The following is a 133269-nucleotide window of genomic DNA, read 5'->3' on the forward strand; positions in this document are numbered from 1 at the left end:
CTCTCATACTGCTTTAGAGTTGTATGTCAGTTTGATCCCAATGCCTGCCCCTTTGTAACGACATCCATTTCTGGCATGAACAAAATGTGCCAGATTTGAAAACTGGATGTATTAAACACGGGAGTTTCCCATCTGAGATGCTTCACGCTAGAAATGATTAAACCTGCTTATTGCTAAATAAGTACTGCCATATAGACATGTAGTTCCTTTACTACTTAGACCTCAGACTAGCACTGAGCCCTTGAGATGAGGCTCAAGAATTATCTGTAGGTGGCTCGGGGTTTTGTTTTTGTTTTTGTTTTGAGATGGAGTCTTGCTCTGTTGCCCAGGCTGGAGTGCAGTGGCACCATCTCAGCTCACTGCAACCTCTGCCTCCTGGGTTCAAGTGATTCTCCTGCCTCAGCCTCCCAAGTAGCTGGGACTAGTACAGGCACCTGCCACCCTGCCTGGCTAATTTTTTACATGTGTATTTTTAGTAAAGACGGGGTTTCACAATGTTAGCCAGAATGGTCTCCATCTCCTGACTTCGTGATCCGCCCGCCTCAGCCTTCCAAAGTGCTGGGATTACAGGCATGAACCACCACTCCCGTCCATCTCTAGGTGGTTCTATGCCACTAGCATTTGAGAACCATTTAGCTTGAGTGATGGAAATTTTATTTCCCTAATGAAATTAAGTAGAACATGTTGAATACATGGATTTTGCAGAGTATCAGGCAGTTTTTCTTTTTTTCCTGCCTGTTGTGACCCTTCTAACCCCCCTGCTGAGCAATAATGAGGTGCCAGTTGAGGCATGTTTCACCAAAATGTCATGGAAGAACATCTCAAAAGCTTCCGGAAGACTAGAAGAGGCCGCTCCCACCATTAGGAAATGGCATTCCAACATACCAATTATCAGTGGGTCACCATGAGGTAATCTAGAAAAATAACATCTTAGCTGATAGAAACTTGACAGGCAGGTTTGAAACTAAAAGGCATTTCTCCCAGCTGCTGGAAAGTTGGCTTGAAAACTTGACCAAAGGAAGGTCCCCGTTTGCTAATTCTTTGCATCCTGCTTCCCACCAACTTGTATCACTTTAGTAACAGACTACTCACTGTAACTTGAATGCAGTGGAGCTACAATATAGGTGGGGTTGTGTTTTAAAGTCAGCACATAAGAGTTGCATATAGTCAAAATCACCCCCTGAAAATTCTTAAGTCATGATTTCAAAGTGTTCCAACCAAGAGGAGGCGACGTGGGAAGGAAGGTCCCTAGTCATTTCCAGGACAAATCTTCCACGCTATTTAATGAGTTTGGTTGCATGTGTGTGTTTTCAGCATATGGCGTCAATGCATCTGTGATGCAAACCCCTTCCCCATCTAGGACACCACCTATCCTTAAGGTGTAAGACCATTTAAACCTGAACTGGTTTTTGCAATTAAAAATCCTCATTTTAGCCGGGCATGGTGGCTCATGCCTGTAATCCCAGCACTTTGGGAGGCTGAGGCGGGTGGATCACCTGAGGTCAGGAGTTTGAGACCAGCCTGGCTAACATGGTGAAACCCTGTCTCTACTAAAAATACAAAAATTAGCCGGGTGTGGTGGCAGGCGCCTGTAATCCCAGCTACTCGGGAGGCTGAGGCAGGAGAATCACTTGAATCCAGGAGGCGGAGGTTGCAGTGAGCCAGGATCATACCATTGCACTCCAGCCTGAATGACAAGAGTGAAACTCCGTCTTAGAAAAGAAAGAATCCTTATTTTATGTGTGTACCTTTAATAGTGTCTTATTACTACAAGTGAAGCAAAATGGATACTCTTAATATGCAGACCAGGCACCTTTTAGGAACCGTAAAGCAGTAGAAGTAAAAGGGCTTTTCCAATATACTTGATGTGAGTGCTGTACTGGCTGCCATCCTAGACTGCAGTGGGACGTGACAGCTGTGTACATGAAGTAGCCATCTGCAAGTCTAGGAATCAAGAGTAGAGATCCCGCCTTGGAGACACAGAGGAAGAGACAGTGGCATGGCTTACCCGATGCCACTCCGTCTGCCAGCAAAGCTGGATCAGCATCCCCTGGGGAAGCTCAGCTAGAACCCTCTCCCCCAAGGAGAGGCCTCTGGATAAGGGGCTTCTCTACACCCTACAAGGAGAATGTTCCTAAAAACACTTGAAGCTCAGGCATCATGAATATGCAGCTACCCAATGGGTATTTTCAGAACGGATGTGTAGTTCCTGGGACTAATTGTAGAGCGCTGGAATCCAAGGTATTCTCAAAACAGTCCAACCCCAATCCTTCCGCACTCCTCCAAAAACCCCCAAACCCTGTAAAGGGTGTAGGAACCCCGGGTTTCAGGTGCTGACATGAAGGTGCAGAGAAGCTAACTTGTCCTGACATCGCAGCTGACAAAGGGGAAGCTGCTGACTAGGACATGGGATATCTGAGTCCCCAGCCACTGGTATTTCCGGCCACACCATGCCCTTGGGCCTAGGATAGAGATTGGCCTCGGAAGCAAGGTGGCTGCTGCTGTGAATGAAAAGATGTGTGAGCCCCACCCTCACGGTGTTCAGTCCCTGGCTTAGCGTTCCCCAAACTCACACTCCACCACCGTTGTCAGTTTTGCCACATCTGCCTCACAACTGCTTTTATGTTCCTAGTATGTCTCAACTCCTGCCACCACTTTTTTGGGGGGACAGGGTCTCCTCTGTCACACAGGCTCCAGTGCAGTGGCACAATTACAGCTCTGCAGCCTCAACCTGCTGGGCTCAAGTAATCCTCCCGCTTCAGCCTCCCGACTACTAGGAACACAGGTGTGAGCCACGGTGCCTCGCCCTCACTCCCCCTTTTAAAGGAAAACGATGTCACCAAAAAGCAAAATCAGCATAATTTGCCACAAATTCAGATGACCATAAAAGTGACTATGAAAGTAAATACAAGAGAAACATTAGATTTTTGCTACCTGTTATTGCATGCTGAGGCTGCAAGCCTGAGACTTGTGCTATTAAAAAGGAAAATCAGGCCGGGCGCCTAGCTCATGCCTGTAATGCCAGCACTTTGGGAGGCCGAGGCAGGTGGATCACCTGAGGTCAGGAGTTCGCGACCAGCCTGACCAACATGGAGAAACCCCGTATCTACTAAAAATTAGCCGAGCATGGTGGCACATGCCTGTAATCCCAGCTACTCAGGAGGCTGAGGCAGGAGAATTGCTTGAACCCGGGAGGCAGAGGTTGTGGTGAGCCAAGATCACATCATTGCACTCCAGCCTGGACAACAAGAGCAAAATTCCGTCTCAAAAAAAAAAAAAAAAATGAAAAATCAGAACAGGGTTGCAGATCCATGAGCACCAAAGTGAGCCTCGGCCCAGACCTGCCTTATCCCAGGATGACTCTGCTACCTCTAGCATGCCGGATAGCGCTGAGCTAGGGGCTGAGAGACGGGCTCCAAGCCCACCCTGGCCTCTGGCTCCGAGAGCTTCTCAGGGAACTCTGCTTCCTTTAGCAGTGATTACTCACTTTGCTTTACCCAACCTCAGGCCCTTTTATATTAATTAGGATTCTCACTGGCAGGTAACAGGAAATCCAACTCAGACTGGGCTTAATAAAGGTGACAAGGGGGCAACTGGCTGTGTCTGGGGAGGGCAAGCTGCTCAGGGACATCAGCAAGGGTTCAGGTTTTCTGTCTCCATCCTGCCACCCACAGGGACACTTCCTCCTAGGCAGGCACCCCGGTATTCATAGGGTGCCTCCCACTTACCTAACCTGAGAGGTTGCCCTTCATTCAGTATTGAGCAAGAATCCTGAATTCTGAGCCAACTGGACCATTCCAGAACATCTGACTAAGCTGATGGGCTTAGTCCAAAGCTACCTGGTCAGTCACTGAGCTAGCATCACCCTGGTTGGCTTAGACCAGTCAGGACCCATCTCTGGAGTTCAGGTGAAACCAATTCAAACCCAATTCCATGCTACACTCAGAAGGTGCAGAGGGATGCTGAGGACCCAGCACTTCAAAGGAAGCCTTGTGCCATATGAAAACCAGATAAAAGGTGCAGTTGCTCCAACTCAGAAGACGAAGCAAATCCTGAAAAGTCTCTTAACTGGTATTATTTGGAAGCAGTGATTCCCAGCCCTGGCTACATACTGAAATCACCTGGGGAGCCTTAAAGACAGGCGATGCTAAGGTTCCCCCTCCCCTGCTTGGAGATTCTGATGTAATTGGTTTGAGGTGTGGCCCAGCTGATTCCCAGACAGAACTGATGGTTTAAAGAGATGCGCAGTGAACGTGGGCTACAAGCTGGAGCCTTTCCCTGAATAGCATATCTGCTCCAGGCAGTTTCCTTTGAGACCATTTATTCTCTTTCCCCTCCATTCAACAAACACCTGCCAGCAGCCTAAGAAGAAACTGTACACTCAGAGATGCAACCTGACTCGCCCCAATATCTCCTCGATTCATCACAGCAACAAGGAGACCATGGCCTAAGCTGGAATCCTTACCTTCTGGGTGGAGTCCCCACTGCAGCAGCAATAGGCTTGAGGATGCCAACAGAAGACCCACTCCTCCAGGTCTCCTCCCTTTCATTCACCTCGGCCTGGCTCCTCCGGATGAAACTCTGCCCGTTACATCTACAATGGAGCATCTCCATGGAATGCCCAGTGAGAAACCCCTCCTCATTGAAGAGGCTGGCCCCGGGCACTCAGGCTTCACTGGTTTGGTTTTTCAGGGGAACCGTATGTTCATTCTGACCAAATGTAATGCATATGTCCCCTGCAGTCCTCCCTTTAACTACTTCTCCAAATCCAGCATCATGAGCAGTCCTTAAAGCACTCTGCCAGAAGGCCCGGCAAAGACTGCAGAGGCCAGCCTCAGACCTGCTGTCCTCCACTCCCTCCTACTGCTGCAAGCCTGAAATGCATCAAGCTGATGATCACCTGTAAGAATTTCCAGGCTTTTGAATCCACAGCGAGCTCAGGGAACTCCGAGAGGCAATTCTGTGACAGCTGCTTGAAATTAGAACTACTCTGAACCCCTTCCAATGATGTTTGCACTCTTGACCATAATGCAAAGTGGGATTTAGTGGGATTTTGCTTTAAGATGGAGAGGAAGATTCCTGGACACCTGTAGCTGCCTGGGTCAACTAAACATCTCCAGGGAGTTAGTAAACCCTGTATGCAGACATTGTGGGGTAGCTTCTAACCTTCTCAAGAACTCCCCTTTTTACCCCAAGAAGGAGAGTTTTTATCATGAGTAGGTGTTGGATTTTGTCAAATGCTTATTTTCTGCATCCGTTGAGATGATCTTGTGGTTTTTGTCCTTTATTAATACGGTGTGGTACACTGATTTTCAGATGTTAAACCAACCTTGCATTCCCAGAAGAAATCTTGCTTGGTTATGGCATATAATCCTTTTTTATATGTTGCTGGAATCTGTTTCCTGATATTTTCTTGATTTTGCATTTGTATTCATGAGGAATATTGGGGTAGCTTTCTTACAATGTCTGACCTGGTATCAGTCACCTCCCAAAGGAGAGCCCTGGACAGCACACACTTCTCTAGTGGGACCCCTTGCCTCATCCTCAGGGAGTTTGGAATTGGGGTACAGAGGTGCTAGCTAGACTGCCAATTGCTTGAACTGCAGTGACCATCCAGCTGCCATCCTCTACCACATGAAGCTGAGACCAAGATGCATTTCTTCACACACTCCATATCCTTGGAATAAATTTCCCCTTGTCTGAGTCTCTGCTTTTATGGATCTCAAATGCAAATGCCCACAGGGGCTAGGCAGGTGAAATAAATTAGTGAAATAATTTAGGTATAAGAAAAGCCTGGAGAGCAGGACCCCCCAAAGCAACTTGACTTTATTTAGCTCATTGTTTTAAATTAGAATATCTGGCACTAAAAACAGTGTACTCACATTCTTAAGGCAACAAGCAAACAGGAAATTCAGTTATTTATATGCATTCTCCTAATTTTTAATTGGTGGCAACTGATTTTAACCATTTTTTGAATAGGCAAACACCAAAATATCAAAATTTTTAAAGTACAGTGAAAAGGATACCTCTCACCCCAGATATCCACCATTCTCAAATCTGTATTTATCCTTCCAGAGAATGATAATGCCTTTTTCACATAGATAATAGCATACCACGTACATTTTTCTGCATTTGGCTTCCATATCTTGGCAATGTTTCCATACCAATTCATAAAGAACTCTTAATCCATTTTTACAACATTATAGTGTTCCATCATATAGTTGGGCTATAAAGGAATAAACCCCAGATCAATAAACACTTGGGTTCTTTCTAATCTTTTGCTATCTCACTGTGCAGTGACTAACCTTGTACATTTATCTTTTATTTCTTGTGTGTGTAAACTGGATTCCTAGGGGTGGAATTACTGGGTCTGAGGACATTCCCCCTCCCCACCCCCTTTTTCTTTTAAAGAGATGGGGTTTTGCTTTGTCATTCAGGCTGGAGTGCAGTGGCATGATCACGGCTCACTGCAGCCTCAACCTCCTGGGCTCAAGCGATCCTCCTGCCTCAGCCTACTGAGTAACTAGAACCATTTCTAATTTTGATAGGCATGCCAATTGCCCCCCATGAGAATGGTGTCCCACCATCAATGTACAAGAATATGTTTCTTCAAAATGTCACCAACAAGACCAGGCACAGTGGCTCATGCCTGTAATCCCAGCACTTAAGGAGGCTGAGGCAGGTGGATCACTTGAGGCCAGGAGTTTGAGACCAGCCTGGCCAACATGGCAAAACCCCATCTTACTAAAAACACAAAAATTAGCTGGGCATGGTGGTACACACCTTTAATCCCAGCTACTTGGGTGCCTGAGTTGGGAGGATCGCTTGAGCCCAGGAGACAGAGGTTGCAGTGAGCCGAGATCATACCACTGCACTCCAGCCTGGGCAACAGAGCAGACACTGTCTCAAAAAAACAAAAACAAAACAGAACCAATAGTGTCATCAAAAATTTTAATCCTTGCCAGCCTGAAATGTGAAAAATCTCAGGGTATTTTTCCATACTTATTGGCATACATTAAGGCTGAGTATCTTTCCATGTTTTGCATTTTCCGTGAAACTCCTGTTTATAGCCTTTGCCTGTTTTGCCACTGTTTCCCTTTTTTGTAGGTGACATTTATTATGGAGATTATCCCTTTGTAGCATGAGATGCAAATATATTTTCCCAATTTGTCATCTATCTTTTGAATTTGCCTAGGATTTTGTTGTTTTGGGATCTTTTGGTTGCGTTTTCTGTTGGTTTTGCCATGCAGAGGTTTAAAAATTTATATATATATATATATATATATATATATACACACACACACACACAAAATCAAATTGACCTCTTTTATGGCTTCTCGATTTTGTACACTTCTCCAATGTGTTTACCTATTTCTTCAATAGATTCGTTTTATTTTACTTTTTAAGACAGAGTAACACTTTGTCACTCAGGCTGGAGTGCAGTGGCTGCACAATCTCAGCTCACTGCAGCCTCAACTTCCCTGGCTTGAGCAATCTTCCTGCCTCCCACCAAGTAGCTGGGTCTACAGGCAAGAACCACCATGCCTGGCTAATTTTTGTATTTTTTACAGAGAAGGGGTTTTGCTATGTTGCCCATGCTGGTCTTGAACTCCTGAGCTCAACCGATCCGCCCATCTTGGCCTCCCAAAGTGGTAGGATTCGTGTGTGAGCCACTGCACCCGGCCAATAGATTCATTTTATACATCAAACTCCTAATAGATTTGCAATTTTGGAATTGTTCCAGGTGTGCTGAGTGAGGTATGGAGCTCTATTTTTTCAGGTCAGCCAATTGTCACAACATGAAAACATCTTAGAACAATTCAGGGCAAACCACACATTTCTGCCAATCAGATACAACCCCCTGGGCTGCTGTCTTGAAACCTCTTGCTTTGGTGAGCACGAAGTTCACATCCGCTGGCAAAGTGGGAAAGGGGTTGACCGAAGAGCCTTGCTCTTGGGAAAAAATCTGTAGTGACCTTTCTACTGGTGTCCCTGTCCAACATCGACCACAAAAGAAAAAGACTGGCAGGCCTTGGTGGCTCACGACTGTAATCCCAATACTCTGGGTGGCCAAGGTAGGAGGATCACTTGAGCCCAGGAGGTTGAGACCAGCCTGGACAATATAGCAAGACCCCATCAAAAAGAAAAAAAAGATCAGATCACCCTTTCCTAGGCTGCAGTTACCCTTACCAAGGGGTTAGAGGCCATCAATAGTCAGCAACTGAGGACATCATTGACTGGACAATGGAAACGTCAGGCACTTTGCTTTAATGAGGATGCACACGAAGTCACCTGGCACAAGGACAGTGCAGCCGCTCAGAGGACTGAGGTTGGGGGTTCGTGGCAAGGCGCAGTGTCCCGGCCTTCCTTCCCAGGTGTCTCCAAGTGTCCCTTAAAGCTCATTGTTTGGCAATGCAAATCCTAGGAACTTTGGAATGGCTACTTCCAGTTCATTTGTCACCTTTTCCCCACAGATTTCCCTGTGCAACCTCACCCCTCCTAACAGGACAGAGAGAGCAGCCTCTACTCTCCCATGACTTCTAACTCTGACATGTAAGGGCAGTTCCTGAGTCACTCACTGTTCAGGCCCTTGGATGCCGCTGGTCAACTGAGAAATGCAGCACAATCAACCCTTTCCCCATCGCAGCCGGGGCCCTGCAACAGCAGCCTCCCATTACTGAGAGCCCCTCACCAGTGTGCCCAGCACGCACACAGCTCACCTCGTGTCACCCTCACCACAACCTATCAGGCCAGAGCCATCCTCATGTCTTACCGCAGGGGCGGCTGGACTCAGAGCAAGCGAAAAGCCCGGCCCACACAGCTAAGAGGCGTGGGAGTGGACAGTGCCGCCAGGCAGGCTAACCTCAGGGCCATGCTCCTAGCTCTCTGCTTTAGGACACTCAACGTTGCTATGGCTTAATCACATGGGATTTCCTTCCAACTCTCCCCGGCCCCTGTTTCAGGCGCGGGGAGTAGAAAGAAGCCTGGGAGTGCCCAACACTCAGCAGATACTCATCCTTCTGGAAATGAGTGTCCTCAAACGCTTGTCTAAAAACTTAACATTAGCTTCCTCCTTTTTCTTTTTTTTTTTGAGACAGGGTCTCGCTCCATTGCCCAGGCTGGAGTGAAGTGGCACAACCTAGGTTTGCTGCAACCTCCACCTCCCAGGTTCAAGCGATTCTCATGCCTCAGCCTCCCGAGTAGCTGGGACTACAGGGGTACACCACAGCACCTGGCTAATTTTTGTGTTTTTAGTAGAGATGAGGTTTCACTATGTTGGCCAGGCTGGTCTCGAATTCCTGACCTCAAGTGATCTGCCCACCTCGGCCTCCCAAAGTGCTGGGATTACAGGCATGAGCCACTGCACCCGGCCAACTTTCCATCCAACGCATGCTCTCCCTGAGCACACTGGGGCATGCAGAGTGTCCAAGCTCCCTTCGATAAAAACAGTCCCAGCCAATACAACACAGGCATGAGAATGCATGATCTACAGTGACACAGCAACAGGGACACCTCCCAAGGTAACATCAAGCCAATGATGCCAGAGACAAGAGATGACACAACATAGGTACACATCCCGTGTGTCCTCTCTATACAGCGCACAGAAACTAGAAACTCCAGCCCATACGGTTAGATGTCAGTATGCTGTCAGCCTGGGGTGGGGGTGGGCATGGGCATGGACCAGAAGGGGGCATTAGGGGGCTACTCAGTGCTGATAATGTTGGTTGGTTGGTTTCTCAGTCTGGTGAGGCTTAAACAGATGCATTCAGTTTGTGAAAAATTTAGTGAACCACTCAGGCACCCCTTTCTGTAAAGTAAATTATACTTCAATAAAAGTTTCTGCCAACACAACATTTTGGGAGGCCAAAACGGGAGGGTCCCCTGAGCCCAGAAGTTCAAGACCAGCCTGAACAATATAGGGAGACCCTGTCTCTACAAAAAATAAAACAAACGTGAAAAGTTGCCAGGCATGGTGGTGCACGTCTGTGGTCCCAGCTACTTGGGAGGCTGAGGAAGGAGGATCACTTGAGCCCAGGAGTTTGAGGTTTCAGGGAGCCGTGATCACACCACTGTACTCCAGCCTGGGTGACAGGAGTCTCATTAAAAAAAAAAAAAAAATTGCAAAAGTTACCTCAATAAAAAAATGCTGGCCGGGCATGATGGAGCACACCTGTAATCCCAGCACCTTGGGAGGTCAAAGTAGGAGGATCACCTGAGGTCAGGAGTTCGAGACTAGCCTGGCCAACATGGTGAAACCCCGTCTCTACTAAAAATACAAAAATTAGCTGGGCGTGGTGGTGGGCTCCTGTAATCCCAGCTCCCTGGGAGGCTGAGGCAGGAAAATAGCTTGAACTAGGGAGGCGGAGGTTGCAGTGAGCTGAGATCGTGCCACTGCACTACAGCCTGAGTGACAGAGTGAGACTCCATCTCAAAAAAAAAAAAAGAAAAGAAAAGAAAGAAAAATGCCGACTTTTCCAGAAACAAGGGGTCTACCTATATCTTTTAATTCCAAAAATTGTCCTAAACTATTTCCCTGCTTTTCTGTTTTTAATTAAAAAAAAAAAATTTAGCCAAGGTCTCACTTGGTTATCCAGGCTAGAGTGTAGTGGCACAATCATGGCTCACTGCAGCCTCAACCTCCCAGGCTCAAGCAATCCTCCCGCCTCAGCCTCCCAAGTAGCTGGGACCACAGATGTGCACCAACACACCCAACTAACTTTTGTATTTTTGGTAGAGACATGGTCTACGTTGCCCTGGCTGGTCTCAAACTCCTGGGCTTAAGCAATCCGCCCACCTCAGCCTCCCAAAGTGCTGGGATCCCAGGCATGAGCCGCTGCACCTGGCCTCTACTCTCTCTTGCCAGATTCAACATTTTAGGCTTCCTTGAAAAACTTTTTTGGGGGGTGGGGGACAAGGTCTTGCTCTGTTGCACATGCTAGGGTGCAGTAGAACAATCACGACTCACTGCAGTTTTGACCCCCTGTGCATAAGCGACCCTCATGCCTCAGCCTCCCAAGGTGCTGGGATTACAGGCATGAGTCACCTTGGTCACGCAGATTATCTTGAAATTCTAATGCAGGTCTACAGTTCAGTCCTGTATGTGCATAGCGGACTTGGCTGTATGTATGTGTGTGTTCTTGGCTCTTCCAGGAATTCCAGAAATACCCATTACAGGTTGAAGTCACCGTGAGAAATCTGGAGTGTTAGGACAATAGCAGGAAACTCATCTGCATGGGAAGAAATGCGGGTAAACAAGCGTTTGAAGACCCTGGGGGTCCTAATGACCTCTGCATTCTTGCTGGGAATCCAAAGGCCGGGACTATCCCCTCCCCTCAGCTAGAGCCTCATAAACAGATGCCCAGGATCAGGCCCTCACAGGTGACACACATGAGGAACCTTCTGGAAAACATTGCCCAGGTGAAAAGGAAACTATCACTCCCCATCATTCTCACACCAGACCAGGACTGAGCTCTCGACACCTTTATTGGAAGGATCCTCAAGGCTGTGGGCACCGAGGTCTAGAGGCAACACAACCAGCACCCATCCACCTATCCACCCACCACAGTGGCAGAGCGCACCCCGTGCAAAACCCCATCACGGAGAGGACCATAGAGCCGCTGCAAAGCCATCATGGAGAGAAGGAAAGTCCCCACTGTCCATCAGCCCCGGCCAGGCCTGGCCCCTCAACCCCTGTAGAACCCCAGGCAGGCCAACGTGGGAGGCACCACACGTGGGTTCCAACTGCTTCTCCAAACCCTGTAGTCTCACATGAGGCAGGGAGGAAATCTGAAAATGGCAGCAGCCTGGGCGCGGAGGCTGCTGCCGGTGATCCCACCACATTGAAAGGCCAAGGCGGGTGGATCACTTGAGCCCAGGAGTTTGAGATCAGCCTGGATAACATAGTGAGAGCCCATCTCGACATTTTAAAAAATCTCTTTAAAATATAAAATAAACAGCAATACAAAGAAAAAAACCCCCAAGCTGCAGCATGTACACAATGTCACTTTTCCAGCATTCCTGATGGGAAGACCACAAAGCTCACAGAGGCCGAGGGCAGGTGCGGGGGTGGTGCTGTGCCTCCCTGGCGTCCGCAGGAAAATAGTCCTCCGTCCTGTACAGTGTGGGCAGCTCATACGTCACGGGTACTGGTGCAGGCGACTTCTGGAATGACAAGAAATGGTGCTCTATCGGCAATTTGGATCCACTTGTTCCATGACCCAGGAATTCCCCGTCTACAAGTTCATCCCGCAGGACTCACACATATGACCAAAGACTCTGAGCTCCTCTAACAGCACTGCCTGTGACAGCCAAAGCTGGCCACCCAAAGGGACCAAGACATCCATGTCATGCCCTCTCCATAACGGAATACCCTGTAGGCATCAAGAAGAGCCAGGCAGCCCAGGCACAGTGGTTTATGACTGTAATCCCAGCACTTTGCGGGGGCCAAGGTGGGCGGATCACTTGAGGTCAGGAGTTTGAGGCTAGCCTGGCCAACATAGTCAAAGCCTGTCTCTACTAAAAACACAGAAATTAGCCAGGCGTGGTAGCGCACACTTGTAATCCCAGCTACTTGGGAGGCAGAGGCAGGAGAATTACTTGAACCCGGGAGACGGAGGTTGCAGTGAGCCGAGATTGTGCCACTGCACTCCACCTGGGCAACAGAGTGAGACAATGTCTCAGGGTGAAAAAAAAAAAAAAAAAGAGCCAGGCAGATCAATATGTTCTGGCAGAGAAGGACTAAGAAAGCAAGGTGAGAAGGGCAGACATGTGACAAAGGGACCTGTACCGACACGTGACAGCTCTGCAGGGCCATCCCAGAGCCTGGGTACAGTGGCTGTGGTTGGTAACATGATTTTTTTTTTTTTTTTTTGAGACAGAGTCTTGCTGTGTCACCCAGCCTGGAGTACAGTGGTGCCATCTTGGCTCACTGCAACCTTCGCCTCCTGGGTTCAAGCGATTCTCCTCCCTCAGTCTCCCAAGTTAGCTGGGATTATAGGCGTGCGCCACCACGCCCAGCTTTTTTTTTTTTTTTTTTTTTTTTTAGTAGAGATGAGGTTTCGCCATGTTGGCCAGGCTAGTCTCAAATGCCTGGCCTCCAGTGACTCGCCCGCCTCAGCCTCCCAAAGTGCTAGGATGACAGGTGTGAGCCACCACGCCTGGCCAGGACTGATTTTTCTTCCACTGTGTACCCATCTGTGCTGCCTGGAGTTCCTGCCATATGCATGTGCTACTCTTTCAAAAAACAAAACCATTTTAAGAAGTGCTTCCTCATTTCTGGTGAGGATTTTTGTGGAGGGAGGCGGGGAAGGGGAGATTTCCCATTGAGCCGCTCACTGCGCGCTGGCTGGCGGGCTCCTGCAGGCTGCCGAGCGTCTCCAGGAAAAACCAGGTTACCAACAACCACCCGGAATGACGGCTCTCAAACTTGGCCATGCGCTGGAATCTCCTGGGAGTTTTATGAAATACTGATGCCCAGGGCCCACACCAGGGAGTCGGATGTCACTAGTCTGGGGCATGGCCTGGGGGTGGGACATTTCACAGCTCCCAGGTGATTCTCGTGCAGAGTCCAGGCTGCAAGGACCGTGGCCTGCACCAGAGGAAGGAGAGGGCTCCTGGGCTGCTGTTCCTGGTTGGAGCTGGTGGAGATGAGCAAGGATGCAGGGCCAAGGGGGACAGAGGGAGGGGACCTTCTCACCACCCCCGACCCTGTCCCCCAGCTCTCTGCACTGTCTCATCTCCTGGCTACCTCTGCCCACTCTGGCTGAGACCCAGTTCTGGCTACAGCTGAAAGCTGGGTGCCAGTGCAGGGATATGGGCTCCAGACTGTGGCCAATGACAGCTCCCCAACTGCCAGACACCTTTGCAGGCCCCTTCCCGTGCTCCCTGCTTCCCTTCCCTCCCCTCCCTCTGCACTTGACACCACGACCCCAGTGCAGAGGGGGAGATCAAGGCTCAGGAGGTGCCCTACCCCAAGTCACACATCCTCCAAGCATCTGTCCACCAGCAACTGACTTACAGGGCACCAGGCCAGCCCTGTCCTGTGCGCTGAGGAGACAGCCATGAACAAGACAACCGTCCCAGCCTTCATGGGGCATGGCACTCACTTAGTGGGGACACAGATGAACCAGGAGAAACAATGCCACCCTATGATGTGGGCTAATGGCAGGATGGGCACAAAGGCCTGGGGAACCCAGATGGGGCCTCAGCTCATCCTAGAGGGTTGGGGGAATTTTGGGGGCTGAGCTGTCTAGAACCTTCACAGCCTCAGCAGCAGCTGGCCAGGAGTCAGGAGAAGTGGGGTATAGCGGTGCCAAGGGCCGGTGTTCCAGGCCGAGGGAACAGCCTGCGCTGAGTGGCTGGGGTGTAGGACTGTGGGGATCAGCGCGTAGACAGGGAGGAAGCCAGACAACGGGCCGGGGCCACCTGCGCTCACGCTTGCAAGCCAAGCTATAACCTTGATCCCAGGAGCACTGGGGGCCTTTAAAGCTCCCAAGCGGGAGGCTGGGTGTGTGATGAGGTCTGCGCTTCAGGAACAGCAGGGAGAGAATACACTCTAGGGGCGAGAGTGGAGCCACGAGGAGGCTGTTGCATGTGTCCCCCGAAAGTGAGAGTGGCTAGGTAATCACGTCTGGGCTCCAGGGCCTTGACTTCCCACCATACCACACCGAGCCTGTTACAGAAGGGAGCCATCAAAGGATCTTACATAAGGTGCAACACGCTCTGACGTCTAGGGACCTCATCCCAGCCTGCGTCACCACCTCCGCATCTGGAAAACCAGGACAAGTGACGCAACTTGGCCAAGGGTGAACCTCACACACGGCAAATGGAACGTTCTGCCCAGCCAATGCTCAGCCACTCTTGGCTCAGCCTGCTCGGGGATGACTCGGGAGATGAGGCCTATTCCCACCTGCCCCTCTTCTCCTAGCACGTTCCCGAGCTATCCCTGCCTCTGTGGGTCAATGGACACACGTCCCCCTGATGGCACTGCAATCAGAACACAAACAGGAGCTGAGCCACAAGATACATCTCCAGCCAGAGGGCTGCGGCTGGTGGGTACCCACAGGTGTGGGATTTCACCCTCTTCCTTTTTAATGATGGCCTGAGAACTGGCTGTCATAGTATCTAGAAAATGCAACATTCGGCCGGGCGCAGTGGCTCAAGCCTGTAATCCCAGCACTTTGGGAGGCCGAGACGGGTGGATCACGAGGTCAGGAGATCGAGACCATCCTGGCTAACACAGTGAAACCCTGTCTCTACTAAAAAATACAAAAAAATAGCCGGGCGAGGTGGCGGGCGCCTGTAGTCCCAGCTACTCGGGAGGCTGAGGCAGGAGAATGGCGCAAACCCGGGAGGCGTAGCTTGCAGTGAGCTGAGATCCGGCCACTGCACTCCAGCCTGGGTGACAGAGCCAGACTCCGTCTCAAAAAAAAAAAAAGAAAAGAATTTTGGGGGCTGAGCTGTCTTGAATGCAACATTCAAGTGAATCATGGGAGTTCAAAGCCCACCCCTCTCATCCTGACACATGACTAGGAGCCAAAGAGTGTTCTGTGATCTGAAAAGAAACGGCCCTTCTTCTCCTGGTCCTGAGGACCCAGGCAAGGGTCAGTGACCAGGCCAGGCCAGAGCCAGTGTCCAGCCCAGCCAGGCGGCCTCTCCTAGGCCAGCTGGGCCTCATCCGAAACCCCTGTTCCTTTCTGAAATGGTTCTATGAAGAAGGATGGAGTTTCTGTCTCCTCCCTCAAGGAGATGGATTCTAAAAATGGAGGAAAAATCAATATCCTTATGAAGAAGCCAAAGAGAAGGAGTGGTGAGAGGCTGCTGGCAGCTCTAGATGTGATCGTATCTTCAGGCCTGGAGAGAACTAATGCAAGGAACTCCCAACAATCACATCCCTCCTGGTGACAGAGGGGAAAGGTCCTCCCTGAATTTGGACAAGGGGGTTGCAGGGAGACAAGCTCTGTCGGTGTCTGGCCAAACGTCACAATGGATTACTGAACAGCTGTTTCCTGTGCACTCAGAAAGGAAGTCAATCACTAGGAGCCCCCAGGGGCTCCACGGAGAACAAGCATGCTTTCCCTTTTCAGGAGGGCCACTGCTCTGGAAGACCAGACAAAAGGCTGCAGAGGCTGGTGCCGCTCCACATCCACTCAGGCCCAAGCCTCACACCTGGGAGGACATGCTGGAGACACGTGGGTGAGTAACCACAGCTCTTTGGAGAATGGGGCTCAAGTCAGCCAGGCAGGAGCAGAGGGGCATGAGCCAGGCAAGGGGCAGAGGGGCATGAGCCAGGCAAGGGGCAGAGGGGCATGAGCCAGGCAAGGGGCAGAGGGGCATGAGCCAGGAAGCTCAGGTGTTTCCTCTTCAGACCAAAACACAGTCTTGGAGAACGGTGGGCATGGGTGGGCGCTGTATCAGCCTGTCTGTCCACTTCCCCTTGGGGTGCTAGCATCTTGATTTTATTTTATTTTTGAGACAGAGCCTCGCTCTGTTACTCAGGCGGGAATGCAATGGCGCAATCTCGGCTCACTGAAGCCTCCGCCTCCCGGGTTCAAGCGAGTCTCCTGCCTCAGCCTCCCGAGTAGCTGGGATTACTAAAGGCGCCCACCACCACATCCGGCTTATTTTTTTGTATTTTTGTAGAGACGGGGTTTCACCACGTTGGCCAGGCTGGTCTTGAACTCCTGACCTCAGGTGATCTGTCCGCCTCAGCCTCCCAAAATGTTGGGATTACAGGGGTGAGCCACCACGCCCGGCTGCATCTTGATTTTTCCAAGGGATCCCCTCGTGCCCAACTCCCCATCTAAGCAGATCCCCACCCCCTCCACAACTCAGGTTGGGGCTAAGAGCAGGCCCAGCCCATGTGAGCAGCTCACCCTCCACCCACGGAGGTGAGTCCAGGAGTGAGCATGTGACAGGGCCACTGCGATTCTTGCTGCTGGGACAGGGATGCTCTCCCCAGAGGTTCCTGGGAGTTCAGGTGACGGGCCACTCCTGCCACCCCACCAGGGGCCCGCCTGAGAATGAAGCCCGCGCAGAGGGATGCAGAGTTGGAAGACAGCGCAAGACAGAGTCCTGCCAATATCACTTTGAGCACATGAACCCTATTTTGCTGAAGACTGGAATTACCCTGGGGCTTTTCCTGTTCATGAGCCTCAAAATTCTCTTCTTCCTTTAAGCCACGCTCACCAGGGTTGCTTGTAACTAAGAGTCCTGCCTGAAATAATAAACCCCCAGGGGTGGCAGCAAGTGCTTTGAAACCAGCCGCCTGAATCAGCAGATGAGGGCTGGTGTGTGAGGCTGAAAACAACCAGATGCCTGCAGGGCTGTCAGGCTGCAGACGCCCCTGGCGGATGGACAGGACCACGCCCCGGAGGCAGACCCCCTCACTGGCACACCCGCATGCCACGGAAACCACTTTCACACCCATTCTCTCTTGGATTCTCATGGCAGCCTGCAAGGGAGGAGTCGCTGTGTCTCAGAGGTCCCAGGAGGGAGACAGCAGTGGAGCTGGGGTCCACTTGGGCCTGTCCAGCTCCAAGACCAGTCCTTGCCCATCACGCTACAGGGCTCCTTGATGGAGCAGCAAATTCAAACCCTAGGGTTTTCACCCTTGAAAATCTCAGAGGGGACTTCAGAGCTCTCCACCTCCCGCCCCTCCGGCTCCCCACCCCCTCCTCCCGTGCCGCAGGCAGGAATGTTCTCTGCTCTGGGATAGGATAGGTCAAGACACAGAAACCTGACTCGGCTGTGAGCTCCTCCCCAGCCTACCCCAGACCAAGGCCCGCCTCTGCCAGAGGGAGTGCTGGGGCGCAGGGCCTGGCTGCTTTCTGAGTCTCCCCACACCCCCGCAGGTCCCTGCATCCACCCTGCACACCTGAGTTCCCAAACCTGCAGTGCACAGGCCAAATGCATGTGTGCTGGATCTGCTTCGTGATTTTGTAAAAATGGAATTAACTTCAAACATATAAAAATCAGATTTCCCGTGAAAAGCAGACTGCCGGTTTCTCTTGGAAAATCAGACCGTTGGGCGGCTCCGGGCCCACAGTCCCTCATGGCTGAAAGTGGCTGAGCTGAGGAGCCCCAGCCCCTGAGATCCCCACAGTTCCTGTGACCTGCTGCGTCTGGCCGAAGTCTCAGAGTTGGCCCCAGCAATCCGTACCACCCAAAGGAGCACCCTTTGTGCTCCTTTTCGCACAAAGACCTCAAACGTTTGTCACAGCATGTGATAGGATGAAGCCTCAGGCCCCGGCTGGGTTCACAGCCTCTCTTCTGAAGCCCCCCAGTCAGAACAAGCTCTGCTCTAAAGCCACGCCCACCACCTCAGGGCCTCCGTTTGCCCTGTGCTGCTTTGTTTCTACAAACCCTCCACAGCCCCTCGCCAGTCCTGGCCCACCCGCATCTCCCTCTTGGGAAGCCCTAATCGCACATCCCTGACCCTGCATGGTTTTCAGGTCAGGGTCAGTAAATGTTTTCTGTAAAGAGCTAGACAGTAAATATTTTACGCTTTGCAAACCACAGTCTCGGTCACAACCACTCACCTCTGCCCAGGTAGTATAAATGCAGCCAGAGACAATATGTAAACAGAAGGCATGGCTGTGTGCCAATAAAACTTTATTTACAAAAGCAATGGCAGGCTGGGTGTGGTGGCTCATGCCTGTAATCCCAGCACTTTGTGAAGCCAAGGTGGGCAGATCACCTGAGGTCAGGAGTTCGAGACCAGCCTGGCCAAAATGATGAAACCCCATCTCTACTAAAAATACAAAAATTAGCTGGGTGTGGTGGCAGGTGCCTGTAATCCCAGCTACTTGGGAGGCTGAGGCAGGAGAATTACTTATACCAGGAGGCGGAAGTTACAGTGAGCTGAGATCGCGCCACTGCACTCCAGCCTGGGCAACAGAGCAAGGCTCCATCTCAAAAAAAAAAAAAAAAAAAAAAAAGCTGTGGCAGGTCAGATTTGATCCCAGACCATAGTTTGCCTCTGAATTAAATCTATCCTCCCAAATAGAACAGGAATGACAAACCCTTGCCTATACCTCCCTACCAAGCAGGCACTGAATAGTAGGTCATCAGACATGGCTACCCAGTTGCAGGGCCAGGCCTGCCTCGGTGACCATCCTCGGGCCTGACTTTTATGTGGTTGGCTGTTCTTGGGTGACCACTGCAGCCCCAGCCAGTGCTGACTCGCCCAGAACAGGCAAGAGGCACAGGTCAACATGGCTGCTGGGCCCAGCATCCTCCACCCCAGAAGGAGGGGCGGACACACTGCACCTGTACTCGCAGGCTGGGATCCAAGGTTGTCCAGGGTCTGCCCCAGCCACCCACAGCCCCACCAGAACCTGGGCCAGCCCCTGGGAGCCTGAAGCCTCAGGCCAGCCAAGTGGAGGAGCTCAGGTGCCTGCTGTCAGAGGCCCACCTTCATCCCCCAGTGCACTGGGCACCCCCAGTGCCAGGGAACTTGAGAGAGGCCCATCCTACTGTGAAAACAACCATGCCTACTACACGCCAGGTGGCACTACTTCTAACCTCACAGCACTCTTTTTTTTTTTTTTTTTTTTTTTTTTTTTGAGGCGGAGTCTCGCTCTGTCGCCCAGGCTGGAGTGCAGTGGCCGGATCTCAGCTCACTGCAAGCTCCGCCTCCCGGGTTCACGCCATTCTCCTGCCTCAGCCTCCCGAGTAGCTGGGACTACAGGCGCCTGCCACCTCGCCCGGCTAAGTTTTTGTATTTTTAGTAGAGACGGGGTTTCACCGTGTCAGCCAGGATGGTCTCGATCTCCTGACCTCGTGATCCGCCCGTCTCGGCCTCCCAAAGTGCTGGGATTACAGGCTTGAGCCACCGCGCCCGGCCACAGCACTCTTTAAGGCAGGGTTTCTCATCCTCCTCAGCCTCACTTTCTTCCTCTACAAAACAGGGATAACGCCGTCAACTTCACTGAATCCTGCCTGGAGCACGGCAGTGAGGCTGGAGGTGCTGCAGCTACCTTGAGACCAGGAAGACAAAAGCCACATGCTAAGGATGGCAGAACAGCAGCCAGGAGAAGCCTGGGTCCCTGACTACCTCCTTGAGACACCCTGTCAGCTCAATGGGCCACCTCAGTACCTCTTGTCACAAGTAGGAAAAAACACCAACCTATTTGCTCAAAGCACCACGTGCAGCCTGATGTACACATCCTCTTGTTCTCATGATCCCTCTGTTCATAGCAAGCCACCCAGGTCACACAGAGAGTAAATGCACTGAGCCCAGGACTCAAGCCCGGGTTGTTCAGATAATGAAATCAAAGGATCAGGCTGAGCATGGCAGCCTGCAATCCTGGCCTTTGGGAGGCCAAGGTGGGAGGATCTCTTGAGTCCAAGAGTTCAAGGCCAGCCTAGGCAACATAGCGAGACCCACCTCTACAAAAACAAAAACATTAGCTGGTCGGGGTGGCACATACCTGTAGTCCCAGCCACTCAGGAGGCTGAGGTGACAGCATCACTTGAGCCCTGGATGTCGAGGCTGCAGTGAGCCGTGATTGTGCCACTGCACTCCAGGCTGGGCAATAGAGCAAGACTCTGACTCAAAAAAAGAAAGAAAGAAAGGATCACCCAAGAAGCGACAACTGCTAGATGCAAAAGCAAGCAGATGAGGAGGAGAAGCAAATCTCAAAAACATTCCAAAACAATTCCAAATTGCCTGCGTCTGCCCCTCCTCCCTTGAGTAGGGCTGTACTCCAAAGAGCAGGGCATGGAAAGTGGGGAAAGCAACTGCACAGTGGAGAAACCTGGGAAACATCACTTGGGCCAGGTGACCCACATCCAGCAGCATCAGTGCTGAGCCATGCTGAGGTATCCCTGCTATGATGTGATGAGAAGGGTGCTTTACCTCTGTGGTCTTCCTCCCCCAAACCCACAGCCCTGATCTAAGCATGAGAAAAACATCAGATAGGCCCTAATTAAAGGGTATTGTTCAAAATACCTACCCGATATTCTCAAAACTGTCAAGGTCATCAAAAACAAGGAAAGTCTGAGGCTGGGCGTGGTGGCTCATGCCTGTAATCCCAGCACTTTGTGTGGGTTTTTTTGTTTTGTTTTGTTTTGAGATGGAGTTTCTCTCTGTCACCCAGGCTGGACTGCAGTGGCATGATCTTGGCTCACTGCAAACTCTGCCTCCCGGGTTTAAGCGATTCTCATACCTCAGTTTCCCCAGTAGCTGAGATTACAGGTGCGCGCCACCACACCTGGCTAATTTTTGTATTTTTAGTAGAGACAGGGTTTCACCATGTTGGCCAGGCTGGTCTTGGACACCTGACCTCAAGTGATCTGCCCACCTTGGCCTCCCAAAGTGCTGGGATTACAGGAGTGAGCCACCATGCCTGGCCAATCCCAGCACCTTGGGAGGCCAAGGCAGGAGGATCCCTTGAGCACAGGATTTCAAGGCCAGCCTGGCCTACATAGGGAGACCTCATCTCTACAAACAAAACCCAGAAAATTAGCTGGGCATGGTGGCATGCACCTGCAGTCCTAGGTACTTGAGAGGCTGAGGTGGGAGGATCACCTGAGCTCTGGAGGTCAAGGCTACAGTGAGCCATTATCTTGCCTGCACTCTAGCCTGGGCAACAGAACGACACCCTCTCTCCAACATAACAACAACAACAAAAACCCAAAACCAAGAACACCAAACCAAACCAAACCAAACCAAGAAAGTCTGAGAAACTGTCAGAGGAGACCAGGCTGGGGAGACATGATGACTGAATGTAGTATTGGATCCTGGAACTGAAAAAGGCTTTAGGGAAACCGAAGCAACTATGTTCATCATGTGTCAGTGTTGGTTCCTTAGCTGTGATAATGCACACAGTAAAATGTTAACAACAGAAGCAGCTGGCCGAGGGGTACAGAGACAGTCTCTGTACTATTACAGCAACTTCGCTCTAATTCTATAATTTTTTTTTAAAGCCAACAGAAGAAACAGATCAGTCTCACTCCATAAACCAAGCCCCAGCCTCTCTTAATTCAACCTCAGTGACCAAGAACGGAGCATTTACAGAGTGCCCAGCCCACAATGGGACCTTCAGGGTCACAGAGCATTCATCCTCACAGCAGCTGGGAGAGGCAGGGATCCTCCATTCCACTTTGCAAAAGGGGAAACTGAGGCTCAGCGAGTCACTTGGCCATACCCACTCAGCCGGGAATTGGCAGAGCTGGGGTTCGACCCCAGGCCTGCCCAGCTCCAGCATCTGCACTGTCCCAGCACACAGGCACCCCCGGAGCTGTGTGGAGCTGGGGGTGAGCTCTCAGTCAGGAACCAGGATGTCCCTTCAGCATCTGCCCTCCAACCTCAGGACCCTTAGGGGTTGCTCGATCTGTTCCACTCAGAGAGCACAAATGGGTCACCTTTGGTCAGCATCCGGCTTGCAGACGAATTTAAAAATGAGTTCGTGGCCGGGCGCAGTGGCTCACGCCTGTAATCCCAGCACTTTGGGAGGCCGAGACGGGCGGATCACGAGGTCAGGAGATCGAGACCATCCTGGCTAACACGGTGAAACCCCGTCTCTACTAAAAAGAAGTACAAAAAACTAGCCGGGCGAGGTGGCAGGCGCCTGTAGTCCCAGCTACTCGGGAGGCTGAGGCGGGAGAATGGCGTAAACCCGGGAGGCGGAGCTTGCAGTGAGCGGAGATCCGGCCACTGCACTCCAGCCTGGGCGACAGAGCGAGACTCCGTCTCAAAAAAATAAAAAAAAATAAAAAAAATAAAAATAAAAATAAAAATGAGTTCGTTGCCAACAGTGAAGAACTGGGATGTTCAAATAAACAGAGTGCCTATTTCTCTAGAAAAACTGAGCTATCTGGCCACCGTGGGCCCGCATTCCCACAGGGTGCAGTGAGCTGCCCCATCAACCAGGACACGTGCTGTCTGCTTTGTCACCGTCCCCGCCTGGGCTGCAGGACCTGTGGAGCCCTGTGGGCATCCAAGCTGGCAGTGGCTCCCGGCTCACAACGCCAGGCCAAGGCTCCATAAGGCTGAAGAGGATGCCAGTGGAGAGGCCTCTGCTTACCCTGAGCCCTACGGTAAGGGACTGCTGACCTGGGGCCACCACCATGGCCTGTGGCTGCTGTCCCTCCCTTACTGTCTCCTCCAGTGCTTTCAAGAGCCATGAGTGAGGACCTGTGATGATGCCACTGTACAGATGAGAAAGCGGGCTTGGAGACAACAGGGCTAGGCCATGTGCCCAGGGTCCCAGCTAGTCAAAGGCTGAGGGGAGACTCAACTGGGCTCTTCCGAGCTCTTGGTGGCAGCCCCCACTACCGCCGGCCCCCAGGGCCCGTCCCCTAGGTCCTGGGCACCCTGCTGTGTCCGGGCTCCGGGCTTTCTGTACCTCAGCCTGTCCTGCCTGCAATGTCTGTGTCTGCTCCAGAGCCCTGAGTCTTCCAGAACACTGACAGCTGTGAGCAGAACCCCTCCCATTTCTCTGTAGGCAGCCCCTGCGTGTCTAATCCTGCCCTTGGGGTTGGGCTGGACAGCCTTGCAGAGCTCGTGCAGACACCGGCCCCTTCCCATCTGAATCCTCCTGCCCAGTCCAGCCCAGCCTTGGCCCCAGCCTCTGCCGGCCCAGTGACCACAGCAGCTGGTGGACATGGGAGGCTGCCGAGACCCTAGTGACAGAAGCACAGGGTTTGGGGCTGCTAGAGCTGGCAGCCGGTGCCCAGGGTGAGCCAGCAGCAGGGACAAGCTGCGGCAATCTTGTTAAGGTGATGCTGACCCAAGGGGGCAGCTCTGGAAGGTTCTTGGATGCCCACGGATTCTGCTTTTAGCTGGAGGAAAAGTGTTAACATGGAAACCAGCAGAGGAGCGGCCCCAGAAGTCTTGCCAAGCTGCTGGCTACTAAATCCAAGCTCGCGCACAGGGACAGCAGGTCGGGGTGTCGGTGTCACAGCACCCTCCAAACCCAGGGCTCCATGGGGCGCCAGCTCCTGATTGGATCTGGTCCCTCCAAACTTGGTCAACAAACTGTGCTGTCCATGGGCCAAGTCCCCTCTTTCCTCCTGCCCCTCCCCATCCCTCTGTCCTAGAGTCCTGACTCCCTCCTTCAATTGATGGTTTGTGCCAGAGTCATCCTACTTGAGCACCAAGGCACCTGGGCTTTGCTCCTGTCACATGGCCACTGACTGTATAGGACACACAAGTATATCTTTATTTTTATTTATTTATTTTGAGATAGAGTCTTGCTCTGTCACCCAGGCTGGAGTGCAGTGGCGTGATCTCAGCTCACTGCAACCTTGGCTCACCAAGGTTCCGCCTCCAGGGTTCAAGCGATTCTGCTGCCTCAGCCTCTGGAGTAGCTGGGATTATAGGCGTGCACCACCACGCCTGGCTAATTTTGTATTTTCAATAGAGACGGGGTTTCACCATGTTGGCTAGGCTGGTCTCAAAATCCTGACCTCAAGTGATCTGCTTGCCTCGGCCTCCCAAAGTGCTGGGATTACAGGCATGAGCCACTGCGCCCAGCCAAAAGGTCATTTAAAAATAAATAAAGCACACAGAAGGCGGCAGATGCAAAGTACAGGGGGAATAACACAGATGACAATTGTGTTAAATAGTATCAATAATGGCACTTTGAGAGGCTGAGGTGGGCAGATCACCTGAGGTCAGGAGGTAGAGATCAGCCTGGCCAACATGGTGAAACCCTGTCTCTACTAAAAATATAAAAAAACAAAAATTAGCCAGGTGTGGTGGCATGCACCTGTAGCCCCAGCTAAGCAGGAGCCTGAGGCAGGAGAATCTCTTGGACCTGGGAAGGGAGGTTGCAGTGAGCCAAGACTGCACCACTGCACTCCAGCCTGGGTGACAGAGCGAGACTCCTGTCTTAAAAAAAAAAAAAAATCAATCATGATCAATAGTAAGTACAATAGCAGCTCCCCCTTACACTGTCTCGATGATTGCACACTACAGTCCTCTGCAGGGATATGAATGGTGATCCCGTTTTATAGTCACGGAAACCAAGACTCAATGGGGCTTAGGAACTCACCTCCCAGTGTGATGCTTCTACGACAGACTGGGTCGGCCTCTGGAGTGTGCAAACCCAGGCAGTCAGGCCCAGGCGTGGGCTACCGCTCTGCTATCTCTGTCTTGAAGTACTTTTTTTTGTTTTGTTTTTTGAGAGGGAGTCTTGCTCTGTCACCCAGGCTGGAGTGCAGTGGCCTGATCTCCACTCACTGCAAGCTCTACCTCCCGGGTTCACGCCATTCTCTTGCCTCAACCTCCAGAGTAGCTGGGACTACAGGCGCCCGCCACCGCGCCTGGCTAATTTTTGTATTTTTAGTAGAGACGGGGTTTCACCGTGTTAGCCAGGGTGGTCTCAATCTCCTGACCTCGTGATCCGCCCGTCTCAGCCTCCCAAAGTGCTGGGATTACAGGCATGAGCCACCGCGCCCGGCCTGAAGTTCTTAATAAGTTTGACAAGGGGGCCCTGCCTTGGCACTTCAAACTATCACCTGAGATCTGTGTGCCTCCAGGATGGTGTTCTTTGTCCTCTGCTATCAGTCAAAAGGATGACTCCAGGGAAGCTCCATGGATGAGCCCTGGGCACGGAACAAGGGACAGCATGGCACTGGCGCTCCTGGCTGAGAAAACACCGTGGGACAAAGGGCGGAGGTGGGAATGGTAGTAGAATTTGAGGGGGGCACATGAGCAGATGGATTTGGCTGGAGCTAGGATTGACCCACTTGCAGGACAGAGCAGCAAATGGAAGAGTCCTCTGTAGCCCAGGGCAACAAACCAACAGCTGTGCCCAGTGGCCTCGCTGGGTTCAGGGGTCCCCCATCACACTGAGATCCACCTCCCCAAGGGAGGCAGCTTTAGGCCCAGATGCCTGCAGTCAGTGTCCAACCTCCAGATCAGTCCCCTTATCCCATACCGACAGCTGGCTGTAGTCCAACCACCAACCACTGTCACATCAGAGTCATACATTTCTCACTTTGATGCTGAATTATCAATAGAATCCTTGAAGGTTTTGTTGGCCGGCCTGGAAGGTGGTTGGCTCCACAAAAAAAGTATTGAAAATAGCACCAACTAGGCCAGGTGCGATGGCTCATGCATATAATTCCAGCACTTTAGGAGGCCGAGGCAGGTGGATCACTTGAGGTCAGGAGTTCAAGACCAGCCTGGCCAACATGGTGAAACCCCATCTCTACTAAAAATATGAAAAATAGCCAGGCATAGTGGCACACACCTGTAGTCTCAGTTACTGGGGAGGCTGAGGCAGGAGAATTGCTGGAACCCTGGAGGCAGAGGTTGCAGTGAGCCAAGACTGCGCCACTACATTCCAGCCTGGGCAACAGAGTGAGACTCCGTCTCACAAAAAAAAAAAAAAAAATAGCCCCAGTTAGCTTTGGGAAGCAAACCTGACCTACCATGTTGTCAGGCTGCACAAATACTACTCAGAGAAGCCCAGTTCCTGATACAGGCAGTTGTTATCCATTCAAGAAACAAGCCCTGGCCAGGCGCAGTGGCTCATGCCTATAATCCCAGCACTTTGGGAGGCTGAGGCAGGTGGATCACTTGAGCTCAGGAGTTCAAGACCAGCCTGGCCAACATGGCAAACTCCATCTCTACTAAAAATACAAAAAGTAGCCTGGAGCAGTGGCACACACCTATAATTCTAGCTACTCGGGAGGCTGAGGCACAAGAACCTGGAGGTAGTGGTTGTAGTGAGCTGAGATTGCACCACTGCACTCCAGCCTGGGTGATAGAGTGAGACTCTGTCTCAAAAAAAAAAAAAAAAGCCCTGAGGGCAAAATGAGAGGCAGCCTGGAACCAACAGGTGCTCAGATGCCTCCTCCAGGCCCCTGGCCGGCCTAGAGAAATTCCTTCCCTAGAGCTGTGCCCCCTACCTATGGAGAAGCATAGCCCAGGTGCAGCTGAAGGACCTGCTTCAGAGACAAGGCCTGGACTGTCCCCTGGGTCCCTTCTCCCCCATTCCAGGCCTCCAGGGAGCCTTGGCAGCCTCTTCTCAATCTCCCCCTTTCCTCAGACATGGGGGGTGTCCTTGGAGGTCTAAGAAGGAAGAAGGAAGAAGGAGGAAGAAGAAGGAAGGAGGAAGAAGGAGGAACGAGGAAGAAGGAGGAACGAGGAGAAAGGAGAAGAAGGAGGAGGAAGGAGGAAGGAGGAGGAAGGAGGAGAAAGGAGAGGAAGGAGGAGGCAGGAGGAAGAAGGAGGAGGAAGGAGGAGGAAGAAGAAAGGAGAAGAGAGAAGGAGGAGGAAGGAGGAGGAAGGAAAAGAAGAGAGAAGAAGAAAGAAGAAGAAGAAGAAATGAATGAACAGCCTAGTTGAAGAAGAAGAAGAAAGGAATGAACAGCCTAGTGGCTGTGATGCAAACATGAAGCAGCCAGATAAGGGGAGGGAAGCAGGAATGAGTGGCTAGGCTGGGGAAAGGGGCTGGAGGGGAGGAGATGGGAAAGGGAGCTGGAGGAGTCGCTCCAAGGATTCCAGGCCTTTCTGCACCCAAGCCAAGGAGTGGGCAGGTCACCTGCCCCTGGCATGGACACACAAAACAACTGCACCCCCCTCACCTGCCAACCCCATCCCTCTGTCAAAGCTGATATTCTAAATGTACAAAGGACATCTCAGAAGAGAGACCATCCATGCTGGACAGAGGCCATCTCGCCTTCAGAGAAACACTACACTCTTCTCATTTCACTCATGGCTGCTGCAAGGCTCTGGTCCAGCCCCTCCACTCCAGGGCCACACTGTGGGCTCCACACAGAGAAGGCCCTGGAGCCCTCCACAGCTGCAAAGACAGAAACGATAAGGGAACAAGATCCTGAGCCTGCTCCCTTGTCCATACCCACACCGAAGTTGCAGCTGATCAGCCCCTCGCCACGCAGGGAGCTCGTCTGCCCTATTGGCTGCTGCACCCTTGGCCCAGGACGGCATCTGCCGCATGGGAGACACCTAATCCATGTGAACTCAGACCTCGGACCTCTGGGCCTCCTGCTCCCAGGTGACTTCATTCGGCCTCATGGAGACACAATGCTGGATGCCTCCAGCCCTGAACTCCACGCTCAAATCTCCAACTGCTGCTTGACCACCCCAGCAAATCCTGTTGGCTCTGCCTACAAACGTATTCAGACTTTTTTTTTTTTACTTTAGAGACCGGGCCTTGCTGTGTCACCCAGGTTGAAGTGCAGTGACACAATCACGGCTCACTGCAGCCTCGACCTCCTGGGCCCAAGTGACACACTATTTTTCTTTTTCTTTATTGTGTTTTTTTTGAGCTGGAGTCTTGCTCTGTCGCCTGGCTGGTGTGCGGTGGCATGATCGTGGCTCACTGCAACCTCCGCCACGGGTTCAAGCAATTCTCCTGCCTCAGCCTCCCAAGTAGCTGGGATTACAGGCACATGCCTTCACTTCTGGCTAATTTTTGTATTTTTAGTAGAGACGGGGTTTCGCCATGTTGGCCAGGCTGGTCTTGAACTCCTGACCTCAGGTGATCCACCCTCCTGGGCCTCCCAATTACTGGGATTACAGGCGTGAGCCATTGCACCTGGTTCAGACTCTCAATTCATGTAGCAACTTGCACAAATCTGCAGGGAAGTGTGCTGAGTGAAAACAGCCAATCCCAAAGGGTTACAGACTGCACCATTCCATTTATAGAACATTTTTGAAATGGCAAAATCTTAGAAATGGAGGGCAGATGAGTGGTAGCCAGTGGTTGGGCAGGGAGTGGGGGCACAGGAAGGGTGAGGGTGGTTATAAAGGACAGCACAAGGGACCTGGTGGGACCCTGCTCGGTGTCTTGGCTGATACAAGTAAATTGTATGGAATGGGTACAAACGTATAGGACTTATGCCACATACAAATGAGTCCACATCGGACTGGGGAGATCTGCATTGGATTAACAGGTCAGATTCATGCTGCTATCCTGCTTGGGATATTGTGCTATGGTTTTGAAACATGTTACCACTGGGGCCGGGCGCGGTGGCTCACGCCTGTAATCCCAGCACTTTGGGAGGCCGAGGCGGGCGGATCACAAGGTCAGGAGATCGAGACCACGGTGAAACCCCGTCTCTACTAAAAATACAAAAAATTAGCCGGGCGCGGTGGCGGGCGCCTGTAGTCCCAGCTGCTCAGGAGGCTGAGGCAGGAGAATGGCGTAAACCCAGGAGGCGGAGCTTGCAATGAGCCGAGATCGCGCCACTGCACTCCAGCCTGGGCGACAGAGCGAGACTCCGTCTCAAAAAACAAAAAAAAAAAAAAAAAAAAAAAAAAAAAAAAAGAAACATGTTACCACTGGGGACAATTGGGCACAGAAAGGGGTCTCTCTGTGTTCTTTTTCGAGGCAGGATCTCACTGTCGCCCAGGCTATAGTGCAGTGGTGCAATCAGAGGTCACTGCAGCGTCGACCTCCCAGGCCCAAGCAATTGTCCTACCTCAGCTTCCCAAGTGCCTGGAACCCCAGACACATGCTACTATGCCCAACATTTTTTTTTTTTTTGAGATGGGGGTCTCCCTAGATTGCCCAGGCTGGTCTCGAATTCCTGGGTTCAAGCGATCCTCCTGCTTCAGCCTCCCAAAGTGTTGGGATTACAGGCGTGAGCCACTGTGCCTGGCCTCTCCATGTTATTTCTTCTAACCGAATGTGAATCTACAACGTTCTCAAAAGAAAAATTTCAACTAACACGCACGCACATCCAGAGTTGGCTACACCTCCCACCTCCACCTGCCCCCCTCCTGTTCCAGGCCACCAGCACCTCTCCTGGACCATCGCAGCGGCTCTAAGTCCCCTAAGCTCCACACCGCACACCCGGCATCTTCCCTCCACATACAGCAGGGCGGTCCCAGGAAGACAAGGGCTGAGCAGGTCTCAGAGCCTCCAGGCTGAGCCTCCCACTGGCCCCAGGGCCTGCTCCCTCCACTGCCTGAACTCCTTATCCCCAGGTCCTATTCTTCCCTCCCCCAGGGCACCAGCCACCTGGCTCTCAAGTCACCTCCCCAGAGGCCCTCCCTGGCCCCCTTGCTCCTCCTCCTCAGACACCTCTCCTTTCCTTTCCTCACAGTGCTCTCCCTGGGGTACATCACGCACTAGGCCGCTGCCAGGGCCGGGAGCAGGCGGCCTCTGCTCCTTCCACACCAAGGGTCTAAACAGTGCCTGGCTCACACAGTGCTTCAAAAATAAGTGCAGTTGGCCCTCTACATCTGTGGGTTCCACATCCATGCATTCCACCAACCATGAATCAACAATCTTCAAAAGCGAGGCTGGGCGTGGTAGCTCAAGTCTGTAATCCCAGCCCTTTGGGAGGCCAAGGCGGAAGGATCACTTGAGCCCAGTTCAGACGAGCCTGGGCAACATAGCAAGGCACTGTGTCTGTATTAATAATAATAATAATAAATTAGCCAGGCATGGTGGCACACACCTGTAGTCTCTCAGCTACTTGTGGGGGCTGAGGTGGGAGGATTGCTTAAGCCTAGGAGGTCAAGGCTGCAGTGAGCTGAGATCTCACCACTGCACTCCAGCCTGGGTGACAGGGCAAGATTCTGTCTCACACGATAATAATAACAATAATAATAAGAGCAAGACACTGTCTCTACAAAAAACACAAAAAGTTAGCCAGACGTGGTGGCACATCCCTGTAGTCCCAGCTACTCAGGAGGCTGAGGTGGTAGGATTGCTTGAGCCCAGAAGTTTGAGGCTGCAGTGAGCTATGATCTGTGTCACTGCACTCCAGCCTGAGTGAAAGAGTGACTGCCTCACCAAAAAAAAAAAAAAATTCAGGAAAAAAAAAAAAGGGTGGTTGCTTCTGTACTGAACATGTTCAGATTTTTAGTCATTATTCCCCAAACAATACAGTATAACAGCTATTTATATAGCATTTACTTTGGTTTTTTGTTGTTGTTTTGTTTGTTTGTTTTGTTTTGTTTTGTTTTGTTTTTTTGAGACGGAGTCTCGCTCTTTCGCCCATGCTGGAGTGCAGTGGCGCGATCTCGGCTCACTGCAAGCTCCGCCTCCAGGTTTACGCCATTCTCCTGCCTCAGCCTCCTGAGTAGCTGGGACTACAGGCGCCCGCCACCGCGCCCAGCTAATTTTTTGTATTTTTAGTAGAGACGGGGTTTCACCGTGGTCTCGATCTCCTGACCTTGTGATCCGCCCGCCTCGGCCTCCCAAAGTGCTGGGATTACAGGCGTGAGCCACCGCGCCCGGCCTTGTTGTTGTTTTTGAGACAGAGTCTTGCTCAGTCACCCAGGCTGGAGTGCAATGGCATGATCTTGGCTCACTGCAACCTCCGGCTCTTGGTTTCAAGTGATTCTACTGCTTTACCCTCCCAAGTAGCTGAGGTTACAGGTGCTTGCCACCATGCCTGGCTAATTTTTGTACTTTTAGTACAGACAGGGTTTCACCATGTTGGCCAGGCTGGTCTCAAACTCCTGACCTCAGGTGATCCACCCACCTTGGCCTCCCAAAGTCTTAGGATTACAGGCGTGAGCCACCAAGCCCAGCCAGCATTTACTTCGTATTAGGTATTATAAGTAATCTAGAGATGATTTAGAGTATAGGGAAGGATGTAAGTTATATGCAGATTATCTCTATATATTCTTTATATTAGAGACTCAAGCACCCATGGATTTTTGATAACTGACAGGAGTTCCTGGAACCAAGCCCCATGGATACCAGGGATGACTGTATTAACTTGAATGAATGAGTCAATGAATGAATGGGTGGAGGTTTGACAGCAGAGTTAAGCCTGGCCCAGGGGCTGGAGTCGCTAGTTCTCAGCAGCTTCCAGAGCAGACAAGGAGGCTAAGAGGGTACTGTGCAGGTACAGGACGGGCATGGAGGTGGGTGGAAGGAGCCTCCAGGCAGCACAACTGGGGGGGTGGTCTCCAGGCTCAGGAGCCCTAGAGACAGAGGGAAAGAGGAGAACACCCTGCTGGCTGAGCCACCCTCACCCCCACCATGGACATTCTCAACAGAACCAGAAACTGGGGACTTCCGGTGGGGAATAACTCACTTCTCAGGGCCTCCTGGGGGTGCAGGCACAAAGCCTTAGGGGCTTCCCACCACCTTCCCATTCCCTCGGTGAGACTCACATTGCTTATGGGAATAAGGGTGGGAGTGGAGGTGGGGGTCACAGAGGACCTTGCATTTGCACGTTGACATCCCCCTGCAAAGCCCCAGAGCTGCTAGCATTGAGAGCAGAGTCCCTTCATCCAGTGCAATAAACTGTCCCGTTTCCAAATCCCTCAGATGGCAGCAGTCCCCCTTTCTAGCTGTGTGACCCTGGCCAAGTTACTAACCTCTCTGTGCCCGTTTTCTCATCTGAAAATGGGGGCTAATAATTGCTCCTACCTCACAGGGCATTATGCCCATATAATGGAAAGTGCTTAGAAAATAGTGTTCAGCCGGGCGCAGTGGCTCACGCCTGGAATCCCAGCACTGTGAGGCCGAGGCAGGCAGATCACCTGAGGTCTGGAGTTCAAGACCAGCCTGACCAACATAGGGAAACCTCATCTCCACTAAAAATACAAAATTAGCCAGGCGTGGTGGCGCAAACCTGTAATGCCAGCTACTCGGGAGGCTGGGGCAGGAGAATTCCTTGAACCCAGGAGGTGGAGGTTGCGGTGAGCCGAGATTGCACCATTGCACTCCAGCCTGGGCAATAAGAGTGAAACTCTGTTTCAAAAAAAAAAAAAAAAAAAAAGGAAGAAAATAGTGCTCAATGAGTGAAGGCTAATTTCATTCTTTTTTTTTTTTTTTTTTTGTGGAGGAGTCTCGCTCTGTTGCGCAGGCTGGAGTGCAGTGGTGCTATCTCGGCTCACTGCAAGCTCCGCCTCCCGGGTTCACGCCATTCTCCTGCCTCAGCCTCCCAAATAGCTGGGACTACAGGCGCCCGCCACCTCGCCTGGCTTTTTTTTTTTTTGTATTTTTAGTAGAAATGGGGTTTCACCATGTTAACCAGGATGGTCTCGATCTCCTGACCTCGTGATCCACCCGCCTCGGCCTCCTAAAGTGCTGAGATTACAGGCGTGAGCCGCCATGCCTGGCAGCTAATTTCATTCTTAACAGGGCTCTCTGAATTCATATGCTTTTAAAATGCCATCATTAGCTTGTGAACAGCCCAAACGTACAATGTTATAATGTTGCATTTTTAGTAATTAAATACATTCAGTTTCAAAATGTGAACATTTAAACTAAATCACAATTATGGGAGCCAGTTCTGATACTGCTTCGATGTTTAACTTACAAGGAGGCTTGAAAATTACAAATGCCAGAACATCTCTGAGCCACTAAGTGATGTGACTGATCAATCAGAGGGGGCACATAGTAGGTGCTCACTAAATGCCTGCTGGTCAGAGAGTGAGAGGTTATAGGATGCCACATGTCAGGCACAAAGATGCTGGCAGGCAGCCCTGCAAGCAGCCCCCCTGCATGTCTCTCCAAGCACTGACCGCTGTCATCTGAGCCCCTCCTGCCCCGTACCAATGCACACACTTCCAGGGGCACTGCCCAAGGCCTCTGGAGCCAGGTCCAGGTCAGCAAAGAGCTGCCAGACACAGAAGGGACAAGGTGGCTGGAAGACTGTGATCACCAATCCTGGTCAGGGTGGCACCTCAAAACTGGTGCTTGGGGATGCCCAGCCCTGAAACAGCCACCTCCCTGCTCCAGCTTCTTACTCCATTTAGAAACCAGCATCTCCCTTACCAGCTGAGGTTCCCAGGTTAATTATTAGGATTCCCTAAGTAACAGGAACTTTGACCTTGACTTTGGGCCTGGCAGCATGACAAGGTGTGACGTTATCAGCCAGAACAGTCATTGGCATGAACTCACTGCCTAATGAGACACGGTTTATCTTCCCAGCAGAAAGTTGACCAGGAACAGAGCCAAGTACTTCCCAGGCTCCATGGGCATCAAAGGGATTGCACCTTTTCCAGACCTAATCCACAGCTGCAGGCAGCAGGCAGGAGTCTGCACTGACAATCGACTTACCTCTGCACATTGCCTGATTCCAGAACCTGCGTTCTGACACCGACCATACCTGCCATCCCCTGCCGGGCCCAACCTCGCTCAGGAAGGCCTGCGACCCAGCAGCCTGTCGTGGGCTGTGCTGCGAATGCCACCCCAGTGCCACACATGGGCCAGGCTCTTCCCTCCCACAGGCCTTTCCCAGCCTATCCTCTGCAGCTTCCCCTGAGCTCTTTCCTCTTTTTCTCTGTGAGGCATGGAAGTCAGATGCATGCAGCCCATCTTGTTATTATCTGCTGATAGTTTCTGCCTGTGAGTTTTATTCTCCAGACAGACCTAAGCCCAGGCAGGGACCCAGGTCCGTCATTTATTCATCCTCAGGTTCATGGCTGTTGTTACTAACAGTTCCCACGTACCAAGTGCTGCTCTCTAGTGACGCAGTAAAAAGCGTCCCTGGGGGGCCCTCCTGTGGATGCACTTACGGCCTGATATGGACATCAGGGCTCAGAGAAGGGCAGTGGGTATCCACGGCCCAGCCTGGCTGGCCGGCTCAGACCTGCCCTATCCTCTCTGGCCCACACCCGTCCCCTTCCAGTCTGAGGAGGAGTGGGTCCCAGGAAGGTCTCTTGGAGGAGCCAGAGATGCAGGTGGCGGTGGGGAGTGAAAGGGGATGAAAGGATTGTGGCCTGGGGGGCAGGAAGCACAGTGAAGGTTTGTGATTATGTGGGTGACACACGGAGAGACATGGGACAGAGACATGGCAGGAGAGACAAGGAGACCGAGTGGCACAGATAGGGATGCAAAGGCAGAGACAAGCAAGATGAATGCAAGAGACATGGATTCAGGCAGTGACACAAAGATAGAGACAGACCAGAATACCAACAGAGATGGAGACGGGAAGAGAAGAGAGGCAGCAGGAAACAGAACTGCTGGGGATGCAGAGCCAGAGGCCGAAATCTCCACCAAGCAGGAGTCGGGGGTGAGGGTGGGGCCTAGGCTGGGCCCCTCCTCCAGTGGTCAAGATGGAATAGGGGGCTGAAGATGGGAGGAAGTGGGAGAGGTGGGACCCAGAGGGGGACCCAAGACACCCCTGGTGGGTGTGCCCAGGTGGACGTGGCTAGTCCAACCCCTCATGACCCAGCATCGCTTGAGACATCACGAACCTGGCCATCCCTGACCACCCACATGTTCCTGGCATGAGCAGTGCGGAGGGGTTGGCCCAGATAGGCAGCAGCTCAGAGGCGAGTGAGCCACTCCATTCAATTCCTGCAGGCGAGATCTGTGGTGGCCGACATCCGCACATGGCAGGAAGCGGGTGATAGGTTATTCTGTAAACAGCAGCTTCAGGACTTGGCTTTGGCAGCATTGAAGATGTCAGAGACACACATAGGGTGCCACATGGTGGGGGGGGGGGTTGGAACAATCAGCCCCTTCAGAGAGAGCTGTCTACAAAAGCAATCCTCGCGGCCCACCCTAACTGAGCACCTACTATGTGCTAGCGCTGTGCCGAATGCGTAAGTGAATCCCTTCAGGCAGTGTGGAGCTCAGGACTGCAGGCTCTGGAGCCAGGCAGCCTGGGGGCACCTCTTCTACCTCCTCCCGCTGACTGTGGCGAGAAGCTCCACCTCCTGCTGCCTCAGTTGCTCTTTATAAAATGGGGCCAATGATAGCAACTTGCCTCACTACGTGGCAGCTAAGCAGGTAAGCAATGAGGTCAGCACAGAGCATCCAGGTGCCTGCCTCGTGTGAGTACTCAGCAAAGCACGCCACTCTCCATAACTTACGCATCTCAGCTGCTAGAACAGTGCCTACATCAGAGTACTGCTACATAGAAGTTTCCAAATGAAGAGCAAATCACGCACGTTCAAATGCTCGACCTGAGGCTGGAGAACTGCCACCCATTTCACAGAGGGGAGGGTAAGACTCTCCCAAGGCCATGGAGCTAGCCAGCAACACCACCAAGATACAATACCCAGGACTGTTTGGCTCTGGAATTCATACTTTCCTATATTTTTAAACTTTTTATTCTTTTCCATATTCATAAGGAAACTTTTTCATATTTATAGGAAACATAAAAGCAATGAGGGGTCTCCAGGTACCATCGCCCAGTCTTGACAGCTGTCACTCTTCTGGGCCAGTGGTCCTTAACTCGGGGCAATTTTGCCTCCAGGGGACAGCTGGCAATTTATGGACTCCTTTTTGGTTGTTACACTGCGGGGAGGGTGCATCTAGCGAGAGAGGCCAGAGATGCGGCAAAACACCTACCAGTGCACAAAACATCCCCCAGTGCACAAAACACCCCCCAGTGCACAAAACACCCCCCACTACACAAAACACCCCCCAGTGCACAAAACACCCCCCACTACACAAAACACCCCCCACTACACAAAACACCCCCCACTACACAAAACACCCCCTAGTGCACAAACATCCCCCAGTACACAAACACCCCCCAGTGCACAAAATATCCCCCAGTACACAAAATATCCCCCAGTGCACAAACACCCCCCAGTACACAAACACCCCCCAGTGCACAAAATATCCCCCAGCACACAAAATATCCCCCAGTGCACAAACACCCCCCAGTACACAAAATATCCCCCAGTGCACAAACACCCCCCACTGCACAAAACACCCCCCAGTGCACAAAACATCCCCCCAGTGCACAAAACACCCCCCACTACACAAAACACCCCTCAGTGCACAAAACATCCCCCAGTGCACAAAACACCCCCCAGTGCACAAAACACCCCCTAGTGCACAAACACCCCCCAGTACACAAACACCCCCCAGTGCACAAAATGGTCCCCACAGTAAAGAATGACCTGGCCGGGCGCGGTGGCTCAAGCCTGTAATCCCAGCACTTTGGGAGGCCGAGGCGGGTGGACCACGAGGTCAGGAGATCGAGACCATCCTGGCTAACATGGTGAAACCCCGTCTCTACTAAAAATACAAAAAACTAGCCGGGCGTGGTGGCGGCGCCTGTAGTCCCAGCTACTCGGGAGGCTGAGGCAGGAGAATGGCGTGAACCCGGGAGGCGGAGCTTGCAGTGAGCTGAGATCCGGCAAGCCTGGGCGACACAGCGAGACTCCGTCTCAAAAAAAAAAAAAAAAAAAAAAAAAAAAAAATGACCTGGCCCCAAATGTCCACAGTGCTGAGGTTGAGAGCCCTGGTCTGCATCCTTGCTCTTGATTATTTCCCTCCAAATGCTTTAGGAACTGGATCCGCAATCTTAGGGGCGAATGGGGTTTGCATTATGATATGAGGAGCTGCGAGGGGCAAAGTTTCTCTATGATGAGTGACCCTGAAGGCGGCATTCCAATTAGAAAAGAGGGTGTTGGGCTGGGCGTGGTGGCTCACGCCTGTAATCCCAACACTTTGGGAGGCCGAGGCAGGCGGATCACAAGGTCAGGAGCTCGAGATCAGTCTGACCTACATGGTTAAACCCCACCTCTACTAAAAATACAAAAAAATTAGCCAGGTGTGGTGGCACGTGCCTGTAGTCCCAGCTACTCAGGAGGCTGAGGCAGGAGAATCGCTTAAAGCCGGGAGGCAGAGGTTGCTGTGAGCCAAGATCGCACCACTGCACTCCAGCCTGGGCAACAGAGTGAGTCTCTGTCTCAAAAAAAATGAAATAAATAAAAAATAAAGAAAGGGGGGTGTTGGCTGGGTGAGGTGGTTTACACCTGTAATCCCTTTGGGAGACCGAGGCAGGCAGATAACTTAAGGTCAGGAGTTCGAAACCAGCCTGGCCAACATGGCAAAACCCTGTCTCTACTAAAAATACAAAAATTAGCCGGGCGTGGTGGCGGGCGCCTGTAATCCCAGCTACTCGGGAGACTGAGGCAGGAGAATCGCATGAACCGAGAGGCAGAGGTTGCAGTGAGCTGAGATCGCACCACTACACTCCAGCCTAGGTGAGAGAGCGAGACTCCATCTCAAAAAAACAAAAGGCAAGGAGATGTTGTTGACTGCATCCAGTAACACTTCATGTAAGACAAAGAAAACATCACCTGTTTGGCTCAAAAAGTAGGAGTGCCAGGTGGAATTTGGGGGATGTAGAGGGATCCCACCAACTGCCTCCCTTGGCACTGCACCCAGAACCCCTTTTGAGAAGTGAACCCAGGCCAGCCGTGGGCCCCGGCACCTCCCACATCCTTGATGACATCCCCCACTGAGGGGACTCAAATGCCAGGCTGGGCAGGCAGAGGTGGGTACCCACCCACGGGTTCATGTTCTGGGTCCTCTGGGTGCTGCCTGGTCACTGCAGATCATTGCCAAGGCCCAGATTCAGGCCCCTGAACCAAGGGCCCTGAGGAGATTTATTCGAGCCTCTCAGATCTGTTTTCAAAATCAGTTGATTTCAGAGAAAATCTGCATCTGCTCTTTTAAAATGTGCAAGGCCTCGGCCGGATGCGGTGGCTCACGCCTGTAATCCCAGCACTTTGGGAAACCAAGGTGGACAGATCACTTGGGGTCAGGAGTTCAAGACCGGCCTGACCAACATGGCGAAACCTCATCTCTACTAAAATTACAAAAATTAGCCAGTCGTGGTGGCAGGCACCTGTAGTCTCAGCTACTCAGGAGGCTGAGGCAGAAGAACTGCTTGAGCCTGGGGGGAGGAGGAGGCTGTAGTGAGCTACGATCATACCACTGCACTCCAGCCTGGGCAGCAGAGTGAAACCATTAAAAAAAAAACAAAAAAAAACACACACACACACAAAAAGCACAAGGCCTGGCCACTCTGGCCACCCTGGTCTCTGTTCCAGGCTTCAGGCTGCAGCTGAGGGCCCTGCCTCCCCTGCTGGTCACAGCCCCAGCCTGGCCTCTCTGCATCACTCAGGGCCTTGCCTGGTCTCAGTGTTTGAATTTTGATTCCTGGGATGTGAAGAATGTGGGACTCTGGAACCAAATGGGCCAGGCCCTGGCTTTGTTAAAATGTTCTAACTTCTGATCCTCGGTTTCCTCACCTGAAGAGCGGGGATGGAGACAGTTACTCTGTACCAGGTGGCCTGGGGATGAATCAAGTAGGGCAGTTTAAGTGCTGCTTGTGGCGGCCCAAAGTCGAGCCCAGAACACTACAGCAGCATCAGAACTCTCATCACCATGGTGAAGACAAGACACAGGCCCCGCCCTTGAGCAGCTCTCAGTCTAGGGGAGCAACAGGAGCAAATGCAGATGAAGCCATGTGCCAGCCAGGGAATGAAAGAGGGTTTGGGGATGCCAGAGGAAGGCTTCCCGGGGTGGGACCGTGTGACTAGGACTTTGAACAATAACGAACATTGCCAGGCGGGGAGCGGGAAGGGCTTTCCAGGGAGGGGGACTGGCATGTGCAAAGGCAGCAAATGATGTCCAACAACCCCAGGATGGCAGGGCTGGGCCCAGGGCGCTACTGCCCCAGGGGGTGCCCCTGATGGTGGTGCTGCGTTGAGAGAAGGGCATGATGAGGGTCCCACCAACCAGGGCAAAGTTGGGGTGCTTCCACATAGGACCGAACACACAGCTCCCCGCAAAATGAAAACCTCTTGTTGTCGGAAGGAACTTCCTCCCCTCTCATCCTCAAAATCTCAACAAGAATGAAATGCCTGAAAAACACAATTTGATTCCCAAACCAGCCTGCCAGGAACCCTCCATCCCCCTACAGCACTCCACCAAAGACCCTGAAGGAAACAGCCTGGGAGGTCTCTGGGAGCCGTGGGGAGGGGGCTGGTGGGTGGGGGCTGGGACCCGGCGCCCCTCGGCTCTCCACAGTCGTGGTCCTCATATTTGCCATCTGCTCCTGCTGCATTTTTACCGCAAGGGCTGATGGGGGCAGCAGGAGAAGCAGCGGCTGGTTCAGGGCCGGGAGAAGGCGCCTCACAATTTCCTCTCCCTTCTCGTTTGTGTCTTACCCAGCCTCCACCACCAGATAAAGCCGAGCCCGTCGGCCTCCTCCCCGAGTCGCCCCCTGCAGGGGGATTCTGCAGGGGAGAGGGGGTGTCCTGAGAGACCCCGCCCCTTCCTTTGCAGGGCTGGGCAGGAAGGGAGAGGAGGCGAGGGGAGGGAGCTAGGGGTCCCTGGGGGAGGGGAGCACGCTGAGCCTGGCACTGAGGACTCCTGCAGGCAGCCCGGGCAGGGCAGCTCCGCCCACGGCCTCATTACCTCCCTTTCAGCCTTGAAAATCCTCTCCAGCTTTCCAGTGTCTGGACACGCCCTCTAAGAAATCTGGGAGGCAAAGCCTTCAGAACATCCACTGATGACTATTTATTGACCACCTACTATGTGCTCTACCAGGGGAAGAAACTCAAATGCACCAGCAGACACTAAGAGTGGGCACAGCGGGCCAGATGCTGGCTGGGCAGGGATGCCGCTCAGGGGCCCACTTGGACCTCTGCTTCTTCATGAGAAGCCACAAGGGCAAAGTTGGGGTGCTTCCAGATAGGGCTCAACAAACAGCACCCCCCCACCCAAAGAAAAACTACTTGTTGTCAGAAGGAACTTCCTCCCCTCCCCTCCTCAAAATCTCACATAAAATTTGCTTTTTGGCAATTAACTCAAGTTAAATGTATCCATATACCACACTGGCCAAAGAGCAAGTGCGGTTGAGGCAGAACTAGCCCAAAGATCTCGAGTTTGCAGCCTTGGCAGTCGAAGTCTCGGTCCCTGCCCTTGGGAAGCTCACAGAGGGAGGTAGAGACACACGCTGACCAGCTGACCAAGGTCAAAGCTGGATCAAATCCCAGCTCTGCCAGTTATGCCGTGTGACCCTGAGCAAGTGAACAGCCCTCTCTGAGCCTCAGGTCCTTGCTTTGTAAACTGGAATAATAGCATCTGCCTCCGGCGTTGTTATAGGAAATTGAGATGAAGCACAGAAAGCCCTTCGTATACAGTAGGGGCTCAATACAACTATTGGCTGTTAGTCATGCTGCTGTTTAGAGTTGAAGAGTTCCAGCCAGGGCTGGTGCAAAAAAGTGGAGAAGATACCTCTCTACTCCTCCCTGGTCCCAAATGTTCCACAGTGGAGGGGACGAAGTGGTACAGGTCATCAGCCTAAAGTCCAGAGCTGGGGGTATACTGGGTGCAGCCCACGGTACAACAGAGTTTTATTTATTTATTTTTTTAGTTTTTAGAATAGGCCGGCCACGGTGGCTCAAGCCTGTAATCCCAGCACTTTGGGAGGCCGAGATGGGCAGATCACGAGGTCAGGAGATCAAGACCATCCTGGCTAACACGGCGAAACCCCGTCTGTACTAAAAAAATACAAAAAACTAGCCGGGTGAGTTGGCGGGCGCCTGTAGTCCCAGCTACTCGGGAGGCTGAGGCAGGAGAATGGTGTAAACCCGGGAGGCGGAGCTTGCAGTGAGCTGAGATCCGGCCACTGCACTCCAGCCCGGGCAACAGAGCGAGACTCCGTCTCAAAAAAAAAAAAAAAAAAAAGAATAGAGACAGGGTCTCACTATGTTGCCCAGGCTGGTCTCGAACTCCTGGGCTCAAGTGATCCTCCTGCCTTGGCCTTCCCAAGTGCTGGGATTACAGGTGTGAGCCACTGCTCCAGCCACAACACTTTTTTCCACACAGTATTCAACAGTTAGAAAAATACTGACTTTTTGACATGAGAAGATTCATTAAAAAAAAAAAAACACAAAAAAAACAAAAAACCCTCCAGATGTCCAGCTTTCTCCCCCATACAGGAAAATCTGGTGGCTGCTGGTCACCATTTCTGCGAGGCTGGTGCCAGGCAAGCTTCACTCCTGTACATGAGGCATGGGGTCTGCAATTCGCCACAGTCCCCACCACTCCCTCCTGTCTCATGCCCAGAAGACTCACTCACTCACTCACTGCTGTTACCAGATCACCCTGGGAGCGCTGCAATTGTGGGACCGGGTGACATCTCATACCCTGCCTGTCCTGGCTCTGCTTTGCTCCAAAGCCACCCTGGCTCCCCTCCAGCCCCTGTGCCCATCTTTCTTTCTGGGAAGGTCTCAGTAACCACGGTCTCCCCAGGCCTCTGCTGCCCTGGTGGGGGTAGGGGTGAACAGGTGGGCCAGGCAGCCCCAAGACCCAGCCAAGCTTCCTCCCGCCAGGGCAGCACCGTTCTGTAAAGGAGTCAGGAGTTGGCCCAGTGAGCTTTGCTGTCAGCCAAAGAGCTTCCCAGGGAAGCACCGCATTCTTCTCCATCAGAAAAATTAATCAAAATGACACCTCGTGAACAAGATGTTTTGGCGGCAGAAAACAAACAGTGATTTACAACAAATTAGTGAGGCTGCTCTGTGCCTCTGGGCACGTGAGCCAGGAGGAGGGCCGGCCTGGCACGGTCAGCAGGAAGTTGGCCCGGGCCAAGGGGACACCTGCTGTGGCCTCGGTGTACTTCCGAGGTCCGCAGCCCGCAGGGCTCCAGCCCCATTTCACACTTTCACTTCCGCACATGCCTGAAACCATCTCCAGATGTGAGGGGCCCTCCACAGGCAGGCGCTGGGCTGATGGCCGCCCCCTCCAGCGGGGTCTCAGGGACATTTGTCTGGAAGACCTGGGCCCCTTTCCGGAGCCTCTTTTCTTTCCTCTGATTGGACAAGGGCCCTGAGACCTGGCGAGGGGAGGATTCCAGAGAGCTCAGGGCACAGCATGAGGTATTTCCAGGGGAGGAAACATTCCAAACAGCCGAACCTGCAGCCTGGAGGGCACCCACGTGCCCTGCTCAGCTCTGGTGTTCAAGTCCTAAGACGTCACAGACCCTGAATACCAGCCTGAGCTCAGAGCAGAGAAGGAGCCCTGGTTTCTCGCCAAGTGAAGCAAATTCGACCAAGTCACTCCCCTGCTACAAACACTTCCATGGCTCCCGTCGCCCCTAGAATAGTGTTAAATTCCTCTGTGTGGCCTTGAGACCCCGCACAATCTGGTCCCTGCTACCTCCCAGACCTTATCTCTCTCCACTCTGCCCTGGCTCGTGCAGGCAGCCCAGCTAAACTGGCGATTCCTCAAGCACCAAGCTTAGGTGCGTTGCAGAGATTTTGCAATTGCAGTTCCCTCAGCCCAGAGCACTCTTTCTTCTGACTCCACACCGCCACTTACTCATCATCCAGCTCTCAGCTTCCACGGCCCCTCCTCAGAGGCCACTCCTGACCCCTCAGACCAGGGATCCTTTTTAATTTTTGTACATTTTATTTTGTAGAGACAGGGTCTGTCACCCAGGCTGGAGTGCAGTGGTGCAGTCTCGACTCACTGCAGCTTTGAACTCCTGGGCTCAAGCAATTCTTCCACCCCAGGCTTCCAAGTAGCTGGGACCACACAAATGCACCACCATGCCTGGTTAAAGGGCCCCCTTTAGAAACAGCCATCTAACTGGATTTTCTGTTTTTTCTTGTTTTTTGAGACAGAGTCTTGCTCTGTTGCCCAGGATGGAGTGCAGTGGTACAATTATGGCTCACTGCAGCCTTGACCTCCTGTGCTCAAGTGATCCTTCCACCTCCTGAGTAGCTGGGAATACAGGCATGCACCACCATCCCTGGCAAAGTTTGTATTTTTTTTGGTAGAGACGGGGTTTCGCCATATTGCCCAGGCTGTAACTCCTGGGCTCAAGTGACCCACCCATCTAGGCCTCCCAAAGTGCTGGGATTACAGGCATGAGTCACCATGTCCCACCTGTAACTGAACTTTCTTTGAATTTGGTCATTGTCTGTATTCTTGCACCAGACACAAGCTCCCTGAAGAGATCACAGCTCTCTACCAAAGCAACATGTGATGGAAAGAAGAACGTGGATTCATATCCTGATGTCCAACTGTGTGATTCTGGGTAAGTTACTTACCTTCTCTGTGCCTCAGTTTCCTCACCTGTAAGATGGAGATAGAAATAGCACCTCCCTCGTGGGATGTTATGAGGATTGACAGGCTGAAAACAGTGCCTGGCACAGCAGGGCTGGCTCTGTCAGCTGCCCCGTGATTCCCGCTCACCGCTGAGCACCAAGTGTTGAGTCTGCCCTGGACCACTCCATTACTCACAAGCAAAGCCGGCTTTTCAGCCGGGTGTGGTGGCTCACGCCTATAATCCCAACACTATGGGAGGCCGAGGTGGGTAGATCACTTGAGGTCAGGAGTTCGAGACCAACTTGGCCAATGTGGCAAAACTCTGTATCTACTAAAAATACAAAAATTAGCCTGGCATGGTGGTGCATGCCTGTAATCCCAGCTACTTGGGAGGCTGAGGCAGGAGAATCACTTGACCCCAGGAAACGGAGGTTGCAGTGAGCTGAGATCACACCACTGGCTGGCTTTTCAGGTGGCCGATGCTCTTCCGCTCCACGCTCGGAATCCCTCCTGAGAGTTCTGGAGCTTTTCTCCTCTGCTTTAGCGTGGGCCCTCATCATTTTCCATCAAATCCAAACTAGTTTTCTAGCAAGCAAAGCCTCTCACGAACCTGCCCATGCCAGCTCACTGACTCAGTCAGACTCTCTGAGGCTTTTTTTTTTTTTGAAATTTAAAGATATTATTTTAAGCTGGGCGTGGTGGGTCACGCCTGTAATTCCAGCACTTTGGGAGGCTGAGGTGGGCGGATCGCCTGAAGTCAGGAGTTCGAGACCAGCCTGGCCAACATGGCAAAACCCTGTCTCTCACTAAAAATACAAAAATTAGCCAGGCGTGGTGTTGGGTGCATGTAATCCCAGCTACTCGGGAGGCTGAGGCAGGAGAATCGCTTGAACCCAGGAGGCAGAGGTTGCAGTGAGCCGAGATCGCACCACTGCACTCCAGCCCGGCGACAGAGTGAGACTGTCTCAATTAAAAAAAAAAAGACCCCCCAAAAAAAGACAGACTGAATGTGGCCAGATCATGCAGCCTCTTGCAGGCCATGACAAGGAATTTGGATTTTATTCTGAAGTCACTGAGAAGCCATCTCGGAACAATTCAAAATAACTTTAGGATCTCAAAAGATACCATCTTAATAACATCTAGTAAATTAGAGATGCAGTCTCCCCATGTTGTTCCCAGCTCAAGTGATCCTCCCGCCCTGGCCTCCCAGAGTGCTGGGATTATGGGTGGAAGCCACTGTGCCTGGCTAAGAGACTTGCCCATGGTCACACAGCTAAGACATGTCACAGAAGGGGCTTAGCTACAATGAAAGAGAGGTGCAATTTTTATTAAAATCTCACAATGTTATAACGACCAATATAAAAGCATAACCGAAAACTTTTCATTTGTACAGAACACCATGAAAATGTGGACTTTTGTACCACGAAATACATATGTCGTAGCACGGCCCTGCGTACATTTTGGTGGCTGGGCGCCAAGGGCCTGGGGCACAGGCTGGCTCCGTCTGTGGAGCAAATGCCTCTTTCTCAGGCAGCTCAAAGGCGGGGCTGAGAGGCCAGGCTCCAGTTGGAAAGCTGGCTGAGGGGAACACTAGTATCCTCAGGTCACTTCCTGCACCAGACCCCTCGGGCCAGCCCAGGCCACAGGCCATGTCCACGCCAGCACCAAGTCACCCGGGCAGCGGGCAGCCTGCCCTCTCTGGGGGCTGGGCCTCTGGCGAGTGGTGTGGCTCCCCACAGGGGCAGAACCCCATGCCAGCATTCCTGTGGGGCCACCCAATATCCCTGTCTCACCTCAGCCCTCTCCACTCCATGGACCCTTTGGAGACAGCACGGGTGGGTGAGGAACAGACAGCCCAGGGGCGCCACACAGCCAGGTCACCCTGAGTGGCTGCTGTGTCTGGATGGTCACTGTTTGGGCCACCTGGGGTTGGGGGAGGCCTCAAACACCTGCCTCGGGGGAGCAGTGGGGTCCTGGGGGAGGTACCACGAGAGAAACCAAAGCTCTCCGAGTCCCTGGCTGCCTGGGCCCCTCGGGCCTACACTGGGCATTGGAACAGGCCCCGGGAGAAGGGCTTGGTGGAGATCCAAGCCCTTGGTGGAGGCTGGAATGTCAGCCTCTGAGGGTGATGGCCGTTTAGGGTCACAGAAAGGAGGTGTCCACCCTGGGGGAGGAGGCGCTGAGGGGAACTGACTAGAGACGGCACAGAATCCCAGTTTTGAAAGAATCAAGATGGAGGACACTGAGAAGGCCTGGGCGCCCTACAAGGACTCCCACCTCCCAGAGAGCAGGTCTGGGGGTCAGGGAGGGCACAGAATGGGCCAACGGGGTGCAGGGCACCAGCTCTGGGCCCAGACATCACAAGTTCAAATCCCAGCTCCACCACTTCCTGCGTGGGGCAACCCTCAGTGACTCAGTTTCCTCATCCGTAAAACAGGAACAATGACCACACCCTCTTCACAGGGTGGGGTGTGAGGCGACTGCAGAGTCGGCCCCAGCAGCAACGGTGATGGTCATCATTCTGGAAGGGCCCCTCCAGCTCACACCCTAGAGCAGCCACAGCCCTGGAGTCTTCAGGTCTGCACACGCATGCGCACACTTGGCTGCACCGCCTCCCCCAGACAAAGCCCTTGTGGGGCCAAGAACAACACACAGGGGTTGCTGAATGACTCACCCACCCCTGGCCAGGACGCGCTTCCTGGAACAAGTTACCACAGGTAGGTCTAGGGGGCTCTCCAAGGCTTAGCAAGGCCCAGTGTGGCAGAGAGGAGAGGGTGCAGGTCCCAGCATGCCCCAGCCACACCCGGGGGGGGATGCCACATCCCTGCAGCAGGGGGGGTGGGGGGACCTCAGTTTCAGAGCTCCACAGGCCTGGATCCCAAACCCAGCAGTGACCCTGGATAGGTGATTCTCCGTCTCCAAGCCTCAGTCTCTGCCTCTGTAAATGGGAACACTAGCACCAACCTCATGGGGATGACTGCCGACTGCAAGAAGTGTATTAAATGACAGGCAGGACCTACTGTTATGATACTTGAGTCCTAACAGGACATGGACAGCCAAGGTCCTTTCTGCCCCAATGTGTCTTTAAAAAAAAAAAAAAATGTTTTTTTTAAATTTTCAGAGAGGGTCTTGTTCTGTTGTCCAGGCTAGAGTGTAGTGGCATGATCAAGGTTCATTGCAGCCTCAAACTCCTAGGCTCAAGTGATCCTCCTACCTCAGCCTCCTGAGTAGCTAGGGCCACAGGTGCATGCCATCATACTTGGATAATTTCTTGTAGAGATGAGGTCTTGCTTTGTTGCCCAGGCTGATCTTGAACTCAAGCAATCCTCCCACCTTGGCCCCCCAAAGTGGTGGGATTATGGCCATGAGCTACCACATCTGGCCCCTAATGTGCTTTTTTTTTGTGAGACAGGGTCTCACTCTGTTACCTAGGCTGAGTGCAGTCATGCGATCTCGGCTCACCGAAACCTCCACCTCCCAGGCTAGGTTCAAGTGATCCACCCACTCAGCTTCCCGAGTAACTGAGACCACAGGCATGCGCCACCATGCCCAGCTAACTTTTCTATTTTTTGTAGAAATGGGGTTTTGCCATGTTGCCCAGTCTGGTCTCGAACTCCTGGGCTCAAGTGAACCACCTGCCTTGGCCTCCCAAAGTGCTGGTATTATAGGCATAAGTCACCGTGCCCAGCCCCAAATGTGCTTTTAAAGCCATCAGTGGGAAAAGTCACTCAGGAATGGTCACTGTAAGTTGAGGGAGAGGACAAAGGATGCAGCTCATGACTTCATTGTCTTTGGAAAGCAAAGAGATGGAGTTTGTCTGAAGAGGGGCAATCCCAGAGGGCTTCTCACAGGAGGTGTCTTTAACCTGGGCTCTGAAAGATCAAGAGGAGTTCCTAGACCATGAAATCTGAGAGGCCGCTGTCCAGCTGTTACAAGCTTGGGCAAACCATTCATCTGGAAGCAGGCAGGTGAGTAGCACGTGCCTCAGGCAGGTACAATGAGGCCAGGAGCCTGTGACGGGAAAGCACATGCCCTATCAGCATTTCAAGTCACACTGTTTAAATATATCGCCTGGCCAAATAGAATGAGTTGACATGGGCCAAATTCTGCCCACGGGCAGAACCCTGACACTTTCTGAATTTTCATTTCCTCACCTGTTAAATGGAGATACTATTAATACCCAGCACACAAGATGGCTGGGAAAGGTAAATGAATCACTGCATATAAAACGCCTAACGCAGAGCCTGGAACCTGGTTAGCACTCAACAAGGCCAGGCGTGGTAGCTCATGCCTGTAATCTCAGCACTTTGGGAAGTCAAGGCAGGAGGATCACTGAAGTCCAAGAGATGGAGACCAGTCTGGGCAGCAAAGCGAGCCTCTGTCTCTATAAAAATAAAAATTAGCCGCCGGGCGCGGTGGCTCACGCCTGTAATCCCAGCACTTTGGGAGGCCGAGATGGGTGGATCACGAGGTCAGGAGATCAAGACCATCCTGGCTAACACGGTGAAACTCCGTCTCTACTAAAATACAAAAAAAAAAAAAAAAAAAATTAGCCGAGCGTGGTGGCGGCCTGTAGTCCCAGCTACTCGGGAGGCTGAGGCAGGAGAATGGCGTGAACCCGGGAGGCGGAGCTTGCAGTGAGCCGAGATGGTGCCACTGCACTCCAGCCTGGGCAACACAGCGAGACTCCGTCTCAAAAAAAAAAAAAGAAAAGAAAAATAAAATAAAAAATTAGCCAGATGTGGTGGTGCATGCCTGCAGCCCCAACTACTTGGGAGGCCAAGGTGGGAGGATCACTTGAGCCCAGGAGTTCCAGGCTGCGATGAGTTAGGATCACGCCTGTATTCCAGCCTGGGTGACAGAGTGAGATCCTATCTCAAAAACAAAAAGCACTCACTAATTGGGCTGTTGTGATAAAGTAGAGATAAGGTGTGGACAGGCAGGAACAGTGGAGACAGGGCAGTAGAGGGGATACCTGCAGGCAGAGCCCAAGGAGCCACAAGAGGCCCCACTAGGTGACACCTTTCCTGTGAAGGGCAAGTCACCAGAAACAGGCACTCCAGGACCTGACCTCAGACAAGTCCCCTTATCTCCTTCCCTGAGCCTCCATCTTCTCAACTATAAAATGAGGGTGATTAGCCAGGCATGGTGGCCCATGCCTGTAATCCCAGCACTTTGGGAGGCCAAGGCAGGTGGATTACTTCAATTCAGGACTTCAAGACCAGCCTGGCCAACATGGTGAAACCCCATCTCTACTAAAAATACAAAAATTAGCTGAGCATGGTGGCACACACCTGTAATCCCAGCTACTTGGGAGGCTGAGGTAGGAGAATCACTTGAACCCAGGAGGCGAAGGTTGCAGTGAGCTGAGATCACACCACTGCACTCCAGCCTGGGTGACAGAGTGAGACCCCATTTCAAAAGAAAACAAAAAGGACACATGATCCTTCCTTCCTTGCGGGGCCATGGAGAGGATCCCAGGACGACAGAGGAGAGATGAGGAAGAAAACGGCCTTTGCAGGCCATAAACCCATCCCCCTTCCCCTGCTCCTTGAGGCTGACTCCTGCCTCAGGAAGGGGAACCTGGCCAGAATTCTGGATGTCATCTTGGTCACTGTCCCTAAGTGTGCAAGGATGGGCAGGAGGATGGGAGCTGTTTCTGCTCACCACAGTAACCTCAGATGGCACTCAGCAAACAGTAGGTGCCCAATAATGGTGGATGAGCACACAAACCATCGCAGCCCGGGGCTCACAGGGGACAGAGAAAGGCTGAGGTGTCTGGCCGCCTGTACCCGTTTCCTGTCTGCAGAAGTGAAATGTGCCCCCTGAACTTGGCTTCCTGCGCGCTCCTCCCCATGCTGGGGTCTGCGGAGGGAAGGGGGAGCAGCCCTCCCCTCACTTCTTGGGTCAGGATACTCACGTTCCTGAAGGAGGGGAGCCCTGCGGATCCCAGCCACCTCCGCAGGGCCTGTGGGAAGGCCCCATGGTCCCGCTCAGCCTGAAGCACGTCTGCTTCCAGGAACGCGACATGGTGTCCGACCATCTTGACGAAAGCCTGAGAGACACGGAGAGGCCATGATGCCACATCTGTGCAGGCTGGCGCCCATTCCTGGCCACACTCCCTAGGCCGGTGGGGACTCCAGGCCTTTCATCACTACAACCACCCTCCCTCCAACAGGGCTCCTCACAAGGTGGCAGGGCCTGCTTCGCTGGAGGGACACCTGCAGAAACCCTGACAACGGTCACAGCTTCCGCTGGTGGCCTCTTGCCTTCTCCCCATAGGGACGCTGTTCTTAGCCTCCATTTTACAGGGGAGGGAAATCAAGGCTGAGAGAGGCTGGGTCACCTGCTCAAAGTCACGAAGCCAGGAAGTGCCGGGGGCCAGGGGGGCGGCAGGGTCTCAGGGCACATTCATCAGATTTCAAAGCCTTTTTTGTTCAAAGTTGATTTTATAGAAATAGCCCAAATGCTTATTTATTTGTACTTTTCATCTATGTTAAGGACACACAAACGCTCATTTTAATAGTGGATGTGCTGTATATTCGAACTCAGAAGCCACCAAGGGCCTAGCAGGAAACAAGCAGGAAAAGGGGGCCTAATGGGAAGCAGGGTCAACCAGAAAGCTAAGTCCAGGCCCACAGGAACCACTCAGCTCCAGGCCTCAAGTGCAGAGCTGCCAGTTTCAAGAATAAAGGGCACAGTGGCTCACACCTGTAATCTCAGCACTTTGGGAGGCTAAGGTGGGTAGATCACCTGAGGTCAGGAGTTCAAGACCAGCCTTGAGATCTGGAGTTTGAGATGCCTGGCTAATTTTTCAATTTTTTTGTAGAGATACGGTTTTACCACATTGCCCAGGCTGGTCTTAAATTCCTGGCCTCAAGTGACCCTCCCTGGCTTCAGCTTCCCAAAGTATTGAGATTACAGGCATAAGGTACCATGCCCAGCCAGAATTCTTTTTTTTGTTGTTTATTTTATTATTATTATTATTATTTTTTTTTTTTTTTTTTTTTTTTTGAGACGGAGTCTCGCTCTGTCGCCCAAGCTGGAGTGCAGTGGCCGGATCTCAGCTCACTGCAAGCTCCGCCGCCCGAGTTTACGCCATTCTCCTGCCTCAGCCTCCCGAGTAGCTAGGACTACAGGCTCCTGCCACCTCGCCCGGCTAGTTTTTTGTATTTTTTAGTAGAGACGGGGTTTCACCGTGTTAGCCAGGATGGTCTTGATCTCCTGACCTCGTGATCCGCCCGTCTCGGCCTCCCAAAGTGCTGGGATTACAGGCTTGAGCCACCGCGCCCGGCCAATTTAATTTATTTTTTTGAGATGGAGTTTCACTCTTGTCACCCAGGCTGGAGTGCAATGGCGTGATCTCAGCTCACTGCAACCTCCACCTTCCAGGTTCAAGTGATTCTCCTGTCTCAGTCTCCCAGGTAGTTGGGATTACAGGCACCTGCCACCATGCCCAGCTACTTTTTATATTTTTAGCAGCCTGTCACCCAGGCTGGAGTGCAATAGCATGATCTTGGCTCGCTGCAACCTCTGCCTCCAGATTCAAGCAATTCTCCTGCCTCAGCCTCCCAAGTAGCTGGGATTACAGGTGAGCACCACCATGTCCAGCTAATTTTGTATTTTTAGTAGAGACAGGGTTTCTCCATGTTGGTCAGGCTGATCTCAAACTCCAGATCTCAGGTGATTCGCCCACCTCGGCCTCCCAAAGTTCTGGGATTACAGGCGTGATCCACTGCACCCCGTCTTATGTTGTATTTTTAATAAAGATGGCGTTTCACCATGTTGGCCAGGCTGGTCTCGAACTCCTGACCCGAGGTGTTCTGCCTGACTCAGCCTCCTAAAGTGCTGGGATTACAGGCGTGAGCCACTGCGCTCAGTCTGTCTTTCAGGCTTCCATCTAACTGTCCCTGAGCACCTGATGTCATACAGCCCCGGCAGGTACTCTAGAGCCACTCAGATTCCTGGTCTTCACAGCCCTCATTGCCCTCTGAAATTCTTATCTATTCACGGTCCACGCCTTTAGGATGTGGGTTCTAAAAGAGAAGCTGCTGAGTCAGCACTGCTCACAGGCCAAGACCAGAGCCTGGTCCAGGAGACAGGGCCCATATGGATGGTGGATGCATAAATGCACACGTGCATGAATGAATGAGTGAATGAGTGAGTGTATCCTTAGCAAAACGACATTGAGTGAACCCAAGATGGAGGCTTCTCTTGTGCTGCTGCCGCCCTGGGGCTCTGGCTGCAGCAGGGCTGAAAGGCTGAATCAGCCACGTCGTGTGTGTGTGTGTGTGTGTGTGTGTGTGTATGTGCAGATGTGTGCGTGTATGTGTGTGTGTGTGTATAGAGGTGGGTGGGTGGGAAATGGGCCAGGAAGCATCTGACAAGGGCTCCAGCCTCAGAGGCCTGGCTCAGCCCGCACATATGGTTGTAAAACTCAGAAGAAAGTCCCGACTCCCCTTTCTCCAGCCGATTCCAATTTTATGCTCCCTGCGTTAATACCAATCTGGTGGAGAGTGTGAGGCGAAGCTGAGGAATGTGCGCTCGCGACGTCTGAACTGTCTCCAAAATGCCTGCCAGTGAGGCCAGCCCGGCCAAGCCACAGCCAGAAAGGCGGAAACCTGGGCCAGGGCAGCCCCGACTCCGGGGAGAGGAGACGCACATGTCCACCCACACAGCCAGGCTGTGGTGGCTGCAGGTGAGCGAGAGGGCTCACCGCTAATCTTAGCCACCCTGAGGGCTGGGTGCAGGGAGCACAATTGATTTCTGCATATTTTCCTCTTCAATAAAGACACGCTACTTTTATAATCAGTTGAGAGGGAGGGAAGGAGGAAAGCCTCATTGTTTAAAAATATATTGGCAAGTATTGAGGAATTTGAACACTTTCGTCCCCCCTGGACACAGGGGTCTTGCCATGTTGCCCAGGCTGATCTCGAACTCCTAGGCTCAAGTGATCCTCCCACTTCGGCCTCCCGAAGTGCTGGGATTACAGGCCGAGCCACTATGCCTGGAGAATTTGAACATTTCCACCAAAGAGTTCCCAGCTTCAGAGCATGATTCCTGTACAGAAAGGTGTGTTGACATCCAGCAGGGGGGAACATAAACTTTGCAACCCCCGTTCTACCACTTCCCACCTGTGTGAACTCCGGAGAGTCACTTCTCATCTCTGTGCCTCAGCGGCTTTTTCTGTAAAATGAGACTAACAGCAGGACCTTGCTCCTGGGGTTGCTGTGGAGTCGAAGTGAGTTCTTATGTGTAAAGCACTCATAGTGCCTTGCCTGTAGTAGGTACTCAAAAATATTAGTTTTTGTTGGCTGGGCATGGTAGCTCATGCCTGTAATCTTGGCACTTTGAGAGGCTAAAGTGGGCAGGCTGCTTGACCCAGGAGTTCAAGATGAGCCTGAGCAACATGGCAAAACTCCATCTCTACAGAAAATACAAAAAATTGTGGCAGGGCGCGGTGGATCATGCCTGTAATCCCAGCACTTTGGGAGGCTGAGGTAGGTGGATCACAAGGTCAGGAGATCGAGACCACGGTGAAACTCCGTCTCTACTAAAAAAATACAAAAAATTAGCCGGGCATGGTGGCAGGTGCCTATAGTCCAAGCTACTCGGGAGGCTGAGGCAGGAGAATGTCGTGAACCCGGATGGCGGAGCTTGCAGTGAGCAGAGACTGTGCCACTGCACTCCAGCCTGGGTGACTGAGCGAGACTCAGTCTCAAAAAAAAAAAAAAAAAAAAAAAAAAAATTATCTGGGCGTGGTGGTACACACCTGTAGTCCCAAGCTATTCGGGAGGCTGAGGTGGGAGGATCGGTTGAGGCCAGGAAGTGTGACTGCACCACTGCACTCCAGCCTGGATGACAGAGTGAGAACTTGTCTCAAAAAAAACAAAGTGAGTTTTTATTAATACAACTGATAAAGGGTCAAGTTCTGGCCTGAGAGGTCACCTCGTGGTTTCCAAGCTCTCACCTGGCAGGTCACACTGATTCTGAGGGCAGGGTGGACTTGCAGTCTGTGGAAGCCACTAACACTCTAGTCACCCCAGGACCTCCCCCTGGGAGGGCAGAGCAGTCATTGTTCCATCCTGGACAGATTCTCCCTCTCTCAGCCTTGTGGACCACTACAACCACCATAATAGTTTGTCCTTACGGAGCATCTGCAAGATGGCAGGTGCTGGTCTCGTTTAATCCTCACAATGACTCTGAGGGGTGGACGGCACATTCCCTTCCAGGAGATGGGGGTCTTCCTTGACACTGACTCCAAGGGGGTTGGTGAATTACCAAAGGGGCAGATCAGAGCCCCAGCTCTCTGGTTCTGGAGTCCACCTGCCCCATACAATGTCAGGTTCTCAGCAGGTCCCTCAGTTTTATTGTTTGATGTCACACACTTGAGCTAATAGGAAATACATCATCAGCCGGGCACGGTGGCTCATGACTGTAATCCCAGTACTTTGGGAGGCTGAGGCGGGCGGAGCATGAGGTCAGGAGTTCGGGACCAGCCTGACCAACATGGTGAAACCCCATCTCTACTAAAACTACAAAAATTAGCCGTGCATGGTGGCATACGCCTGTGGTCCCAGCTACTTAGGAGGCTGAGGCGGGAAAATCACTTGAACCTGGGAGGCAGAGGTTGCAGTGAGCCGAGATCGTGCCATTGCACTCCAGCTTGGGTGACAGAGCAAGACTCTGTCTCCAAAAAAAAAAAAAAAAAAAAGGAAAAGAAATACATCATCTCCCACTTGACCTTAAAAATCCATGGCCCTCTTGGAACCTCCCTTAGGACTCCCCCCTTTTAACGGAGCATCAGTTACAGAGAAATCTCTCTCTACTCTAAAGAAAGCAGATGTGCAGGGGTGTTGACAGGAGGTGAGTGCCACTCAGCCTCAATGTTGGTGAGACTCTAGGGCAGAGCGTGGTCTGTGACAGCCGGGAGATTCACGCCCCACGGTGGTGACAGTTGCTTCTCAGCTGTTCCCAGAAAGGAATGGGGAGAGCTTGGGGTTGGTCTTCTAACACCTGGTCCCTCAGCAGTTCTGGCTCCTGTTGACATCTGAGTTTGCAATCTCCATCTAAAACTTATAGTAGGCCAGGCGCGGTGGCTCATGACTGTAATACCAGCACTTTAGGAGGCTGAGGCGGGCGGATCACGAGGTCAGGAGATCAAGACCATCCAACATGGTGAAACCCCGTCCCTACTAAAAATACAAAAAATTAGCTGGGCGTGGTGGTGGGCGCCTGTAGTCCCAGCTACTCGGGAGGCTGAGGCAGAAGAATTGCTTGAACCCGGGAGGCAGAGGTTGCAGTGAGCTGAGATTGTACCACTGCACTCCAGCCTGGTGACACAGAGAGACTCCGTCTCAAAAAAAAAAAAAAAAAAAAAAAAAAAATTATAGTAGTTGCGTGGGTGGAAGTTCAAAATGGTGTAGTCACTTTGGAAAATTGTTTGAAACTTCCTAAAATGAGTTTCCATAGCTCTCCTAAAGAGACCTGCCAATAATTCCACTCCTAGGTATCTACCCAAAAGAAATGAAAACATATGTCACACAAAAACTTGTACGCAAACGTTCATAGCAGCATTATTCACGACAGCCGTAAAGTGGAAAGCACCCGACTGTGCACCAGCTAGTGCATGGACAAATGAAGTACGGTCCAGCCATATACCAAAAGATGATTCAACCACAGAAGGAATGAGGTCCTGGCACATGCTACAACATAGATGAACCCTGAAACCTTTATGGCAAGTGAAAGTAGCCAAGCCCAAAAGGCCATATATGGTATGATTCCATTAGCATGAAATGTCCAGCATAAGCAAATCCAGAGACAGAAAGTAGAAGAGTGGTTGCCAGAGTCGGGGGCTGGGGAATGGTTGCCAGTAGGCATGAGGTACTTTTTAGGAAAATGTTCTGGAATGAGATAGTGCTTATTGTTGTATCACCTGGTAAATATACCCCACACCTCCAAATGGTATACTTTAAGAATAATCGGCTGGGCGTGGTGGCTCATGCCTATAATCCCAGTACTTTGGGAGGCCAAGACGGGTAGATCACTTGAGGTCAGGAGTTCGAGACTAGCCTGGTCAACATGGTGAAACCCCATCTCTACTAAAAATACAAAAATTAGTCAGGTGTGGTGGGCATTCCTGTAATCCCAGCTACTCAGGAGGCTGAGACAGAAGAATCACTCAAATCCGGGAGGCAGAGCTTGCAGTGAGCCAAGATCCCACCACTGCACTCCAGCCTGGGCAACAGAGCGAGACTCCATCTCAAAAAAAAAAAGAAGAAGTTCGAGACCAGCCTGGGCAGCAATTTAGTGAGCCTCGGTCTCTACAATGAATGAATGAATGAATGAATGAATGAATGAATGAATGAATGAAAAAAAGAATAATCAATGTCGACTTCCCTGTTGGTGGGGAGTGGGGGTTATAGCAGCTGCAATCCCTCTGATGGGTCCTGTCATTCTAAGGACAGGGTCCAAACTCCAGGCCTTGGCCCTACCCTGTGGGCTACATCCCTCACTCCAGTCTCATCCCTGACCTTGAGCTCCTCCCGGGCCCCAGGTGTCTGAGAAGCTGCCTTTTCCCGCCCCTGGACCTTTCTTTGCACAAGCTGCTCCCTCCCCAGGTTTTCTGCACCCAATCTCAGGCCTTAGGGTCCAGGTCACACACTTGGGAAGCCCCCTCTGTTCCAGCTCTGGCCAGGACCCCTTGGTGTGTGCTCTTGAGGCCGACCCGCCCCACCCGGCCTGCTTCCCTGTCTAATTCTCCTCCAGGACCACCCACAGGGAACCAGACATCTCCCCTGGGTCGTATGTCCAGTACCCATCTCTGAGAAGCCCACCGTGCAGCAAATGTTTGTTGAATACGACAAGGATTTGAGTGCAAGAACCTCACCGTCACTCCCATTTTATGGGGAAATGAGGCTGGGAATTTTCTGGGGGTCACACGCTAGGAGACAGCAGCACTAGGACGTGAATCCCGGCTGTGCGGCTCTAGATCAGCGCTTCCAAACAGCAGCGACCTTGCCCCCCGGGGACATTTGGCCACATGTTTGGTTGTCAGGCTGGGGAGTGGGGTTGGAGGAATGCTAATAGTATCTTGGGAGTGGAGGCCAGAGAGGCTGCTAAGCAACTTACAATACCCAGAACAGCCCCACAACAGAGAATTTTCCAGGGCAGCAGCACTGGGGCTGAGAAGCCCTGCTCTGGGGTGTGCGTTCCTAACCACTAGGCTGTCCGGACTCTTCAGTGGCTTCCTCCTCCTCAGGATAAAGGCCAAAGTCCTGACCTCGGACGGCAAGGGTTGGACAACCTGGCTGCTGCCGCCAGTTTCTTTGGCCCCACTGGGGTCTGATTCCCCTTTGCCCCCAATACCTGGCCTCCCAAGATCCTTCCAACATCCAAATCTCCTCCCTGCTCGGAGCCAAGATCCCGCCTGGAGCCCCTGCCTGAGCTGCACCCACCTGACACAGTTCCCACAGTTCCTCCACCCACCGAACACAGTTCCTTCCACTCCTTCTCCAGGGTCCTGTAGATCCCATGCCTCAGTCGCTGCTTCCCTTCACAGCACTTGCCTAATGAAAGCAAATCCTGGCCAAGTGTGAGCAGCAGAACAATGGCTCCCAAAGATGTCCACGTCCTAGTCCCAGAACCTGTGAATATGTCACCTTCCTTGGCAAAAGGGATCCTGCAGGTGTGATTAAGTTAAGGGTCTTGGAATAGGAGGTCACTGTGGATCATCCAGGTAGGCCCAACGTAATCTCAAGGGTCCTTACAAGAGGGAGGCAGGAGGGCCAGCAACAGAGAGACAGGAAGATGTCACTCCATGGGCTTTGAAGCGGGAGGCAGGGGCCACGAGCTGAGGAATGCAGGCAGTGCTAGAATCTGGAAAAGGCAGGAAAAAAGGCAAGGAAAGGCAAAGATTCTCCCCAGAGCCTCCGGAAGGGGCCAACCTGCCACCACCTTGACTTTAGCCCCATAAGGCACATTTTGGGCTTCTGACTTCCAGAACTATAAGATAATAAATGTGTGTTGTGGACGAGTGCAGTGGCTCATGCCTGTAATCCCAGCACTTTGGGAGGCTGAGGCGGGCAGATCCTTTGAGGTCGGGAGTTCAAGAGCAGCCTAGCCAACATGGCAAAACCTTGTCTCTACTAAAAAAACAAAAATTAGAGGCCGGGCGCGGTGGCTCAAGCCTGTAATCCCAGCACTTTGGGAGGCCGAGACGGGCGGATCACGAGGTCAGGAGATCGAGATCATCCTGGCTAACATGGTGAAACGCCGTCTCTACTAAAACATACAAAAAACTAGCCGGGCGAGGTGGCAGGCGCCTGTAGTCCCAGCTACGCGGGAGGCTGAGCCAGGAGAATGGCGTGAACCTGGGAGGCGGAGCTTGCAGTGAGCTGAGATCCGGCCACTGCACTCTAGCCTGGGTGACAAAGCAAGACTCCGTCTCAAAAAAAAAAAAACAAAAAACAAAAATTAGCTGGACATGGTGGCAGGCGCCTGTAATCCCAGTTACTTGGGAGGCTGAGGCAGGAGAATCACTCGAACCCAGGAGGCAGAGGTTGCAGAGAGCCAAGATCATGCCACTGCACTCCAGCTGGGGCTACAGAGCGAGACTCCGTCTCAAAAAAAAAAAAAAAAAAAAAAGGTGTTGTTTTCTTTTCTTCTTCTTTTTTTAAAATTGGGCAGCCTCCTGAGCCAGGGTGGGCTCAGAGAGGCTCCTATGTGTTGTTTTAAGCCACTAAGTTCATGGTAATTTCTCCCAGCAGCGATAGGAGGCTGATGTGGTAATACCCTGCTGAGGGTCTCTCCTGGCCGGCCCTCAGTCAACGTCAATGGACTGAATGCTCAGAAAGGAACGGTCCTGATAGCTGGGCTGGCCCAGGCCAGGCGAGAACCAAGCTGCAAGTCTTCACATTTTCTTTCCTCTTTCAAACGTGTGGAATAAAATTCAAATGAATCAGCTATTCCAAGGGCAAAGTTTTAATTATATTCCTGCTTCATTCTCTGCTGACAAGAATGTTAATTCTCTGCTAACTCAGTGCTGACAGCCACGCCTGCTCCCTCCCTCTGCAGCTTGGGAGGGGCTCACATTCCCTCTGGCCAGGTGACTATGACACAGCCGCAAGGTCCTCTCAGCCTCCCAGTCCTCTGCTGTGCACGAAGCCAGGGTCCCAAGCCTAGGGCCCCAAGTGGATGAAGAGCGTCTGCACCGGCACATATGAGCTGGAGTCCTGGCTTGATGTAACTAGTAGTGTGACCCCAGAGAAGTGGCTGACCTTGCAAAGCTTATGCTCCTCTTCCAGGAGATGGGGGCAGTGAGAGGACTGACTCTGCAGTGCAGCAAGAAGGAAATGAGATGCCATGCATCTTAGCCAGGCAAGTAAAAGATGGGTGAGCTATGTCAGTGGTAAGGCAAGAGGGCATGGTGAGGACTGTGGAAAACTGGAGAGCCCATGCCCTTCTGAGGAGCAGCAGCCACCAGCTCCATCCATTTTTTTTTTTTTTTTCAGACAGTCTTGCTCTGTTGCCCAGGCTGGAGTGCAGTGGTGCGATCTTGGCTCACTGCAACCTCTGCCTCCCAGGTTCAAGTGATTCTTGTGCCTCAGCCTTCTCAGTGTGTGCCACCACACGCAGTTGATTTTCATACTTTTAGTAGAGACAGGGTTTCACCAGGTTGGCCAGGGTGGTTTCAAACTCTTGGCCTCCATTGATTCACCCGCCTCAGCCTCCCAAAGTGCTAGGATTACAGGCGTGAGCCACCACGCCCAGCCTCCATCCATTCTTGCAAGAACACTGCAAGAATGCAACCCAGGGCCTGGAAATGTTCTCGCTCTCCATTTGGGTCATCATCACATGATGTCGATATATGTAAAAATTCACTAAATTACATACTTAGACGTGTATACATTATATATTTATGCCTTGAAACATAAACAGATTAAAGTATTTAAGGAAATGTGGGCCCAGGGTTATCAAAGTTTCTGAATTTTCAAAAGCTTAAAATGCAGATTTTTATATAAAGTACCCTGATTTTAAATGTTGGAAACAAATTCTTTTTTTTCTTTTTGAGACAAGATCTTGCTCTATCGCCCAGCCTGGAGTACAGTGGCACAATCAAGGCTCACGGTAGCCACGACCTCCTGGGCTCAAGCCATCCTCCTACCTCAGCCTCCCAAGTAGCTGAGACTAGAGGCATGCACCCACCACACCTGACTAGTTCTGTATTTTTGGTAGAGATGGGGTTTCGCCATGTTGCTGGTCTCAAACTCCTGGGCTCAAGCGATCCTTCCACACTGGCTTCCCAAAATGTTGGGATTACAGGCATGAGCCACTGCACCTGGCCTGGAAACAAATTCTTACTTGTGGTTTTTTTCAAAATATCACTTGAGTGCAGACCCCCCAACTGCCACCACCAACCCCCTGCATTGGGCATAATGCCTGCATGTTCAAGGCCAGATCGGCGTCTTCCAGGAAAAGGGAAAAGCCAGATCAGGTTCACAGCCTCAGAACCTTTGTTTGCCTAGACGTACCTCTAGCCGGTCCACTTTGGCGTAGATGCCACGCATTTCTGTCAGTTTGGCCTTAAGGACTGGGATGTTTTCCTCCAGGATCTGTGACGTATCACTCCTGATCTGCAAGGAACAAAACAGCTCATCAGGCCTTCTGCCCCATCACTGTGTCCTCCTGCCTGCCTCAGAGGTCGGCCAGGGTCTACACAGACCCCACCGATGGCTGAGGTGCCAGGTGGCATCCTGCACCAGACAGGCCCAAGAACAACCCAGAGCCCCAGGGGAGGACCAACCTCATCGCCTCTGTGGACCCAGACCTACCCAGGTATTATTTACTGAACCACAAATTAATCACTTCCCCGCCAACCACCCAGCAACACCAGTCCCAAACTAAATATCTTCGTTTTCTAAACCACTGAACTGGAGCAAATGGAAAGAATCAGAATCTCTTCTCTAAACCAAAGTCAAAGTCAGTCCAGTTTTCATTGCACTGGAATATTAACAAGTTGATCATTACGATTAATATTCATTAATAATGTTAATGAACACCACAACTCTCACGTATCAGATGCTTCCGACACGCAGGCTTGTCCTAAGTACTTCCTTGCACCATCTCCTTGAGTTATCATTTTCTTCTGCTTGCAAGGGTTCCAGAAGTGAACTGTGTGAAGCCACATATCTTTCCCTTGATCACTGAAATCAGACGCCGATGGTTCCTTTCTCCTTCAGAACCCAAGGACCAAGCCTAACTCTTCTGTGTGTGTGAGAGAGAATGAGAGATTCCATTTTCATGTTATCACATCCTCGCTGTGCAAAAAAAAGGCCATATATTCATGGCTCTCAAATTCTGGGGAGCGGCTGGCCGTGGTGGCTCACGCCTGTAATCCCAGAACTTTGGGAGGCTGAGGTAGGTGGATCACCAGAGGTCAGGAGTTCAAGACCAGCCTGGCCAACATGGTGAAACCCTGTCTCTACTAAAAATACAAAAATTAGCCAGGCATAGAGCACACACCTCTAATCTCAGCTACTCGGGAGGCTGAGGCAGGAGAATTGCTTGAACCCTGGAGGCAGAGGTTGCAGTGAGCCAAGATCGAGCCATTGCACTCCAGCCTAGGTGACGGAACGAAACTCCATCTCAAAAAAGAAAGAAGAAAAAAAAAAAAAAAAAAAAAAAATTCTGGGGAGCAACTGAATCTCCTTGGGGAAGCCTTTCAAACAGTGATTCTGATTCCCAGCCTCTCCTAAAAGAATCTGCATTTTCAGCCAACACTCTGAGGCAACGTTGGAATAGGAATCTGGGGACCACTGTTACAGAAACACCAGTGGGCACAGCAGGAGCTGGACTAAGGATTCAGGCTAGTGTTTAAATTTAGCTCTACCCACCATGAGCTCTGTGACCTTAGGCAACTCACTGCACCTCTCTGAGCCCTCCTTTGCTCACTGGGACAGTGGTGCGATGATGATGGTCTTTTCGCTGGGATGCTGAGGATGAGCTGTTTAGCACAGTGCTGGCGTGGAGTGTGGAGGTGGCTTCTGACGTGCTCCCTGGGGTCTCACCCTCCTGGTATCCTCATGCTTAGGTAATCTCCTCCCCTAGATTTTGGGCTAGGCCTAGTGGCTTTAGTTTGTTTGTTTTTTGAGACTGAGTCTGGCTCTGTTTCCCAGGCTGGAGTGAAGTGGTGCAATCTCAGCTCATTGTAACCTCTGCCTCCCAGGTTCAAGCGATTCTCCTGCCTCAGCCTCCTGAGTAGCTGGGACCACAGGTGCGCACCACCATGCCCGGGTAGTTTTTGTATTTTAGTAGAGACGGGGTTTCACCACGTTGGCCAGGTTGGTCTTGAACTTCTGACCTCAAGTGATCCACTTGCCTCGGTCTCCCAAAGAGCTGGGATTATAGGGGTGAGTCACCACTTCTGGCCCCAAATTTTTATTAAAAAAATTTTTTTTTGAAAACTGTAACTGTTTTTCCTCCTCTTTCTGCCTAAGTACATCAGACTTCTCGTGGTTATCATGAAAATCTGCTCCCACCACTGTTCAGACAACATTTCCCCCTTGCCCTGGGTTTCCTGCGACCTTCGCCCCATTGCTCTGTATGTCTAAAACCAAACTCCTCCACGCCTCTCCCCACGCCTAGCCCTCCTCTGGTCACAGCACCGCCATCTCTCTGGGCACCTAGCTCTAGGTGTCTAGTATCCTCAGGGATACTTGTTTTTCATGCCCTGATCCCACAAGGTCAAAGATAAGCCCTGAGAGGGTGGCATGTGGTATCAGGCTGCCCGGCCTAAGCCCCTGGCCCACTGTTCTCCACTATGACACGAGGCTGGTCCCCTATCCTCCCTGGGCCTCGGTTTCCTCATCTCATATTTTGAAAAAAAAAAAAGATTTTGCAGGCTGGACACAGTGGCTTACACCTGTAATCCCAGCAGTCTGGGAGGCCAAGGTGGGCAGATCACCTGAGGTGAGGAGTTCAAGACTAGCCATAGCCAAAATGGAGAAACCCTGTCTCTACTAAAAATACAAAAGTTAGCTGGGTGTGATGGCACGTGCCTGTAGTCCCAGCTACTTGGGAGGCTGAGGCAGGAGAATCGCTTGAACCCGGGAAATGGAGGTTGCAGTGAGCCAAGGTGGCGCCACTGCACTCCAGCCTGGGCGACAGTGCAAGACCCTGTCTCTAAAACAAACAAAAATTCAAGTGGGACTCCCATGAGAAATGGCTGATTCTAGGACTGAGCTGAGCCTGGAGCATCTTGTAGCCCAGAAAGCAAGAAAGTATTCCACAAAATAAAAGATGAGATGGGGCTTACCCAAGAGACAAAGAAGCCAACCTGCAGGATGAAATGGCCAAAGCTGGGACAAACTGAGCAACAAAAAATTAACATCGCATTAGATCATAGCTCAAAGTACAAAGTAAATGTGCACAAGCCTATTGTGGGAAATGGCAAATTCCACTGGAGAAAGCCGCGGGCACCACCTTACGCAGGTTCACATCCACGATGCCACGTGGGCATCCGGTACCCTCTGATGGGATGTGATAAGACTCCTCCTCCTCTGTGGTGATCGTTCCACAAATTCCTATCTCCAATCTAACCACATGAAAAACGTCACAAAAATCGAGAGACCTTCTGTGAAACACCTGACCAGCATATGCCTCGAAACTGCACAAGTGATGAAAAGCGAGGTAAGACTGAAACTGTCACAGGCCGGCAAAGACTAAGGAGATGTGACAATCTCGTGCCATGTGGCACCTTAGACTGGATCCTGGAACAGAAAGAGGACACTCATGGGAAACTGGTGACATCAAAACAAACTGTGGAGTTCAGTGCATAGCAATATACCAATGCTGGTTTCTTCATTTGTTTTTTTTTTTTGGGGGGGGTGTTTCTTTTTGTTTGTTTGTTTTATAGGGTCTTGCTTTGTCACTCAGGCTGGAGTGCAGTGGCGCAATCATGGCTTGTTGCAGCCTCGACCTCCTGGGCTCAAACAATTCTCCAGCCTCAGTCTCTTGAATAGCTGGGACTACAGCTCTCCACCACCATGCCCAGCTAATTTTTTATCTTTTGTAGAGACAGGGTTTCACTGTGTTGTCCAGGCTGGTCTTGAACACCTGGCCTCAAGCTATCCTCCTGCCTCAATCCAAAGTGTTGGGTTTGCAGGCGTCAGCCATTGTGCCTGGCCCCTTAGTACTGACAAATGTACCATGGTGATGTGAGATGTTAACAGTGGGGGTCAGGAACGCAAGACCAGCCTGGACAACATAGCGAGCCACCATCTCCGTTAAAAAATTAAAAATGCATTTTAAAAAATTTAGGGTTAATATGGCAACTCACTGAACAATCTTTGCAACTTTTCTGTAAATATAAACTATTCAAAAATAAAAAATACATAAATGTAGTTTTAAAAAATCAAGTAATTAGCTCTGAATCTACAGCTTAAGTCAGCAGCTTTGGCAATGATGGGCCTGAGTCTCCCCAGGCAGCAAAGGCCGAGGCTGCTCCCTCCAGATGGGCCTGAGTGCTGGGGTTTCCACAGTCATCACCCCTCCCCATTGTCTCACCCCAGCTCCACGCTCTGCCTGGCTCCAGCATTTGTTACCAGTGACAGGGAAAAGTCCTTAGTCTCCTCCCTTTCTTCCCCAAGGCCGGATTTCTAGAGAGAAGCTCATTCCTCAACAAGGCTAAACTTGGAGAAAATCACCCTGATGTAGCAAAGAGCAGATAATTAATTCCAGGGCAAGGTCAGAACAGGGGGGAGCAAACCTGAATGGTATCTTTCTGTTAATTTCCAAAGAAACAAACTGGGGGAGGGGTGAGAATGAGCTTGGGGGTATGGGCTGGGACTGGCAACCTACAGGAGACTAAGTGGCAGACAGGAGATTCAGGGACCACCCTCGCCCCCTAAATCCGAAAGAACTGGGAACAGTTTTTTTTTTTTTTTCCTTATTTTTATTTGTTTATTTTTTTCTTTTTCTTTCTTTTTTTTTTGAGACGCCCAGGCTGGAGTGCAGTGGCGCCATCTCTGCTCACTGCAACCTCTGCATCCAGATTCAAGCGATTCTCCTGCCTCAGCCTCCCGAGTAGCTGGGATTACAGGCACCTGCCACCACGCCTGGCTAATTTTTATATTTTTAGTAGAGACAGGGTTTCACCATGTTGGCCAGACTGGTCTTGAACTCCTGACCTCAAGTGATCCACCCACCTTGGCTTCCCAAAGTGCTGGAATTACAGGCGTGAGCCACGGCGCCCGGCCTCTTATTTTATTTTTAGAGAAATCGCTTCTCTGATGCAGCTTCTCCAATGGCTGAAACCGAAGGCAACAGGGAACTGTTTATGCCTGCCCAGAGGTTTACCCAGAGGTAGTTACTCAGAATGAGGGGCCAGGGAGGGCAATCCCAGGGGCTGAAAGACCCCAACCCTTACTCTTGGTTCCACCCTGGGCTGGGAACCATAAAAGAAACTTTAGGGCCAGGTGCAGGGGCTCACACCTGTAATCCCAATTCTTTGGGAGGCTGAGGTGAGAGGATCCCTTGAGGCCAGGAGTTCAAGACCAGTCTGGGCAACATAGTGAGGCACCATCTCTATTTAAAAAATTAAACATTTATTAAAGGAAAAAACAGAACTGTAGGGTTAACATAGGTCCAGTCTAGAGGGGCATGATACCAACAGAGCACACTCCATGACCTCTGACTGTGTGCTGGGAACAGGCCCCGGGAGGCAAGAAATATTTCTTCTTCAACCTTATTTTATGGGAGATAAAACTGAGGCTCAGAGAAACTAAATGAGCTGGCCCAAGGTCACAAAGCCAGAAAGTGGGAGGGGGAGGATTCCAATCCAGATGGGCCTGAGGCCACCCTTCCTAATACCAGAGGTCTACAGATGTCGTTCCATCGGGCCAAGGCAGTGTCAGCCCAATCATGCCTAAAAAAAGTAAAACCAAACCAGATGCCAAGATGTCAAAGTCAGGATATTTCCCTTAGAAACCCAGATCTCTGGCTTCTTGTGAAAAATCAGAAGACCTGGCCACACTGAGCCCATGTTCCACATGGCAACAATCAGCTGGAGCTGAGTGACAGCTGCCACTTTTGTTAACCCCAGTCCCCTTCACTCCCTACAGTCTCCCCAACATGGAATCCATGGCTACCCAGAGGAGCGCTTTCTTCTTATGGAAGAGTCAAAAGAAAAGTGGCACATTTTTCACCTCCAACTCACTTCTCATCACATTACAGGTGTTTACATTTGCGCACCTTGGGGCACGCTCTGAGAAGAGCAAAGAGATTTCAGTGAAGAAGCTCCATGCTCTGGAGCCTCTGCCAGGACAAACACCCAACCAGGTATGCTAGCCTGGGGGTCCCAGACCCTTCCCCCAACTCTCCTCCCACCTCTCCAGAGCTGGTCTCCAGAGCCCAGAAGTCTGGGCAGCAGGTGCTGAGGTCATCACAGAGCAAAGTCATCTGTCCAGAATGATTCAGGGCCCCTAGGAAGGAGAGCCAAACGCACTGGACCTGAGAACGCGCACCCACGCCAAATGCAACTGCTGGGCCAAGGCCAACAGGAAAGGTTCTCCATTTATGTGAGCGAAGTAAGAGTCTGCTCCTTGGCAGAAGGTGGGCCCAAGGCCACTGGAGTTTCAGAGGGACCGGACAAGCTACCCAAACCCCACAGGGCACTGAGCTGAAAGGCTTTACAAATCCAGCCTCACTCCAGATAACTTCCTCAGCGTCATGCCCCTCTGCTGCTTTGGTAATAACGATGATGGCATTAGTAGCTACCATTCATTAGTCATTTAATAAATAGCAGGTACTGTGCTCAGCAATGATCTTTAACTGGGTGTAAGCGACACAAAGGAAAGGGTACAGCTTATAAGTGGAACAGCTTGAGGAATCCACACATATGTTTACATCTGTGTAACCACCACCCAGACTAAAATACAGAATATTTCCTCACCCCGTAAGGCCTCCTGCAGGCCATGAATACCCTCCCCAGACCAACCACTACCGGACTTAGACCACCCATAGATTAGTTCTGCCTATTGCTGAACTTCAGACTAGTGGAATCACACAGAATGTATTCTTGTGTTACGCTTTTCTTTTTAAATTTATTATTATTATTTAAAAATAGGCCGGGCGCGGTGGCTCACGCCTGTAATCCCAGCACTTTGGGAGGCCGAGGCGGGCGGATCACAAGGTCAGGAGATCGAGACCACGGTGAAACCCCGTCTCTACTAAAAATACAAAAAGAAATTAGCCGGGCGCGGTTGTGGGCGCCTGTAGTCCCAGCTACTCGGGAGGCTGAGGCAGGAGAATGGCGTGAACCCGGGAGGCGGAGCTTGCAGTGAGCCGAGATCGCGCCACTGCACTCCAGCCTGGGCGACAGAGCGAGACTCTGTCTCAAAAAAATAAAATAAAATAAAATAAAATAAAATAAATAAAAATAAAAATAAAGATGGGGTTTCCCTACGCTGCCCAGGCTGGTCTCAAACTCCTGAGCTCAAGCAGCCCTTCCAGTCTGTCCTCCCAGAGAGCTGGAATGACAGGTGTGAGCCATCATGCCTGGCCATGACTTCTTTTGCTCCATATCACACGTGTGAGATCATCTCTGTTGCTGTGTATAGCGGTCAATTCTTTTTCATTGCCGTGTAGTATTCCAATATATGCATAAACAACAGTTGCTTTACTCATTCTACTGCAGATGGACATTTGGGTTGTTTACAGTTTGGAGTATCATGAATAAGGCTTCTTTTTTTGAGGGGGGGATGGAGTCTCACTCTGTCACCCAGGCTGGAGTGCAGTGGCGCGATCTTAGCTCATTGCAACTTCCGCCTCCCGGGTTCAAGTGATTCTCCTGCCTCAGCTTCCCGAGTAGCTGGGACTACAGGTGCATGCCACTGCACCCGATTAATTTTTATATTTTTAGTAGAGACGGGGTTTCGCCATGTTGGCCAGGCTAGTCTTGAACTCCTGACCTCAGGAGATCCACCTGCCTCAGTCTCCCAAAGTGCTGGGATTACAGGCGTGAGCTACCACGCCCGGCGAATAAGGCTTCTATGAACATTTGTGTGTGAATCTTTGTGTGGTTTGGGCACTTGTTTTCATTCCTTATTGGTAATGACAAGGGCTAGAATTGCTGGGATGTAGGTTAAGCACATGTTCATCTTTGTAAGAGGCTGGGTGCAGTGGCTCACGCCTGTAATCCCAGCACTTTGGGAGGCTGAGGTGGGCGGATCACTTGAGGTCAGGAGTTCGAGATCAGCCTGGCCAACATGGTGAAACCCCATCTCTACTAAAAATACAAAAATTAGCCAGGCGTGGTGGTGAGCACCTGTAATTCCAGCTACTCAGGCACAAGAATCGCTTGAACCAGGAGGCGGAGGTTGCAATGAGCTGAGATAGCGCCACTGCACTACAGCCTGGGTAACAGAGTGAGACTGTGTCTCCAAAAAAATAAAACAAAACAAAAAAACCTGTAAGAAACTGCCAGGCTGTTTTCCAAAGTGGCTGTGGGTTTTTTTTGCATTTCTACCAGCAATGTATCAGAGCTTCGTTGCTCTACATCCTTGCCAACACTTGGTATTTTGGTGGTTTTTAAGATCTAGCCATTCTAGTGGGTGTAAAGCACACATCTCTGCCTCATCTATCCCTTACAGTAACTCTTTGGAGATGGAAACTATTTGTAGTGGATTAAGGATGGCCACAAACTCCTTAATTCCTTCCATGAAGGGGTAGAATCCAGGTTCTCTCCCCTGATTCTGGCTGGGCTGTGTAACTGCTTTGACCAATAAACTACAACAGAAGTGACACTGTGTCACTTTTTACACTCAGGCCTCAAGACATGTGGCAGCTTCCCTCCTGCCCACTGGACTGCTTGCTCTGGGGAGGTCAAACAGCCATGCTACGAGGAAGCCCACGCCAGCCACATGGAGAGCGTGCACGAGGCAAGTTACACCAACCAGCCCCAGCCAGCCCAGCCCAGGTATCAGACAAGTGATGAAGGAGCCAGCTTCCACTCAAATGAGCTGAGTCCTCTGTGCCCTGCTCCAACCCACAGAATAAATGGGTGGTTGTTCTACATCACGAAATTTTCGGGTAGTTTGACACAGCAATAGACAATCAGAACCATTATCTTCATTTTATGGAGGAAAAAATAAAGGTTCAGAGAGGTAATGTGACGTGTCCATGGCCCCACAGTGGGAGGAATCAGAACGTGAAGTGCCAACAATTGGCATTATATCAAATGTCAAAAGAGGTCCCAGAACAAAGGGGTGAATTTCAGTGACAGGGAGTGATCAGGACAGGCTAGTGGAAGAACTAATAGAGCAGACAGGAAGCTGGACTTTGATTTCTAACAGCCCAATTTTATCAGAAAGGAAGTGGCTTCTCTCTAAACCGTGCAGCCCAGGGCCTGGCTTCTCTCGGACGTGTAAATTGATCAAACAGTGTTTCTGAAGACCGAGGCAGGGACCTGGGGGGACAGTGGTCCATGGTGTGACATCACCTGCCCCTAGAGGACCCTACTCGCCCCTAGAGGACCCTACTCATCCCTAGCTTGGATTTCAAAGCAGCTCTTAAAGAGAAAAAGAGGCCCCAAGCTAGGGCTGATCACTGGACACCTCTCTCTGCAGTCAGGTGGTCCCACAGCACACAGCAAACATACCAGGTAAGCCAAGCGTGAACCTCTAGGGGCCAAGAGGATTTCTAGAATATAAATGGCATCGGCACAGAGTGCCCATGCAGGGGCTGTAAGCTCAAACACCCCCAGGGGTCCCAAAAGCGTCACATATTTGCAGAACTGGCTGGGCACATCCTGTCAACACAGACACATGGGAAGACACTGCTTCCAAACGGATGCATATTCTCTTCCATTTCTTGGAACACGGGATCCTCTTGGTCTGGCTTTATTTTCCCACTTTCAGTAGGGTCAAAAGAACACAGAAACATCATCTATCAAAAATACACAAGCACGTGGCGGCTGTGGAGTCAGGAAGGCTCCCCGGGAGCAGCCGGCACTGCAGCAAGCTGGAAAGCACATTCGCTGCCCACAGCAGGCGGTCACTTGCTTGCCACGTGACATGGTGGCCGACGCTTGCTAGGTAGGAATGAGTACCCCAGGAGGGCCAGATCTTTGCTTTTCTGAGAGAAGCCAGAACTCCAGATTTTTCACATGAAATTCTAAAAATGTCACAAGCTAATGCCTTTTTCCCCCCGCCCCAGAAACATCAAATTATCTGCAGGCAGGATTGGAGCTGTGGGTCATCTGTGTGTGGCCGCAGGATTAAATCTTTCCATGAAGCATCTCCAGGCTTCGAGTGAGGAGGACCTGCCCGATGCTGCCTGCAATCTTGAGTCTCCTGGCAACACAGACACACACTTCCCACCACAGGAAGCTGCGATGGTTTTTCAGGGCTGGGCCACAGGGGTCTCTCTCCACCTGTCCACACGGACTCCTGCCCCCAGCCCTCTTTAGGCTGATGCTGGGTCTCCTTGCACAGAATGCCCACATGGATGACGGGATGGGATTTGAGAACAAAGGTATCCCTGGAGCATCCATCCACACCATCCTCCCAACCTGCCTTCCCTGCCCGCAGCCACGATCCTCCACCCGGTGCCCAGCCACACCACATGCCTGGCCTCCCCACCTTTGCACAGGCTGGTCCCTCTGCCTGAATGCCCTCCTTCCCAATCTGTTGAATTCTTTGTTTCTCCTTCCAGTCCCAGATTCATTACCACCTGTTCTACAAAGCCTTCCCAATTTCCTAGGCAGGACTTAACACCCTGGCTCTGGAATCCCTTCACACCTTGACCTTACCTTCACGACAGCACTGTAGCATAGGATGGCACCAACTGGTACCCAAATCAGCCTCCCCACATACACTGGGGCTTGGTGGGGATGGAGATGGACTGAACTGTCTCTGCCTAGTCAAGCTTATCACGGATCCCATTCCTGGGAAAGTGCCCAATACAGCCAGGCGTGGTGGCTCATGCCTATAATCAATCCCAGCACTTTGGGAGGCTGAGGCGGGAGGATCGCTTGAGGCTAGGAGTTCGAGACCAGCCTGATCAACATGGTAAAACCCCATCTCTACTAAAAAATACAAAAATTAGCCGGGCATGGTGGCGCATGTTTGTAATCCCAGCTACTCGGGAGGCTGAGGCAGGAGAATCACTTGAACCCGGGAGGCAGAGGTTGCAGTGAGCTGAGATCGCATCATTGCACTCCACCCTGGGGGACAGAGCGAGACTCTGTCTCGAAAGGAAGGAAGGAAGAAAGGAAAGGAGGGAGGGAGGGAAGGAGGGAAAGACAGACAGAAAGAGAGAGAGAGAGAGAGAGAGAGAGAGAGAGAGAGAGAGAGAGAGAGAGAGAGCCCAATGCATGGTGGTAAAGAAAGGACAATCCAGGCTATTAAAAGCCTGTCTTGTTACTTGGCTCCCACCTGGACCCACATCTGAACATAAAACTTGACTCAAGAGAAGAAACCACATAGTTCCTCTTGGGATTTCCGCTGTGACCCTAGAAGTTGGGCTGAGGTCTGCTGAATATATAGGGATGACTCAGTGCCTGCTGTCTAGGGTGGCTTTGTGCCGGGCACAAAGGAAGGTGTTCAATGAACACCTGGGGCTGCTGTTACTGTTACTCCCTTGGGTTCTCACAAACACTCTCAGGGTCCAGACACAGTGCTTCTCAGGGACACAAACGCATACCACTGGGTCCAGGTGGGCAGGCTTCCTCCATTCCGGGGAGACACAGGGCCTGGTCACAACATGGAGCACTTTGGGCCTCCAGGCAGACACCTCAAGCCCAGGTTACTGGTTTGCCTCTAACAAGCTTGGGAGCTTCTAGAAAATTCTATCAATGCTCCTGGGGGCTCCTCACCTGGCTGGCAGCAATCCTGGGAACACTGGGATCTAGAAACAATTTTTCTTTTCTTTTCTCTTTCTTTTTTTTTTTTTTTTTTTGAGACACAATCTTGATCTATCACCCAGGCTGGAGTGCAGTGGTGCAATCTCAGCTCACTGCAACCTCCTTCTTTTGGGTTCAAGCGATTCTCCTGCCTCAGCCTCCTGAGTAGCTGAGATGACAGGTGCCTGCAACCACACCAGCTAATTTTTGTATTTTTGGTAGAGCCAGGGTTTCACCATGTTGGTCAGGCTGGTCTTGAACTCCTGACCTCAGGTGATCTGCCCGCCTCGGCCTCCCAAAGTGCTGGGATTAAAGGTGTGAGCCACTGTGCCCAGCCTCTAGAGGCAATTTCTAGAGACTCTGGCTTGGGAGGCCTTGTCTTCTGGGCCATTGTCTTCCATCTTCCGCCTCAATCAGGCTAGATTTGGGCCAACCAGGCAGAGTAGGAGGTAAAAGCAGAGAGAACAGAAAGATTCAGGAAGGAACTCAATGCCCAACTCCACCGCGGGCTGTGGCCCGGGCAAGAGGCTCCTCCTAGGCCTCACAGGCCTGAAGCCATTTCCTGGCTGTCTCCATGTTTGCACAGGGGACGGTGCAGAGCTGAGGAAAGTTAAATATAGTCTAGTGTCCCCGCTGAACGGCTCCCTGCATCGGTGCCCGAGAGTGCCACCTTGTGGTCCACTTCTGGCTCCTCTGCGGAATAAAAACCATCTCGGGGGAAGGACGAGATCAAGATGGCCGCCTCAGGAAGCACTTGGGGTTGAGAGAGAGAGAGAGAGAGAAGGGAGTGTTTGCACGTGGTTTTCCTCTCAGCGCTGGCTGCTGCCCCATTCCTTCTGGTTGCTAACTCACCACCAAAATGGCTTCCCCAGAAAACTCCAAAACTCCAGGAAGGGCCCGAAGTCTGGCCTGGGCCTAAATCCATGCCTCCCAGGAAGCCACTCACCAGGTCAGCCAGGCTGCAAAACTCTTCCAGCCTGAGGAGCATGCCCTCGATGGTCTCCTCCACCTCCTTCGCCTGAAAAAGAGACGACATCCTGGAGATTAGCAAGTGGTTTCCAGGGAGACAAACACCCTTCATTTTTTTTTTTTTTTTAAAGCAAACTAAGTCTTAGGATTATGTGCCCAGTTCCTGCTCGACCCCCTTCCACTGCCTCCTTTGAAAGAGCAATAAACGGGCAGCAGTCCTGGCACCCATCACAGAGGACTGGTTAAAGCCACCACGGCCTCTCCATTCTACACAGCTTTCAAAAGAGACAAGATCAACAAATACAGGAAATAAGCTACCCTTACCCTCCACATTGTACAGATGAGGCTCAGAGAGATGGGGTAGCCTACTCAAGATCACAAGGTTAACAAACAGCGCGGGGCAAGAATCCTAATCCAGATGGAGTCCGCAGCCTCACAGCCTGCTCTAATAAACACAGTGGCCCCGGCGATACCCCAGAGAGGAAAAGCAAGCTGCAGACAGTGCCAGATACAAACCATACCAAATAATGTCTGAGGCGGGCAGATCACCTGAGGTCAGGATTTTGAGACCAGCCTGACCAACATGGTGAAACGCCATCTCTACTAAAAATACAAAAATTAGCCAGGCATGGTGGTATGTGCCCATAGTCACAGGCTGAGGCTGGAGAATCACTTGAACCTGGGAGGCAGAGGCTGCAGTGAGCCGAGATCCCACCACTGCACTCCAGCCTGGGCAACAGAGCGAGACTCCATCTCAAAAAAAAAAAAAGTACCTGTCTCCACAGAGAAAGGCCTGGAATGATATGTGCCAAACTGCTAATAGTTAAGAGATGTGCTTATACTAAAACAATTTTTTGTTGTTTATCTGAAATTCACATTCAACTGGGTGTCCCATCGTTTCTTTGGAAACCCTATTAATAGGGCTTACTTAGCCCTGGGCAGGAGGAGTTGGGAAAGGGACTCTGACAAGGGAAACTTGAATTTTTTATGTTAGGTAAAGGGTCCGTGGCCAGGAGCAGTGGCTCATGCCTGTAGTCCCAACATTTTGGGAGGCCGAGGCAGGAAGATCACTGAAGTCCAGGAATTCGAGACCAGTCTGGGCAACATGGTGAGGTTCCGTCCCTTTAAAAAAAAAAAAAAAAAAATTTGGCCGGGTGCAGTGGCTCACGCCTGTAATCCCAGCACTTTGGGAGGCTGAGGCGGATGGATCACGAGGTCAGGAGATTGAGACCATCCTAGCCAACATGGTAAAACCCCGTCTCTACTAAAAATATGAAAATTAGCCAAGGGTGGTACACCCCTGTAGTCCCAGCTACTCAGGAGGCTAAGGCAGGACAATCTCTTGAACCTGGGAGGTGGAGGCTGCAGTGAGCCACTGCACTCCAGCCTGGGCAACACAACGAGATTCCATCTCAAAAAAATAAAAATAAAAAAATTAGCCAGGCATGGTGGTGCATGTCTGTAGTCCCAGCTACCCAGGAGGCTGAGGCTGCAGTGAGCAGTGATCGTACCACTGCACTTCAGGCTGGGCGACAGAGTGAGAACTTGTCTTTAAAAAAAAGAGAAGAAAAAACACCCAGTCATCAGGCCGGACATTAAAATACATGAGTGAAGCAGGCCATCGGGCTTGTGGTGATCTCAGAGGTGCTCATCCAGTCCTCCAGCTGCTGGCCACTAGCCGCCATCAGGAAACGCAGGCCCAGAGCTACCAGATCTTCCATTTTCTTTTTTTTTTTTTTTTTTTTTTTTTTTTTTTTTGAGACGGAGTCTCGCTTTGTCGCCCAGGCTGGAGTGCAGTGGCCGGATCTCAGCTCACTGCAAGCTCCGCCTCCCGGGTTTACGCCATTCTCCTGCCTCAGCCTCCCAAGTAGCTGGGACTACAGGCGCCCACCACCTCGCCCGGCTAGTTTTTTTTTTTTGTATTTTTAGTAGAGACGGGGTTTCACCATATTAGCCAGGATGGTCTCGATCTCCTGACCTCGTGATCCGCCCGTCTCGGCCTCCCAAAGTGCTGGGATTACAGGCTTGAGCCACCGCGCCCGGCCCAGATCTTCCATTTTCTAAGAGAAGCCAGAAATCCTAATTTGATAGGAAATGCCCCAATGTTTAAACATGGGAACACATTAAAAGAAAACCCTTTAATGCTCCATAAATGAAGCCAATCACAAATGTGCAAAGGGTCTGCCAGTGTACAACTGCTTCATGCGATTGTGTAAAAATTAGGGAAATAATTAGGGGTTTGGCCAGGTGTAGTGGCTCACGCCCGTAATCCCAACACTTTGGGAGGCCAAGGCAGGCCAATCATCCGAGGGTAGGAGTTTGAGACCAGCCTGACCAACATGGCGAAACCCCGTCTCTACTAAAAATACAAAACTTAACCGGAAGCGATGGCATGCGTCTGTAGTCCCAGCTACTCAGGAGGCTGAGGCAAGAGGACTACTTGAACCCGGAAGGAGGAGGTTGCAGTGAGCCGAGATCGTGCCACTGTACTCCAGCCTGGGTGACAGAGCAAGACCTGTCTTAAAAAAAAAAAAAATTAGGGTTTTTTTCCCCCCAAGTATCTACTACTTTTACGACTTCTAAAATACCAGTTTCTGTTGTTATTTTTGTAATGGCCAGCATGCAGGAAGTTCACCCAGCACATGATCTGCTTTCCCTACCAGGCCACACCGTCCTGCTCCAGGGAGGCGTGTTCAGGGTTTCTGGGCAGGCCTCGTCCCTGCCTCCTGCACCTGAAGGCTCCCTCACCACCCACTTGTCCCCAGAGAACTGTTTATATAGCACCAGTTCCTGCTGCTTCCAGCATGAGCCATCTCCACCACAACAAAATAAACGACTGCGCAAAAAAACATCTTTCAGGCTGGAGTATAAATAGTACCAAGTTGCAATTTTAAACTCTGCAACCTTCATCTCACAGCTGGGACTATTTCTGTGCCTCAGTGCGGGAGAGGGGAGAGAAGACTCAGAAAAAGAAAGATCATCCCCTCACCCAACCCCCAAATTCAATTACACTGAGAAAATGTCATTATCGCACTAAGGGAGAAAGGATGGAGCCAAGAGGTCACTGTGGTGGGAGGAGAAGGTTGGTGGTTCTTTCTGATCCAGGGGAAAGAGAGGAGTGGGGCACAGCGGGTGATGGAGAGATCCTGGGGGTGCAGGTGCTCTTAACACAGACCTGGGTCCAGACGCGCTTAAGAACACACAACCTGCATGGGAGGCCACGGAAGCCCACGCCCCAGCTGGGTGGGATGCCTCCTTCCCAAGATGTGTCTGCAGCGCTGTACTTGTAGGAAGCGCATCGCAACCCATCCTGGCCCGCTCAGGAAGGGCATGGCGTGGTCACGGCACTGCTGGGTTCACCTTACCCTCTGCCAGTCATGCAGCTGGAACCCAATGGCTTAACCTCTGCATTTCACTGCTGCTGGATCCCTTGTGACAGGAACCATCATGCCCGTTTGGCAGAATGCTCAGGAGGTTAACCTGACATCATAGATGTGGTTAACAGAGTGCTGACACACAATAGGTGCATGATAAGGGGTTGCTTTCCATAGCTCGATTTCTCTCTTTTTTGTATTTTAATTTTTGTAGAGACAGGGGTCTCACTATGTTGCCCAGGCTGGTCTCAAGCTCCTGGCCTCATGCAATCCTCCTGCCTCAGCCTCCCAAAGTGCTGAGATTATAGGCATGAGCCACTGCACCCACCCCATCTCTTTTACCATAGAATAAAAACAAGGACTAGACACTGTATTTGAATTACTTCATTTACTTCTCACAAGAACCCTATGCAGTAGGTGCTACTATTTCCCTCTTTTTATGGATTGAGAAACAGAGGATCAGAGAGGTTAAGTCCCTTGCTCAAGCTCACACAGCTAATAAATATTGAAGCCAGAATTTGACCCTGAGCACTCTAACTCCAGAGCTAGAATGTGTAATAAGATGTTCTTTGGGGCTGGGTACAGTGGCTCACGGCTGTAATCTCAACACTGGGAGGCTGAGGCCAGAGGATTGCTTGAGCCCAGGAGTTCCAGTCCAGCTTAGGCAACAGGGGGAAAGTTTGTCTCTCTAAAAATAAAAAGAAAACTAGCTGGGCATGGTGGTGCACACCTGTGTGGTCTCGGCTACTTGAGAGGCAGAGGTGGGAGGGTCACTTGGGCCTAGGAGGTTGAGGCTACAGTGAGCTGTGATGCGTCACTGCACTCCTGGGTGACAGAGCGAGATCATCTCAAAACAAAAACAAGATGCTGTTGGGGGAGGTTAGAAATGTGTCCCCTTCATTGCTGCTTGTCAGCTATGGTCAGTCCTCCACCTCACTCCCTAGTACCTAGGGAGGTTCCCAAAAACAGGAGGGAGCAAAGTGAGCATTTGCCGACTGTCTGGTCAGCAAAGGGAGAAACAAGCCCGACCAACCAACAGGAAGAAACATTCCCAACCAACAGGAAGGCGCTCAGGATAAGCCAGCCCACCATGCCCACAACTCATCCATGGGGCAATTTTCTCTCAAGATTATCCCCTAAGTGGCCTCAGAAATGAGAGTCCCGCAGGCTGCAGCCCACGTGCCTTTTTAACCAGCCTGTGAGCCGATGAATGCCCTCGCTGTTCTCTGCAGCCCCCTGGGCCTAAACTGCTCCACTCAGAGGGGAAGGAGGCGAGAGGCTCACTTTAAGTGACATTCAAGGAAGGACCAGTGGAGATGGTGAGTGTTGTTTTTTTTTTAAACAAACACCTGCAAATCATGGTTTTCACTGTCTTTTCCCACATCCCCCCTTCTCACAAAGTGGCAGTGCAAACTTCCCAGCTGGGAATGCCCAGACATTGAAGAGGGGCTGGCCCTGCTCACCGAGGGGCTGGCCCTGCTCTCCAAGGGGCTGGCACAAAAAAAAAAAAAAAAAAAACCAAAAAGGTCCCCACCCATTATTTTCTCTAACTCAACAAATGGAAACTCCATCGTCCCCTTGCTCAGGCCAAATACTTCAGAGCACTCTCAACTCTTCTCTCCCACCTCCCACCCCAACCAATCTGCCAGCAAATCCTCTCAGTTCTACCTTCAAAATGTCTCTACCCAAATCCAACTACTTCACTCTCTCTCCCATACAACCAAGCACCATGGCACACGGCACCATTGTCTCTTGCTAGGACTGGTGCAGTAGCCTGCTCACTGGTCCCAGCTTCCTGTTCTCACTGCCCTTCAATCTACTCTGTGCAGTCCTGTTAAAACAAAAGCCCTGGCTGGGCGCAGTGGCTCACGCCTGTAATCCCAGCACTTTGGGAGGCCGAGGCAGGCGGATCATGAGGTCAGGAGATCGAGACCATCCTGGCTAACATGGTGAAACCCCGTCTCTACTAAAAAATACAAAAAAATTAGCCGGGTGTGGTGGCGGGCGCCTGTAGTCCCAGCTACTCGGGAGGCTGAGGCAGGAGAATGGCGTGAACCCGGGAGGTGGAGCTTGCAGTGAGCCGAGATCACGCCACTGCACTCCAGCCTGGGTGACAGAGCGAGACTCCGTCTCAAAAAACAAACAAACAAAACAAACAAACAAACAAACAAAAAAAGCCCTCCCTGCCCCAAATCCTCCACTGTACCACTTTGCACTCACAGGGATGGCTGCAATCACAAAAATGGAAAATGATGAAGGCTGGCAAGGATGTGGAGGAATTGGAAGCCTCACGCACTGCTGGTGGGAAGGGTACAATTGTGCAGCTGCTCTGAAAACCAGTCCAGCATCTCCTCAGAAGGAACACAGAGTCACCTTATGATCAAGCAATATGCCCACCACTTTGTCCCAGAACTTTGGGAGGCCGAGGCAGGCAGATCACTTAAGTGCAGGAGTTCAAGACCATCCTGGGCAACATAGTGAGACACCGTCTCTACAAAAAAAAAAAAAATACAAAAATTAGCCGGACACGGTAGCATGTGCCTGTATTCCCAGCTACTTAGGAGGCTGGGGTGGGAGAAGCACTTGAGCCCAGAAGATCAAGGCTGCTGTGAGCCATGATGGCACCACTGCACTCCAGCCTGGACGACAAAGCAAGACCCTATCTCAAAAAAAAATAAAAAATAAAAATAAAAAAGAAATGAAAACATGCTCTCACAAAAACTTGTACCATATTCATGACAGTCAAAAAGTAGAAAAGGCTAGGTGTGGTGGCTCACGCCTGTAATCTCAACACTTTGGGAGGCCAAAGCAGGCAGGTCACTTGAGGTCAGGAGTTCGAGATCAGCCTGGCCAACATGGCGAAACCCCGTCTCTACTAAAACTACAAAAATAACCCGGGTGTAGTGGCACAAGCCTGTAGTCCCAGCTACTTGGGAGGCTGAGGCATAGAATTGCTTGGGGAACCCGGGAGGCGGAGTTTGCAGTGAGCTAAGATTGCGCCACCCCGCTCTAGCCTGGGAGACAGGGCAAGACTCCATCTCAATTAAAAAAAAAAAAAAAGTGTAAACAATCCAATGTCCATAAAGTGATGAATGAACAAACAAAATGTGGTGTATCCATAAAATAGAGTATCATTTGTCCATAAAAAGTAACGGAGCACCAGCATGCACTACAACATGGATGATCCTTGCAAACATGATGCTAAGTGAGAGAAGCCAGGCACAAAAGGTCACACATGACATGATTCCACTTATAAGAAATGTCCAGGCTTGACACAGTGGCTCACGCCTGTAATCCCAGCACTTTGGAAGGCCAAGGCAGGCAGATCACTTGAGATCAGGAGTTCGAGACCAGCCTGGCCAATATGGCAAAACCCTGTCTCTATTAAAACTACAAAAATTAGCCAGGCGTGGTGGCACGAGCCTGTAGTCCCAACTACTTGGGAGGCTAAGACACAAGAATCGCTTGAACCCTGGAGGTGGAGGTTGCAGGTAGCCAAGATCGTGCCACTGCACTCCAGCCTGGGCAAGAGAGCAAGACTCCATCTAGAAAGAAAAGAAGGAAGGGAGGGAGGGAGGGAGGAAATGTCCAGAGATAGGCAAATCCACAGATACAGAAGTAGATTCGTGGTTGCCCCTCTGCATGGAGTGGCAGGGAGAGGAGAAGAGGGAATAACTGCTAATGGTGATGGGGTTTCTTTTTTGGGTCATAGAAATGTTCTGGAATTAGGTCATGGTGATGTCTGCACAACACAGTAAATATACTAAAAGCCAACAAACTATATACTTTAAAATCATACATTTATACATGAATTATACACCAACTGTTTTTTCCTTAGAGACCTGTCTCATTCTGTCATCCAGGCTAGAGTGCAGTGGTAGGACCATAGCTCACTGCAGCCTCCAACTCCTGGGCCCCAGGGATCCTCCCGCCTCAGCTTCATGAGTAGCTGGGACTACAGATGGGCACCACCATGCCTGGCTTCAATTTTTTTAAGAGTCCTCCCTCATCTTCCACCCACTCAGAAAACACCTAATGGGAGCCTCCCCAGCTGTACCCCATCTGGAGCCTCCGCCTCCCCCTGATCTCACTGCCTGTTGCTTATCCCCACCCCACAACACTAGCCACAGCCTCACCGCAGGGCCTTTGCACCTGCTGTTCCCTTTACTGGTGAAAGTTGTCTCTCACTTCCTTCTAGCTTTTGCTCAAATATTTCTTCCAGGTGAGGCTTTCCCTGACCCTGTAGCTCCCCTACTCCCCGTCCTCCTGCCCCAATTTACTTTTCTCTTTAGCATTTATCACCATCTAATATACTATCTATTTTTCTCAACTTGTTTCCTGTCATCTTCCCCACCAGAATGAAACCTCTGGGGGACACAGGTTTTTGTCTGTTTTACTCGTCTTTCAATTCCCAGAGCCTAGAACAAACTCTGGCAAATAATAAGTACTTGTGTTTCAAAGGCAGCCCTCCAACTCCCTCCCATCCCACATGTGCTTTTGCGAAAGGACCTTGCAGCTCCTCCAGTGAAGAGGTGGGATCCAATCCTTCCCACCCCCGAATCTGGGCTGGCCTGTGACTTGCTTAGACCAATAGGATGTGATGGGAGCAAGACTCTGTGACTCCCAGGTCTAGGCCTCGAGAGACCTCAAAGCTTCTGATTCACCCTCCGGGAAGCCAGAAGCCACATAAGGAAGTTCAGGCAGTACCACAGGGCAACTAGATTCAATAATAACTTAACTGTACATTTTAAAATAAGTTAGAGGTCCCAGCCAGAGCAATCAGACAAGAGAAAGAAATAAAGGGCATCCAAACTGGTAAAGAGGAAGTCAAACTGTTACCATTTGCTGATGACATGATCGTATACCTAGAAAACCCTAAAGACTCCTCCAAAAAGCTGCTACAACTGGTGAATGAATTCAGCAAAGTTTCAGGATATAAAAACCAATGTACACAAATCAGTAGACTGCTATACACCAACTGCAACCAAACTGAGAATCAAATCAAGAACTCAACTTCTTTTGCAACAGCTGCAAAAATTAAATTTTTAGGAATTTAACCAAGGAGGTAAAAGACTTCTACAAAGAAAACTACAAAACACTGATGAAGGAAATCATTGACAACACAAACAAATGGAAACACATCCCATGCTCATGGATGGGTAGAATCAATATTGTGAAAATGACCATACTGCCAAAAGCAATCTACGAATTCAATGCAATTCCCATCAAAATACCACCATCATTCTTCATGAACTAGAAAAAAACAATCCTAAAATTCATATGGAACCAAAAAAGAGCCTGCACAGCCAAAGCAAAACTAAACAAAAAGAACAAATCTGGAGGCATCACATTACCTGATTTCAAAATATACTATAAAGGCTGGGCGCGGTGGTTCACGCCTGTAATCCCAGCACTTTGGGAGGCTGAGGCAGGTGGATCGCTTGAGGTCAGGAGTTCAAGACTAGCCTGGCCAACATGGTGAAACCACGTCTCTACTAAAATACAAAAATCAGCCAGCTGTGGTAGTGCACGCCTGTAATCCCAGCTACTGGGGAGGCTGAAGCAGGAGAATCGCTTGAACCCAGGAGGCGGATGTTGCAGTGAGCCGAGATCGCGCCATTGTACTCCAGCCTGGGCAACAAGAGTGAAACTCCATTTCAAACAATAAAAAAAAAATTGAAAAAATTTTTTAAAAATAGGCATATAGGCCAATGGAACAGAACAGAGACCCAGAAATAAACCCAAATACTTACAGCCAACTGATCTTTGACAAAGCAAACGAAAACATAAAGTGGAGAAAGGACACCCTTTTCAACAAATGGTGCTGGGGTAACCGGCCAGCCACATGTAGGAGAATGAAACTGGATCCTCATCTCTCACCTTAAACAAAAAATCAACTCAAGATGGATCAAACACTTAAATCTAAGACCTGAAACCATAAAAATTCTAGAAGATAACATTGGAAAAACCCTTCTAGACATTGGCTTAGGCAAAGACTTCATGACCAAGACCCCAAAAGCAAATGCAATAAAAACAAAGATGAATAGATGGGACTTAATTAAACTAAAAAGCTTCTGCACAGCAAAAGAAATGATCAGCAGAGTAAACAGACAAACCACAGAGTGGGAGAAAATCTTCACAATCTATGCATCTGACAAGGGATTAACATCCAGAATACTAAGCAAGAAAAAACAATCCCATCAAAAAGTGGGCTGAGGACAATTCTCAAAACAAGATATACAAGTGGCCAGCAAACATATGAAAAAATGCTCAACATCACTAATGATCGAGGAAATGCAAATCAAAACCACAATGCGATACTACCTTACTCCTGCAAGACTGGCCATAATCAAAAAATCATAGATGTTGGCATGGATGCGGTGAAAAGGAACACTTTTACACTGTTAGTGGGAATGTAAACACTTCTACGCTGTTAGCGGGGATGTAAACTAGTACGATCACTATGGAAAACAGTATGGAGATTCCTTAAAGAACTAAAAGTAGATCTACCATTTGATCCAGCAATCCCACCCCTGGGTATCTTGAAGTCATTATATGAAAAGATACTTGCACATGCATGTTTATTGCACCACAATTAGCAATTGCAAAACAATGGAACCAGCCCAAATGCCTATTAGTCAACAAGTGGATAAAGAATATGTGGCATATATACATATAGATATCATGGAATACAACTCAATCATAAAAAGAAACGAAATAATGGCATTTGCAGCAGCCTGGATGGAAATGGAGACCATTATTCAAGTGAAGTAACTCAGAAATGGAAAAGCAAACATCATATGTTCTCACTCGTTAAGTGGGAGCTAAGCTGTGAGGATGCAAAGGCATACAAATGATACAACGGACTTTGGGGACTTAGGAGAAAGGGTGGGAGGTAGGTGAGGGATAAAAGACTGCACATTGGTTACCGTGTACTCTACTTCGGTGATGGTTGCTGCACCAAAATCTCAGAAACCACTAAAGAACGTATTCATGTAACCAAACACCACCTGTTCCCCAAAAACCTATTGAAATTTAAAAATAAAATAAAGTCCAGGCATAGTGGTCCATGCCTGTAATCCCAGCACTTTAGAAGGCTGAGCAGGCAGATCACTTGAGATCAGGAGTTCAAGACCAGCCTGCGCAACATGGTGAAACCCAATCTCTACCAAAAAAAAAAAAAAAAAAAAACAAAAATTAGCTGGGTGTGGTGACACATGCCTGTAGTCCCAGCTACCTGGGAGGCTGGGGTGGAAGGATCGCTTGAGGCCAGGAAGTGGAGGGTGCAGTGAGCAAAGATTCTGTCACTGCACTCCAGCCTAGGCGACAGAGTGAGGTCCTGTCTCAAAAAAAGAAAATAACATAACTTAAAGAGTATAACTGGGCTGGGTGCGGTGGCTCACGCCTGTAATCCCAGCACTTTTTGGGCAGGCAGATCACCTGAGGTCAGGAGTTCAAGACCAATCTGGCCAACATGGTGAAACCCCGTCTCTACTAAAACTACAAAAATTAGCCGCGTGTGGTGGTGTGTGCCTGTAATCCCAGCTATTTGGGAGGCTGAGGCACAAGAATCATTTGAACCCAAAAGGTGGAGGTTGCAGTGAGCCAAGATCATGTCACTGCGCTCCAGCCTGGGCAACAGAGTGAGACTCAGTCTCAAAATAAAAAAATAAAAGAGTATAATTGGACTGTTTGTAACTCAAAGGATAAATGCTTGAGGGGATGGATAGCCCATTCTCCATGATGTGCTTATTTCACATTGCACGTCTGTATCAAAACCTCTCATGTACCCCCTGAATATATATACCTACTATATACCCCCAAAAATTAAAAATAAAAATAATAAAATTTAAGGAAAAAAGAAGTCCAGGCAACTCTTCTGCAAAAGCCAGTGAGTGAGGCCCTAGAGGTTGAGAGGCCACATGGAGGAGAACTGAGATGCCCCAGCCAATAGCCAGCACCAACTGCTAGACACATGGGCAAGGCCATGCTGGACTGCCAGGGTGGCCAATCCTCCAGCTGAACGCAGTCCATGCATGAACCCTATGAAATGGCAGTTGCTTGAAACTGCTAAGGTTTAGGGTAGTTTGCTACCCAGTGATTGGTAATCAGTACAGTGCTCATGAATATTCATTGTAGAAAAGAAAGGAAGATGAAAGGGAGAAAGAGAAAGGAGGTAAGAGGAGGATGTGTACTGCCTGGAAGAGGTGTGGCCTGAGAACAGCAGCCTGGGCGGCGCCTTAGTCCCAGCCTTGCATTTTATGCTATGTGGTCTCAACTGCACCTCTGACCATCCCTGTGCTTCTGACTCCCCATTTGAAAATTATGAGAAAAACAATCCACAGACTCTGTCTCATGACAGAAGCTAAGGAAGTCTACCAAGTCACTTCTCTGGGTCACTCCCAGTGAGACGCCACCTCCCTTTCAAAGGACCCTGCTAGGGTCTCCAAACTCAAATGACACCAAAGCCATGCAGGTAATAAATGCCAGAGAAGTGGGCTGTGCTGAAGACTGTTTTCTGCAAACTGTTTATTTTCAGTTTCCCACTTTTTTTTTTTTTTTTTTGAGACGGAGTCTCGCTCTGTCACCCAGGCTGGAGTGCAGTGGCGCAATCTCAACTCACTGCAACCGCTGCCTCCTGGGTTCAAGCGATTTTCCTACCTCAGAGCCTCCTAAGTAGCTGGGACTACAAGAGCACACCACCACGCCTGGCTAAGTTTTGTATTTTTAGAAGAGATGGGGTTTTGCCATGTTGGCCAGGCTGGTCTTGAACTACTGACCTCAGGTGGTCCGCCCGCCTCGGCCTCCCAAAGTGCTGGGATTACAGGCATGAGCCACCGCTATGACCAGTTTCCCACTTTTGACAGAGACATTTTACTTCTAAGAAAAATAGCAGTGCAGGTGGGATTATAAAGAGCAGCTGATGTTCAGCCTCCAGGTCAGGGAGACAACAGGGAGGGGTGGAGACTGTAGCAAACAGAAGACCACAGGCCCTATTTAAATGGGGTGGCTGCTACTGGGCCCCAGCTTGTGCCAGGTAGGGATGTGCCAACCCTGCTTTGTTCAAGACAAATGGCAATCCAGATGTTTATGCAAATTCTCTCCGTTTGAAAATGTTCAAAACTAGCCTGATAAGTTAAAAAACACTATGACGGCCAAATAAAACTGTCTGTGGGCTGAATGTGGCCTTCAAGCCTCTGGCCAATCTGTGCTTTTAAAACACAAACACACATGAAATACCAGAACAGGCAAATCTACAGAGATGGAAAGGATATTCGTGGTGGGGAGTTGGGGAATGACAGATAACGGTGCAGTGTTTCTTTTTGGGGTCATAAAAATGTTCTAAAATTGGTTGTGGTTGATGGTTGTACAACTCTGTGAATATCCTAAAAGCCATTACATTATACACTTTAAACAGGTGAATTGTATGTATGCAAATCACATCTCAATAATGCTGCTTACACACACACACAGAAGAATCTTAGCACAGCAAGGTCCATTCAGCCCAGGCAGAAAAAGCATCCTCATCTCTATGCACAAGATGAAAGGGATGAAATGAACGTTGAAAGATCCTGGAAGCCAGGGAGCAAATGAAGTGATTCTCTGAGTAGCATTAGATTTGAACTGCAAACCAGGAAGGAGCTGGTGGGTTAAACAATGACCCACCGCCCAGAGAAGAAACTCAGGAACTCTTTCCTCTCAGGTCCCCAAAGCAAGACAGAGTTCCCATCCTGGTCCCGAAAGGACCCTTGATCTTGAGGTTTGAGTGTCCAGAAAGGGCTGACTACTCTGCTCTAAAGTCATGCAGACCCTGACTTCCAGGAAGGTTAATTTGGCAACAGTAACCAACATTTAAAATGCAGGTGCAGTCTATGGCCATACTGCCCTAACCACTCAATCTTGTCTAAAATGCATGTGCCCTTAGACACAGTAATACACCTCCTAGGTATTTATCCTACATATTTGCATAAATGCAAAATGATGCATGTGCAGAGATATTTATTGCAGGACGCTTTGTGACAGCAAAAAATTCCACATAACTTAAATGTCTGTCAACAGAGGAATGGTTACCTAAAGTGTCATTCAGACACAATGAAATTCTGTCTAACTGCTGAAAATAATCAGGTAACTCCTGTGCATTAATATAAAAAGATCTCGAAAAATGCGTGAAAAAAGCATGAGGCCAGGTGCAGTGGCACAGTGGCTCACACCTATAATCCCAGCACTTTGGGAGGCCCAGGTGGGCAGATCACTTGAGGTCAGGAGTTCGAGATCAGCCTGGCCAACATGGTGAAACCCCGCCTCTACTGAAAATACAAAAATTAGCCAGGTGTGGTGGCACACGCCTGTTATCCCAGCTACTCAGGAGGCTGAGGCACAAGAATCACTTGAACCTGGGAGCCGAGATCACGCCACTGCACTCCAGCCTGGGTGACAAAGTGAGACTCCATTTCAAAAAAAAAAAAAAAAAAAAAAAAAAAAGCTTAATGCAGAGAGGGGAGGTGGCAGGAGGTAGGGACTTCCCTGTCCTACCTGCCCAGAAGGGGGACACAGGAAATGACCGGGCTCTGCAGGAGGAGCGCGGGGCTGAGGACCGGAGGAGGCAGGCAGGGCTCTCTCATCCCTCCATGGCCACAGGGTCTTTCGGATTTGTAACATGTACATACATTTTAAAATCTTTAAGACAAAAGTTTTTTAAAAAAACAACCAGCTAAGTGTGGTAGCTGACACCTGTAATTCCAGCACTTTGGGAGGCTGAGGTGGGAGGACTGCTTAAGCCTCCTGATACAGGGAGATCCTGTCTCTAAAAAAAATATATTTAAAAAGATTTTTAAAATAGAAAAAAAACCTCCAATTTACTTTATTTTTTACTTATTTATTATTATTTTTTTCTGAGACAGAGTCTCACTCTGTTGCCCAGGCTAGAGTGCAGTGGTGTGATCTCAGCTCACTGCAACCTCCGCCTCCCAGGCTCAAATGATTCTCCTGCCTCAGCGTCCTGAGGAGCTGGGATTACAGGCACGTGCTACCACGCTTGGCTAAGTTTTGTATTTTTAGTAGAGACAGGGTTTCGCCATGTCGGCCAGGCTGGTCTTCAACTCTTGACCTGAGGTGATCCACCCGCCTCGGCCTCAAAAAGTGCTGGGATGACAGGCGCGAGCCACCGCACCCGGCTCCAATTTACTTTTAAAAAAAAATACCACAAGCCATATTCCCCACCACAGCTGCAGCAAAGGAATAAATTCAGATCCTAAAACAGCTCAAGACAACTGGTGGCTCGTTGAGACCATGTCGTGGTTGCCCCCAGCATGCGCAGGTGCAGCGAGTGAACACCGGGCTTCCACGCCTATGTAAGGCAGAGCTGATGAGTGAAAATCCCTGCTCTTCAGCCCAGTTGGAGGGCTGAAATTGCCCACTTCCAAGCATGGCATACAACTGTTACTCAGGCAAGTGTAACCTATGCAAGTGGGTCACCCAAATGCAAGCCCTCAAGGACCAAGACACCTCTCATGCCACCTTTCACAGTATCTGCACCCAGTACCTGCTCAATAAAGGTCTGTACAATTAGCAAATGATCGTAGCTAATGCTCCCAGACCACCTAAAATGGGCAGAACCCTGCTAGGAGACCACAGTATGGGATGAGAAGGCAGGCTGGACAAGGCAGGGAGCGAGGCACTGGACACAGCCCCCAGATCTGCACCAGCCCAGGGAGCTCCAGAGCCCACGTCCTCCCACCTCTCTGCCCTGTCTGACCAGGGCAGGGTGTTGGGGGTTCACACACCTGTAAGGGATGTGTCCTTAACCAAGAGGCACCAAGCACCGAGGACACAGCAGCAAGCAGGACAGCTGGGGTCCCTGCCCTCAGGGGTCTGACGCTGGAGGTGGGGCACTCGCAGACACTGGAGTGGATTCCACATCCATGGACACGAGCCTGCGACCCCAGCAGGGTCCAGGCCAGGACAGGTGGGCAGTCCCAACCAAGCTGGCCGTCAGAATCATCTGGGGTAGAGGTGGTGTTTAGAAGTCCAGATCCCCTGGCTGGGCGCAGTGACTCATGCCTGTAATCCCAGCACTTTGGGAGGCCAAGGTAGGCAGATCACCTGAGGGCAGGAGTTTAAGACCAGCCTGACCAATGTGGTAAAACCCCATCTCTACCAAAAATACAAAATTAGCCGGACATGGTGGCAGGTGCCTGTAATCCCAGCTATTTGGGAGGCTGAAGCAAGATAATCGCTTGAACCTGGGAGGCAGAGGTTGCAGTGAGCTGAGATTGCGCCATTGTACTCCAGCCTGGGCAACAAGAGCGAAACTCTTGTCTCAAAAAAAAAAAAAAAAAAAAAAGAAGTCCACATCCCTATGCCTGCATGCCTGCTAAATATTATAATCCACCCCTCTCTATAATCCATTTTCCACCAGCCCCCAGAGTGATTTTCCAACAGACCAATCCGACCAGGAAACTTCCAGGCTTAAAATCCTCCGGGAGAGATTTTATAATTCCAGTGACCAGGCTGCACCCACATCAATTAAATCAGAATACTCAAGGATGGGACAGGCAATCAGTATTTTTCTTTCTTTTTTCGTTGGAGTCTAGTCTCACTCTGTCCCCAAGGCTGAAGTACAGTGGCGTGATCACAGCTCACAAGCTGTGATTTTGTAGAGATGTGGTCTCGATCTCCTGAGCTTAAGCAATCCTCTCACTTCAGCCTCCCAAAGTGCTGGGATTGGAGGCATGAGATACTGCATCTGACCCCAGCAAGTATTTTTGCATCCTCAAAGGATGCCAAAGTTTGTAAAGTTTGAGAACTATAATTTGTATTACTGCTGAACCACGCCCATACCCTACCCCACCCGAGAAACTGATTTAATTGAATCTCCTGTTTACAGATGCATGAAAATACATATTTTTTGCCTTCTGTTTTTATTTACAGAAGACGGCAGCACACACACATGCCCCTTGCACCTCTCACTCAGCACTCTGTGCTGAACGCTGCTGTGCACGGGCACAAGTAGCGCTGACTCCTGCCACAGCCGCTACTGCTCCACTCATCAGAAGCAATGCTATGGCACTGGCCCGCACTGATGGGCACTGGGCTGTTTCCAATCTTTGGGAACGTGTTTTGTTTTGTTTTGTTTTTGAGACAGAGTCTTGCTCTGTCACCTAGGCTGGAGTGCAGTGGCATGATCTTGGCTCACTGCAACCTCCACATTCTGGGTTCGAGCAATTCTCATGCCCCCGCCTCTCGAGTAGCTGGGACTATAGGTGCACACCCCCACACCTGGCTAATTTTTGTATTTTTTATAGAGACTGGGTTTTGCCATGTTGGCCAGGCTGGTTTCAAACTCCTGGCCTCAAGTGATTGTCCACCTCAGCCTCCCAAAGTGCTGGGATTACAGGCGGTGTGAGCCACCACGGCCAGTCAATGTGTTTTGTTTTGTTTGTTGAGATGGAGAGTCGCTCTGTCGCCCAGGCTGGAGTGCAGTGGCACAATCTTGGCTCACTGCAAATTCTGCTTCCCGGGATCAAATGATTCTCCTGCCTCAACCTCCCAAATAGCTAGGATTACAGGTGCCCACCACCACGCCTGGCTATTTTTTTTTTTTTTTTTTAGTAGAGATAAGGATTCACCATGTTCGCCAGGCTGATCTCAAACTCCTAACCTTAACTGATCCACCCGCCTCGGCTTCCCAAAGTGCTGGGATTACAGGCGTGTGCCAACATGCCTGGCCTAACGTGTTTGTTTTAAGGCTTCTGTGTGACGCTGAGGGTCGGCCAGATGGGAAACCTTCATCCAAGGCTCTAGGCAGACCCTCACCCAAAGCAAGACCACGTCCTTTGATGAGAGGCTGCCAGAGCCCTGAGGAAGGCTCCTTCCGCTTCTAGGCAAGTTTTGTGGGTAGAAAGTCAGGCACATCTGAGAAAAGCTGCCTCTCCCAGCACATGACTTGGCCCTGGCTCCTCATGCCCCAGAAGGTTCTGATGAAGGGAGGTGGCCAGCCGGTCCTTGTCCACCTGGATGGCGCAGCACCCATCTCTGGTCTCCCTGCTGCCGCTGCGGTCCCCCAATACATTCTAGCACCACAGCCACATGGCCATGAATCTTTTCATTTATTATGTTTGAGACAGGGTCTTGCTCTGTCACCCAGGCTAGAGTGTAGCCTCAAACTTCTGCACTCAAGTGATCCTCTTACCTCAGCCTCCCAAAGTGCTGGGACTACAGACATGAGCTATCATGCCTAGCACAAGTTGACAAATCAGAACCTGTCCTTTATGCATTACCCTGGAACAGAATTCAGACTCCTCCCCTGGGGACCTAGGCCCTGGTGTGGCCCTACCTCCCCCAACGCCCCTGTGGTCACTGAGGTCCCTCCCCTCAGGTACCTCCCGGTCCCTCATCTTTCCCCTGTGGCCGGGCATCTGCTGTCACATCTTTGCCCTCCGGTCCTTCCCATCCTCTTTCCCCTCAGTCCCTATAACCCCTCAGGTGTCTACTGCATGGCATTTATCATCATTTAGTCACTCTGTTTGTCACTAGTCTGCTTATCTTCCCACCTGCAACACCAGGTACCACGACTATCTTGCTGGTCTCGCCCAGTGCCTACAGCAGAATGGCACAATGCAGGTTTGTCATACAATTTAAGGAACTGGCCAGGTGTGGTGGCTCATGCCTGTAATCCAGCGCTTTGGGAGGCTGAGGTGGGCAGATTGCTTGAGCCCAGGAATTCAAGACCAGCCTGAGCAACATAGCAAGACCCCATCTCAAAACAAAATTTAAGGAATAAATAGTGGAATTACATCTTTGAGACAGTGGACCATACCCTGGAGTCCCCCTAACAGATTTTTTTTTTTTTTTTTTTTTGACAGAGTCTCGCTTTTGTTGCCCAGGTTGGAGTGCAGGGGCACAATCTCAGCTCACTGCAACCTCCACTTCTCGGGTTCAAGCAATTCTGCCTCAGTCACCCAAGTAGCTGGGATTACAGGCACCTGCCACCATGTACAACTAGTTTTGTATTTTTAGTAGAGACGGAGTTTCACCATGTTGGCCAGCCTGGTCTCAAACTCCTGACCTCAAGTGATCCACCCATCTTGGCCTCCCAAAGTGCTAGAATTATAGGCGTGACCCACCACGCCCAGCCCCCCACCATGGACTTCTAATCCAGCATCCCAAACTTGAATGCCCAAAGGGGACCAGCAGGTCACACAAGGATGAGACATGTTGGCAAGTTTCCCATGGGTGCATCATGTTTGCAGGTTGGAAGTAATATTCTTAGCTTATGCAAAGAAAACTCTTCTCCTACATTTTTTTTGAAACTGAAGGCCATCTTTGGCTAATTTACATTTTTCTACTTTTGTCCAGGTACAGAGTTTGGAGAAATATTTCTCTTTTCTCTCATTCTGACTATAGAAAAATCAAAAGTTCGCCAGGTGCGGAGGCTCACGCCTGTAATCCTAACAGTTTGGAAGGCTGAGGCAGGTGGATCACCTGACGTCAGAGGTTACAGACCAGCCTGGCCAACATGGTATAACTCCGTCTCTACTAAAAATACAAAAATTAGCTGGGCGTGGTGATGCATACCTGTAATCCCAGCTACTCGGGAGGCTGAGGCAGGAGAATCGTTTGAACCCAGGAGGCAGAGGTTGCAGTGAGCTGAGATTGCGCCACCGCACTCCAGCCTGGGTGACAAGAGCAAGACTCTGATTCAAGAAAAAGGGGAAGTTCAAACCAGAAAGAGGGGTGGCAGGGAACTGGTTGAAGAGAAAACCTGAGGCCCAGGAAATAGTAACTCACCTGCCAACCCAGCTCAAGGCACCCCCCTCAGCAGCTTCTCCATCTGGGGAAGGCAGTGTGAAGTCCAGGGAGAGCTTGTGTGCCCTCACTTGCCCCATCTCCTGCTGCTCTGCCTCCCACAGCTGCTCTTTTCTCCACCCCCAAAAACCCCCTGCTTCATCCCATCCCGGGGCTTTTGTAAGAACTGTTCTTTCTGCCTGGGATATTTTTCTCCTCAGCCAGCCAACTCCTATTTAGGCTCAGGGCTCATCCTAAGACAATGCTGCCTCAGGGAAGACCTCCATGACTGCACCCAGACAATAACTTTCTGTTCACCCTCCTGAGTCTCTGCACACACAGGTGCCCTATCACACATCCACCCATGTCGTGTGCTTTGTAGCATTCGTTACAATTTAGAGGTCTTGCTACGGTTTCATTTTGTTTTCTCTTTTGAGATGGGTCTCCCTCTGTTGCCCAGGCTGGAGTGCAGTGATGCGATCTCAGGTCACTGCAACTTCCATCTCCCAGGACCCAGGTGATCTTCCCACCTCGGCCTCTCTAGTAGCTGGGACCACGGGCACATACCACCACGCCCAGCTAATTTTTGTAGAGATGGGATTCTGCCATGTTGCCCAGGCTGGTCTCGAACTCCTGGCACAAAGGATCCGCCCACCTCAGCCTCCCAAAGTGCTAGGATTACAGGCGTGAGCCACTGTGTCTGGCCTTGTTATGTGTTTACTGTCTGGCAGTGCCACGGGGGAAGGGCTTTGTGTGTCTAACTGCCTGTGGCGTCCCCAGCTCCAGGAAAGACTTGGCACGTACCGAGGCTGAAGGTGCTGAATGAAGCAGGCCCCACTTCACTGGGAGGCCCAGGCCCCCTAAGGCTGGGGTTGGCTGGACTGAGATTTCTACTGCTCCACGGAAGAGGCAAAAGTGCCCCTGGGAGACAGGCTGGTGGGAGGAGGCTGCTGTCCAGGCCTGTTCGCAAACCAGGTTTCCCTTTTCCTGCTCATCTGCCCACCTGGAAACTGTTCCAGCCTGAGTATCTGCTAATGAATTAAGCTTTAAAAGTGGAGGCTGCACGTGACTGTGCTCTGGCGCAGTTTCTGTTTCTTTTGGTAAATCAAGTTCAACAAGCGCTTTAAGTGGGTTATTGCTGCATGGAGCTACAGGGAGTTGAGGCTCTTTACTACACGTCGCTTACACATGAGCATAATCAAACCCGTGACTCAGTTAAAGAGAGCCCTGAGTGAGAAAATGAAATTAATACATGCAGTTTCTCTTAAAGATTATTCCTAATAGAGACAAAATGAAGCTGGGGCTTAGCCACTGGGCAAAATGACATGAAGCTGCTGAGAGTAAGGGAGAGAAGGAACAAGAAATGCACTCAGGATGCTAAAGGCAGTGAAAAGTCGCAGACAACCTAAATGTCTGTGCCAGAGTCCCTGGGACACTAGACCAAAGTATGCTTGGGGAGCGTGCAGCTTCCCCCAGGACGCTGCCTGGCAAAACGCAGCAGCCCTGAACCATTTATGAATGATTCATAAATTACGGTCCATCCACACAACGTCATTTATGCTGTGCGAGCCTCTGTTTGCTGAGCTATAAAATCAACATAACACCATCCCAGTCACCGGGTCACTGCCATGACACAATGACATAAGCCATGAACAGAGTTTGGCAAACTGGTGCCACACAGGATGTGCTCAGGAATGGGAGCAATTACCGTTTCATCGTGGGACACTAGGAAGCCAGAGGGTGACAGAGACCTAGGCTCTCCAACATGGCAGCCACATGTCTCATGGGACTACTGAACACTTCAAATGTGGTCAGTCCAAGCTGAGATGGACTGAAAGTTCAGTATCAAAAGCCTGATTTTGAAAACTCAGGACAAAGAACAGAATGTAAAATTTCATTAACTTTTTACTGTTGATCACATGTTGAAATATTTTGGAGAGAGAGAGAGAGAGAGAGAGATATATGTTTTTTTTTGTTGTTGTTGTTGTTGTTGTTTTTTTTTTTTGAGACAGAGTCTCGCTGTGTCACCCAGGCTGGAGTGCAGTGGCGCGATCTCGGCTCACTGCAAGCTCCGCCTCCCGGGTTCATGCCATTCTTCTGCCTCAGCCTCCCAAGTAGCTGGAACTACAGGCGCCCGCCACCACACCTGGCTAATTTTTTGTTTTCTTAGTAGAGACAGGGTTTCACCATGTTAGCCAGGATGGTCTCGATCTCCTGACCTCATGATCTGCCCGCCTCGGCCTCCCAAAGTGCTGGGATTTCAGGCATGAGCCACCGCACCCAGCCTGGATATATTTTTATTTTTATTTTTTTATTAACTAGAGACGGGGCCTCACTATGTTGCCCAGGCTGGTCTCAAACTCCTTGGGCTCAAGGGATCTTCCAGTCTTGGCCTCCCAAAGTGCTAGGACTACAAGCGTGAGCCACTGCACCTGGCCCAGATATACTGTTATTTTAAATATATTAAAATTACTTTCACCTGTTTCTTTTCTTTTTACTCTTTTGGTTTTTGTTGTTGTTTTGTTTTGTTTTGTTTTCTTTGAGATGGAGTTACCCTCTTGTCGCCCAGGCTCGAGTGTAATGGCACAATCTCGGCCCACTGCAACCTCCGCCTCCCAGGTTCAAGTGATTCTCATGACTCAGCCTCCCAAGTAGCTGGGATTACAGGCATGTGCCACCACACCCAGCTAATTTTATATTTTTAGTAGAGACGGGGTTTCTCCATGTTGGTCAGGCTGGTCTCAAATTCCCGACCTCAGGTGATCCACCCGCCTTGGCCTCCCAAGGTGCTGGGATTACAGGTGTGAGCCACCATGCCTGGCCTTTTTTTTTTTTTTTTTTTTTTTTTTTTTGAGACAGTCTCACTCTATCGCCCAGGCTGCAGTGCAGTGGCATGATCTCAGCTCACTGCAACCTCCGCCTCCCAGGTTCAAGCAGTTCTCGTGCCTCAGCCTCCCGAGTAGCTGGGATTACAGGTATATGCCACCACATCTGGCTAATTTTTGTATTTTTAGTAGAGACTGGGTTCCACCGTGTTGGCCAGGCTGGTGTCAAACTCCTGGCCTCAAGTGATCTGCCTGCGCTGGCCTCCGAAAATGCTGGAATTACAGACGTGAGCCATGGTGCCTGGCTACCTGTTTCTTTTTCATGTAGCTCCTGGGACACTAAAACTTGCATAGGTGGCCAGGCACAGTTGCTCACACCTGTAATCCCAGCACTTTGGGAGGCTGAGGCGGGCAAATCACCTGAGGTCAGGAGTTCGAGACCAGCCTGACCAACATGGAGAAACCCTGTCTCTACTAAAAATACAAAAATTAGCTGGGCATGGTAGTGCACACCTCTAATCCCAGCTTCTCATGAGGCTGAGGCAGGAGAATCACTTGAACCCGGGAGGCAGAGGTTGCGGTGAGCCTAGATCATACCATTGTACTCCAGCCTGGGCAACAAGAGCGAAACTCTGTCTCAGAAAAAAAAAATTGCATAGGTGGCTCACATTTGTAGCTCCAATTATATTTCTGTTGGACAGTGTTTATGGATACATGCTCATGTTATTTTTAATTTTTAAATTTTTTTTTTTTTTTTTTTTTTATCTTTTAACATTTTTGTAGAGACAGGGGTTTTCCTGCGTTGCCCAGACTGGTCTTGAATCCCTGGTTTCAAGTGATCCTCCCACTTCAGCTTCCCAAGTCGCTGGAATTACAGGCATAAGCCACTGTGCCCTGCCTCCATGCTATTTTTAAAATTGAGATATAATTCACAAACCACAAAATTCACCCTTTTAAACGTGTACAATTCAGCAGTTTTCAGTATATTCACAAATTTGTGCAACTATCACAACTAACATCCAGAACATGTTCATCACACCAAAATGAAGCTCCATACCTTCCCATTAGTAGTCCCCACCCATTTGCCCATGCTATTTTGAGTAAAGAAAAGCAAGTTGCAGGACAGTATTACAGCAGCACGTGAGGTTTCATTTAAAACGAATATAGATGGGCCAGGCATGGTGGCACACTCTTGTAATCCCAGCACTTTGGGAGGCTGAGGCCAGAGGATCTCTTGGACCCAGGAGTTCAAGACCTGGGCAACATAGTGAGATCTTGTCTCCATAAAATAACTTTGTTTTAAAAGTTAACCTGACATGGTGGTATACACCTGTGGTCCTGGCTATGCGGGAGGCTGAGGTGGGAGGATCACTTGAGCCCAGTAGATTGAGGCTGCATTGAGCTACGATTGTGTCACTGCATTCCAGCCTGAGTGACAAAATGAAACCCTGTCTCAAAAAAACAAAACAAAACAAAACAAAAAAACCTAAAAAACGAAAAACTTCTGTTCAAAAAATATTTTAAAAATATATGGAGATGGCCGGGCACGGTGGCTCACACCTGTCATTCCAGCACTTTGGGAGGCTGAGGCAGGTGGATCACAAGGTCAAGAGATAGAGACCATCCTGGCCAACGTGGTGAAACCCTGTCTCTACTAAAAATACAAAAAGTAGATGGGTGTGGTGGCATGCGCCTGTAGTCCCAGCTACTCCGTAGGCTGAGGCAGGAGAATTGCTTGAACTCAGGAGGCGGAGGTTGCAGTGAGCTGAGATCGTGTCACTGCACTCCAGCCTATATGTGGAGAAAAATAAAAAGAGAAAAGAAAAAACATATATATATATATATGTAAAATACCGAGTTCACTAGGAGTTAAAAATATCTTTAATATATATGGAAAGAATATATATAGAAAAAAATATTATATATATATGGAAAGATATTTTTATGTTTTATTTTGTTTTGTTTTGAGAGGGAGTTTTGCTCTTGTTGCCCAGGCTGGAGTGCAATGGCTGATCTCAGCTCACTGCAACTTCCACCTCCCAGGCTCAAGCGATTCTCCTGCCTCAGCCTCCCAAGTAGCTGGGATTACACGCCCGGCTAATTTTTGTATTTTTAGGAGAGACAGGGTTTCGCCATGTTGGTCAGGCTGGTCTCGAACTCCAGACCTCAGGTGATCCACCTGCCTCGGCCTCCCAATAGTGCTGGGATTACAGGCGTGAGCCACCACGCCTGGTGAAATAGATTTTTTTTTAACATGTCTCACTCTGTCGCCCAGGCTGGAGTGCAGTGGCATGATCAAGCCTCACTGCAGCCTCAGTCTTCCCCGTCCCCCATCCCCATCCCAAGCAATCCTCCTTCCTCAGCCTCCCAGAATGCTGGGACCACTGGCGCAAGCCAATGCTCCGCCTAGACAGATACAGATATATAGATATCTACATTTGTAAAGGCATTTTAAATGTCCGGAATGATTTATACCAAACTGTTAATGCTGGTTTTCTAAGAAAACTAGAATTGGGATGGGAGAGAAAAGAGAAAGGGGTGCATAGCCTTTATTTTAAATACTCCTGTACTGCTTTTGTGGTTTAAAAAGAGAATGGGTTGAATTTCTGGCCGTAAATAACTCCTAGTGAACTCGGGTAAATAACTTTTTCACAGCACCGTCGACAGATGCCTCCAGCCGGAAGGTAGAGGGTCTCGTTTTAGATCTGCTTTTCACTTGGTGCTTTTAAAATAGAAAGCGCAAACAGAGGCGTGGTGTTTTCGCTCCGAGCTGCAGCAGCGCAGCGCGGCCTCAGGACTCCCCGCACAGCCGCAGCCTGCGGCGCCGCTCGGCTGGGGCATCGCGCTCGGAGGTAGCCGGGGCAGGGGCGGTCCCGGGGTCTGCCTCTCCCAGGGCCGGCCTGGCAAAGGGCGGCGCCTCGGGACCCGGCGGATGCTGGGGTACCTGGGTGGGGAGGGAAAGCGAGCCTGGGCCTCCGGGGCCCGGTGTCGCCCGGAGCAGGGAGCAGAGGCGACCCGCTGCGCATCTCTGGGTGGCGCCCCGCAGCCACAGTTCAGGAAGAGGGGAATCCCCGGGCCCCCCATTCCGGGAGCTAGAGGATACTCCGGGGAAGCCGAGGATCCGGAGCCCGGACCCCCAACCGCGAGAACCCTCTCCTCCAACTCCACAGCCCCGTCCCCTACCTCGGCCCCAGGCTCGGGGGTCAGGAAGAGCGCGAGCTCCCGCGCTCCGCTGCGCACGGGCTCCGGCCGATCGGCGTTCACGAGCAGCATCAGGAGGGCGGCGGAGTCGGGTTAGCGGAGGCTGCCTGGGAGCCCGTGGTTGCGCCCGGGCCTCGGAGCCCCGCCCCCGGTCCGCTGCATGCTCCGCGGCCCGCCTGGCGGAGGCGGGGCAGGTGCGCTCCCGGCGGTCGCGGCTCTCAGCTCCAGGAGCGCCGGGCCGAGCGGGCAGCGCCACCCAGTGGCGAGCGGCGCGCGCTGCGCCCGCCCCCGCAGCACCTGGGCACCAGTGCTTTGCAAACTCGCTTGCAGATGGCAGTCACCTGGAGCTCTTTTAGAATTTCCCAAGCCCGGACCACACCGTATCTGGGTTGGGACCTGGGTATCAGGATCTTTTGATGTTTGGTAGGTGGTTCCAATCAGATTGTTGACCGAAAGCTAAATTTGAGAGCTATTGGGGCAAGCCACCCCTCCTCTTCGGAATCCCGGTAGAGTACGGGCTCCCGGCCCCCGCGGTACAATAGAATCCCCGGGGAGCTTTTAAAAGGCCGGAAGCCAGGCCTCGCACCAGGCCGATTAAATCGGAATCCTTCGGAGTGGGGCTTAGGCATCGGTAGTTTCTAAAGCTCCCCGGGTGATTCTAACGGGCGTCCGGGTTAGAGAGGCGCTATCTTAGAGGAAGCCCAAAGCCTCCCGCTCCCCTCTCGTTCCCATCCTGCTAAAGCATCTAGTTTGCATCGGGCGGAGGGTCCTGGAGTTGAGGGAAGGCCGAGTGTGACGGTCCTCGTCTTCCTCTTCTGTGCAGCTTTTAAATAAGCTTCACCAGGAAACTATTGAGCGCACTAAATTTGACAGCCGCCCCCCACTCCCTCCACGCTCTCGGAGGCTGGCCTAGATAGACCCTTTATAGCCCTGGGGCTGAAGAGAGCGAGGTGCACCCCATCCCCCACCCCAGCAGTGCTAACGAGGAAAGTACTAAAAGGCAAATAGGTACAAGAAAGGTCTGAAGTTTAAATTTTTCGTTTGATGACTTTGATTTTTATTTTTAATTATTATTATTATTTTTTTTTTGGAGACGGACTCGCTCTGTCGCCCAGGCTGGAGTGCGCGATTTCAGCTCACTGCAACCTCCACCTCCTGGGTTCAAGCAATTCTCCCCCTCCCTCAGCCTTCCGAGTAGCTGGGATTACAGGCCCATGTCACTATGTCTGGCTACTTTTTGTATTTTTTAGTAGAGACGGGGTTTCGCCATATTGGCCAGGCTGGTCTCGAACTCCTGACCTCAGGTGAGCCACCTGCCTCGGCCTCCCAAAGTGCTGGGATTACAGACGTGAGCCACCACCCCCGGACTGCTGACTTTTCTTTAAATGTTAAATCGCCTTAAAAAAAAAAAAAAAAAAAAAAAAAAAAAAGGAAAAAGAAAAAAAAATTAAAATTGCAGGGTGTGGTGGTGCGCAACTGTAGTCCTAGCTAGTGGGGAGGCAGATGCAGGAGGATTGTTTGAGGCCAGGAGTTCTTGGATACAGCGAGCTCCGATCGCACCACTGCACTCCAGCCTGCGTGACACAGTGAAAGCCTGTCTTTTGTTTTTTTCAAAAAAAAGAGGGGGCTGGTATCAAGGGTGCAAATAAATACATAGGACGTCCCACACTTTCCTCTCCATTAAGTCTGAATTTATATTGTAGTTGGCCACCCTAGGTAGGGGCCTAAACAACACATATTTGATCTGCCTTTTGTGTAGTACATCACAATTCCCACTTCCAAATCTGCCCACTGCTAATTTCTCCCTATCCAAATATCCAGGCCTTCAGGCCAGTCATTTTCTGGAAAATTCTTGGCAAAGACTTGGGCCCCAAGTGCTTAAGGGTTTTATAGGAACTCACTGAGCCCACACTTGGCCATTTGTCATTGTCATGATTTCCCTGATGCTCTGAGCCCTCCTCGCCATCCCCTGGGAGCCGGTCTTAGACCCTCTTCGCTCTTGCCTGCTGGCTGGGCATCTCCCACAAAGAGTCCAGGACTGGCCTCAGATCACCAAATTGACCTGAGCACAGCAAACTTCTCCTGGTGGATAAATCTCAGAAACATAAAGCTAAGGAAGGAAAGCCGTGTTGCAGAAGGCTCTGTAGGGCACTGTGCCATTAGCACAGTTTTTAAAACATGCAGAACCACACTATAGATTGTTTATGGACACCGACAGATGGAGCAAAAGTACAAAGCTGTGCATGGGAACGATGCACCCCATGTTCCAAAAGTGGTTACTTTAGGGCCTGGGAGAAGACACTGGGGAGGGGTATGGGAGGGATTTCTTTTTCTTTTCTTCTTCTTTTTTTTTTTTTTTTTTTTTTTTTGAGACAGAGACTCACTCTGCCGCCCAGGCTGGAGTGCAGTGGCAATCTTGGCTCACTGCAATCTCCATCTCCCGGGTTCAAGCAATTCTCCTGCCTCAGCCTCCCGAGTAGCTGGGATTACAGGAACAAGCAACACCAAGCCCGGCCAATTTTTGTATTTTTAGTAGAGATGGGGTTTCAACATGTTGGCCCAGCCAGTCTCAAACTCCTGGTTTCAAGTGACCCACCAGTCTCGGCCTCCCAAAGAGCTGGGATTGCAGGAGTGAGGCACCACGCCCAGTCCAAGAGGGATTTATTTATTTATTTATTTATTTTGAGACAAAGTCTCGCTCTGTTGCCCAGGCTGATGTGCAGTGGCACAATCTCAGCTCACTGGAACAGCTGCCTCCTGGGCTCAAGTGATCCTCCTGCCTCAGCCTCCTAAGTAGCTGGGATTACAAGCACATGCCACTACGCCTGACTATTTTTTTTTTTTTTCTTTTGAGACAGAGTCTCTGTAGCCCAGGCTGGAGTGCAGTGGCACGATCTCGGCTCACTGCAACCTCCTCCTCCCGGGTTCAAGTGATTCTCCTGCCTCAGCCTCCTGAGTAGGTGGAATTGCAGGCACCCACCACCACGCCCGGCTACTTTTTGTATTTTTAGTAGAAACGGGGTTTCATCATCTTGGCCAGGCTTGTCTCGAAGTCTCGACCTCAGGGGATCTGCCTGCCTTGGCCTCCCAAAGTGCTGGGATTACAGGCGTGAGCCACCGCACCTGGCTACACCTGACTAATTTTTTGTATTTTTAGGAGAGATGGATTTTTGCCATGTTGGCAAGGCTGGTCTTGAACTCCTGACCTCAGGTGTTCAGCTGAGAGGGACAGCTGAACGTTTGGAACGTTTTATTTCTTCAGCTGCTGTTTGTAACAATATCAAAACTGTGTAAATGTCTAAAATGACTCATTTAAAAAAAAAAAAAAGCCAGCCTGGCATGGTGGCTCACGCCTATAATCCCAGCACTTTGGGAGTAGGAGGCCGAGGCGGGCAGATCTTGAGGCCAGGAGTTTGAGACCAGTCTGGCCAACATGGCGAAACTCCTGCATCTACAAAAAACACAAAACTTAGCTAGGAGTGGTGGCACACGCCTGTGGTCCCAGCTACTTGGGAGGCTGAGATGAGAGGACCACCTGAGCCCAGAGGTCAAGGCTGCAGTGAGCCGAGATCACTCCACTGCACTGTAGCCTGGGTGACAGAGCCAGGCCCTGTCTCAAAAAATAAAATAAAAAAGAAAAAGAAAATTACCTTTATCAAAAAAAAGCCTGGGATATTAACTAAAAGTGCTAATTGCTCAAATCCTCTTCCCTGGGGAGAGAGGAGGTCTGGGGAAGGGGTCTCTGCGTCCTTTGCAAGTGTCCCAGTGATTCATACCCTGGGCCAGGTTGGCTGGTTGAGAGTCATTTTGTTTCTAACCTTTTTTTCTGAATGTGTGATTGTAGCTTAGAAATACTTTGCTAAGGGAGAGGGGAGGGATAGCATTAGGAGATATACCTAATGTAAATGACGAGTTAATGGGTGCAGCACACCAACATGGCACATGTATACATATGTAACAAACCTGCATGTTGTACACATGTACCCTAGAACTTAAAGTATAAAAAAAAAAAAGAAATACTTTGCTAAAAATATGGATGCCCACAAGCCCCCCCACCAGACGTTCTGAATCAGGATCTTTGGTGAGAGGGGGCACTGGGCCTCTGCATTTAAGAAGCTCTGCATTGATTCTAATGCACACTAATGTCTGGGAATAGCCCTATCCAGGGGCTCAGCCGCGCTGTCAGCCTTAGTCAGGGACCCCCGTGGGAGGTCAAGTAAATGATTTTACACAAAGAGGACTGGGTTTTTAAACATCTCCCTAGCCTCTCAGGGTGCTGGGCTCCTGCCCGGGGTCCTGCCCTCGCTGCTCCCTGCCCTAGGTCCGCAGCCCTTGGGGAGGCCCCGGACAGCCGTGAGCCTGAGGCCTGGAATGCAGCCCGCCCAGGCCGCACCCTGCCCAAACCAGTTTGAACCAGCTGCAGGGATGGAGCCGTGGCGCGTCCCCACGAGCTCCCTCTGGTGCCCAAGCCGGGCTCAGAGTGCTGCTCCCGCCTCCTGCTCGGGAGGCCTCCTCGGGTGCAGAGAGTGGCTCCAACCCAGCCTAAGGGGGTGGGGGTGCCAGTGGTTGCCAGGCCCGAAGGCCCCTGGGAGCTGTAGTCCCCCGCTGGGTCCCATGTCTCACACCCTTCTGCCCCAACCCCATCTGCTTCACCTCTAGCTGCAAAATGACTGCCTGTCTGTGTCTTTTCAAAGTCAGTTCTCCCAGCACAGGCCTCAGGCACACAAAGTTCTAGACCAGACAGTTCCCAAACGTGGCTTCACATTGAAAACTCCTGGGAAACGTCCAGAAAATACTGATGCCCAGACCCCACCCCCAGAGGCTGTGACTTTATTGGTCTGGGATGTAGCCTCGGCTTTGATGGTTTTAAAAGATGCCCCTAGGTGATTCCGATCTACACTGTTTCCGCTGGCATAGCTTTGTCTGGGACCCTGATCTCTGAAACCATATTCGTTGCTAATGTGTCCTGAGCCCTTACTATGTGCCTGGCACTGTTCTAAGCTCTTTACATAGATGCGCTCACTGGATCCTCACCACACCATGTGAGGCCAGTAGGTCCTGTGACGATCCCCTCAGTCAAAAGAACACATGACAGGCGGTGGCTCACACCTGTAATCCCAACACTATGGGAGGCTGAGGTGGGGAGAATTGCTTGGGACCAGGTTTCGAGACCAGCCTGGGCACCTCTCTCTGGAAAAAATAAATAAAATGTGAAGTCGCTCTCCTACTTAGTGTGTTTCCCCACTAGTGAAATAATTTCAAGCACAACCCATCTTCATAGAAGCATAGTGAAAAACCAGGTATTGGCTGGGCATGGTGGCTCATGCCTGTAATCCCAGCACTTTGGGAGGCTGAGGTGGGTGGATTGCTTGAGGTCAAGAATTCGAGACCAGCCTGGCCAACATGGTGAAACCCCATCTCCAGTGAAAATACAAAAATTATCTGAGCTTGGTGGTACTTGCTCCTGTAATCCCAGCTACTCTGGAGGCTGAGGCAGGAGAATTGCTTGAACCCAGAGGCAGAGGTTGTGGTGAGGCGAGATCGTGCCACTGCTCTCCAGTCTGGTCAAGAGAGTAAGATGCTGTCTCAAACAAACAAACACCCAACACCACCAACAATAAAAACCCAGATATTAAAAAACATTTTGGGGCCAGGCGCGGTGGCTCACACCTGTAATCCCAGCACTTTGGGAGGCTGAGGTGGGCGGATCGCCTGAGGTCAGGAGTTCGAGACCAGCCTGGCCAACAGGGTGAAACCCTGTCTCTACTAAAAATCAAAATGCAAAAATTAGCCGGACATGGTGGCAGGCGCCTGTAATCCCAGCTACTCAGGAGTCTGAGGCAGGAGAATCGCTTGAACCAGGGAGGTGGAGGTTGCAGTGAGCCAAGATCGCGCCATTGCACTCCAGCCTGGGGGACAAGAGCGAGACTTCGTCTCAAAAATAAATACATGAATAAATAAACATTTTTGGCCACCCAAAGCAGGTGGGTCGCTTGAGCTCAAGAGTTCGAGACCAGCCTGGGCAACATGGTGAAACCCCACCTCTGCAAAAATTACAAAAATTAGCCAGGTATGGTGTCATGCACCTGTAGTTCCAGCTACATCAGGAGGCTGAGGCAGGAGGATCACTTGAGCCTGGGACATTGAGGCTGCAGAGGGCTGTGATCACACCACTGCACTCCATCCTGGGTGAAAGAGCGAGACCACCATCTCAAAAGAACAAACAAAGACCATTTTTATGTCATAATTTTGAAATGTTCACTACAGTGACAGGACACAGCAATCACAGCTTCCTATTCTCTCCCTGATAAGGAAAGCGTCTACGTCTCTGCAGTCATTTGAGCAGTTTCTCTCTACTCCTTTCCCTTTCACAACAGAGCCACATAAAGGGTCTTGCAGCTTTAGAGGCAAAAGGCCACAGGGCAAGTTTCCAGATGCTCCCTGAGTGTCACGTTTAGCCTTACGGCAGAGCTTCCCCGGCCTTGAGAAGCGAGAGGAGAGTGACTTAGTTGGAGGGCGAAGGAATGTTCTCCCTTCCAGGTACTGAAATTGTGTCCCTACTTGTTTTCTCTGCCTCTATCTAAACAGTAAGTGGCGGAAACTACTGGCCCGATGCAGGGACATTAGAGGTCCCCCGAGGTATGAGTTTCAGTGCTGTCCATGGATTCTCATTCACTGCTCTCAGCTACCTCTGGGTGTTACAGGTGTTACTCCTCATCCAAGACCGCTGGGGCCAGATGTGTTTCAGAATCCGAACTCTTTGGAGTGTAGAAGGCTAATACAAAGTACATACAAGTCCCAGGGGAGCTGGGGCAGCATCCTCTTATCTAATCATATTTCTCAGAAAAATATGTGGATATTCACCTTAATTGAGCTAAATAAAAGCCTTAAATAACCCCCCATCTCTTCACCTCAGTGAATTTCTGCCAAACTGATGGGAAAGAGAGCTAATGGTTTTGGCGTTTCCTGGATTTCAAAATTATAAAAAAAGAATTGACTTGTTTTCCAATCCCACAGCTGGAGAAAATGAGGCCTTCACACATAACCGTGAAGTGGAGCGGTTGAGCTTTGCACCTATTATATCACATAGAGATAGATCAGAATCTTCTAGAAAATTGCTAAATACCCTAGTAAAAACCGTATTCTTTAGACTACATGAGACATTTGTTTTCTTGTTTCAGAAACTTGTGTTTTTGTTCATTAAGATTCTAAGAACTTCTTTCTCTCTTCTTTCATTAAGATTCTTTTTTTTTTTTTTTTTTTAAATAAAACGAGGTTTCACCATGTTGGCCAGGCTGGTTTCAAACTCCTGACTTCATGTGATCCACCCACCTAGGCCTCCCAAAGTGCTGGGATTACAGGCATGAGCCACCGCAACCAGCCTTTCATTAAGATTCTAAGGACTTATTTCTCTCTTTTCTTTCTCCCTTTCTCTCCCCTTCCTTCCCTCCCTCCCTCCCTCCCTCCCTTCTTTCCTCCCTCTCTGCCTTGCCTTTCTTGCCTTGACAGGGTCTCACTGTGTGGCCCAGGCTGGAGTGCAGTGGCACTGATCTCGGCTCACTGCCGCCTGGACCTCCTGGGCTCAACCCATCTTCCCATCTCAGCATCCCAGGTAGCTGGGACTACAGGCACGTACCACCATGCCCAGGTAATTTTTGTAGAAACAGGGTTTCACCATGTTGCCCAGGCTGGTCTCGAACTCCTAAGCTCAAGCCATCCTCCCACCACAGCCACCCAAAGTGCTGGGATTACAGGCATGAGCCACGACACCCGGCCTTTCATTAAAATTCTAAAGACTTCTTTCTTTCTCTCTTTTCTTCCTTTCTCTTTCTTTCCTTCTCTCTCTTTCCTTCTTTCTCTTTCTTTCTCCTCTTTTTCCTCTTCTCTCTCTCTCTGCCCCTCTTTCCTCTCTCCCTCTCCTTTCTTTTCTTTCTTTTTTTTTGTAAGATGGAGTCACTCTTTCACCCAGGCTGGAGTGCAATGGCACAATCTTGGCTCACCACAACCTCTGCCTCCTACATTCAAGTGATTCTCCTGCCTCAGCCTCCCAAATAGCTAGGACTACAGGCGCACACCACCAAGTCCGGCTAACTTTTTTTGTATTTTAGTAGAGACAGGGTTTCACCGTGTTGCCCAGGCTGGTCTAGAACTCCTGAGCTCATGCAATCCACACACCTCGGCCTCCCAAAGTGCTGGGATTACAGGTGTGAGCCACCACACCCGGACTTTTCTCTTCATGCCTTGACAGGGTCTCAGTCTCTTTGGCCCAGACTAGAGTGCAGTGGCACTGATTTCGGCTCACTGCAGCCTTGACCTCCCGGGCTCAACCAATCCTTCCACCTCAGCCTCCCAGGTAGCTGGGACTACAGGCACACACCACCATGCCCAGCTAAATTTTGTAGAAACGGGGTTTCACCATGTTGCCCAGGCTGGTCTTGAACTCCTGAGCTCAAGCCATTCTCCCACCGCAGCCTCTCAAAATGTTGGGATTACAGGCATGACCCACCATGCCCAGCCTCAAAGGACTTTTCCATCTTTGGAGTCCATGGCAAGGCTGTGTTCTTTGTAAATGAGGTGCTGCTGTATATGAAATCTGCAGTCATACCAATAACATAAAAAGCTGAGCCAGGCCTCTGGTTGTAACAGTGGCCAAAAGCAACCACATTAAAAAATTTAGCAAAAAAAAAATTTTGTTAATGCATTTACCTGCATGAGGATGTGGGAAATCTTGTTTTCAGCAGTTCTGTGACAAACACAGATCTTTTAAAGGGACTCTGAGTTCAATTTAAGGCAATGAAATAATATAGCTGATATAAAGCAAATGGGAATGAGGATGTTTACTTAGAAGAACACCGCATGCAAAACAGAGGGCCAAGAAAGAATGACCCCGGCTCTGGGACACCCCCTTCTGGGTACAGAGAGTGGCTTTGGGAGGGAGCATTGCATAGGACTAACTACACAGGTCCTAGACTCAAACTGCCTGGGTTCGAATTCTGGCTCCCCACACAGAATGACTGTGTGATCTTGGTGGAGTTACTTAACTTCTTTATGCCTGACTTTCCTCTCCAGTAAAATGGCATGATACAACTCAAAAGGTTGCTAAAAAGATTCAACGAGGCTAGGCATGGTGGCTCACACCTGTAATCCTAGCACTTTGGGAGACTGAGGCAGGTGGATCACTTGAGGCCAGGAGTTTGAGACCAGCCTGGCCAACATGGAGAAACCCTGTCTCTACTAAAAATACAAAAATTAGCCTAGCACGGTGGCAGGCACCTGTAATCTCAGCTACTCAGGAGACTGAGGCCTGAGAACTGCTTGAACCTGGGAGGCAGAGGTTGAAGTGAGCCGAGATCATGCCACTGCACTCCAGCCCAGGTGACAGAGCAAGACCCTGTCTCAAAAAAAAAAAAAAAAAAAAAAAAAAAAAAAAATTCAATAAGAACAATCTCATTATGTACGCTGCTTCAAACAGTGTCTGGCAAAGAGTGAATACTCAATAAATACTACATTTTAAGTGAAATTTTGACAAACTAGGATGTTTTCAAGGAAGGGCAAAGAGGATGGCCAGATAAACAAGAGAGCAGGTGACACTGCCAGGCAAAGTATTTGCCATTGTTAAATCAAGATTAGCCTAAAGCTGCCTCCTGACATATTTTAAGTTCCGCTTAAAGGTTTCTCTGTACATGGTGAATAAATGGAGGTGTTGCCTGGGCATGGTGGCTCATGCCTGTAATCCCAGCACTTTAGGAGGCCGAGGCGGGAGGATCACTTGAGGTCAGGAGTTTGAGACCAGCCTGGCCAAACATGGTGAAACCCCATCTCTACTAAAAATACAAAAATCAGCTGGGCGTGGAGGCAGGCGCCTGTAGTCCCAGCTACTCGGGAGGCCAAGGCACGAGAATCGCTTGAATCCAGGAGGAGGAGGTTGCCGTGAGCCAAGATCAAGGCCTGGTGATAGAGTGAGACTTCATCTCAAACAAAACTAAACAAGGCCGGGCACGGTGGCTCAAGCCTGTAATCCCAGCACTTTGGGAGGCCGAGACGGGCGGATCACTGGGTCAGGAGATCGAGACTATCCTGGCTAACACGGTGAAACCCCATCTCTACTAAAAATACAAAAAACTAGCCGGGCGAGGTGGTGGGCGCCTATAGCCCCAGCTACTCGGGAGGCTGAGGCAGGAGAATGGCGTGAACCCGGGAGGCGGAACTTGCAGTGAGCTGAGATCCGGCCACTGCACTCCAGCCTGGGGAACAGAGCGAGACTCCGTCTCAAAAAAAAAAAACAAAAAACAAAAAAACGAAACAAAACAAAGCAAAACAAGGCTGGGCGCGGGGGCTCACGCCTGTAATCCCAGCACTTTGGGAGGCCGAGGCGGGCGGATCACAAGGTCAGGAGATCGAGACCATCCTGCCTAACACGGTGAAACCCCGTCTCTACTAAAAAAAAAAAAAAAAAAAAAAAAAAAAAAAAAAAAAAAAAGCCGGGCGTGGTGGCACGCGCCTGTAGTCCCAGCTACCTGGAAGGCTGAGGCAGGAGAATTGCTTGAACCTGCAAGGCGGAGCTTGCAGTGAGCCATGATCGTGCCCCTGCACTCCAGCCTGGGTGACACAGAGAGACTCCGTCTCTGGCCAATCAAATGTCGCCAACTGTTTGAAGCGTGTTCAAATAAAGCAAACGCTGAGCTGTAACCAATCTGATTGTTTCTGTACCTCACTTCCATTTTCTTTTTTCTTTTCTTTTTTTTTTTTTTTTTTTTTTTTTTTGAGACAGGGTCTTGCTCTGTCACCGAAGCTGGAGTGCAGTGGCGCAATCTCGGCCCACTGCAACCTCCGCCTCCTGGGTTCGAGTGATTGTCATGCCTCAGCCTCCATGCAGCACCACACCCGGCTAATTTTTAGTAGAGACAGGGGTTTCACCGTGTTGGCCAGGCTGGTCCCAAACTTCTGGCCTCAAGTTATCCATCCGCCTCCCAGAGTGCTGGGATTACAAGAGTGAACCACCACTCCTGGCCGCCACTTCCGTTTTCTATCAGTCACTTTCCTCTTTCTGTCCATAAATCTTCCACCATGTGGTTGTGCTGGAGTCTCTGAGCCTATTCGGGCTTGAGAGGCTCCCGATTCACAAATTGTTCATTGCTCAATTAAACTAGCTTAAATTTAATTCAGTTGAAGTTTTTATTTTATCATCACCAACTGTGCATCTGGGTCTGTTGAGAAACTGAATATGAAGTCATCTCATGTTGGCTGGGCACGGTGGCTCACGCCTGTACTCCTAGCGCTTTGGGCAGCTAAGGCAGGAGGATCACTTGAGCTCAGGAGTTCAAGACCAGCCTGCTCAATATAGTGAGACCTTGTCTCTATTATTTTTAAAAACTTTAAAAAGAGAAAAATTAAAACTAAAGTCATGTCACGTGGTGCCAGTTTGAAGAAGCTGGAGCTGTTTTGCCTGGAGAAAGCTTGAATGATCTGAAGGAAGATCATGAGGAAAAACAATTCAGTGAGTTCTATGAGGCTTCTAAGGAAAGAAGTCCAACTGATCCAGAGAGACAAAAGCCGTAGAAGCACCATTGTCGTGGGTGTGCAGGCTGGTCGCCGCACCACTCATATAGATGACCATCTGAGTGGCATCCCTTGGTGCTGTGCTACACAGGGGCTGAGGGAAGTGGGATTCCAAAATGGCCCCCGAGATTCCTGCCCCTTGGTGGACATGCCCTGTATAACACCCTCCCCCTGGGGTGGGCTGGATCAGTGGATACATGGGATATCACTCCTGAGTTTAGATTCCTGACAAGCTTATTTTGAGTTACTCAAAAGGGAGATTATGGCTGGGTGCAGTGGCTCATGCCTGTAATCCCAGCACTTTGAGAGGCAGTCAGGAGGATTGCTTGAATTCAGGAGTTCAAGACCAGCCTGGGAAACATGGTGAAACCGTGTCTCTACAAAAAATACAAAAATTAGCTGGGTGTGGTGGTGCACGCCTGTAGTCCCAGCTACTTGGGAGGCTGAGGTGGGAGGACTGCTTGAGCCCAGGAAGTTGAGGCTGCAGTGAACCATAATTGCACCACTGCACTCCAGCCTGGGTGACATGGTGAGACTCTGTCTCAAAACAAAACAAAACAAGCCGGGCGTGGTGGCTCACGCCTGTAATCCCAGCACTTTGGGAGGCGGGTGGATCACGAGGTCAGGAGATCGAGGCCTTCCTGGCTAACACTGTGAAACCCCGTCTCTACTAAAAAATACAAAACCAAATTAGCTGGGCGTGGTGGTGGGTGCCTGTAGTCCCAGCTACTCGGGAGGCTGAGGCAGGAGAATGACGTGAACCCGGGAGGCGGAGCTTGCAGTGAGCCGAGATCACGCCACTGCACTCCAGCCTGGGCGACAGAGCGAGACTCCGTCTCAAAAAAAAAAAAAGATTATCCGGGGTGGGTCTGACCTAATCAGGCAAGCCCTTAAAAGAGGGTTTAGAGGTGGAGGAAGGCAGAGAAACAGGCCTTTGCTGGCCTGGAAGAAAGGGAGCATTCATGCTATGGCCTACCCTTGGGGGCCACATGGCAGGGAGTTGCAGGTGCCTCCAGGAGCTGAGGTCCCGAGACCTGCAACTGCAGGAACTAAGTTCTGTCAACTACCTGAATGCACTTGGAAGAGGCCTGGAGCCTCAGACAGCCCCAGCCAACACCCTGATGACAGCCTTGTGAGACCCTGAGCCAAGGACCCAGGTAACCCGTTCCAACACCCCTGACCCAGGGACACTGAGATAACGTGTGTGTCGTTTCTTTGTTTGTTTCTTTTGAGATGGAGTTTCGCTCGTGTTGCCCAGGTTGGAGTGCAATGGTGTGATCTTGGCTCACTGTAACCTCTGCCTCCTGGGTTCAAGCGATTCTCCTACCTCAGCCTCCCAAGTAGCTGGGATTACAGGTGCCCACCACCACGCCTGGCTAATTTTTTTTTGTATTTTTAGTAGAGACGGGGGTTTCACCATGTTGGCCAGGCTGGTCTCGAACTCCTGACCTCAGGTGATCCACCTGCCTCGGCCTCCTAAAGCACTGGGATTACAGGCATGAGCCACCGCACTTGGCTGATGTGTGTCATTTTAAGCTGCTAAGTTTGTGGTGATTTGTCAGGCAGCAGCAGAAAACAAATACAGAGGCACTGCCAAAAGGAAGCCAACTTTACCTGGAAATAAGGAAAAGGGTGTCTAAAGGTGAAATGGCCAGGCGCAGTGGCTCACGCTTGCCATCACGCTGAGGCGGGAGAATTCCTTGAGCCCAAGAGATCGAGACCAGCCTGGGCAACATAGAAAGCCCCTATCTCTACTAAAAATTAAAAAAAAAAAAAAAATAGCCAGGCATGGCGGTGTGCACCTGTAGTTCCAGCTACTTGAGAGGCTGAAATGAGAGAATCGTTTCAGCCAGGGAGATGGAGGCTGCAGTGGGCTATGTTCATGGCACTGCACTTCAGCCTGGGTGACAGAGCGAGGCCCTATCTCAAAAATAAAAATAAAATAGTCTTGGTGCGGTGGCTTACGCCTGTAATCCCAGCACTTTGAGAGGCTGAGGCGGACGGATCACTTGAGTTCAGTCGTTCTAGACCAGCCTTGCCAACATGGCGAAAACCTATCTCTACTAAAATTACAAAAATTAGCTGGGCATGGTAGCCTGTGCCTATAATTCTAGCTACATTGGCAGGCTGAGGCATAAGAATCACTCGAACCCAGGAGGCAGAGGTTGCAGTGAGCCGAGATTGTGCCACTGCACTCCAGCCTGGGCAACAGAGTGAAACTCTGTCTCTAAGTAAATAAACGAATAAGTAATGGCTGGGCATGGTGGCTCACGCCGTAATCCCAGCACTTAGGGAGACCGAGGCAGGCAGATTACTTGAGCTCAGAAGTTCAAGACAAGTATTTTCTTTGCAAGGATGTAGAATAGAGTTCCAGAGGAAGTTCACCAGAATAGCAATCCCGTGAAGACAAGAACGGCACTGGTCTTGTTCAGGGCCGTGTTCTCACCATCTGGCAGAGTAGAGTTGACATATTTTGAATGAGTAGAGTTTATGAATCATTCTTAACAGCTTCATTGAGATATAATTCACATACTATACAATTCACCTATTTAGAGTGTACATTTCAATGGTATATTTAGTACATTTGTGGAGCTGTGCAGCCATCATTTTCATGCCCCCAAAAAGAAACCCCACACACCTTATCATCACTCTGCAACCCTCCCATTCCCCTATACCTCCAAGGCAACCACTAATCTACTTTATGTCTCTAAGGATTTGGCTCTTCTGGATACTTTCATGTAAATAAAATCATATACTATATGCCCTTTGTGTTTGCTTTCACTTACTGTAATGTTCTCAAGATTTATCCATGTTGTGGCCCGTATCAGTACTTCATTCCTTTTTTTTTTTTTTTTTGAGACAGTCTCACTCTGTCACCCAGGCTGGAGTGCAGTGTCACCATCTTGGTTCACTGCAACCTCTGCCTCCCGGGTTCAAGCGATTTTCCTGCCTCAGCCTCCTGAGTAGCTGTGATTGCAGGTGCGTGCCACCACGCCTGGCTAATTTTGTTTTACAGAGTTTCACTCTTGTCCCCCAGGCTGGAGTGCAACGGCACGATCTCAGCTCACTGTAACCTCCGCCTCCTGGGTTCAAGCGATTCTCCAGCCTTAGCCTCCTGAGTAGCTGGGACTACAGGCACAGGCCACCATGCCCGGCTAACTTTTGTATTTTTAGTAGAGACGGGGTTTCACCATGTTGGCCAGGCTGGTCTCAAACTCCTGACCTCAAGTGATCCACCTGCCTTGGCCTCCCAAAGCGCATTACAGACATGAGCCACTGTACCTGGCATCCTTCTATATTTTATAAATCTGTGCAGTGAATATATATTACTTTTGCAAGGACAAACATTAATCTGTTATTTAAAAAGTTATTCTTCATTATGAAATACGGGTGGTATTTTTGTAAAAAGGAAGCATCCTCTATTGTCTTATCCCTCTGGAAGTATTAATCAATTGGAAATAGTGAGGAAGCTGTTTACAAATAACTTTACACAAAAAGAAGCAGGAGGGGAAGTTATAAACCAACAATAACCAGTTAGGGGACACAGTGGTAAAAATACCTCCTTCATATGAGAACAAAGACCAATCCCTAGAAATATTCCTAACAGGAAATGTATAGGAGCCTGAAGAAGAAAACTATGAAGAAACATAAAAGAAGAAGAAATGGGGAAACATTATATTTGCTGAAGAGAAGGCTCCACTTCATAAAGCTACCAGCTCTTCCTGAAAAGAATCTACAAATTTAGCCCGGGGCAGTGGTTCACGCCTGTAATCCCAGCACTTTGGGAGGCTGAGGTGGAAGGATTACTTGAGGTCGAGAGTTCGAGACCAGCCTGGTCAACATAGTAAAACCCCATCTCTACTAAAAATACAAAAATTAGCCAGGTGTGGTGGTGGGCACCTGTAATTCCAGTTACTCAGGAGGTTGAGGCACGAGAATTGCTTGAACTTAGGAGATGGAGGTTGCAGTGAGCTGAGATCCCACCACTGCACTCCAGCCTTCTCCTGCCTTGGCCTCCCAAAATGCTGGGATTACAGGTGTGAGCCACCATGGGCGACAGAGTGAGACTATGTCTCAAAAAAAAAAGGAAAAAAAAAAATCTACAAATTTAACAAGATCACAAACTAGACCTGCAGTGGGATTTTTCTTGTATAATGTAAAGACATCCCACAGTTGATCTGCTGAAAGAAGCATGCATTATCCTATTGGTTCTAAGACCCTTTCCTTCCCCTACATTTTAACATTTTTGAGCTCAACTTGCATCTTAGGTTTAATGAACTTAGCTGTCAAGATTAGCCAGCAAAGTTTTGAATAAGAGTAATTGAAATCACAAAATTATAATAATTACTCCTCTTACATCATGACTGATGAAGAGGACAGAAATAAGTAAGAATGTAAAAGATCAGAATCCTACAAATATTTTAAGCTGAGAACCCGGAAAATATACAACATACTCTGCCTCTCAAGTACCAATGGAACAGTCCCAAATACTGACCCCACAGTGAGCTATTTGGAGGAAAATTCCACAGAATGAAAATAGCACAGATAGCACTCTGTGATCACAAAGCAATGATACAGGGCAGTTCTTAAAATACCATAATAACGGGACTTTCTTCTTTTCTTGCTTTTTAAGACAGGGTCTCCTTCTGTCCCCTAGGCTGAGTGCAGTGGTGCGATCACGGCTCAGTGCAGCTTCATCCTCCGGGACTTAAGTGATCCTCCCACCTCAGCCTCCCAAGTAGCTCAGACTACAGGCATGCGCCACCATGCCCAGCTAATTTTAAAGTTTTTCTTTTGCAGAGACAGGGTTTTGCTATGTTGACCAGGCTGGTTTCGAACTCCTGGCCTCAAGCAATCCTCCTGCCTCGGCCTCCCAAAGTGCTGGGATTACAGGTGTGAGCCACCCCTCCTGACCAAGACTTTCTTAAAGAGGAAGCACAAAGCAAAGTTGCAGCACATTAAATAAAAATAATAAAAACACAACATATAGAACCTGTGGGGTTCAAATAAAAATGTCCTCAGATGAAAATTTATATCCTTAAAAACCTACATGAGTAAATAAAGAACAGAAAGCATAAAATATAAAGAAATAAGAAAAGAATAAAATGAATCAAAGGAGAATGGAGGAATTAATAAAGATAAAGCCAGACAGTATTAAAATAGAAAATAGCGGCCATGTGCAGTGGCTCACGCCTGTAATCCCAGCACTTTGGGAGGCCGGGGCAAGTGGATCACGGGGTCAAGAGATGGAGACCATCCTAGCCAACATGGTGAAACCCCCTCTCTACTAAAAAAAAAATACGAAAATTAGCTGGGCGGTAGTGGTGCACACCTGTAATCCCAGTACTTTGGGAGGCTGAGGCGAGTGGATCACGAGGTCAAAAGATGGAGACCATCCTGGCCAACTTGGTGAAACCCCATCTCTACTAAAAAAAAATACAAAAATTAGCTGGGCATGGTGGCATGCACCTGTAGTCCCAGCTACTCGGGAGGGTGAGGCAGGAGAATCAGTTGAACCCAGGAGGTGGAGGTTGCAGTGAGTTGAGATTGCACCATTGCACTCCAGCCTGGCGACAGGGCGAGATTCCATCAAGAAAGAAAAGAAGAGAAGTTTTTCCATGGCCAAAACAACTATACTCATATTCTAAAATAATATTAGAGTCACAGAAATGTTCTGTGTCTTGTGTTGGTAGTTACATGGGTGTATTACATTTGTCAACATTCATCAAACTGTACTTTCAAAGCACATTTTATTATTAACATAAATCATACCTCAATAAAGCTGATTGTTAGGAAAGTAATATGATAAGATGGGGGAAAAAGACAAAAGAAAAGTAATATGATAAGATGGGAAAAATATTTGCAAACACATATCATAGTCAAAGTAACATGACAAGCTGGGAAAAAAGTATTTCCCAACACATATCATAGTTAAAAGTTAATCTCTTTTGGGCTGGGTGCAGTGGCTCATGCCTGTAATCCCAGCACTTTGGGAGGCAAGGCGAGTGGATCACAAGGTCAAGAGATCAAGATCATCCTGGCCAACATGATGAAATCTCGTCTCTACTAAAAACACAAAAATTAGCTGGGTGTGGTGGTATGCACCTGTAGTCCCAGGTATTCAGAGGCTGAGGCAGGAGAATCGCTTGAACCCAGGAGGCAGAGGTTACAATGAGCCGAGATTCCGCCACTGCATTCCAGCCTGGGTGACAGAGCGAGACTCCAACTCAAAAAAAAAAAAAAAAAAAAAAAAAAAAAAAAAACTTTCTCTCTTTCATATTTAAAAGGCTTCTAGAGGCCAGGCATGGTGGCTCATGCTTGTAATCCCAGCACTTTGGGAGGGCGAGGTGGGCAAATCATGAGGTCAGGAGTTTGAGACCAGCCTGGTCAACATGGTGAAACACCATCTCTACCAAAAATATAAAAATTAGCTGGGAGTGCTGGTGGGCGCCTGTAATCCCATCTACTTGGGAGGCTGAGGAAGGAGAGTCACTTGAACCCGGGAGGCGGAGCTTGCAGTGAGCCAAGATCACGCCATCGCACTCCAGTGGGGACGACAGAACAAAACTCCATCTCAAAAAGAGAAAGAAAGAAAAGATAATTCAAGTAGCTCATAATCATATAAAGAGATGTTCAATCTCATTCCTAATAAGATATATTTTATTTTTAGATGAAGTCTTGTTCTGTTGCCCAGGCTGGAGTGCAGTGGCATGATCTCAGCTCAGTGCAACCTCTGCCTCCTAGGTTCAAGCGAGCCTTCTGCCTCAGCCTCCGGAGCAGCTGAGACTATAGGTGTGTACCATCATGCCTGGCTAATTTTTGTATTTTTAGTAGAGACGAGGTTTCACCATGTTGGTGAGGCTGGTCTCGAACTCGTGACCTCAAGCAATCTGCCTGCCTTGCCCTCCCAAAGTGCTGGGATTACAGGCGTGAGCCACCACAGACGGTCATAAGATACATTCTTCAACCATCAGATTAGTGAAAATCCACAGGATTGGCAAAGCTGTGGGGAAACAGGCACTCTTGTCTTTGGCGGATGGGAGTAGAAACTGGTGCACCCCAAAGAGGACAAGTTGGCAGTATCTATCAGAATTAGAAAGTCATATGCTTTTGGACTCAGTAATCCCTCTTCTAGGAATTTACTTCAGAAATGTATTTCCACATGTGCAAAATGACTTCTCAATACAACCACTGATTGCCATATAGCCCCTCCCTTCCCCCAGGTCTTCCGTATCACTCTCTCCCAGCCTGCAGGCCTCACAACCAAGCTACCTCCTCAGAGAGGTCCTCCCTGATCCCCTTGGCTAACGTGGCCTTGCCCCTCACCCGTATCCTTCAAAGAACTCATCACGGTTCTGACTGTCTCATTCATCAGTTAATCAAGTATCCTTCTCAAGAATATTAGCTCCAGAGGGCAGGGAGTTTTTCTGTCTTTAAAACAAAAAAATTTGGGGGGCTGGGCACATGCCTGTAATTAGGGGTTACGCCTGTAATCCCAGCACTTTGGGAGGCTGAGGCGGGCGGAACACCTGAGGTCAGGAGTTCGAGATTAGCCTGGCCAACACGGTGAAACCTCGTCTCTACTAAAAATACAAAAATTAGCTGGGTGCGGTGGCCGGCTCCTGTAATCCCAGCTACCCAGTCTGAAGCAGAATCGCTTGAACCCAGCAGGCGGATGTTGCAGTGAGCTGAGATCACACCATTGCACTCCAGCCTGGGGGACAAAGCAAGACTTCATCTCAAAAAAATGTCACCCAGGCTGGTCTCAAACTCTTGGCCTCAAGCGATCCACATGGTGTGAGCCACCATGCCTGGCCTGCTTGTTTTTAAAGAGTGTATTTAAATGAAAAGAGACAAATTTAAAGGACCCTTGGTTTAAATAGAGCAGGTTGGAACCACCCTCACGGCAGCCCATGGTCCTGGCTCTGCCATCCTCCAGAACCACCTGGAGCCAGGCGGGGACACCCAGGTGTCTCTGTGCAGAGGACAGCGGCCTGATGGACAGACAGACGATGAGTGCCCTGATTTCTGATTTAGGAGAAGAACAAGCAACTCCTTGGGAAGCCCCAGTGTCCCCTGCGGTCCACTGTCCCAGGACTGCAGGCAGAGGGACGCCTCCTGCCCGCAGACCAGTCAACAGCAGGCACGGGAGTGAGGACCGGCGTCCAGGGAGGCCACTTCCCTCTGTCTGTCAGTCTGCAGCCCTGGGTCCCAGCCCACTCCACTGGCGTTTTCCCAGATAAAGATGACTCATGAATTTCTGTGAATTATCTAGAGGGCGTTTTAATTCAAATGGCCCCATCACTGCCCCGTCACCACTCCCACCAGCCATGTTAGGGGTCAGGCAGGGGTCACCTTGAAGACAAAGTCTCTCTTTGGGAAAGAAGCGGTTTTTTTTTTTGAGACAGAGTTTTGCTCTTGTTGCCCAGGCTGGGGTGCAATGGCACAATCTCGGCTCACCACAACCTCCACCTTCCAGGTTCAAGCGATTTTCCTGCCTCAGCCTCCCGAGTAGCTGGGATTAGAGGCATGCACCACCACGCCCGGCTAATTTTGTATTTTTAGGAGAGATGGGGTTTCTCCATGTTGGTCAGGCTGGTCTCGAACTCCTGACCTCAGGTGATCCAGGTGATCCGCCTGCTTCGGCCTCCTAAAGTGCTGGGATTACAGGTGTGAGCCACCACGCCTGGCCGGGAAAAAAGCCTCTTGAGGCCACTATGGGGGTGGCTGTGTATCAGGGTGCCAGGTGGGAAGGCAACTGGGGCCTGCCCAAGCTGGGGAAGAGAGCGTGGGGAAGTGGGGGGTGATGGGGTAGTGGGAGGGAGCCGGGGAAGCTGGGCCTCCAAGAAGCATAGGCTGACTTGGGAATCCCATCTCAAACGTGCCCCACCCTGGTCTCCAGCTGTAGGAGCAGTGATAAGGATGGGGACAGGCAGGAAGGGCTGAGATGAGGTGAGAGCAATTGGGGACTGCAGACAGACCCCTGACACTGAGGGAGTGAGGTAACCTGGTGGTTGCTGTTCCAGGCCAAGCACCTTTGTTCAACTGTCAAAAACTGGAAACAGGCTGGGCACGGTGGCTCGTGCCTGTAATCCCAGCACTTTGGGAGGCTGAGGTGGGTGGATAACTTGAGGTCAAGAGTTCGAGACCAGCCTGGTCAATATGTTGAAACTCCATCTCTACTAAAAACACAGAAATTAGCCAGGCGTGGTGGCACATGCCTGTAATCCCAGCTACTCGGGAAGCTGAGGGAGGAGAATTGCTTGATCCCAGGAGGCGGAGGTTGCAGTGAGCGAAGATCACACCACTGCATTCCAGCCTGGGTGACAGAGCAAGGCTTGGACTCAAACAAACAAACAAACAAACAAACAAACAAACAAACCTGAAGACTGCAATAATGCCAGTGGTACCCAACATGGCTACAGGAGTTGTGCAGTGCCAGGCATTGCTCAAAGAATTCACTCATTGAATTCCTGGTACCCAGGAAGTCTGGCCTTGAGCCTGTGCTCTGCCCCCACTGAACAGACCCCCTCTTTCTAAATCCCGGACACTGGGCTGGACACACAGGCTGTCACTCACCCCCACAGCTCCACGTGGGGAGGGCACTGTTACCAGTGATTCAAACCCAGGTGGGCTGAACTCCGAAGCACACTTCGGCCAACCACTGGTCACTGGAGTGAACTGCCCCCAACCCTCTGTCATCTCAGAGACAAAACCCTGCCCCCTCCACAGGGCTGGACGTCAGAGCAGCTTCCCTCTACAAAACAGTCAAAAAAACAAAGACAGACTTCCAGGCCTGCCGCTGCCTGGGAGAACCCTAAGGTTCCTTTTTGGAGTGACCTCTCCATAAGACGCACAGGCCATGCATGGGCCCACGAACATGTGAATTACTTCTAGGATCAGAAGACAAAAAATGATTCTTTAGGTCAAAGAAAATGTGTTATTATATAATAGTAATGTATTCATTGTTATAACAAGTTGTAATATCCCCTTCTCCTTTTTTTTTTTTTTTTTGAGAGAAAGAGAGAGGGTCTCGCTCTATCATCCAGGCTGGAGTGCAGTGGTGGGATCACAGCTCATTGCAGCCTTGACTTCCTGGGTTCAAGCGATCCTCCCATCTCAGCCTCCTGAGTAGCTGGGGCTACAGGTTCGTGCCACTGCACCCGGCTAATTTGGTTTTAATTTGTTTAGAGACAGGGTCCCTCTGTGTGGCCCAGGCCAGGGTACAGTGGTGTGATCATAGCTCACTGCAGCCTCCAGCTCCAGGGCTGAAGCGGTCCTCCCACCTCAGCCTCGTGAGTAGCAGGGACTACAGGCGTGAGCCACCACACCCGGCCCTATTTCTTATTGGAAGAGCCCCTGCAGGCCAAGATGCTCGGTGCCCAGGGAAGTAGGAGAGCATGACCCTGCCCTTGACCCCTCCCAGCCCTCCTGGGAATCTGTCTCCAGCCACCTCCAGGCCACAGGCTCCTTCCCCATCTCTTCCCCACCCAGGAGCTGTGGTACACAGATCAGCTTAGCGTTTCCCACGCTAAACAACTGAAACTGAGGGTTTTATCTCCCACTCTCCTTGCTCCCAGTTCAGCATGGCCACTGGCCTGGCCGAGACAGAGCCGCTGGAAATGCCCGGCCGGACCTCATGCTTGACCTTCAGCATCTTACTTAACCCTCGCAATGCAGGGCGGTGGCCTCCACTGGGTCCTGCTCAGCCACTACTCCTAGAAACGGTCTGGGGGGTGAGGGTGGGGCCCCCTGGAGAGCCCGTGGACGTGTGTTTGTGCCATCGCAGTAGTACACCCACCCCCTTCTGCTTCCGCAGAGCCTGGCCGGCTCCTCCCCATTCCAAGGAGAGGCTCCTCCTGCTCCCACTTCCCTCCTTTACATTCGGCTACTACTCTTAGGGGTGGGCCTTTGTTTACTTTGCATTTTCCTGATTCCTAATGAGACTAAGTATATTTCCTTAGGCTTACCGGCTTCCCAATCTCCTCTTCTGGGAATTACCAGTTCCTATTCCTTTGTCCAGTTATCTGCCTTCTTCTTCTTGATTCCTGGGAGCGGCTGATAAATCCCAGATGACCATCCTTTCTCAGTTTTCTCCCAGCCCCTCACCTTTTAATCTTATATTGTTCTGTGTGTGTGTGAGTGAGAGAGAGAGAGAAAGGTGGGGGGGGAGAGAGAGAGAGTGAGTGAGAGAGAGAGATACAAGCTTTAAATGCTTATGTGGCCAAATCTGTCACGGGTTTTCCTTCTGTGTTTTAGAGTTTGGAAACTGCTTTCTCAGTCTCTAAGATTAAGTTGCTAATCTGTTAACCACTGGTATCTAATTCCCTGGGGGAGAAGCTTGTCTTCCCAGCCAGGCTGCAAAGTCCCCCAGGGCATGGCTCCATCTCCCCCGCTGAGGAAGGCCTTGGTCAAGATATTCCACTGCTCCTCAGAAATACCCTGAATTTGTCCCCTCCTTCCCACCTCCACCCCCACTCACCAGGACTAATCCCTGCCTCCCCCTTACCCTGTGCCCCACATGAATACTACAGTGACTTTTTAAAAAAGTATATCCATCAGAGGCCAGGCGCTGTGGCTCACGCCTGTAATCCCAGCACTTTGGGAGGCCGAGGTGGGTGGATCACCTGAAGTCAGGAGTTGGAGACTAGACTGACCAACATGGACAAACCCCATCTCTACTGAAAATAAAAAATTAGCCTGGTGTGGTGGCGCACGCCTGTAATCCCAGCTACTCGGGAGGCTGAGGCGGCAGAATCGCTTGAACCCTGGAGGTGGAGGTTGCGGTGAGCGGAGATGGTGCCATTGCACTCCAGCCTGGGCGACAAGAGTGAAACTCTATTTCAAAACAAAAAACAAAACAGAAAAAACCTGATGTAACCCAAAGGTCCAACAATAGGGGATTGTTAAATAAATTAAACTGGTTACATATTATGAAGCTACAGCAAAGAATGGGGATAAAATGGATGCGGTATTCTGGACTAGGTCTTGGGCCAAAAGAAAGACATTAGTGGAAAACTAGTGCTATCTAAATAAAGTCTAAAATGTAATCAATAGTGAGCTGGGCACAGTGGCTCACGCCTGTGATCCCAGCATTTTGGGAGGCAGAAGGGGAGGATCACCTGAGCCCCGGAATTAGAGACTACCCTGGGCAAAATGGCGAAACCCTGTCGCTACAAAAAAACAATTAGCTGGGTGTGGTGGTGCAGGCCTGTAGTCTCAGCTACTTGGGAGGCTGAGGTGGGAGGATCACTTGAGCCAGAGAGGTCAAGGCTACAGTGAACTGTGATTGTACCACTGCACTCCAGCCTGGGTGATGGCGCGAGACCCTGTCTCAAAATAATAATAATAATAATAATAAAATCTGGTGTTTTGAAGGAGAAAAAGACACACATATCCCTGCAAGTGTGTACATTAGAGCAACCTTTCTGGAAGGAAATTGGATCTATTCATAAGCCACTCCCTCCCTTTCCAAACAAATGTGTACGCCTTGACCTAAAGATTCCTTTTATTCTAAGGAAATAATTGGACAAGGAACACAAGGATGTATTTACAAAGTTGTTCACCACAGCACTGTTCATGATGGTGAATGAATGAAAGCAGTTCAGAATAAGGAATTGGTTTTACAAAATGATGGTGCATCAATACAGTGAAATATGATGAAGCCATTATAAATGATGCAGAGCCATATTGACAGAGAAGGGTATGTGCAATATATTGTCCTCTAAAGAAAGCAAACTACAGAATAATTTTATAGGTCTAATATGAATATACATTTGATGTGCACATGTGCTGAAAAACTTGAGTGGTTATCTCTGAATAGTAATTTTTTTTCTCTAACATTTCTCCTAAAATCACATATTACTTCTGTGGGCACACAGCTTCCTTAACTTGTTTACTTTTCATATACAATATTTATATATACAAATATACATTTTTCCTTTCCAGGTATGTCTCCGAAGCTCCGAGTTAAACCTTCAGGCCCAGACATGAATACAAAAAGCCCTGGCCAGGTGTGGTGGCTCACGGCTGTAATCTCAGCACTTTGGAGGGCCAAGGCAGGTGGATCACAAGGTCAGGAGTTCAAGACCAGCCTGATCCAGATGGTGAAACATGGTCTCTACTAAAAATACAAAAAATTGGCTGGGTGCGGTGGCTCACGCCTGTAATCCTAGCACTTTGGGAGGCCAGGGCAGGCGGATAACGAGGTCAGGAGTTCGAGACTGCACTCCAGCCTGGGCAACAGACAGAGACTCCGTCTCAAAAAACACACAGACAAAAAAAGCCCTGCCTACAACTTTTTTTTTTTTTTTTTTTTTTTTTTTTTTTTTGAGACGGAGTCTCGCTCTGTTGCCCAGGCTGGAGTACAGGGGCGCCATCTTGGCTCACTGCAACCTCCACCTCCCGGATTCAAGCAATTCTCTGCCTCAGCGTCCCAAGTAGCTGGGACTACAGGCGCCCGCCACCACGCCTGGCTAATTTTTTTTGTAGTTTTAGTACAGACAGGGTTTCATCATGTTAGCCAGGATGGTCTCGATCTCCTGACCTCATGATCCGCCCACCTCGGCCTCCCAAAGTGCTGGGATTACAGGCGTGGGCCACCGTGCCCAGCGTACAATTTTTATTTTTGTTGCCTATTGATAAAAACATCTAGGAATGAGTACTCAACAAGGAAAAAGTAAAAACAATTAGCCTTAGGAAGAAAAGAGTAAAAATAAGCACAATGTCAGTCTGCCAAGGAGACACAGTGGTTCCACGTTCTGAGAACCCCTAATTGAGAGCGAACTGCTGGCCTGGAAATGAGCATCGACTGAGGAATAAATTATGTATGGCCGCTGTTAAATATTTTATCCATCCTTTTTTTTTTTTTTTTTTTTTTTTTTTTTTTTTGCGACTGAGTCTCTCTCTGTTGCCCAGGCTGGAGTGCAGTGGAGCGATCTCAGCTCACTGCAACCTCTGCCTCCCAGGTTCTAGCGATTCTCCTGCCTCAGCCTCTCGAGTCGCTGGGATTAGAGGCATGCACCACCACACACGACTAATTTTATCTATCCTTAACCATTATTTGTCTTCACAAAGCAAAAAGAGGAAAGAAAAAGAAAATACCCACATCATAAGCATTATCAACTTTGTCATCTCTCCTCCACTGCAAAACAGCCACACAAACTCTCCTGAAGAGGACAAACTTTAACCAGGTTTGAAATACAAGACCAATGTGGCATTACTACTGAGGAATGTCAAGGTGGCATTGCCTCGTCCGTCAGGTTTGTCATCCTTCAAAATCATGAACGTTTTGCTCTACGGAACATGCTGGTCTAAAAACCACATGGCCAGGCCCGGTGGCTCAAGCCTGTAATCCTAGCATTTTGGGAGTCTTGAGCCCAGGAGTTCAAGACCAGCATAGGCAACATGGTGAGACCTTGTCTCTACAAAAAATTTAAAAATTAGCCAGGCGGCCGGGCACAGTGACTCATACCTGTAATCCCGGCACTTTCAGAGGCCAAGGCTGGTGGATCACCTGAGGTCAGGAGTTCAAAACCAGCCTGACCAACATGGCGAAATCCCGTCTCTACTAAAAATACAAAAATTAGTCGAGCATGATGGCATGCGCCTGTAATCCCAGTTACTCGGGAGGTTGAGACAGAGAATCGCTTGAACTCAAGAGGTGGAGGTTGCAGTGATTCGAGATCGTGCCACTGCATTCCAGCCTAGGCAACAGAGTAAGACTCCATCTCAAAAAAAAAAAAAAAAAAATTAGCCAGGCGTGGTGGCACATGCCTGTGGCACACAGCTACTCAGTAGGCTGAGGAGGAAAGATTGCTTGAGCCCAGGCCGTTGAGGCTGCAATGAGCCGTGTTATTTGTGCTGCACCCAGCTTGGGTGACAAAGCAAGACTGTTTCAAAAACTAAAAATAGGCCAGACATGGTGGCTCACGCCTCTAATCCCAGCACTTTGGGAGGCTGAGGTGGGTGGATTACTTGAGCACAAGAGTTTGAGACCAGCCTGGCCAACATGGTGAAACCCCATGTCTACTAAAAATACAAAAATTAGCTGGGTATGGTGGCAGGTGACTGTAATCCCAGTTACTCAGGAGACTGAGGCGCAAGAATGACTTGAGCCCAGGAGGTGGACACTACAGTGAGCCAAGGTCGCGCCAGTGCACTCCAGCCTGGGCGACAGAGTGAGACTATCTAAAAAAAATCAAATTAAATAAAAATAAAAATAAACTGTGTGGTGTATGGATTCTTGGTGATGCCCAGGCAGAGGGAGCTTGTATCCCCCTGGTATCCACACAGCGAGTGGTGAAGGACAGCTGGGATAGCTGAGGCCTGGTCAAGGGCTGATGTTGCCCATTCAGCCTCTCCCATTTGGCCAGCTTCCCAGCCACTCTGCCTGCTCTCCTGGCGCGTCTCCCTTTACCGTTTATTTTCTCCCTCTCTGCTGGCCCTGTCTGCTCAGCTGTTGGAAACACATGCCAGCCCCACTGGGCATGGGCCCTGTGAACATGAGCCAAGGCACCCTGGGGGTGGAGGAAGGACACTGAGGCCAGCTCACCAGAAGAACCCTGATGTGTTCCAATTTAATTGCAGAGGTTTATAAACCTCTCACCCTCCAAAGGGGACTGAAAAATTATTACAGTTTGTCAGTTTCTAGTGGGATTTGTGTGTAATCACTTTTCCCATATTGTCTGGCATTGTGTATATGTGTGTGCTCTAGAAGTTTAATTTCACATCTAGGTAGATCAGATTTGTGTGTGTGTGTGTAATTGCATATGTCCACTTTAAAATGAACTAGTCAAAAGTCATGTGGAGGCCAGGCACAGTGATTCATGCCTGTAAACCCAGCACTTTTGGGAGGCCGAGCCAGGCAGATTGCTTGAGCCCAGGAGTTTGAGACCAGCCTGGGCAACATAGTGAAACTTCATCTTTACACAAAATACAAAAATTAGCCAGGCGTGGTGACACACACCTGTAGTCCCAGCTACTCAGGAGGCTAAGGTGTGAGGCCACTTGGACTCAGGAGTTTGAGGTTGCAGTGAGCCATAATCACACCACTGCACCCCAGCCTGGGCGACAGAGCAAGACTCTATCTCAAAAAAAAAAAAAAAAAAAAAAAAAAAAAAAAAAGTGGGGTGAGGGGAAGAAAAGAAAAAAAGAAAATTAGCTGGGTGTGATGGTTCGTGCCTGTAGTCCCAGCTCCTTGGGAAGCTGAGGTGGGAGGATTGCCAGAATCCTTGAGTTCGAGGTTGCAGGGAGCCATAATCGCACCACTGCACTCCAGCGTGTGTGCAAGAGAGCAAGATCTTGTCCCTTAAAAAAAAAAGAAAAAGTGTGTGGGTGTGTATTTTGAAAGTCAAGGAGCTTTTTCCACATTTTCTTGTTTTACCAGATAAGGAGTCAAACAATCGAAATCAACATTCTTTGTAAGCTACCCTACGTGGATTGTTGCTCCTGAGAATGACTGATTTGAGATTCTTGGTGATTCTAGGGTCCGTCACTGGTCCACCGGAGAAGCAACACCGTTCAGCGTTGCTGTACTCAGGCAGTCGTCATCACTGGCATTACTGGAAGGCCTATGTTCTAAGTCTCTCCTTGAATTCCTCCTTACCCGTGCACATATTTACCAAGTTAATGATTTAGTTTCTGAGTCACTAAGCATACACATTTTTGCCTGAGTCAATTTGGGTTCATACCTGAGACAGCAGCTGAAGGCCTCTGGGAATGCAGGAGAAAACCTGATATGCAACTTACCTACCATTTATTGAAGGGTATCACATGCTGGCAGAGAAGCAGCCTGGGAACAAAACTCTTTTTTTTTTTTTTTTTTTTTTTGAGACGGAGTCTCGCTCTGTCGCCCAGGCTGGAGTGCAGTGGCCGGATCTCAGCTCACTGCAAGCTCCGCCTCCCGGGTTCGGGCCATTCTCCTGTCTCAGCCTCCTGAGTAGCTGGGACTACAGGCGCCCGCCACCTCGCCCGGCTAGTTTTTTGTATTTTTTAGTAGAGACGGGGTTTCACCGTGTTAGCCAGGATGGTCTCGATCTCCTGACCTAGTGATCCGCCCGTCTCGGCCTCCCAAAGTGCTGGGATTACAGGCTTGAGCCACCGCGCCCGGCCAACAAAACTCTTATGTTCTATAAGAACAGTGCTGGGTTTGAGTGTAACCTGCTCCAGGTCTTAGAAACAATGGTATGAATGCTGTTTCCTTGTAGTTGCAAGCATTGCTAAGAGACTGAGTGAAAGAGGAGTGCTGTGCTGATGCAATCTGCGGGGTGGAACCATTTGTCAAATTCTAGCCTTTCTTGTCCTTTGTTCTGGTAGATAACCTATAGCACAAAAACTCTGCCTGAAATTTTCAGAGGCTCATTTTCTGCACACATAAAAGGATTTGTGTGAGGAGTTACTGACTTCGATCAAAACTGCAATTCTGATGAATCAGAGTTTACCAATTTAGGAAGTGGGATTCTCGATCAGGCGCGGTGGCTCGTGCCTGTAATCCCAGCACTTTGGGAGGCCGAGGCGGACCGATCACGAGGTCAAGAGATTGAGACCATCCTGGCCAACACGGTGAAACCCCGTCTCTACTAAAAATATAAAAATTAGCTGGGTGTGGTGGCACGTGCCTGTAGTCCCAGCTACTCGGGAGGCTGAGGCAGGAGAAGTGCTTGAACCCAGGAGGCAGAGGTTGCGGTGAGCCAAGATTGTGCCACTGCCCTCCAGCCAAGGCAGCAGAACGAGACTCCGTCTCCAAAAAACAAAAAGGACATTTCATATGAAAATATGGATTTCTGCCATCTTCTGAAAAGTTAGATGAGCAGGGCCGGGCATGGTGGCTCACGCCTGTAATCCCAGCACTTTGGTAGGCCAAGGCAGGTGGATCACCTGAGGTCAGGAGTTCAAGACCAGCCTGGCCAACATGGTGAAACCCCATCTCTACTAAAAATACAAAAAATTAGCCGGGCATGGTTGCAGATGCCTGTAATCCCAGCTACTCAGGAGGCTGAGGCAGGAGAATCGCTTGAAGCTGGGAGGCAGAGGTTGCAGTGAGCCGAGATTGTGCCATTGCACTCCAGCCTGGGCAACGAGAGCGAAACTCAGTCTCAAAAAAATAAAAAAAAGAAAAGAAAAAAAGTTATAAGAGCTGACAACACTGGGCCCACACATACCAAAATGACAACCTGACAGCCATCGAATGTGGTGGCCCCTGCCTCGTTGGGGACAGGCATCTCCTACTTACCAGCCCCACCTGCCCTGCCCACTCTGGCCCTTTGGGCATTTGAATTTTCAACTTCCTATCTGAGACCCCTGGTCCTATGATTTCTATACTTTGAAAGTAATAGAATTTGAAAATTTGAAACTGCCATTTCAGGTTGAAGTTTATATTGCATTTATATATTCTTTATATATTCAATTTGTGTCAGATTTATTTCATATATATATATATTTATATATATATTTTCTCTTCTTTTCTGTTTTTTAGAGATAAGTCTTGCTCTGGCCCAGGCTGGAGTGCAGTGGCATGATCATAGCTCACTGCAGCCTCAAACTCCTAGGCTCAAGCAATCCTCCTGCCTCAGTCAGCCTCCTGAGTAGCTGGGACTACAGGTGTGCACCACCATGCCTGGCTAATTTTAATTTTTTTTTGGAGAGGTGAGGTCTTGCTATGTTGTTCAAACTCCTGAGCTCAAGTGATCTGCCTACCTCAGCAGATGTATTTAAAATAGAATCAAAATAAGCAATAACACTTGAAAACAGAAGTCCTAGTATAGTCACTATTAGGAGTTTTAAGTTTTTCCTTTAAATGTGGAACACTGCCACTGGTCTCTATATTTAATTTCCACCCTTACCACTTTACTTTGATAGAACACTGCTCTCTGTCCCCAGTTTACCTCGTGCAGGACACTTTATAAAAAAATGTATCCCCAAATACTCTTTAAATCTACAATGCAGTGGGAGCATTGCTTGAGGCCAGGAGTTCGAGACTAGCCCAGGCAACATAGTGAGACCCTGTCTCTCCAAAAAATATTAGCTGAGTGTGGTGGCATGCACCCATAGTCCCAGCTACTCGGAAGGCTGAGGTGGGAGGATTGCTTGAGCCCAGGAGTTTGAGGCTGCAGTGAGTTATGATCGCACCACTGTACTTCAGCCCAGTGACAGAGCAAAAGAAAAAAAGAAAAAAAGAAAAAAAGCTGCAAGTGATACCCACTGTGTTCCCTCCCCTGTAGTTCTTCCTCTTTCTTGTGGTAACAGAACCCTGATCCCTAATTTTTTTTTTTTTTTTTTTTTTTTGAGATGGAGTTTTGCTCTTGTTGCCCAGGCTGCAGTGCAATGGTACAGTCTTGGCTCACTGCAACCTCTGCCTCCCAGGTTCAAATGATTCTCCTCCCTCAGCCTCCCAAGTAGTTGGGATTACAGGTGTCTGCCACCACACCCGACTAATTTTTGTATTTTTAGTAGAGACAGGATTTCACCATGTTGGCCAGGATGGTCTCAAACTCCTGATCCCCGGTGATCCACCTGCCTCGGCCTCCCAAAGTGCTGGGATTACAAGCGTGAGCCACCATGCCTGGCTGATCCCTGATTTTTCTTTAGGGGACCATCCCTCCCTCAATAGGTCCAGAATTGGGCCCATGACTCAGGCTAGGACAATTAGGAGTTACAGGGATTGGGTTAGGGATGGGCACATGACTGAGACAGGGCCAGTGAGGGTGGTCTCTGGGCTTTGGCTGCCATCCTGGGGAAGACAGGCTCCCTGTCAGGTGGTTGGTAATGTGACAGAAAGTTGCCAGGGTTGCTGGAGGCCATCTTTGCCACCATAAGAAGGCACTTGGCCTAAGGGAAAAAAGGTAACGGGGAAAAACAAAAGCAAGAAATGGAGAGGGATTCCAGTTTGTGCTGTAAAATAATACAGTAGCCACTGTCTACATGTGGCTGTTAACATTTAAATTAATTAAAATGACATGTAATTTGAAATCCAGTTTTTCAGTTGCACTAGCTACACCTCAAGTATGCAGTAGCCACATGGGGGCTAGTAACTCCCCTCTGGACAGAGCAGAAAGTTCTATCAGATAGCACTGTGTCTGATCTGTGCTGAAATCTTAGCCCTGATTTTTCAGTTACACGAGCTAATCCATTCCTTTGTATCTAAGTTGGAAGTCAATTGGAGTTAGGTGTATTCACAACCCAAAGAATCCCAAGGCAACAGCCTCCCACTCTGAACACTCTGACTACTGACCAGCCCCATTAGTCACAGATTTAGGTATCATTTGGGTGCTTTCCTTTTATTCAGACCAATGCCACAGAAAGTCATTACTGAGTTCAGAAATGTAGCTAAGCAAACAACATTCGAGAATACTGGTGCCAGGTCACCATTTTCTATTGTTTCTTCAATAGGAATGCAATCAAAGATGCGGAACATGTGGATATAGAAAACACATGTCTTTCATCTGGATCCATTCAGGTTTTCTTTTCCTTTCTCTCTCTCTCTCTTTTTTTTTTTTTGAGACAGAGTCTAGCTCTGTCATCCAGGCTGGAGTGCAGTGGCACAATCTCGGCTCACTGCAACCTCCACATCCTGAATTCAAGCAATTCTCTTGCCTCAGCCTCCTGAGTAGCTGGGATTACAGACGGCTGCCACCACACCCAGCTAATTTTTGTATTTTAAGTAGAGACAGGATTTCACCATGTTGGCCGGGCTGGTCTGGAACTCCTGACCTCAAGTGATCTGCCCCCCTCAGCCTCTCAAAGTGCTAGGATTACAGGTATGAGTCACTGCACCTGGCCCCATTCATGTTTTTAATCAGGACAAGAATAATTATAACATCTTATTTATTTTTTGAGATAGGTCTTGCTCTGTCACCCAGGCTAGAGTGCCCTGGCACTCATAGTTCACAGCTCACTGTCGCCTTGACTTCCTGGGCCCAAGCGATCCTCCCACCTCAGCCTCCTCAGTTAGCTGGGACCACAGGTGCATGCCACCATGCCCAGCTAGTTTTTGTATTTTCTGTAGAGACAGGGTCTCCCTATGTTGCCCAGGCTGCTCTCAAACTCCTAGGCTCAGGTGATCCCTCCATCTCAGCCTCCCAAGTGCTGGGGTTACAGGCATAAGCCACCACCTCTGGCAATATATTTTATTTTATTTTTGCCAAATCACTTCTCACCTGATAAACCAATATTGAATCAAACTGATATGATGTACCTGTTGACATGGTGAAATGAAGATATAACATCACCTATGTAATATTCCTGATAAAAATGCAAACTTGAATCTGTTTTTTTTTTTTTTTTTTTTGAGACAGAGTCTCGCTCTGTCATCCAGGATGGAGTGCAGTGGTGCCATCCTGGCTCACTGCAACCTCTGCCTCTTGGGTTCAAGGGATTCTCCTGCCCCAGCCTCCCAAGTAGCTGGGATTACAGATGTCTGCCACCACATCCAACTACATTTTTTGTATTTTTAGTAGAGACGGGGTTTCACCATGTTGGGCAGGGTTTTGAACTCCCGACCTCAAGTGATCCACCCACCTTGGCCTCCCAAAGTGCTGGGATTACAGGCGTGAGCCACCGCGCCCAGCCACTTGAATCTAATTATGAGGAAACAGACAAACCCCAATGAGGGACAGTCTATGAAACAGTTTGTCTTTACTGTTCAGAAATGTCAATATTATGAAAGGCAAAGAAAAGCTGAAGAACTGCTCCAGATTAAAGGGACCAAAAGAGATGAGATAACTCAATGTGATGCCTTATTCTGGGTTGGATCCTGGATAAAAGAAAAAAATTTCTGTAAAGGATATCATTGGGTCAGTTGATGAGATTCTAGTATTGCTTATATATTAGATAATATTGTAGCAATGTTAAATTTTTTGAATTTGATAATTGGGGTTGTATAAGAAAAAATATAAAAAATGTAAGAGAATGTCCTTGTTTTTAGAAAATATATGCCTAAGTCTAAAGGGGATAAAAGGGGAGAATCTCTTTAACTAATTCTGAAGCGGTTCAGGAAAAAATACACAGATAGCAAATGTGGATATAACCTGGACAAAGGTTATGCTTTTCATGCAGCTCTTTTCTACATTGGAAATTATTTCAAAACAAACAAACAAAAAAGCTAGCAAGCAGATAATACAGTACCTTTATTCTCCTTTAGGGAAAAATATGCTAGTCTTTCCCATGGCAGATATCTCAAGTGAAAAGTAAAGTGCTTCACAGTGTTTTTCAAACAGTGCATCCTGACATTGTTTTTGGAATGTTCCAATACACATCCTACACAAGTGAAATAGAAAATCAGAGCATTTTTCATTATTATATGAAAACATAGATGTGCGTGTCCTGGATTATAGTGTTCAATGCATTTCTCACTGTGTATTGCAGTTTTTTAAGAACAATTTTGAGAGCCCCTATAATAGGGTGACCCATATTGCAATCTACCAAGACAGATCCGGTCTGAGCCTGTTCTACTGGCATAGTTCATGGCAAACCCATTCATTCTCAAAAGTGTCCCAATTTGGATTATAAATTATAGTCACTCTTATTTTAAGCCACGATTCCTTTTTGTAACAGAATACGGTGTGGATAAATGTGCATGGTACTGCCAAAACACTTCAGCTTTTTCTGTACTTTTTTTTTATATGGAGAACGAATTTGCACATTATTAATACGATTGAAAATTATTTTTAAAAAGTTATCTTTACATACTCATACTGTATTATCTTGTTATCCATCCCTTGGGATTATAATGAACTAGATAATAAGGGTATTAAATTTTCTTTATTTTCTATTACACAGAGAATACTACTTTTAGAGTGAACTTCATTCCCAAAAGAGAGCTTTTATAAATGGAAAAACACCTAAATATAGCTTGTAAATAAAATACAAACTCCATTGAATTTTAATATTAACTTATAAAATACAATTGTGCTGTAAAGCAACTGGATAAACACATTAGCTTTTAAAATATTATCTAAGTCTTGTTTTTAGGGGAGAATTTGGTAGATTACTACATATTAAGGATCTTTTAACCGATTAATTTCCTTTATATTTACCTTCTAATGCCCAGACATCTACCCAATGACAATCATTTGACTGCACATATACTTCCTTTGGGCAATGAAGACTTATTTTGGTTTCCAAAATATCTTTTCTGACAGTACTTAAGTAGCATGTTATGTGATCATAGCTAGGAGGCACTGGGTTTTGCTTTACCCTACAGATAACAGCCACCATCACCACGATACATCATCACAAGATAAAAACAAAGGCTTTCCAAGTTTAAAAGCAAAACACTCCCAAAATTGTGCTTAGAAGAACTCAGCTGCCAAGTCGCTGGTGTACATACTTCCAAGTTAAATCCTGCATCAAACTAAAAGAAGGGAAACACAATCAAAAGTGGTTCTATCAGTTGCTGTTAAACACTTGAGCACCTAAAGGCAGGACAGAGAGGTTTGGTTTTTGATAAATTTTTGTAACTTTAGTTTTCCCTCAAAATCAAATTTGTCAGGCTCTTATTCAGCACTGGAAACTAGGATGCAAATTGCATTGGGGTCATTTTTTGGGAATGAAAGGGATGTTTTAATTCTGCATCGTTTCACGGACCTAAAACCCAGAGATGAATATCGGGTACCAAATGCAACCCAACCAAAGGTGTGAAGAGTTCTATGTGCATGATGTTCCCTTTATACTCAGGGGATTTCCAGTGTTTTTAACTTGGAGGGAAGGAATTAGGATTGTCCTATTGTCCTCTAAACTTGTTGGCAGAAGAGTTAGTGCAATGATCAACTAAGCCAGTGGCAGGGTGGCTAATTTGGGATTAGAAATGGCTCAGGAAGGGTTGTTGTTTTCCTCAGACCTTTTTTTTTTTTTTTTTTGAGACGGAGTCTCACCCTGTTGCCCTGGCTGGAGTGCAGTGACGTGATCTCAGCTCACCAAAACCCTCGCCTCCCGGGTTCAAGCGA

The 133269-nt window shown here is 49.9% G+C and overlaps 1 protein-coding gene across 1 annotated transcript; it reads right to left on the reverse strand.

The window, feature by feature from the left end:
- Positions 1-7575: 7575 nt before the first annotated feature.
- On the reverse strand, positions 7576-97997 carry BCAS4 (breast carcinoma amplified sequence 4). The gene is made up of 5 exons (XM_050807489.1): positions 97751-97997; positions 72560-72631; positions 60245-60346; positions 49633-49767; positions 7576-12162 (listed from the first exon to the last, which is right to left on the reverse strand). Exons 1-5 carry the CDS (start codon positions 97838-97840, stop codon positions 12040-12042), a joined length of 522 nt encoding a protein of 173 aa, XP_050663446.1. The 5' UTR covers positions 97841-97997; the 3' UTR covers positions 7576-12039.
- Positions 97998-133269: the final 35272 nt, after the last annotated feature.

This window comes from Macaca thibetana, chromosome 10 (genome assembly GCF_024542745.1).
Source record: "Macaca thibetana thibetana isolate TM-01 chromosome 10, ASM2454274v1, whole genome shotgun sequence".
In the NCBI taxonomy this organism is placed as follows: domain Eukaryota; kingdom Metazoa; phylum Chordata; class Mammalia; order Primates; family Cercopithecidae; genus Macaca; species Macaca thibetana.

Coding starts and splice junctions, on each gene's coding strand:
- BCAS4 (XM_050807489.1), bottom strand. CDS start 97,840: ATGCTGCTCGTGAACGCCGATCGGCCGGAGCCCGTGCGCAGCGGAGCG. Junction 72,632..97,750: donor CCCCCGAGCCTGGGGCCGAG/GTAGGGGACGGG, acceptor TCTCTTTTTCAG/GCGAAGGAGGTGGAGGAGAC. Junction 12,163..49,632: donor GGCTCCCCTCCTTCAGGAAC/GTGAGTATCCTG, acceptor TTGTCATTCCAG/AAGTCGCCTGCACCAGTACC.